Raw genomic sequence first — 144,179 nt, forward strand, 5'->3', positions numbered from 1 at the left:
CTCTGCTGTCCCGGGGGCTTTTAAAATGCTGGCGGGCGGCAGCGCTGCCGCCCGCCAGCATTTTAAAATTGCTCCGGGACAGCGGAGGAATTCTCCGCTGTCCCGGGGCGATTTAAAAGCCCCCGGAAAGGCAGGCAGAGGGACAAAGACTTTTGCCCCCCGCCCGCCTTCGGAAGAAGTCCTGGACCTCTTCTGAAGGCTGGCGGGGGGCAAAAGTCTTTGCTCCCCCCCGCCTGCCTTCAAAAGCCGTCCGGGATAGCGGGAAGCGCTTCCCTGCTATCCCGGACCGCTTTTAAAATGCTGGCGGTGGGGAGCAAAGCCTTTCGCCCCCGCCGACCTTCCTGGACGTCTTCTGAAGTCCGGAGGGGTTGAAAAGGCTTTTCTCCCCACCGCCAGCATTTAAAAGAGGTCCCCAAGATTTCCCTATGGGCTTTCGTCTTGCGATGCAAGCCCATAGGGAAAATCGTCTAGCGAAGCGTCGCAAAAACCGAAAAACCCTTTCGTCTTGCGGGTTTTTCGTCTTGCGAGGCATTCGTCTTGCGGGGCACCACTGTACATAACACTAACACATTAAACTAACAAAACAAAACAAAACAAAGACAGTTTAAAACACATCAAACAATTTCAATATCTTATCTTTCATTCACTTATTTCAACGACCTCCTCACACCTCCCTTTTTGTATTCCACTTCTGTTAATTGTTTCAGCAATTCCTTTCCATCTTCCTCTGTTTTCTATCCTATAATTATCTTAACATATTCTAACCTTGTTTTTTCCTTTAATACTCTAATAATCTATTTATACTTAATTCCTTATAACATTTCTACTAAAGCCATATAACTTCATTCCAACATTTTTCTAACATTCATTGATTTTACAGTATTTCTGTAAATAGTCTTTAAACTTTTTCCAGTCGTCTTCCACCGACTCTTCTCCCTGGTCTCGGATTTTGCCAGTCATTTCCGCCAGTTCTATATACAGTGGTGCCCCGCAAGACGAACGCCTCGCAAGACAAAAAAACCCGCTAGACGAAAGGGTTTTCTGTTTTGGAGGCGCTTCGCAAAACGAATTTCCCTATGGGCTTGCTTCGCAAGAAGAAAGCCCATAGGGAAATCTCCGGGGACCTCTTTTAAATGCTGGCGGTGGAGAGCAAAGCCTCCCCCCCCTCCGGCCTTCAGAAGAGGTCCAGGAAGGCCGGTGGGGGCCGAAAGGCTTTGCTCCCCACCGCCAGCATTTTAAAAGCAGTCCGGGATAGCAGGGAAGCGCTTCCCGCTATTCCGGATGGCTTTTGAAGGCAGGCGGGGGGGAGCAAAGACTTTTGCCCCCCGCCCACCTTCAGAAGAGGTCCAGGACCTCTTCTGAAGGCTGGCGGGGGGCAAAAGTCTTTGTCCCCCCTGCCTGCCTTCCTGGGGGCTTTTAAATCGCCCCGGGACAGCGGAGAATTCCTCCGCTGTCCCGGGGCGATTTTAAAATGCTGGCAGGCGGCAGCGCTGCCGCCCACCAGCATTTTAAGATCGCCCCGGACAGCGGAGAAGTCCTCCGCTGTCCCGGGGTTTTTAAAATGCTGGGGGACGGCAGCGAAGCCTTCAATGATTTTCAATGCATTCCTATGGGAAACCGTGCTTCGCAAGACGAAAAGACTTGCGGAACGAATTAATTTCGTCTTGCGAGGCACCACTGTAGTCCATCAAACAACTTTTGACTTTCTCTCCTCCCTCTAGCTAAAGCTCAGCTTCAGCAAGCCCGCCCCACAGCTCCACGGCTTCCCTATTCCATCACCAAAAAATGGGGGGGAGCCTTATTTGAAACAAGACTGATAGTCCCCGCCCCAAATTTAGTGTATACATAAACCTCTTTCCACCTAACTGTGCTTTTTGGACAGGGAGTCCCCTCTCTCCCTCCCTCCCCACACTTTAAAAATCCAGAGAGAGCACAAGGCAGGCGAAACAGGCGCCGGGGCGGGGGAATGGGAAATAAATAAATAAACTGACTCCTCTCTCTCTGGGTAAGTTGTTCAGTGGATTGCAAGGGAGTGTCTCGCGTCCCAGGGGTTGGTGCTGATGGGGGCAAGAGACAGAAGGGTGGGGTGGTGGCGGGTTAGAGTGAGAGAAGGAGAGGGGAAATATAGAAAAAGCAAGAGGAGAAAGATCAGGGTGAGGGTGAATTGAATGGTGAGGAGCGAGCAGGGTGGGGTGGAGAGAGGTGGAGAGGGGCCTTGCTTTGTAATGTTGCAAAATCCAACCAGACAGATCCTTCAACAAAGGATCCTGCAACAAAGAAAACTCGGGCGTAACTAATAGCAGGAGAGTGTGTTATCTCTCTCCCACCCTGCCCCATATCTTCCCATCCCAGCACCTTAGTAGTTTTAGTAGCCTAGCCAAACCAGGTTAACCTTTTGGTGGATGGGATGCCAGCTAAGGGGTATGACAAAATAGCAGGCGGCACAGGCTCCGCGCTGCCTCCCCTGCCAGCTTGTTTTGGCCTGTGCACACTGTGCCCTGAGCACTGCATGACCGTTGTGGTTTTGGCGTGGCGAGCAGCAGGTTTCTTTGCAGACTTAGCCTCTGGCAGCTCGCACTTTGAGCATTGGGTTTTGTTGCTGTTGTCAGTGTTGCCCCTTCATCTTGCAACCGTCCTCTTCTTAAAGGTAAACAACTCTGGCAACTTTTTCCAAAAAAAAGGTCAACAACTTTGGGGGCTAAACTAAATTTGGCGCTGTTCGGATCTTTGCACCCTGGTGGCACATATGCTAAAGACGGCCTTGAACATGAGTTTGACCAAACTGCGGGAGGCAGTGGAAGACAGGAGTGCCTGGCGTGCTTTGGTCCAGGGGGTCACAAAGAGTCGGACACGACTAAACGACAACAACAACAAAGCAGGTAACAAAAAAATGTACAACTTACTTAAAATGCCTGCTAAATTTAAAAAGGTCTTCATTAAACATCTAAAGTTAAACAAGATGGGGACCTGCTGATTTTGAGACAGAGTTGTGATCACAGAATTGAAAGCACAACTCAAGGTGGTATGTATCTGAGCCATGGGGGACCAGAGACCCTCCCCAAGTTCTCACTTTGCACTAAGGAGAAATGCATTAAATTTCCAAATGCATGAAGACAAATGTATGGAGTGAGCAGATCAGTGGATGAGGAATGGCGTGCTCTTCTGTGAGATTTGCAGTCCAGTGAGTTTTGAAGTGCAGTTCTCCAGCAAAGCCATGTGTACAAAAATGCATATTATAGGTAAGTGTGCATAAGACTGAAAAAATAACAAAACTGCATGTTATATTAAGGCAAATATGTGATTCGGGTAGAAAAGGCAAAAATAAGAGCACTAGGAGAAATTCACACTGGAACACTGGCAAGTTTTCATGAGGATTTTTTTTTTTAAAGCCCCTGATGCAGAAATGTGGAAAACTGAACTTTTAAGATTAGAAAAACAAGAAACAGAGAGATACCAAAACTGCCAGGTTGGTCCATCTGTAGTGACTGTCTACTCACTGCAAATAAGTCCCCTTGAATTCATGGAGGGTGGCAAGGCTGAGGTGGGAGGTTGCAAAGCTAGCATGCTGATGCCCACTCCCCACCCGCTGTGTGTTTGTTTAACTAAGGCTCTAAATGCCTGAATAGAGCCACTGTGAAGATATGTTTTTTAAAAAGAATTCATAACATAGTCTCAAACCAGCAATTTTCGTTGAACTGCTCATTTCATTACAACACCTGGCTCCATTCACCAAAATGTTTTTTTCCCCAGTTTTGATGAATCCACCCCCACTTTAGACTGGAACTAAATGAGAATGACAGACTTCACTCGGTAAACAATTCTTTTAAAAAAGAGAAATGAAATAAATGGGGCTCAGAAATACCAGCTAAAATATGAAATATGCTACATTTGCCTCCTGCTGGTTTCTGATGTAGCTGAATTGCACTCTGTAATTATCTGGCTGTGGCTGAAATCCAACCCAATTTACCTGCAAGTAAACCTTAGTGAATGCAAGAGGACTTGGCTTCTGAGCAGGCATGATGAGGATTGCCCTGCAAACTGAGTATAATGTAAAGCAGAGATCAAATGGCAGCCCTGAGAAATAACATTGCTCTTAGCCAACCCCAGTTGGCAAAGCAGAGGAAAGACAGGTGTGTGAAAGGCACATTTGCTGTGCATGTGGAAACCTAGGAAGCTGCCTTATAAGTCAGCTGGTCCATCCAGCTCAGTAATGTCTACATTGCTTGGCAGCAGCTCTCCAGGGTTTCAGGCAGGGAACATTATCAGCCCTACCTGGAGATGTCTGGGGTTGAACCTGGGACCTCCTGCGTGCAATGCAAGTGCTCTCTCACTGAGCTTTCCTCCTTCCAATGCTTCTATGAGTAGTAATGGGAGCCTAACCCTGAATCCTCTCTTTAAACTACCCATGCATTAGTAATGCCAATTCAGATCAATGTTGACTATACACAGAACTGTCAGATTGGATTGTACATGTGGTACTGCTTTATGGCATTGTACTGATTTATTGTCTTTTTTTCTACTTTATAATTTGATGTTGCATAATAGATTATTTTTTTTAACTGATGGCTGCACATTTAGTGATAGAGTATTTTTGGAAATCCCAGGCTAAGCTACTCCTTGAGGTATGGTTCAACAATATCTGGGGCATGACTATTTTCGAGCGACTAACTGGGCTTAGAAGCATAGCAAAAGGTGTTAAAAAGAAATACACCTTTGATGAAACCTGGTCTCCTTTATTTTCCTACATAAAGGAAGTCGATAGCAAATTTCTCACACCAATTTCACAAACACGTCTGCGGGGAGTCTACACTGACCATTAGTGCCCTAAGATTATGTAAAATGACATTAACAGTGTTAATGCTAGGTTTATTATTATTGTGTGTGCATTGAAAAAAGAAAAACATGTAAAAAGGGTATATAAATATTTTTGAATAAATATAATGGTAGCAAATTAAGGACTAAGTCAAATGATACACAGGAGTTAACTTAGGAATCTGCTGTATACCAAATCAAGACAACTGACCCATTAAGCTGGGCTACAGACATCCGTAGACACGGGTGGCACTGTGGGTTAAACCACAGAGCCTAGGACTTGCTGATCAGAAGGTCGGCGGTTTGAATCCCCGTGACGGGGTGAGCTCCCGTTGCTCGGTCCCTGCTCCTGTCAACCTAGCAATTCAAAAGCACGTCAAAGTGCAAGTAGATAAATAGATACCACTCCAGCGGGAAGGTAAACGGTGTTTCCGTGCGCTGCTCTGGTTCGCCAGAAGTGGCTTAGCCATGCTGGCCATATGACCTCAGCCAATAAAGTGAGATGAGCACTGCAACCCCAGTGTCGGTCACAACTGGACCTAATGGTCAGGGGTCCCTTTACCTTTACCCCCATCTGAGCCCTGGCTCTACCAGGAAAACTCAAGAGCCACCGAAGCGCTCTCTCCCTGCAGCATGCGGCAGTAACAAGATGACCAAACAAACCAAGAAGGCTGGGATTGTGGGTAAATATGGTACCCGATAGGGAGCTTCCCTGAGAAAAATAGTGAAGAAGATTGAAATTAGCCAGCATGCTAAATATACTTGCTCCTTCTGTGGCAAGACCAAAATGAAGAGGAAAGCTGTGGGTTTCTGACACTGTGGCTCTTGTATGAAAACAGTAGCTGGTGGCGCCTGGACATACAACACTACTTCAGTGGTGACTGTGAAATCTGCCATCAGAAGACTGAAGGAGTTAAAAGACCAGTAGAAACATATTTTTCTTCCACTGTTACTCTTCCTCCACAGTTCATGTCCTTATTGTCAATTAAAGGTGGTTGTGAACATTAAAAAAAAAAAGCCACCAAAGCTACCTCTTCCTCCTGGCTCTTGAGTTTGGATTGTGCTGCAAGAGTCTAAGGTTGCCTGATTGCAGCACTGCTGACCCATATCTGCTCTCCCTCTGCCCCCATAAGTGTCAAAGCTATGTAGGTGGCTGCTTTTGAGCAGACAACAGTAAGACGGAAATGGTTTGGAAACCCCTTTCCACAGCTGTTCCTGTGCAGAAACTGGCAGCCTTCCCTGGCTGCTTTTCAGTTTTTTAAAAAATATTAAAAATCAGGGAAGCATTCAAGCGCTTCCCCTGTATCTTAGCTAGGAGTGTCAGGGCCAAACTAGAGTTAAATGTGTGGTTGTATGCAATGTGTATTTAAATTAAAACAGCAGCTGCAATGTGGATTGGACCATAGGATGTTAAAAGCAAGCTTAACCTTTTCTTCCACCTCCACTTGATCCTGATAAAAGTTTTCTAGAGCAAAAGTTATCTAGAATAATATCTGGGGCATTTCAGTTTAGAGAAAAGATGAGTGAGAACAGACAGAGGCACACACAATTCAGAATGGTCTGAAGAAACTGAAAGGAGAAAAGAATTCCTCCCTGGAATCATAGAATTGTAGCATTGGAAGGAACCCTGAGGGTCTTCTAGTCCAGCCTCCTGCAATGTAGGAATATGAAGGTGACCCATATAGGGATCAATTCTTCATCCTTGGCATTATCTACACTCAAACCAACTGAGCTAACTGTCCCTCTCTCATAATACAAGAACTCAAGGCCATCTAACAAAGCTAAATTTCGGCAGATTCAAGAAAGGCAAAAGAAAGTACTTCTTCACACAACACATAAAATATGGAATTTGGTCCCCTAAGAAGTAGTGATGGCTGCCAACTTGGAATCCTTCATGGAGGATGAGGCTATAAGTGGCTGCTATCCATGATAGCTATGTTCTGCCAGGCAAAGGCAGAATGCCTCTGAATACCAGTTGCTAGGAACATAAATAGGGAGAGTAATGCTGCTCCCAGATTGTGTCTGCAGGTTTCCCATGGGGATCTGGTTAATCACTGTGGGGGGAAAGTGCTGGACAAGATGGGCCAGTGGCATGACCCAGGGGGCTCTTATTATGTTCTTAAAAATCCCTAAGCTAAGTTCATAAATGGACATTGGGACTGTGGCACTGATAGGGAAGAGTTACGGTAAGCCTCACTGCCCATGTGTCGTTGTGGTCCCATTCCCGATTGCCTCCCCTTGTAGTTGCACAAGAGTGACAAATCCACTTTAATTACGCAGTTGAATCCCCTTGGTAAAATAGTCACAGACTAGAAGAGGCATTAAAATCTGGCCTTCTATCTAGCAAAAATGGAAATGTATAAGGAAATGGAAGGATGGAATAGGTCAATAGCATCCAGAAACAGCAACAGCCAATGGAGAAGTGTTTTGTTCTAAAATGAGAAACAAGAGCACATAGCAAATAATGTTTACTATTGAACTAAAGTTTCTGTATCAAACCTTCAAGAATATCCTTATAAAGCAGCATATGTAAAACATGTCTCACATTCTATTGTTCCTCAAGCCCAGCTATTAAAAGGCAACCTGAAGGGTTTCAAGTTGAGGATACCTTTAAGGACTAATTTGTTTCTATATCTATATCTGTATCTATATCTGTTCCACATTTTCTCTCTGTGGACAGGGGACATATTTTGCTGGTGCTGTGTTACCAAGGCAACAGCCAGTCAAGCCACTGTACTAAAAACTTGGCTATCTCCTCGAAAAAGGACACAAGTGAAGGAAAAAATTTAAATCAGCCAAGAAAGTCTTAGCAATGGTCAGTCGTATGGTTAAGGGTGCTTCCACAATTCTCCACATCAGAATTTTGACCTGGATTTTGGCATTCCACATTCTGAAGTGGAATTGATATTTTAGTAATTCTTTATTCTATTTTTTTATTTCCAAACTTTGTGCATACACAGTTCTTATGAATTGGGGTGCATGGATGGATCTGCCTGTTTCTAGACTGTGTCACTTTCACATGTTTTTATCCATAATCCCATTCCATGTTATATATATATATATATATATATATATATATATATATATATATATATATATGCAGGTTTTGGTGTCCTCGGGTGTCTTCCCGTGTAAAAGTTGGGGTGTCTAGGCGACGTTTCGACGAGGTCTCACTCGTCATCTTCAGGCTGGTGCTTTCGGCTTCTTGTTACTGGAACAGAGCAGGATCTCAGTGTTTGAGTTCCTATAAATACTGTTGAGGGGGTGTGGTGTATAGCCTCCAATGTTCTGGGCAGAGAGGAAGTTCCCAGGCTAGTGTGCCTTTTCTTCTTTTGTTCCTTAATTACTTGAGGGATATCTTGAGTGATTTCTTGAGTGATATCCTGAGTACCACTTAGGTGGGTCATTAGGTGTGGATTAGTTGCTAAAGTCTTTGTGTCTTGACCTCTTGAACTTTGTGAAGAGTTTTTCTGAGAAGATGGCTGTACTGCACTTAGTTGTGCTCTGGCTTGGCTTCGTGTATAGGGGCGAGCTGTGGTTTTGTGGCCTGTGTCAGCCAGATCTGTGTAGGGATTGCTGGGGGGTGCAGCATCCGGAGGTGCCACCATGGTTTGGCTACTGGATGGTGTCTGTAATTTATCTGTGGAGAGGGTCTGGGTTTGGGTCTGGTGTGGTTGATTGGTGATAGCGTTTCGTGTGCCTCTGGATCTGGTGTCAGTTTTTGTGGGGAGGGCTAATTTCCAGATGTCTGGCAAGCGGGATGTGTCGTCACGCTTGTTCATGTTGTGAGGGTGTTTCTCTATCTCGATGGCTTCCATGATTATTCTCTTGTGGTGATGTTCCATGTTAAAGAGCAATTTGGAATCTGCAAAATTAATTTCGTGTCCTGTTTCTTTCATGTGTTGGAACATCACCACAAGAGAATAATCATGGAAGCCATCGAGATAGAGAAACACCCTCACAACATGAACAAGCGTGACGACACATCCCGCTTGCCAGACATCTGGAAATTAGGCCTCCCCACAAAAACTGACACCAGATCCAGAGGCACACGAAACGCTATCACCAATCAACCACACCAGACCCAAACCCAGACCCTCTCCACAGATAAATTACAGACACCATCCAGTAGCCAAACCATGGTGGCACCTCCGGATGCTGCACCCCCCAGCAATCCCTACACAGATCTGGCTGACACAGGCCACAAAACCACAGCTCGCCCCTATACACGAAGCCAAGCCAGAGCACAACTAAGTGCAGTACAGCCATCTTCTCAGAAAAACTCTTCACAAAGTTCAAGAGGTCAAGACACAAAGACTTTAGCAACTAATCCACACCTAATGACCCACCTAAGTGGTACTCAGGATATCACTCAAGAAATCACTCAAGATATCCCTCAAGTAATTAAGGAACAAAAGAAGAAAAGGCACACTAGCCTGGGAACTTCCTCTCTGCCCAGAACATTGGAGGCTATACACCACACCCCCTCAACAGTATTTATAGGAACTCAAACACTGAGATCCTGCTCTGTTCCAGTAACAAGAAGCCGAAAGCACCAGCCTGAAGATGACGAGTGAGACCTCGTCGAAACGTCGCCTAGACACCCCAACTTTTACACGGGAAGACACCCGAGGACACCAAAACCTGCATTCCTGTACCCGTGAAAATCTACGAAAGCATATATATATATATATATATATATTCTCTTGAGGATGTATTTCAATATGCATATTCTCTTAGAGCGTATATTTAAATGCATATTTTTTGCTGTGATAATACCCAATTTGTCCATAATCACTCAGGTCACAAGAAACCAAGCTTAAGTTAATTACAGTGGTACCTCGGGTTAAGTACTTAATTCGTTCTGGAGGTCCGTTCTTAACCTGAAACTGTTCTTAACCTGAAGCACCACTTTAACTAATGGGGCCTCCTGCTGCTGCCTCGCTGCCAGAGCCTGATTTCTGTTCTCAGCCTGAAACAAAGTTCTTAACCTGAAACACTATTTCTGGGTTAGTGGAGTCTGTAACCTGAAGCGGATGTAACCTGAAGCAGATGTTACCCGAGGTACCACTGTATACACAATGTGATATCAATATTTTCTTTCTTTCTTTCTTTCTTTCTTTCTTTCTTTCTTTCTTTCTTTCTTTCTTTCTTTCTTTCTTTCTGGTACTGATGAGCCAGTGCAGATTTGCAAATCAATAAAACACTACACAAAAATAATTTCATGTTGCACATTCCCCAAAGTCTTATTGAGATTATGCAGAATGGCTGAAGAATGTATACAATGCTCTGGAGATATCTACATTAACCAAGGCCTGTTGGAGATTATGTATATTGACAGACATATGCACAGTTCCCTCCTCATTGACAGAATATATACATATTCTCCATGAGGCTTGGTGGATGTGCACAATGCCTGGCTGTTAAGCACATTGAATACTCAATTTATAACTCCCCATATATGTATGTGAATACTCAGACATGTGTTCCTTCTCTTCCCCACCCCATCCTGTCCAACATCGTTTAAAATTCTTCAGCCCTAGAAATCCACTGTTTGTATGAACTTGGTCTCAAACTACTATTGCATGAAAAGTAGCTTCTAACATCTGCATTAGATCAACTACATTGCGTGATCTTGAGTATGCCCATAGGAGTCTCAGCACATAGGGTGGCCACAGTTAAAAATAAAATGAAAGAAAGAGAGAGACATCAAAAGCCTAGAATCATCTTCCAATGAATGGTTATCAAATATTCAAGGCATTCTGCGTGGCATAATTGTTAACTCAAACATCAATTACTCATAGATCCATTCATTACTAGTTCAGCAAACCATGATATATGTAAAGTCTGACTCACAAATTTAAGTGCATCGCCCCCTTAACTTTTAAAAATTAAAAGGAACTATGAGCTGATTGAGCAATGGGTGTCCTAAACGTGGCCATAGCAGAACCTTGTATTTTGCCTAGAGAAGGTTTTGTGCAAGGCTAGTTCACACATTAACTAATATGAACCCCTAAGGTCATGGATCTTAGCAGGCCCACCGTAGCCACTGGAGGCCACCACCTCAAGTGTGAAAGCCATTGAGGTAACACTTCTGTGGACACCTCCTTCCCCAGCCTCCCTGCCCCCCGCCTGCCCCACCACCTCCACCAGTGGTGGAAAAGCAGCACCAATTTCAGGCAAGATCTCAGTGTCTTCTGCCATGATTTAATCCCAAATAATGGGAGATCTTGCGGATATTGCCACTGCAGGGCAGGCAGTGCAGGTGGTGGCAGTCGCAGAACTAGTGGTGCAGGTGGCAGGAACAGGTGTGGTGGTGGTGGCAACAGAAGGGCAGGGTGGCACTTCCTATTTTGCCTCAAGTGGCGAAATAGGATGCACTGCTATTGGACCTTGAGAGGGATGGATAAGAGCCCCTTTGACTCACTTGGCAATGCCTATAGCATCTTTCCACATGCAGAACTGCCAACTGCCATCTCAATGCCTGCTTACCTGCCTACTTGCTGCTGCTGCTGCAATAGTTGCTCTGGTTATCATTGTCCAACCAGCCACCACATACAATTAGGGCTTTTTAAAAGGGAGAACTCACAGGAACTCAGGTCGAGAACCTCTCAGGTGTACACCATTAATGAAGAAGGTGTTCATGGTGAGTTTCAGCACCTCTTTTTCTAGAAAAATAGCACTGCAGCAATATACAGCCCTACATACAATATACAATACCAAGTCCCCAAATAGTGACAGGCAATGAGAGCACATGACCATTGATCTGATGAGACCATTGAGACCATTCATCTGATAAGCTCCTATTAAAATAAAATAAATATCATTGAGAAGGAAAGAGAAGGGAATAACCAAAAAAACCTATGAACACAAAACCAGTTCTTTTTATGCTTGTTCTAAAATCTGAATTGCAGAAACCCACACTGAAATTTCATTTTCTGAGAGTTTTCCCCTAGAGTCCTTCAGCAAGAACTTAGTGTAAACAAAATTAAATGCTTTGGGACTCTTCACTATGGGAATCCATATATACATAATTATTCAACCTATCAACATGCCCCTATATCCTTAAGTATTTACAAAAAGAAAAAAGAAAGAAATAGATTTTCCCTTGAGGACAGTCCCTAGAGAATGAGACTTCATTTGACACAGAAAACAATTTAAGCAAGATTCAAAACATTGGAAGTTCTTCAGCTTTCTTGTCTTCATTTTGGGAACAAAGAGGCAGATAGTATAGTTCAGGTTAATGCCCTTTATCCAGTTTGTCCTACTTACATGCATAAGGACATAAGAAGAGCTCTGCTGGACCAGGCTGAAGGCCCATCTAGTCCAGCATCCTGTCATCACAGAGACCAATCAGATGCCTCTTTTGGGAAGCACCTAAAGGCATACTAACCATGGATGTAGAATAGAGCCATTGATAGCCTTATCTTCCATGAATTTATTTAATCCTCTTTCTAAACCACACATGTTGGTGGCCATTGCTCTTCTGGGAGCAAACTGCATCGTAAGTACAGTATTTTCTTTTCTCTGTGGTGAATCTTCCATTGTTTCCCGGAAGCGACTTTCCCCCATGATGTGAAAACTCAAATACAATGCAGAAAATGAATGGTTATGGAAATATTGGGGGAATTGAATAAACAGCTGTGTGACTGCAGCCTTAGAAAAGTAAAAGAATGGGTTTCTCTAACAATAACAATGAATATAAAAAAGACAGATATAAAATATGTTAAAATATAAATGGATTACAGTCAGAGACCAGTCTTTACAGTAGAAGGAAGGGCTATGGCTCAGTGGTAGAGCATCTGCTTTGCATGCAGAAGGTCAATTCCCGGCATCTCCAGGTAGGGCTGGGAATGTCCCCAGTCTGAAACTCTGAGGTCATCTAGATGGATCAACAGTTTGCCTTAGTGAAACAGCTTCCTATGCTCAACTCTGGATGCAACAAAGCTTCAAACTGGCACCAGCACTTGTGAATTCAGAATCAAAGAGTGCAAATTAATCTGATTATGGGGGTCCTGAAAATAAATTCAGTTCCCCAAGGGCATTTTCTCCTTTTCTCCCCCAGCTGAAGTCCTGGCCTGGAGTAGACAGTTGGCATGAAGAAAAGGTCCCACTCGATTTAATGGGAGCTTTCTGTTCCAAGCAAATTGCAGGGATGGACAAGGGCAAATTCAATTTAGATCACAGTGGCCAGCAAAGGGCTAAAGCCCCTCAAACACCACACCAGATCCCTAATCCAGCTCGGATTCCTGTGCTGGCTTCTTTCTACAGGAAAATTCTTCACTCAGTTGTTAGTGATGTGATTCACATCAAGTGTAGTTTGGACCTGTGGCAACAAAGAATGGTAACCTGATTGGAGTTCTCCATATGCCCTTAAATTTCTCAGAAACTCATCATTCCCTTAGCTTCATTCAGGCAGACAATACATCATCAACACCTTCCCTCCATGATATTCAACATCAGGTCACAATTTTGTATTTGCAGGGAGCTTTCGTGAGCAAGGGAGTCTTCCCACTTCAGAAGTTACATCTCAGACCCACAGAAGGGGATAGAAGGGAGCAGAGCTTAGTGCACTCTTTCTCACTTTTATGCCACTTTTACTTATGAGTAGAATGCCTGAAGGTAAAATGAGGACTCCAACATAGGAATCTGCTTTATATGGAACCAGACCACGGCTGCATCAAGTTTGGTAATTTCATTTCTGGCTGGAGGCTCTCCAGGATTTCAGATGGGGTCTTTCCAAGCCCTAACTACAGATGCCTAAAATATGACATGGTGCCTTCTGCATATGACACAGATGCTCTGCTACTGAGCTATAGCCTTTCTAGTTCCACAGGAGTATTCACAGGTCTTGGTGCCCCCTTTGAAGAAAGTGAAACTTTCTAAAGACTGAATGTAAAAGTCAGTAACTTCCCTTGAAACATGAGGTTCCACACAGTGTGTTTTCAGAGCGAAATCTGGACTTTCCTTGAATATTAAGCATCATCAAGTCCAGTAAATAGGCACCTAAGCAAGCATCATTTTGCACTGTTTCAGATTTATGAATTCTGCCACATGGCCCGTTGATGCAGAAGTGAGCATTTCCTTGCTGTTGATTACATTAGCATACATCAAGGCCTGCTGTCCACATGGCGGTACACAAGTACAAATCAGCATGTACAGTGCCATTTTAAATCCATTTTTCCCCTGTGTTGCCTTCATGTCTCATTTTTGCTAGTTTTCTTTTCTTTTCTGCAAAAGTTTTGGTTCCTTCGCCCCCCCCCCAATCATCCTGTAATTTTTTCCTGCAAATTAAAATTACAGACAAATGAAAACAACCAAGTCAGAGGTGGCAAAGAAGAAACCAAGCATCTTTATACAGTCTTCCTTAGCTTTCCAGATGTTTTAGACTTCAACTCCATCATCCCCAGACAGCACAGCCAATGGACAAGCTTGATGGAAGTTATGGAGTGGAGAGGACATCTAAAGGGAATGTGTTATTTATACTATCATCAAAAAGATGGCTCTGAGCAAATGGTTTTTAAAAAGCCTTCATTTTAAAAGTTTAAAGGTAATTTTGCTCATGCTGCCTGAACCACTGGAACAATGGGTGGTCACTTTAACATTACTTGTGTGAGCAATAAGAGGTCCTTATGTCAGATGACAATTTTCTAAGAAAGTGGAAGAAATTTAGTTCAGTTTTAGTTCCATATAAAAATTCAAAGTGTGCATAATATGCATATATTAGTGAAAATAACGTACAGAAATGTGTTGTATTGTGGAAAGTGCTTTGCAAGAAATGTGATGGCATACAAAGTATATATTAGGAGAAAGCCAGTGATGAATTTTCATGAGGCTCTTTTTAAAAAGAACAACCAACTAATGTGGAAATGTGGAAAGCTGAATTTAAGACTGGGAGCGGTATGTGAAAAACTGAAATTGACAGTCACCCATTCCTAGTTATGCCTGAACCTTTCTAGGGTCCATTAGGTGCACATTGCGATGAGAAGCAGGGCTTTTTTTCAGCCAGAACTTGCCAGAACTCAGTTCCTGCACCTCTCAGATGGGTGCCATTGCCATTATAAGAGAACAAGGGAGGTGTTCATTGTGAGTTCCAGCACCATTTCTTCCTAGAAAAATAGCACTGATGAGAAGTGAAAAGTAGATAGCCTGGCTCAGGGAATGAAGGGTGCAGGGTGTGGGAAGAGAGGGAATGATGGGGATGGGGATAGTGCTTTTATGGTGCTGTGGATAACTGTGCTTTGGCCTTGAGCTCATAATAGCAACACAGCACGTAGCAGAGAATTGGACAGATCAGAGAGAGAGAGAAATTTCCCAGAGTACCTGAACACCAACTCTAGCCAACTCCTTTCTTAATCACAGTAATTGCTAAAATGAACCATACACAGAAACCCCACAACCTTGCAAAACTACAGTTCAGGTAGAAAGTGATACTGTAAGCAGCATCCAGAAACAGGAGGTTGCATAGGTAGCTGCTTTACATCAAACCAGACCATTGGGTCATCTAGCTTAGAATTATCCACAATGAGCGGCAATGACTCTCCAGGGTTTCCAACAGGGGACAAGCTGTAGCTCAGTGATAGAGCATTTGCTTTGCAGGCAGAAGATCCCAAGTTCAATTCCCTTTTATATCCTGTTTGAAACTCTAAAGAGCTGCTACTAATCAATATAGACAATACTGAGCTAGATCCATCAATTACCTTACTCCATGCTTCCTGTGCATATGTCTCTTCTTATGTCTCTCCCAGCCATCCCTGGAGCTGCCAGAGGTTAAGCCTAGTACCCCCTGCATAGAAAGTAGATGATCTGCCAGACTTATGGCACTTTGGATAGTGCAATAAAGTTAGAGCAGCCTAAATAATAAGTAGGGAACTCATGAGGGATGGAAAGTTGGACAGAGATGATGGAGAGCTCTTGGGAGGTTGACACAGTCTGCCCATTTAATTCAGCAGCCCCTTAGGTCTGGCAGAGGGGAAGGCAAACCAGATCCACTTTCTGAGCCAAGTCAAATTTTCCCCACACATCAGTGGAGGTTGGTTCATTGCAGCAAATGAGGCACTGTCCAACCAAGCCTCAATCTGGTCGCAGCCAAACCCTTCATGACTTCTCTCATATAACAAGTTGAGGGTGTGGCACTGCGTTTGGCAGCTTCTGCTTCTGTAGTCTCAGCTGCTGTAGCACTCAGCAAGCAGAAAGAGGATGGGGACAAAATGGGAAGTCGTTGGCTCACCTGTCATTGGCTTTAGCTGAACCTGTCATTGGCTCTGGCTCTCCCTGCTGTTTGGACATCCTGTGTACATCCTGTCCATTCCCAATGGACATCAGTCATCGCTGCAGGTCCACCACACACAGACACCAAGCTTTCGAGTGTGCGCAATTCAGACAAGATACATCTTTTCAGGTTTCGGGGTAGGGGCTGGAAAAGGAAAATATTTGCAGCAACATTTCAAGGCCTCGCCTTGCATATATTCAACATCCATAACAAAACATTGGGTGACATCCCATGTTAATCATAATCAGGGCAGACCCACTGAAGGCAGGAGATGCAGTCAACCTAATCATATTTATTTCAATTGGTCTAAGTATGACTTAGCAGGATATCGCCCAACATATTTTAAGAGGCCTGCTACAGACGCAAAAATTGGCCAGAGATACAGGGTTGAATCCAGTGTTTGTTCAACTCATAGCAGACCCACTGAAATTAAAGGGCATCACTACATGCCCATCTGTACCATACATTTATGGTCAAATCACTTTAAAAAGTCATGGCTTCCTCACAATAATCCTGGGAAATGTAGCTTGTTAAGGGTGCTGAGGGTTGTTATGAGACCCTTTGCCCCCCCACCTAGAGCTACAGTTGTCAGAGTTCCCTGGAAAGAGGGATTGGTGGTTAAACCACTGTGGGAATTGTAGCTCTGTGAGCAGAATAGGGATCTCCAAAATGCTCTTAACATACTGGAGTTCCCAGGATTCTTTAGAGGAAAGCATAATTATTATTTTTAAGTGCTATTAAAACTGCTTTAAATGCATGGTAGAGATGAGACCCAACTATGGTCCACTAATTTCAATGGGTCTACTCTGAGTAGAACATAGTTTGCTATAACCTATTGTAACACCTGAGGCGTAATCATAGGCGGTTCAAAATGCAGAGCTTCCCTTAAGTGGCAAATCAAGAATCTGTTAACGTGGCTGGAGTAAATTTTATTTATTAGCATCTGTTCATTTCTTACGCAGATAAGCATGCTGTTAACACTGGATGTTTTGTTACAACCTTAAACTGTATTGGAAGAGCACCTAGGGCCTGGTATGTCTGCCTGTTGTTAAATTTATAAACGAAAGGCACACATGTTAATATGGAAAATGTGTCATTACCAGTGGCATTATCTGAAACAATTTAGTTCACAACTAGTTTAAATATATTGACATTCAGAATCAAAGTTCTCCCCAGAGAAGAATATACCCCCTGCTGTGGTCTCCCTGGGAACTTTCTGCTGTGATTTTATAATTCATCTGCCTCCAGAGTTTTCACAGCTCAAAAGGGCGAGATAGGCACTTTTGAAGAATCCCCCATAAGTCAGCCCCTCCCTTCTTCATCCCATTAGATTTTCCTGGTGCATATATATTTTCCCCTCCAGAAATTTATTATTTTGTATTTGGTTATGTCATGCTAGTAATAAACTGCTACTGCCTGTTGGAGTAATGCTGCCTCTAATTAAATAATATAACTAAATAACAACATCATTTTATTTATATATTTATCCCCTTGTAGAAATGATGAGTGAATTAGCAGGCAATGGCATATGTAATATATACTAGATAAGGATCCATTACAGAATTTAAGTGACTGGAAAATTTCAATTGCTCTGTTTTTCCTTTCTTTCCTAGGTTTCTTTCCTGTTTGTTTTTTTCCTAAATAAAACCTGCAAAAGAACTTTGTAGTATAGTCCCCTATTCTGCTGCCCAGGTGTGCTATATTTCTCTGCACCTTTTTATTTTTACAGGATTTGGCCTTTACTGCTGGAAGCACATTATGTAAAGTAAGTGTGTGTGTGTGTGTGTGTGTGTGTGTGTGTGTGTGTTCTCTCTCTCACTCACTCACACACACACACACACACAAAATATGATGAGCTAACATTTAAAAGAAGCATGCCAAAGGAAATAATAGATTCACTGAGGCAACTAATCAGTTTCATTTCCAGTCTATTAAGAAAGAGAAAGAATTTGAAAAGGGAAACACTAAAACTGGAAAATAAAATAACAATGTATGTTCCAGCATATGGAACCAAGTAATAGCAACCGAAATTACAACATTAGACTTAAATATTTTATGTCGTTGTAATAGACTCATTCAGTAGCTCTACAGTGCTGAAGTTTGCAATATATTCAATGCAATCTTCCTGCAATGCAAGCTCCTTTCAGACCACTCCTCCAAACCCCACCTCTTGCATGAAGATTAGCCTCAGTTTTGAACTCAACTAATTATTAATTCATTTGTACACTTTTATCCAGGGGTTTTTTTCTGGGGGGACGCAGGGGTATGCATACCCCTAAATATTTTGTGAATCTAAGTTTGGCCTCATTGAGGGGCAGAATTTCAATACGAGTAGGAAAATGAGGGTACCCCTAAACATTTTTTTTTAAGAAAAAAGCACTGCTTTTATTCTTTAAAGACACACAACCACAAAGCAGCAACTCACAAGGACTAATATAAAATGCACCCCCCAGTGGGGATCATTTTCAGTACAGGGACCAAAATATCTCATGGACAGCCCACTAGGGGCAAAATGCTATTAAAGGTAAAGGTAAAGGTACCCCTGCCCGTACGGGCCAGTCTTGCCAGACTCTGGGGTTGTGCGCCCATCTCACTCAAGAGGCCATGGGCCAGCGCTGTCCGAAGACACTTCCGGGTCACGTGGCCAGCGTGACATCGCTGCTCTGGCGAGCCAGAGCTGCACACGGAAACGCCGTTTACCTTCCCGCTAGAAAGCGGTCCCTATTTATCTACTTGCACCCGAGGGTGCTTTCGAACTGCTAGGTTGGCAGGCGCTGGGACCGAGCAACGGGAGCGCACCCCGCCACGGGGATTCGAACCGCCGACCTTTCGATCGGCAAGCCCTAGGCGCTGAGGCTTTAACCCACAGCGCCACCCGCGTCCCCTAAAATGCTATTAGTGGGTATTAAAAAGGGGGAAATGGGGAGGGCCAGAGATTTGGCTCTAATCTATTTACAGTAAGCTACAGTTCAGTCACAGAAGTCAGAGGTTTCTACATACCGACCCATATATTTGTCTTCTATTTAGGCAAGTAAGAGGCTAAGGAGTTGTTGTTGGAGTAAAAGGAATTTAGGAAAGGGTAACCAGAATAATCAAGAGGCTGGAGAAAATCATCTACTAGGGGCTTTCTTCTTCTTTAGTTTAGGAAAAGCTATGAATTAAGGGGGACATGATAGATGTGTGTAAAATTATGTGTGGTCAGCACCAGCCAATGAAGCTGAATTTTGGAAGACTCAAGGAAGACAAAAAATTATTTACGCAGCACATAATCCAAGGAAATTCCTTCTGCAATATGTAGCGGATGGTCACCAAGCTGGATGGATTTAAAAGGAGATTAGGCAAATTCATGGAGGATGAGGCTACTAGCCACAGTGGCTATGTACAACCTCCAGTATCAGAGCCAGTATGCTGTGGAATACTAGTTACTGGGAATCAAGTGGGAGCAGTTCTGTTTTACTCAGGTTCTGCTTGTTGACTTCCAGAGGCATCTACTTGGCCACTGAGAGAACAAGATACATACTTGACAAGATGGGCCTTTGGTATGATCCAGCAGGGTTATTTTCATGTTCTTATAAATTCAGTGAGACATATTTCTGATAGGCATCTATAGTATTTTATTGCTAGCCTTGTAACTTCCTACTTACAAGTGTTTCCCAGATATATCAAAAGAATGATATAAAGCAATTAAAATCAAGCCAAGCATCGATCATTTGTACAATTGTACAATTTGCACAATTGTAAGGGGGTCTGGCTTTTCAGTAGATTCTGCTCTTAAATATATGGTTGAACTGCATTTAAATAACTGCAATAGAAATAAATGATTGCTGAAATCTTATTATCAAAACAACCAAACTTTCTGTTACCATTCCTCTATAGGCGGAACTTTGCCTGTCTTCCAGTATTTAGTTATTAACATGGCACTTGCTATAAGCATTTTTAAACAGAAATTTACATTTTCTTATTTCACTGACTTTCTTTTGTTACTCAGTAAGATTATTCTAGTTTTTATTTTATTAGTAGTAATTATTGAGGTCACCATCCCCATTCTTCTTCTTCTTCTTCTTCTTCTTCTTCTTCTTCTTCTTCTTCTTCTTCTTCTTCTTCTTCTTCTTCTTCTTCTTCTTCTTCTTCTTGTTATATTTTTAAAGACTTGTGTTCGCCACCTTGGGAGGGCAATGGTGGTCTTATCTGAGGGTAAATGGTCCTTTCCAGCCACTGCAGAAACCTTTGGAGAATTCTGGGAACAAACTGGCTGTGTGTTGTGGTGGAATAGAGAAGGCACTAATCCAAAGGCTACATAGCCTTCCCAGTTCCCCAAAACTGGGGAGGTTACTGTGCCAGTCCTGGTTCTGGCATAGTTTATTTCTCTACCATTGTTTCAAATGAGAGAGAAATCAGTAATTATTGTTTTTAAAAGAAGAACAGAGGAATGCCTGGTGTTGCTCCACGGTAACTTCTGTCCTTCAGCATGAACCCAGCAGGGTATGAGATTAGGCCATTGGACCACACCTGGAACTTCCTACCACCACTAAGGTTTAGGATTGACAGCAAAAAACAATGAATTAAATAGTCATCCTCTCTAGGGGGGAAGCCAGACAAAAGAAAGACTGACCACAGTCTTATGATACCTCACACCCACCAGTCCACCAAATATGAAAAAAAGGTCTCCAAATGCCCAAAGATCACAAAAATCTTTATGGGTCACCAAACCCCACACTTTAAAAAAAGAAAAAGAAAAGACCAACGACAATTTTGGGTTGCATACGCCAGCACAGCTATAAAGCAAAGCCACACAGAATCTAAAGATGTGAGCTGGGTGAGAGGAGACATTGCAAATAAAATAAGGACTGAAGAAATAAACCACCAAAAAAGAGTTGCTTTGCAAAGCATGCAGCACAGTGATGATCCAAATCATGTGTTCTCATAGAAATGAGCCATTTATAAAACGATAGAAATGGGAAGTAATTTAAAACTAAATTGGTCCCCAAAAGGGAGTGATGCAGGGAAATTAAAAGATAATCAGATCTCTGGTAAGAAAACAAACACATATACTGTATATACAGTTTTCCTGCTGAGGAGCACGCAAAGGCAAGATTGACAACGTGAAGGCAAGGTAAGGAAACAAATTGACCCACTAAGTCTCTTGGGAGACTGGAAACAATATTTAATGAATGCCATCAGTATCAATATTGGCAGCTCTTTTTAATGCAGTCTACCCCACCCCATAAAAAAGCCAGTGGAAAAATAGTGATTTTCACACATCTGAATCTATTGTGTTGCAGCAAAACAACCTGAGACCCTCCAGTGCTTAACTAGGACTGTTTTATTGTTATAAAGTGCCTGGAAAATCTACAGTGAGGTTTACAATACATGTCTGCTCAGAAACAAATCCCATTGAGTTCAAAACAGTGGAAGTGGGAATAATAATAATAATAATAATAATAATAATAATAATAATAATAATAGGCCCGCATTCCCTTAAGGGTAATATGTAAGGGGCTGGTGGCCACTGCTACTAAGCATTGCCAGAGACAGAAGTGAGTTTATAGTGTTTCAGGATTTCATAGCACGCACTTTCTTTCTTTCTTTCTTTCTTTCTTTCTTTCTTTCTTTCTTTCTTTCTTTCTTTCTTTCTCATGAGCCATGTGCCTTCCATCTCTTTTTCTCTGCTCTCTCTTTTGGTGCTGCTTCCTCCGCACAGCCACCACCCCTCCATTAACATAGGTTTGAACTCAACACTTGCAGAAAGTTTCCTCCCCAGCCCTGCATCACTTTTTTTTCTTTGGCTCTGCCCATTTCTCCTCTTTGCACATGTACAAGAGCGTGCGCGCGCGCGCACACACACACACACTCATAACTTGTTTTCTGGATGTACCATTTAGCATTTAAGCATCTTTCTCTCTCTGTCAGGGTCCTGTTCCAAAACATCACAGTGACTTTTACTTGAAAGTAATGAAGAGATATTTATTCTGGCTTACAGCAGGATTGGCTCAGAAGCAACTACAAGATCCAGAAGTCAAGATTCCAAGGGAGATGACCATGGCAAGAGGTTCCTAACCAAACAGAAGCTACAAAGATGGCCTGACAGTTTACATATCCCTCTCACCAAACTTGGTTGTGAGTTCTGGCACACTTGTTCCCTGCCTTTCCCACCTAGCATGGGATGGCCGGGCCCTGACTCTCCAGATACAAAAGCTGAGGCTGCTGAACAGAATCTTGCATGGGGTGTGGTGTTTTTTTTGGGGGGGGGAGAGTTGTTATTGATAGTATTTTTTTTGTATATTTATTGTTAGATCTTATGATTTATGTGGAATTTCGTTTTGTACTTTCTGAAGTGGTTTATTGTTTATGACTACTTTTCTTATGTTTGTAAGTATTGGGGAGGGATGCTGTGAGCCGCCTTGAGCATGGTTTTAGCTATGGAGAGGAAACATATAAATAAAATGATGAATAAATGAATGAAGATGTGATGGGGTGAGCCTAATAAGGCTACAGCTGTGCATGCCCAAGCAGGCTCCATCTTAGTGGGTACATCTGATCCCACTTACAAAGGCAGTATTTGGTTCTCAGTGACAAAACTGTGTCCTGCTCCTCTGCTTCCAGCTCCGTCACCTTCTCCTCCTGTATAGCAACTCCCTCTGGCTGGTTGAAGTCCTTCTCACCTCCCTGTTGGGACTCTGCAGGAAGAGAGCTGGTAAGTCTACTTCCTCCTCTCTGGCATCTAGAGACATCAGTAAACAACCTTTCTCCTCCACCTTTCAGTACTCATATTCAAGCCTCACTTCTGTTCCTGTTCCTGCTCATTCCTCTTCCGTTCCTTGGGTCAGGGTATGCCAAGTCATGCAAGATCTTGATGGAGGGGTCCACGACACTATCTTTCAACCTTTTCTCTTTATCATGGTGGGTATTTACTATGATAATAGCTAGTGCCTGGGCCACACTGATTCAGATTAAGCCCATGATGGTGGTGACAATTATCCCTCCATTTGGACTCAAAGACTACCAGCTATTTATTTATTTAGTAAAGGCCAGAATAATGTCACCTCTAGTTTGGCCCTTAGACAGGTTCAATATAGCCACAAAACACTTATACTGTATAAGCTTGTCTTTTGCATCCGACTTGTTTCTGGATACAGATACAAGAGAGAGAGAAACCACGTGAGCACATATTTCATTTTTCCAAGGGTTCTGGATAAAAGTCAGATTTAGTAGAATTAATCTCAGCCTTCAAAAGAACAAAGAGTTGAAAGAGGAAGTCAGTTTTCCTTGTTCTTCTTTCATCTCTTAAGTTCTTTCAAAGGAAGAAAAAGGTAACTTCCCACACCACCTCATTATCAAGGAGGCAGAAAGGGGCACTCAAGGACTGATGACCCCTGGGCTAAGACTTTTGCTGTAATCCAGCAGGCCTTTTTAATGATTTTATTACTGTATTCCTGTTGCTTGCATGCACAGTATGTTGCTCCTGGATCAGTTCTCATGGATGTACAAATCACTTGAGAGTTGTGTAAGATACAACTACTGCTCCATAGTAATATTTGGCCGCTGGGATAGATGACAGTAGGCACCTGGAATCCATCAATCCGCCCCCTTTTTTTTTACCTTCGTGAACTATCTCTTCCCTCCTCCTCCTCTCCCTTCCTTGCTTCTGTCCCCTCATCTTATTTGGAGCTCATCCTCCACTTTGTCCCAGAAACGAGTTTACAAAAGACTCATTCTGAATGATGCTGGTTTGCCAGGCATGGAAACACCTTTAAGCGCTGCTGGTATGAAAGAGAGAGGCACAGAATAATGATGGATCCATTTAGCACTTTGTTCATAACAGTATATTGTTCCTGAATTTATATACCCTAAAATGTTAGCTTTAGAAAGCTGTCTCTGTTATTAAAAAGAAATAAAAGAGCCCCTTGTTTCAAACCAGGCTTTGTCTTTCTCTCTTTCATCTCACCCATTTAAATTGGCTAGGTTGCTTGACCTGAGGATGGGAGGGGTCTAGCAATTTGGAATGGTAGTTCTAATGCTAGAATTCTCTCACATGTTCTTTGTTGGATAGCAAGCGGAAATTACTCATCTTTATATCCCTCAAGGCTTCTCTGTTAAGCAAAAACGTACATCACAAAATATGAAGGAGTACGTAATTTTTTAAAATAAACAAATAAATTTGAATGTTAACTCATCCACCCTGGGAAGAGAGCTGTTGGGGAATGACAACCCTAGCAACTCAGGCAAGTGAGTCAGTGACCCTCACCTCACAACTAAGTCACTGCTGTTTACCAGGAAGGAGAGGGACTGGTGGTGAGGGGGTTGCAAACACCCAAATTGAGTTCTCCTCCCCGTGCTTTTACAAAACACACCACCTCCCCCTCTACTTCCCAGTGAGTTGCAGTGACTCAGCTAACAGGAGGTCAAAACATCATGGCCCCACCATGCCATCCACTACTCTTCAGAATGAGTAACATATTGTTATGAGTTTGGGGTGGGGTGGGGTGTGGACTATATGCAGAGACCCTCCTAACCCCTGTATCCGGCAAGTGTTAAAATATAAGCCAAGCTAGCTTCCTTTTGTGGTGATTGCCTGGGTGATGGGCCATTAAGGGGAACAAAGGAAAGGGGCTCTATGTAAGACAGCTTGCAGTTATTTAGAAGGACAAAGGCAGAGTTGAGGTCAGAGAGTTTGGAGTGATGTGAGCTAGAAGCAAAGAAGCAAACTGGGAACTGAAAGAGCGAGAAAGAGAGAAGGAGAGCAATGTTTGATTTCTTTTTGCAGCTAAGGGAGAAACAAGACCCTTTTGGGGGGTAACTGTGAACCCCTCCATCATAGGCTCAGGTTATATATATGTGTGTGTAAATAAACCATATATTGTAAAAACACCACAATCTTTGTGTTGCCTTATTACAAAAGGAAATACAAACCCTGGGTAAGCACTTGGTATGCCTTGAATCTTGGGCTGGCATGCAACAATATTAATAAGGCAAAACCAGGGTCATTGATTTACTAGGGACAGGGACCAGGGAAGGGGGGGTGTTCCTTGTAAGTAAAGGCAGTCTGAGTGTATATTTCTGTGGTTGCTATGGGAAGCACGCTAGCTTTACATGGTCTGGATTTATAGTGAAAACAGTATAATATAAAACAGTACCAAATAACATTTTTTTAGAACTCTGAAGATGAGCTTCTCTGTAAAATGAGTGACATAAACAAAATATGTCATGGTGTGGGAAGAGATAAAGCTTTTATTAGCACTTACTTGGGATGAACTGCAAAACATGACAGGCTAGGGACCCAACTCTCAATTTCCGCACAGCTGGTGTCATCCTTTATGTTGCTGCGAAAGGAAGGAAGATGATTTTTTTTTTTTTAAGATGCCACTGCCAGGCCAAGGCAGTCATGAGTCCCTTTCCTGCTACATAATTCCACCAGAGGACCACACCAGTGCTTGTATGAAATGAAGCATATGTCTGGAATGAACATACACAGGGCATAGTAATTGGGGTTAACTAAAGGCCACAATGAGATTTATTTACAAGAAGGAACCTGTGGCCCTTCAGGAATTGCTGGACAACATTGGAGCACAGGAAGCTGAAGACCATTGGTCCATCTACCTCAGTACTGTCCACACAGTACTATCAGTGGCTGTTCAATGTTTTAGATAGGGAACATTCCCAGTCCTAGCTGGAGATGCCAGGAAATTAACTTGGGATATTCTGCATATAAGGCAGATGCTCTACCTGCACATTACCCCTGACCCCTGACCATTTACTGCTCTGGATGCAGCTTATGTGAGTCAAAGTCCAACAATATCTGGCAGGCCACAAGTTCCCAGTCCTGGTTTTCAAGAATGTGTGTTGGGGAGGGATCTATTAGGCAACCTAATAACCCACTCCGGTTGCCAAGTGAAACTGCAAACCACTATAGAGCTGGAAAATGAGGCATTAGGAGAGGCATGACTGCCTTAAACAGTGCCAGTGTACCATACCTCCATTGGCTGCAGTGCATGAGACTGCACTGTCAGCATGCACTCATGCCTTCACTGGAGGCAAAAGAAGCCACTGTATACTGAGTCAAATCTTTGGTCTGTCTAGCTCAGCATCGTTAACACTGACTGGTGGCAGTTAACCAGAGTTTTGGGCAAGGGATATCTGCAACCCTGCCTGAAGACACTGGGGATTGAACCTGTAATCTTCTAAGTGGAAAGAATGTACTCTCCTATTGATGTATTGTCCTTCTCAGAATCATCTGTACATGAGTGTATGAGCACTCACACGTAAGAATATACAAGCCTGCTGGATTAGGTGAATGGCTCATCTTGCCCAGAATCCTGTTCCCATGGAGGTCAACAAGATGCCTCTTCTGGGAAACCCACAAACAGGACCTGATCATAGCACTTTCTCCCTTCTGTGGTTTCTAGCAACTAGTATTCAGACACATTACTGCCTCTGGCTATGGAGGAAGAGCATAACCATCACGGCTAGCAGCCTTTGATAGCCTTATCTTCTATGCATTTGGTTAATCTTCTTCTAAAGCCATGCAGGTTGATCACTGTGGGAGCAAGTGCACAGAAAACCTGACTGAGAAGCAGAGTAATTTATGCAGTTGTAAGTAATTTGGAGAGAGGGGTTGTTGAGCCCACTTATACTGGTAGGGGCCAGAATTTGCTATTACTCATTGCAGTTTTTAGCTGAAGAAGGATTTCTTGTCAACTGATGTCAATAGCACAGATTCCTTCTGTGACAAGTGCATCCTATTGACCTATATTGACACGCAGGCTTTCTTCAAAATGACCCATTCAGCTCTAGTCTCTTGTCTCAGTGTTTGGAAATATCTGTCCTCATCCCACATATTGTAGGTAATATTAGCGATGGGGGAGATATTTGGCATGGATTTTCATGAAGACATTTGAAAAAGAAAATAACAAATTGATGCAGAAATGGGGAGAACTGAACTTCAGAACATAAAAATAAGAAACTGAGAGAAACCAAAACTGACAGATTTATGCATCTCTAGCTGAGATTAGAACAGTTTGTAATGAAGAGAGGGGTGTCTGAATGATGACTTTTCATTCTGCTCTGATGTATGATTTTTTATTCATTTATTGGGGAACTCAATGCTTAAATTATGGGACTTTAAAAATATAAACTATGAGACTGATCTCAGCAATCCTGCTATGGAGGTGATGGTGAGGATGGGCAAATCTGTCAAATTTTTCCACCCGTAAATGAGAAAACAAACTGTCTCAGAAAATTATCAAAGGAATTATTAAAATTATCATTACTTTTGATGTGAATGCAGTATATTTGTAAATGCCCTTTCCAGGGCTTGCCCAAGACATTTTGGCGCCTAAGGCAAACCACAAAATGGTGCCCCCTACTGCCAGGGAAGAAGGGTTGAGTGAAGATACACATCAGGAACAGGGGGAGGGGCGAATCAACCTTACCCAATGGTTGAACTGGAAAGGGGCCCACTCTGAATCATGTCAGGTGGGATCAAAGCCCAGGAGACCCAGAGGACAGCCAGTGGGTGTTAGGAGACCAGCAGGGACTTCTATTTGCTGAAAGGCCGTTGTAGAGGCAGCATTGGAGGAGGCTGCCAAGGAGGCAGCAGATCTGGCCTCCAAGGAGTGTGCTGCAGTTGTTGTTGCCCCTGTGGCAACAGCAGTGGCAGACAGTGCATTCTTTGGAGACCAGATCTACTGTCCCTGTGGATTCTGCCACCCATGGCAGTTGCCTCAACTTTCCCTCATGGGTAGACTGGCCCTAGCCCTTTCTTTCTTTCATTCTGCAATTTATCTCACCAGCGGTCTGTGCTCTGCAGTCTTCCCAGGTGCCTGCACTTCAGTCAAAGCCTGGGGAAGATGTAATGAGGTAACTCCTGATGCATTTTGTTTGTATTTGTAATCAAGAAGTGTGGGCAGCTTGTTGGAGAAATGTTCATTGGGCAGAAAGAAAAAATGCAGTTCCCTTGGCCACCTTGCAATGGTGAAAATGTAAGCCAGATGTGGGTCACCTCTTTTAGATTGAGGGCTTCTTTCCCATCTGGGTGACCTTTGGGGGTGGGGGCACATGTCAGTGGTAGGTGGGGCCAGAGGTAAAAGTGGACAGAGCAACTGATGCAGTTTTACCTTTGTGCAATAGGCTAGTTTCCACACACATTCACATACAGTACCCTTACCAGAGTTCAAGGACACATTCCAACCAGGCAAAAACATTCAGGGGCCAGTGAAGGGTGTGGCCTGGGGAGAGTTCAAGGGCCACATTTGGCCCCTGGGCCTCAGGTTTACCACCCTTGATCTAAACTCAAAACCTCACACCCAACTAAAATTCTGAAGAAATTGTAGTGTCCTGAGAATGAGGCAGCAAAATCAACGCCTCTTTCACAGGGGAAGAAAATGTACAAGAAACCAGAGGACAGATTTCAGCACAGCACTAATTAAAAACAAAGCAAGTCCAGCCCAGTGACAATTTGAGCTGGAATTAATCGGTAACCCTGAAGATTCCAAGACAACAAGTGGTGATATTAAATTAGTAAAGCCAGTTTGTGGATACTAAAGCAAAGAGAGTACAAAGCAGCTGACAAAACTGTAATAAAATTTCCAAATGCTGTTAATGTATTTTCTCTTTCTTTTTTTAAATGTTGATGCCTGGTTGGGGGATTACATCACAAGCTTGCCATGTTTTTCATATTTACCTTTTAATTGTTTCATTCCTGTTGTAAATCTCCCTGGATATATGATTGAAGGGAGATAGATTTAAAGTGTTTACAATAAATAAATAAAAGTAAAGACAAATTCAGGAGAAGATGGAAGTAAAAGGCAAGGAGGAGGATCAATCTGGGGAAAGTAGTTTAGAAGTTGTTTTTTCTTCCTCCAAAACAAGAAGACATATAAGGGCTGTGCACTTTTACTTGGGTGCAAGAAACACTGAATACAATGAGACTGACTACTAAGTGAATAGGCATAAGACTGTGCTGTGAATGCATTGCTTGGATGTAAAAACAAGCAGCGAGGGTCAGAAAAAACCTGGAAGCGTATCTCACACAGTGCTAAACCTCGACAAAGCTGTCAACCTTCCATTTTTTTTGCAGGAAATTCCCTTATTCCAGCGCTGTTTCCCGCTGCTTCCTGCTGCTATCCTGGATTGTTAGATCTCCCGTAGACTGTCCCCGGGACAGGTGAGGCTGCTGATTGCTTATTTTTAAAACTGAAAGTTGACAGCTATGAACCTGGGTATAAGTGGCAGGGGGGGATTTTCTGACAACAATGGGTTGAGTAAAGAACCCCACAACTTGCTACTTGCCTCTTAAACATGGATGGGAAATCTCAACCCCCAAAGGCCTCTCTCTATGGCCCTCAGAACAACCTACAGGCCACACACCTCAAGGGCCCTGTTCTGCACCCCAGAAATTCTTTTGCCTGGCTGGAATGTGTCCTTGAACATTTATGATGCCTCTAGCTTGTCTGGATGGAGGGCTGTGTGAGTGTGTGCAGAAACTAGCCTACTTTACAAAGGTAAAAGCTATCTTAGTTGCACTGCCCACTTTTACCTTTGGCCACACCCAGTGGCCCTCAGAAGATTATCCAGAAGGGATTGTGGCCCTTGGACTGGAAAAGTTTCCCTAGCCCTACAATAAGACCTAGGGTTTTTTGTCTTTTTACACCAGGCCTGACGAGTAGGAGGGCAGCAGAAAATGGGTTGAACCCACTCACAAAAATGGGTACATATATATCTGCTGGAAGATGACTGACTCCAACATCTTTGCATTGTGGGAAATGGGAATATACAGTAGTAAAGTTGCTTGCACCTCAGATTTTGAAAATATGACTTAAGAGTCTAGGCATCAACTTCCACGCAAAAACCCATTCTTCTATTTTATTTTTTTGCTGCAACGTTACAAATCACTGGAGAAGACCATTGAGCTGCCCATTCTAAAGCAAGCAATAAATTTGATGGCACAAATAGCAGCCAGTGTCAGAAGTACCTAAGTTAACTGCATATATTGTAATGAAGTAACAGGGCAGAACCTTATGGGATTTGAGTGTGTTACATCCTATTTTGATTTTTTTGAAAAACTGATATAATGAAAATGCAGAGATGACATGGGCTATATAGATTTTCATAAATTTTTGGTTCCACACCATGGGTTCTGGCTCAGATAATGAATAAACGATTCTCAGGGTAGGATATGGTGATACTTTTTTTAAAAAAAACCTACTAGTTTGAAAAGAGATGGAGGAATAAAATCTTAATTAAAGTGCATGAGAGAAGAAGCAGTGTCTTATCCAAAGTTTCCATCTAAATGTCTTTAATTTATATCTGACTTCCTAAAAGGAAACCACATCTTTCCCCCCTCTTTTTTTTTTTTTTTTTAGGGAGAAAAGTTTGAGGCTGAGAGAAGCCTTTCACACCAGAGCATGAGAGAGTGAGAATGCAGGAACAGAGAGAGTTATGGGAAAGTCAGAGGTTGGGTGTAGGATGTGTAGGATTCTTTCTGGCCATTAGGTACCCTTTCAAACGCAAGCTCTTCTTCTTTTTAAGTGCATGAACACCAACAGGAAGACTTTTTAATTTATCCTGAAGGTCAGTAATGAAGGAGACAAGCACTCCTCACCAGACAGGGCACTCCACAAATGCAGAACCATCCCCGAGAAGCTCTTGCCACATGTCAGTGCAAACCTAGCTGCAGTCAGGGTGGCACCACTAATATTTACATGTAATATGCATTAAATGCAAAGTTAAGCCAGCTTTCAGAGGGGAAAAACAAACTCTGGTTCTCCTTATCTGGGCTTACCGTGAGAAATGTGTTGTGAACTATATATGAATTGAACCCTTTGCCGCAGCAGCAATCTATTGACAAGAACTGATGTTTATTTATGTACTAAAACAGGCCTTGTCTAACATCTAACATGATCTTGCTATCGTTATCTCTCTCTCTCTTGGACCGTCTTGAGGGGCTGGGAGCTGGGGGCACTGTCCTACAGTGGTTCCGCTCCTTCCTCCTGGGCCATGTTCAGAAAGTGGTGGGGGGGCATGAGTGTTCAGACCCCTGAGCTCTCACTTGTGGGGTGCCTCAGGGTTCTGTCCTCTCCCCCATGCTTTTCAACATCTACATGCAGCCGCTGGGAGAGATCATCAGGAGGTTTGGGCTGGGTGTTCATCAGTATGCAGATGATACCCAGCTCTACCTCTCTTTTAAATCAGAACCAGTGAGGGCAGTGAAGGTCCTGTGTGAATGTCTGGAGCCGGTTGGAGGATGGATGGTGGCTAACAGATTGAGGTTGAATCCTGACAAGACAGAAGTACTGTTTCTGGGGGACAGGAGGCGGGCAGGTGTGGAGGATTCCCTGGTCCTGAATGGGGTAACTGTGCCCCTGAAGGACCAGGTGCGCAGCCTGGGAGTCATTTTGGACTCACAGCTGTCCATGGAGGCACAGGTCAATTCAGTGTCCAGGGCAGCTGTTTACCAGCTCCATCTGGTACGTAGGCTGAGACCCTATCTGCCTGCGGACTGTCTCGCCAGAGTGGTGCATGCTCTGGTTATCTCCCGTTTGGACTACTGCAATGCACTCTACGTGGGGCTACCTTTGAAGGTGACTCGGAAACTACAACTAATCCAGAATGCGGCAGCTAGACTGGTGACTGGGAGCGGCCGCCGAGACCATATAACACCGGTCTTGAAAGACCTACATTGGATCCCAGTATGTTTCCGAGCACAATTCAAAGTGTTGGTGCTGACCTTTAAAGCCCTAAATGGCCTCGGTCCAGTATACCTGAAGGAGCGTCTCCACCCCCATCATTCTGCCCGGATGCTGAGGTCCAGCGCTGAGGGCCTTCTGGCGGTTCCCTCATTGCGAGAAGCAAAGCTACAGGGAACCAGGCAGAGGGCCTTCTCGGTAGTGGCGCCCACCCTGTGGAACGCCCTTCCAGCAGATGTCAAAGCAATAAACAACTACCTGACATTCAGAAGACATCTTAAGGCAGCCCTGTTCAGGGAAGTTTTTAACGTGTGATTTTACTGTATTTTTGGTTTTTATGGAAGCCGCCCAGAGTGGCTGGGGAGGCCCAGCCAGATGGGCGGGGTATAAATAAATTATTATTATTATTATTATTATTATTATTATTATTATTATTATTTCTCTCTCTCTCTCTCTCTCTCTCTCTCTCTGTGTGTGTGTGTGTGTGTGTGTGTGTGTGTGTGTGACCCTTTCCCCCCACCTCATCAAACCATTGCTTATGCTTCTGAGCAAACTGAAATGATGGATGCCAGGATCTCACCAACCCTAGGCCAGCCCCTAAAAACAGATTTGTCTCCAACATTGCACAAAAGGAAGGAGAGCCATGCTTGCCAGATCCCTGTTTTCACAACCAAGATCATTACCTGATAACAACAATCATCTCCCCCTGAATACTTGGTCTTCTATAGGCTGCATTCATTATTTAGATGTTTCTCCAATAGACTTCCCTTCTCTGATTTACAAGCCAGGATATCATGGTCAAATATACCGAGGAAATATAATTGTACTACAATATCATATAGAGGAAAAGCTATAGTTGACGAAGCATCATAGGTCAGGGTCATAGAGCATCTGATTTACATGCAAAAGGTCCCAGTTTCAATTCTTGGCATTTCCATGTGAGGTTTGGAAAGATACCCTGTTTGAAATTCTAGAGAAGTACTACCATTCCATACTGAGGCAGGTGGACTAATAGCTTAACTTGGCCCTATGTTCCTTGCTACCAACAGTTCAACATTAAAGGGACATGGAATTTCGTCTTTAGTTAAGAAGGGTAGCAGAAAAAGAGAGGGCATTCCACCACTCTAAATCTCAAGGATAGCGTATGTCAGAGCCACCCGTCTGGTCCCAGCTCACAAGAGACCCAATTCCAATCCGGTTTATTTACAGAAAGTCTTTATTGAAGATCATGGTTGCGTTTACATTCCATCTTTGTGACTCTACGTCTGTACCGTTAGATCGCTGAAGTACCCTCTGAATCTGTCCCGCCTCGGCACCAATTTAAGAGGCTTGTGCTGGACCACCTCTTCCTCTCCTTCCTTTTCCGCAGGGTCTTTCTGCCCCCCTGGGTTCCCCCTCGCCGGGACTCGCCCGAGGCTGAATCCTCTGACGCCTCCGCCCCCCTCCTTCTCGCTTTGGGGCCGGGCTCCTCCCCAGGGCTCTCCTCACTTCCGCGCGCCTCTACATTTGAACTTGGCGCGCGTACGTTGCTTCTGACCTTTCTCTCGACCGCTACACTGCTCCCGGTGCTACTCTCCACCCCTTCCGGCTGAGCGTCCTGCTCCGATTTTCTCCCCCTGTCTCCTTCACGCTCTGCTCCCTCTGACACCCTGGTAACTCCACCCCCTTCACTCCGTTCCGGCTGAGAAGCTGGCTCCTGTGTCCTACTCCTACTGAGGCTTCTCCCTTCGCTCCCCTGTTCCTCCCTGCTTCCCCCTTGGTCCCCCTTTGGTCTGACCAGGGGGGCTCCCTTCTGGGAGTCTTCTGACTCACTGGACAAACTCATGGACGATCTTTGGTCATCGTCATCCTCCTCCTCATCTCTCTGGGATTCTTCCCCCTCGCTCTCTGTCTCCTCCCCCATCTGCTCTTCTCTCCCTGAAACCCTGACATCCATCCCCCCCTCGAAGCCCCCCCTTCCCCCCTCCCGCTCGTCGGGTGCAGGTCGTGGAAGCTGCGGCTCTTCTGGTGTGGATTCGGGATACAGGTCGTCTACTTCAATGTCCTCTGCTGGCAGTTCTGTGTATGTGTATTCGAACCCGGGTTCTTCACCCAACGCGGTCTCAGTCTCTTCACCCTTTGCTACTTCGTCTGGTGCTGCCCGCCAAGGACCCATCATCCACCTCTTACGCCATTCCTCCTCTGGTTGCTCCTCCCACCAATAAGGGGTTTCCGTGTCCACCCCCGAGCACGATCCCCTGGGCGGGCTTGAATCTGGTGTTCCCTCCTCGGCGGAAGAAAAGCCCCTGAACGTGGCATCTGACAATGTGGGCGTGAAAAGCCAGTCATCAAAGTACTCAGCTGGCATGGGTCTATGTGGGAAAAGTGCATGGAACTCATCTTTCAAAAGGGGTTCGTCTAACGCGTAGCCTGGCACCCAACTATTGGCAGTGGCTGGGGTGCCCTCTCTGGCGAGAAAGTATTCAACTCCCTCTTCCCCCCATCTCGAGTCCAGTATCTCTGTGACCTCGTTGAGTGGTTCGGCCCTAGGCGACCCCCCCCTCTCGGGCGACTCTTTGCGCGGGTCTGGTACTGTTCCTGACTCTTGAAACCTGTGTGGGGCTTTGTAGGGAGTGAGCACCGACCTATGAAAGACCGGGTGCACTCTGGAGCCTCCTGGAAGGGCCAGGCGAAATGCTACAGGATTGATCCTAGCCTCAACCTGGTAGGGTCCTAGCTGCCTGTGTTCTAGCTTCTTCTTGGCTAACGATCTGGCTGGCATCGCTTGGGCCGCTAACCATACCCAATCCCCCACCTGGATGTCCTCTCCCTCCCTTCTGTGCTTGTCCGCCTGCACCTTATAGACCTGTTTGGCCAGCTCCAAATGTCTCCGCAGCTCCTCGTGCACCTCTTGCAACTCTGCTGCGAACTGGTCGGCCTCTTGAGGCACCTCCCCTCCCGGTGCCATAAGTCTCGGAAAGGTTCTGGGATGACGGCCATTGTTCGCGAAGAACGGTGTCACCCCGGTCGATGCGTGCTTCGTGTTGTTGTAGGCAAACTCAGCCATCGGCAGGTAGTCCACCCACGCTGCGGGTCGCTGATTGGCGTAACACCTCAGGTACTGCTGCATGATCGCGTTGACCCTCTCTGCTTGGCCGTTGGTCTGTGGATGTCTCGCCGACGCTAGGTTGATCTTGACATGCAGGATACCCAGAAGCTTCTGCCAGAAGTTGGAAACAAATTGGCGCCCCCTATCGGACAGGACGGACTGCGGTAGTCCATGCACTCTGAACACGTGGTCGATGAAGAGTTTGGCGGTCTGTTCTGCCGTCGCCACCTTGGCACAAGGAATGAAGTGCGCCATCTTGGTGAACAAGTCCACAACCACCAGTACCGCCGTCTTGCCCCTGGAGCTGGGTAGGTCAGTAACAAAGTCCAGTGCTACCCTCTCCCACGGCTGCTGTGGCGTTTCCAGCGGTTCCAACAATCCCGCCGGCTTCTGGTGTACTGGTTTGGACCTCTGACAGGTGTCACACCTGGCGACGTAATCCGCCACCTCTCCCCGCATCTGGGGCCACCAAAAGTCCCTGGCCACTAATTCTAGTGTCTTCTCCTTGCCGAAGTGGCCCGCACTGGGAGCGTCGTGCAATTGCTGCAGAACCTTTGCGCGCAGTTCGTCGTTAGGCACATAAAGGGCACCCTTGCGAGTTAAGAGTCCGTCCCTCAACTGGAACTCATCGCCGCTTTGCGACCCGTTGCGTAGCTCCTCCATCTTGGACTGTGCAAATTGATCCGCTTGCAACGCGCGTCGCACTGCGTCCAGGTCGACTGTGATGGCAGCGCACGCCCACGCCTGCGGTGCGAAAATGTGCTTCGCTGCAATTGGTGTCGTCTCCTCCAGGTATTGCGGTTTCCTGGATAGTGCGTCTGCTATAACATTTGAGTCCCCCGGGATGTATTCTATTTTAAAGTCGAAATCCGCAAAGAATTCTGCCCAGCGCATGTGTCTTTGGGTCTGCAGCTTTGCCGTTCGCCAATACTCTAAGTTCTTGTGATCCGTGCGGACCTGCACTGTGTGCTTGGCTCCTATGAGGAAGTGCCGCCACGCTTTGAAAGCTGCATGAATGGCCAACAGCTCCCTGTCCCATATGGTGTAGTTCCGCTCCGTCTTGCTGAGCTTCCGGGAGTAGAAGGCGCCCGGCCTCCAATTGCCTTGCGGATCCTCCTGCAGAAGGACGGCTCCCACCGCTCTGTCTGACGCGTCGGTTTCCACCCTCATGGGCCTGCCGGGATTCACGTGTAGTAGCTGCTCCTCTGAGGCGAAGAGGCTTTTAAGCTTCCGAAAGGAGCGCTCTGCCTGTTCCGTCCAAGCGAACTTCTTCTTCTTGGAACTGAGGGTGTCCGTGATTGCTGCCGTCTCCTTTGCAAAACCTCTGATGAATTTGCGATAAAAATTGGCAAATCCGATGAATCTCTGGACCTCCTTCCGATTGCGTGGGCTTTTCCAGTCCAACACCGCTTGGACCTTGACTCTGTCCATAGCCAGCCCTTCGTCGGACAGCTTGTAGCCAAGGAAGTCCACCTCCGTCACATCAAACTGGCATTTTTCCAACTTGGCGTACAGCCTGTGCTCCTTCAACCTCTGTAGGACTTCCTTTACATCCTTCTCGTGAGCTTCCGGCGATTCCGAGAAGATCAGGATGTCGTCGAGAAAACATACACACTTCTTGTAGAGGAGTCCCGCCAACACGTGATGCATAAATGCTTGGAAAACGTGGCTGCCATTTTGGAGACCGAACGGCATAACTCTGTATTCATACGTGCCTAGAGGTGTGAACATGGCAGTCTTCCACTCATCGCCCTTCCGGATGCGGATGAGATTGTACGCTCCACGCAAATCCAACTTGGTGAAGATCTTACCCTTCCTAACGGTCGCTAGGAGGTCATCAATCCTGGGCATGGGGAAGGCCTTGGGCTTAGTCAGCCTGTTGATGAACCGGTAGTCCACAACCAGTCTTTTTTGGGGCGTGTCCTTCTTCTTCACAAAGAAAACAGGACTGCCTCCCACTGCTTTGGATTCCCGGATGAACCCACGCTGCAGATTATGCTCTATGAAGTCCCTGAGCTCCTGCATCTCGTCCTCAGACATGGAATACAGCTTTGCAGTTGGCAGCTGCGCCCCCGGCACCAGGTCGATCGCACAGTCGTAAGGCCTGTGAGGCGGCAACTGGTCAGCTTCTTTCTCGCAGAAAACCTCCAAGAATCCTTTGTACTTGTGAGGCACTGCCTGCACCATGCCCAGTTGCAGCTGCTGCTCGGCCCCCTCCTCCTGATTGGTTTGGATGCAATGCTGAGCACAATACGATGAGCAGAAGGTGATTTGCCGCTGGTACCACGCTACAGCGGGACTATGCCTCTCCAGCCAACTCATGCCCAACACAATGGGCGTGTCTGACAGGTGGGTGACATTGAAGCTAATGACTTCTCGATGATTTCCAATTTGCATCACCATGGGAGGCGTCTGCTGCACAACTTGCCCTCCCAGCAATTTTCTGCCGTCCACTGTGACCACATTCAGAGGCGTCGTTGCAGGCAGGAGTGCCATGCTATGCTGCTTGACAAATTGTATTCCCACAAAATCCGCGTTGCTTCCCGAATCGATCGTGATGGGAACCTCCAGGGATTGTCCATTTGGCAGCTGAAGGGTTGCAGTGAGTTGCACTGCTGGCTTGGGTGGTAAAGGGTCTGTGCGTTGCAAGGATGCTGGGGACTGTTCTACAGATCCGCCTGGCTGAGCCCCAGTAGCTCCGCTTCCAGCCAGGCACTGTCGTTTCCCTGAGGCTGCTCTCTGTGCACCACTTCCGCTGCCACTGTTGCTAGAGCTGCAGTGTGCTTTTGGAGCCTCTGGGGGCACTCCTTGGCCATATGCTGTGCACTGTCACAGATGTAACATTTCCTGGTTCCTCTAGGAGGCTTCGCCTTCACTGCACCGGAAACAGGGGCTCTGGATGGTGTCTGAGCCCTAGCACCACCAATTTCCATCGGCTCTTCTCCTTGCCTCCCCAAGGGCGAAGGGTGCGTCCGGCTGAAGTCCCTGGGGACAAAAGGGGGGGTTCTCGCTGGTGCACGCGCCTGGGGTCCCTCCCCCTCGTGCCACGGACGCCCCTCATGTCGTATTCCAATAGCCAAAGCCCGTTGCACTAGGTCTTCTAGGGTCTGGGGTCTATCTCCCCTGGCGATCTCATCCTTGACGGGGGGGCTAAGACCTTCCCAGAAAAGATCTCTGGCGGGTTTACTATCCTTCTCCCAGCCCAATGCAGTCAGTAATGCAAAGAATTTAGAATGATATTGACGTACAGTGGCTTTGCCTTGCCGCAGTCCGTGCATCTGCTTGCGAGCAATATCCACATCCACAGAGGACTGGAAACAAGCATCCATCGCTTTAATAAACTCATCAGAATCGCGGCGGGCAGGGCCATCTTCGCGCCACAAATTGCGCAGCCAAGTCCTGGCCTCCCCATGCAGATGTGAAATTATGAACCCCACTCTCTCCTCCTCATCTTTAAAATCATGACGGAGCAAATGCAGTGCATACACGACATCTGCCCTGAAGTTAGGGTAGTCTTCTAGGTTGCCATTAAAGTGCGTAACTAGGGCGCCCCCCCGCCGTCCAAGTGCAACGCCCTCCGATCTGGACCCCGGAACCCCTGCCCTGCTTGCCTGCTCCCACCTTGTTCGCAGGTCCTGGCAAGTCTTGTCCAGTTCGTCATTCTTCTTCTGCGATGCAATGACTGCAGCTGTGAGTTCAGTAACCTGATTCCTCAGCGTAAGCAGCTGTTCCTCTGCGCTCATGGCTGCTCCCGTTGGTGAGCTTTGCAAAAAAAATTTTTTTGCGTTCTGTGGAGGGTACTTACTGTCAGAGCCACCCGTCTGGTCCCAGCTCACAAGAGACCCAATTCCAATCCGGTTTATTTACAGAAAGTCTTTATTGAAGATCATGGTTGCGTTTACATTCCATCTTTGTGACTCTACGTCTGTACCGTTAGATCGCTGAAGTACCCTCTTTGGTCATCGTCATCCTCCTCCTCATCTCTCTGGGATTCTTCCCCCTCGCTCTCTGTCTCCTCCCCCATCTGCTCTTCTCTCCCTGAAACCCTGACAGCGTATAAAAAATGTCACCTGTTGAGCTAATAACCTGGAATTTTGTATACATATTCTACCTGATGATATTTATGGACATGCCAAATTTAACCCAATCTGATAAAAAAAGAAGAAGTCATCAGAACATTTTAATGAAAACTATTGCTCAACTGTTTTCAGGCTTGTCAAAGAAAGCACACATTTATTTATTTCAAAATGTCATAAGCATCTGGATAGGCTTGTCTATACAAGAATGTCTCTAGCTGACAAGAGCAGAGTGAAGCCAGCTGCTTGATCTCAATAGGCAGGGAGTTCCAATGTGCAGGTGCCGCCACACTAAATGATCAAATGTGGAATGGGTATTATGCACCATCACCTGTAGTAGCACCAATTCCATCAATCAAAGCATTCTCAACATTGGTTAAGGCTATCTTATGTTGGCTCAAGCTCCACAAATCTGGCAAATTAGAATCTAAGGCTGCTGCCTCAACAGACATGCTTGCAGCCAGCAATGATGTTATGCTTGCTTACAACTTACTCTCAAACACACTGACACATTCCCTGGGGCTTTCAGATCCAAATCCAGATGGGGAGGATGAAGTACCTGAGACTAGCAAAGATGCCCCACATTGTTTTGGTCCTGTCTTGCCTTATGGACCCACTGAGCCTTATTGTATTGCTAGAGTGTATTGCACTTGTGACTTGATTCCTGCCTGTATGCTGATGTATGTTCTCACTCCCTCCCTCCCTCCATCTTTCACCCACTCTCTCACCCACTTCTGCCCACCCCAACCCCTCCACGCTGGACAAATTTCATCTCCACCAAACTCCAATGCACAGCTTGTTTGAAAAGGCAGAGCTCCTCAACTGTCAGAAAACCATATCTGATAAGGAACATCAAGGGCAAACAGGTAGGATGCACTCAAGATGCATTCCCAATTCCCAATAACCATCCCTGTAAATATAGTTAACAGCCATTAGTAACATATCATAGCTTTTGCATCTCATGCTCACTTTAGCCTATTTCCACAATCAGGGCAAGCCCACCAAAGTCCATTTCAAAGATCCTATTGCACAACAAAACCCAAATTCTCATATAGAGTGGCTACAAAAGTGTTCCAGTAAACAAATGGGAAAACATCTTGAAGGTTATGGTTCCTTTTGCAAGGAAAAATGGCAAGCCCGGGTACTCAATGCCCATATATCATTTCTGCTATATATTATATATATTTTCCCCTTCATGAACATAATCCATAAATGGTTTCCATATCAACAGAAATAAATCTCATTCTGTATTCTGCAGATTACTCTTTAATAAGTCTCCTTCTACGACAGATTGAAAATCCATTCTCTGTTGTCCTTCCAGTGCCTCAAGCTAATTCTCTCCTCCACCAATATAAAGCTCTGCTGTTTTCACTCTTCAAATGTCCTTTGGATCAGAGATATCATTCAACATTTATGAAAGATGTTAACCTTCCTGTCCTCAACCTTTCCCAGAACTCAGATGCAATCCCATCAGCTTCGTCTAACACTCCCTGACACTATTTGTCTGTGATTATATCCTAGATGTGTGTTTTTTAAAAAAATAATTCAAAGAATAAGCATCATTTGTAAACCAAGGTAGGAAAAAGAGGTACACAACCTCAGATGAAATTCATTCAGCACAACCTCTTGGATGTTCCTGATTCTTTGGTTCTCCAGTGTAAAATATTATTCTGTTAGACCAGAGATGAGGAACCTATGACCTTCCACATGTTGATGCAACTCCCATCATGACCATTGGCCTGCTGACTGGGGCTGACAGCAGCTACAGCCCAACAACATCTGAAGGACCACAGGTTCCCCATCCCTATAATAGGCCCTATGTGAGCATCTTTCCTCCAGGTTTCAATTTCATCTCTCTTTCGTTCGTCAGTGCCTGCTCCACCCATCTGTCCCTCAGATCCTGACTTTTCTAGCCTTCAGATCTCTTTCTAGTCCCTCAGATCTCTTCCCACTAGCCTTCATCTTCCCTGTTCAGCACAACTGTTACTGTCCTCTCTTCATTTCCACTGCACAGCCTTTCCTATCTCCACAGATTTGATTTTGCCAGCCAAAATGGCTTTTCATTTCCCTTACCCAAACCACACTGTTAGTCAATATTCTATAGCTGACAGCTTCACCAGAGCAGTTAGAATGTACATAAATGAATCTGTGGCTGGATTAACACTATTCTTCAGCAACAGGAAGGAACATCTGCACAACAGCACAACCTTGTGCTTGATATATATTAGGATACATTAACTGCCATATTCTGTTTCTTTCCTTGCAGTCATTGCAGTTTACAATTACAGGTTTTCCAGCAAATGCACACTACTACAGATATTATTATTTATTTGTTTAGCCAAAACTATTAAATATACATCTGAAGGGCAGGGGAAGATCACTGGCCTATGACTGCATTCATAGTATCAAAGGGTTACTAGTCTGTGTAAAGCTCAACAAGTTTGAGGTGCCCCTCTAAAAAAAGCTCAACAACTTTGACCTGCCCCCCCAAAATAAACAGTCCTTTTGAATATTCACCAGTATTTTAGTAAACATTCCTCCTAATATACACATCTTTGTATGCAAGTTTGGCTAGTGTGCATATTTTTTAAAGCAATCTTACCTAATAATGCATTCTTGCATGCCATTTATTTGACTGGAGAAGAGCATCTCAGAATTCAGAAAAGTGCAGCTTTTCAAGCACATCTGCATTTTCATTCGCCTATTGTTTCAGGAAGGGGAAACAGAATTTCTTCCCCCATCCCTAACTATGGACATTGACGTCAGAATGTTAGATAGCCTCATTGCCACACAGCTCTTCAAGTAAGCTTCTGGGCTGACAACTCTCGAACCCTAATTACTATATATCTGATTGATTGATTGATTGATTGATTGATATGCTTCCCTTCATATGAAGATCTCAGGGGAGTTCACAGCATTAAATACAGAATAAAACCACAAAGAACATAATAAGAATACAAACAAAACAATAATTCCCCCCTCGCAGAAAAATACCCACATTTAAAAGGACATAGACGGTTAATCAGCCCAAGGCCTAATTGAAGAGGATGTATAATGAAAGCAACAAACCGCCCTGGGGAGAGCCACTTTTAACAACATGCCTTTAAGCATGTGTTTTGCACATTCTACTTCTCTCTTGTTTCATGTTCCTCCCCTACAAAGGGAGAAAGATAGTGTTATGAGTTTGTGGGTGTCAGACCACTGTGAATTCCTGGACCAATAAGTGTTCTTATTGGGATGTTAAATGGGGTGCCAGACACCTACAATCCCTGGGCCTAGCAAATGTTAGATCTAATTAGCACAAATCCTGGGTAACCACCTGGAACCCCTGGAATCTTGCACAGCTTGGAGAATTTGGGTGGCGTGCAACAATATTATCTCTTCCCCAAACACCAAAATAAAGGTTCATGCAAAAAGAAGGGCAGAGCAATCATAAACTACTCTAGTTATGCAGGAGTAGACACACAGCCACATCATGCCCTATCCAATGTGTGCTCGGCTCCAAAAGGGAGGGAGAAAGCACAGAAGCAGATAAAAAAAGATGTTAAAATGACAGACACGCCTCCTCCCTCAATTAGGGGCTGGGTCAGCAGTGATGCCCACATGCCACCGATACACAGAGGGAGCCAGTGAAGTCATGATGGAGACACACCCTTGCATCACAATGTTCACAACAATGCCACAGTACAGGGGTGGGTGGTGCTCACTGGGACTGTTAGTGAGGAAAGCAGGGAACTCAACAGTAGGTGGAACCAGATCCAATGATAGGAAGAAACAACTATTTTGTCCATGCCTTCTACCCTGCAGAGGCAGCACTGAGAATAAGGAGTAGGGAGCTGGCATACAGTTCCGCCCACTGGAGCTCTAAAAAGGAAGTAAGACAGGGGGCACACAAGCTGAGAGCAGTGGGGCAGGGCACTCTTCCCCCTAAGAGACCAACCCTTGAAACAAGTTTGAATTCTCTCGTGCTGCTCTCAAAAACTGTTTTAGGAGACCAGTACACACACGGAGGAGGAAGGGGAGCCCAAAAAAAACATTGCACCCACAAAGCTCCCTAGGAACAACACCTGCAGAGAGCATACATAGTCCGTCTGAGCAAAGGACTCAAGATCCAGCTAGGAAGGGAAATACTCTTTTTATAAGCCACCAAAAAACAGGCAAGGAGGGCAGCTACAGACCCACACAGACAGCATTCCATCCATGACTCCATCCTACTTCTGCCATTATGTTGCTGTAGCCTCACTGGTGGAATTTCTCCCCTGGTAGGGCACTGTGCCAGTGGATCTAGAGTGTTCTGGTGGTGTATCTGTTATGGCAGTGGCATATCTTCATTTCCACCAGCACTGAAGGACCTTCTTATAAATGAGTCTTATGAATCTTATAACCTCTCACCTGAGAGATCTTCAGTACAGACTTTAGGCTCACACTGCAGAGCAGCTGAGCTTATCTACGCTATGACAATTCTGCCCAACTTCCTCACCAAATATATTGGGCCATAGAATTTCCACCTGTACAGATCCCCTATTGACACTCTCTATAATTATTGTAACCCTCACATTACACCATAGATTAATAGATCCAATTTCTAAGAAAGAGGCCATTTAAACAAGGCAAAATGATGAAACTCAAAAGAGGAAAAAGTCTTTAGTCTTTAGAAGAAGTCTTTAGAAATAGCAGAGACCTGACATGCTAAATGAATGTTACTTGTGTCAAGTTGTTTATTTAAATGCATCTATTTAAAACATTTAACTAGGAATTTACCACTGAGATTAAAGGAGTTACATATATTTAGCCTAGAGGAACAACATGATAACATTTAAACATCTAGCAGGCCATGTTTTAAATGAAGGAAGAAAAAGAACTGAGAGTGTTAGTAAGACTGGGCTGATGGGGGGGGGGAGTGCAAGTCCACATTGTGCTTTGTTGTCCTCTTCTGGCAGAGCTAACAGCTTGTGCTGAGGGCCTTAGCAGGTCTAAGGTTCCATCCACACTTAACATTTACTCTATGCTTTTTACTTTATGCTTTTAAAGCTCTGTGTCTGAACACACACACACACACACACACACACACACCGTGCTTTCCGCACCAAACTCTCTCTTTAATGCTAAATCAGAACAAACAGCAATTTGGGTTTTCTGCTGCACAAAAGGTAGTTTGGAGTGATGAGCTGCTTGCTGATACAGGGAACAAGAAGGATGTTGTAATGTGTCTTGTAATGTGCTTTATTTTGGTGTTTGGGGAAGAGATAATATTGTTGCACGCCACCCAAATTCTCCAGAACACTTATTGGTCCAGGAATTCACAGTGGTCTGACACCCACAAACTCATAACACTATCTTTCTCCCTTTGTAGGGAAGGAACATGAAACGAGAGAGAAGTAGAATGTGCAAAACACATGCTTAAAGGCTTGCCTGAATTGAGATTATGCAGATATATAGGTGCCTCTGGCTTTTGTGTGGCTGGAATGTAGTCTACTGTACAAAGGTAAGAGTCACATCTGTTGCTTGACTTACTTTTGCCTCTGGCTCCACGCAGTGCTGGCATGAGACATCCAGAAGTTTGCCTGTGAAGTTATGGGGCTGTTGGATTGAAAAAGGTTTCCCACTCCATCTTGCAGGATAGAACAGCCTTTGCCAACCAGATGCTTTGGACTACACTTCCCATAAAAAGTGGTGTTGGGGGATGAGTGTTCAGACCCCTGGGCTCTCACTTGCGGGGTGCCTCAGGGTTCCATCCTCTCCCCGATGCCTTTTAATATCTATATGAAGCCACGGGGAGAGATCATCAGGGGGTTTGGGCTGGGTGTCCATCAATATGCAGATGATACCCAGCTCTACCTCTCTTAAATCAGAACTAGTGAAAGTGATGAAGGTCCTGTGTGAGTGTCTGGAGGCAATTGGAGGATGGATGGTGGCTAACAGATTGAGGTAGAATCCTGACAAGACAGAAGTACTGTTTTGGGGAGGACAGGGGGCGGGCGGGTGTGGGGGACTCCCTGATCCTGAATGGGGTAACTGTGCCCCTGAAGGACCAGGTGCGCAGCCTGGGAGTCATTTTGGACTCACAGCTGTCCATGGAGGCACAGGTCAATTCAGTGTCCAGGGCAGCTGTCTACCAGCTCTACCTGGTATGCAGACTGAGACCCTACCTGCCCACGGACTGTCTCGCCAGTGTGGTGTATGCTCTGGTTATCTCCCGCCTGGACTACTGCAATGTGCTCAATGTGAGGCTACCTTTGAAGGTGACCCGGAAACTGCAACTAATCCAGAATGCGGCAGCTGGACTGGTGACTGGGAGCGGCTGCCGAGACCATATAACACCGGTCCTGAAAGACCTACATTGGGACCCAGTACATTTCCAGGCACAGTTCAAAGTGTTGGTGCTGACCTTTAAAGCCCTAAATGGCCTCAGCCCTGAAGGAGCATCCCTACCCCCATCGTTTGCCTGGACACTGAGGTCCTCCTCTGAGGGTCTTCTGCTGCTTCCCTCATTGTGAGAAGCGAAGTTACAGGGAACCAGGTAGAAGGCCTTCTCAACAGAAGTGCCCTCCCTGTGGAACACCCTCCTTTCAGATGTCAAGGAGACAAAGAACTATACAATTTTTAGAAGACTTCTGAAGACAGCCCTGTATCAGAAAGTTTTAATGTTTGATGTTTTATGAAGTTTTATATATTCTCTAAGCCACCTAGAGTAGCTGGGGAAACCCAACCAGATGGGCAGGGTATTATTATTATTATTATTATTATTATTATTATTATTCCCTAGCCAACATGGCTGTATGATGATGGGATTGTCATGAGACATTCTTGTTGGCTAAGGACGGAGAATGTAATCCTGCAGGTGTCGCTACAGCTTCCATTATTCCTGACTATTGACCATGTTAGCTGTGGTTGATGGAAATGGGGGTCCACCAACATCTGGAGGGCCAAAGATTCCCCATCTCTCATGTAGATGTTGCTAAAGTTTTGTTTTTGTTTTTTACTTGATCCAGATTAGACACCGTTCCAATCTGTCACTTTTACTGCAGTTCCTCTTGCCTTTGTTTCCATGACATGCACGCACAACCCCCCCCCCACAAAAAAACCTACACAACTCATTTGCTTAAATTCCCTTTCATGATATTTAAGAAATTATGCCCCACTTTTTGAGAAAACTTCTCTACAAAGCAGCTTACAACCATATTCAAAATCACAACAATATTACTGTATATAACAATCATAACATTTATAGCAAGAAGTACTGGTCATGATGGCTATATGAAAGGTTTGTGCATGGACCTCAAGATTTGCTTATAATTTGTATCTATTACTGAGTCATTCTGTGCTCTCTCCACTTCAATCTGGGTTCCCACTTCCAAGTCGCTCTGTATAGAACAACGCTTTCTATTCACTACAGTGCAGAATCTAAAAATAGCTTTAACCACTTTCCCCCTTTGGGTTCAAGTGGATGAGATTTGCAGGAGGAGGAGCCCTTCCACAGTGGACTAAGCCAGCAAAATTGCATGCAGATAACATCCAAAGGTTTCCATGCAGATCACTTTTACAATTGTTTTAAAACAGAGGGAAAGTCTATATTTTTTTCATTTTCTGCCAGAATTAGGTGCAGTTTGTAGGCATGGTCATCCTTATGAATCTGCTCGGCCATTGTGTACAAAGGATGTTTGATTAGTTGGCCTTTGGCTGTTAGATCCAGCAGTGCTTTTCTTAGGAATTCTCTTGACGAGATGGGGATGCTATTTAAAGCCAATGCTACAAGATGAGGCTTCACAGCCAATCTTGCCAGAGAGGGAGAGAGATATAACTCCCTCTTTTTTTCAGAAGCGGATTGAATCCCCACCCCATATTCAGCCTAAATTAAACACTTTTCTCTTTTCAGGGCTGCTCCAAACTTTATTGAAGAGGGATTAGGTGCAGAAATCCTTAAGTATATTATTTCAAAATTAATTTAAAATATTGAAACAGAGTGCTCCAACTTTTTTGTTCCATAATTTTAATTTATGTGGTTAAATTATTATTTTTCAATAATTATCAATGGATTATGCTCTGACCAAAAGAAAACACTACCCTGCACATTCAACAGAAACAACAAGTTTCACCCTTAGATTGTTATTTTTTGACCCTGGTCCCTCTTGGCAGATTTGCTTAGGAATTAATAAATAAATGGATTAGCAGTGTATGTTTACTCAGAATCTAGTTCCATTGTTGTTATATGGGGCTTATTCCCAGGTTAGTGTATATTCACACACACACACAAGTATCTCTTATAACTCAACCATTGGCCCTTTTCTTGGTATGTATCGGGGTGGGGAAAGAGAATTTACATTCTGCTGTGGTTACTTGTATTGCACGCAGCATTCTTTAATTTAGAGAGAAAACTGGATTTCCACGGCTGCACTCACACCGGTGCCGTTATGAAATGCTATAACTTAGCAAACACTATGCATAACTTACTACAGATCAAGGCCTTTCATCTTGTAGATTGCAATCCAAATCATGCTGTAAGTGTGTTTGTCATTCCCCACAGAAGCAGTTCATTTTATTCTGGGGGAAACAGAAGGGGAGGGGGAAGGAAAACCCTGCCATTTTCTGAGCCACATACTGAGTTTTGCATGGCTTTCTTTGCAGAAGTGCTCACACGGTTCATTAAGGAGAGACTATAGTACTGGGGAGGGCCCGGAGCTCAGCAACTGAGAACCTGCTTTGCATGCATAAGGTTTGTCTAATCTATGGAATCATTGGTTAAAAGGATTCCTTGTAGACAGGGCCGAAAAAGTCCTGGCAGTGTAGGATTTTTCTATCATAGATTTTTATTGATTTTCATACAATTTAACAAATTCAGTTCAGTTTCCATACTATAGTCCCTTAGCATTTTGACTTCCCATCCTCACTTCCATGATGTTTCTGTTCAAATCATTTTATCTACTGCCTTAAATAGAATACTTATTTCTGTAACATATATTCTCCATTACATTTTTTTTTTTATCATTCTCATTTCCAGTCCTGCCTGCAATTTGGTTTAGTTATACTGTAATATTTTCTTAGGTAATCCGAAAAGGGTCTCCACTCTTCCACAAACCTTTCAATTTTTTGGTCTCTTATTTTTGCCATCAATTTCATCATCTCCATATAGTCCAGTGTTTCCCAAAGTGGGTGACCTTGCAACTAGTCGAGATAAGACTAACTGCGAGAGTTTCCTCTTCCTGAGAACTTCCGGAGAACTCAATAGGCAGGAGGATAGTGAGGGCAAAACAAGACATAATTGCTTCTGCTTGGCACTGTCCCTATCTCCACCTACTGTTTGGGGTTCCTGCCTTCCACCCTACCAGTCCCAATGGATACCAGACACCAATGGAATCTGGTGACCTGCCAAAATCATGAAGTAAACAGACCAATAGTACTTGGTAGTGCCATGCAGACATCCAGTGAATGTTTCTGTGGAGGGTGAGGACAGAATTGTGGCTAGTGTCCCTGATTTCCACATGGTCAATATGCACATTATATACACATAGGTTCTCTCTGTAAAATCTGCAAAGGACAGGGTCCCCAATGGTACATTATTCAGTTCAGCATGATGGCAATCAAAGTGGTGACGGAGGAACCAGTCCCAATTCCTGCCCACAAATTCACCGGATCTCTGCACAAGGCTACTAAAAGGCAATACTGTGTCACACTGGGGGACAGGGGGTGGGCAGGTGTGGAGCATTCCCTGGTCCTGAATGGGGTAACTGTGCCCCTGAAGGACCAGGTTCACAGCCTGGGTGTCATTTTGGACTCACAGCTGTCCATGGAGGTGCAGGTCAATTCAGTGTCCAGGGCAGCTGTCTCCCAGCTCCACCTGGTGTGCAGGCTGGGACCCTACCTGCCTGTGGACTGTCTCACCAGAGTGGTGCCTGCTCTGGTTATCTTCCGCTTGGACTACAGCAATGTGCTCTATGAGGGGCTACCTTTGAAGGTGACCTGGAAACTGCAACTAATCCAGAATGCGGCAGCTAGACTGGTGACTGGGAGCGGCCGCCGAGACCATTTAACACCGGTCCTGAAAGACCTACATTGGCTTCCAGTACATTTCCAGGCACAGTTCAAAGTGTTGGTGTTGATTTTTAAAGCCCTAAACGGCCTTGGCCCAGTATAGCTGAAGGAGCGTCTCCACCCCAATCTTTCTGCCCGGACACTGAGGTCCAGCGCCGACGGCCTTCTGGTGATTCCCTCTCTGCAAGAAGCAAAGCTACAGGGAACCAGGCACTGGGCCTTCTCGGTAGTGGCGCCCGCCCTGTGGAACGCCCTCCTATCAGATGTCAAAGAGATAAACAACTACCTGACATTTAGAAGACATCTGAAGGCAGCCCTGTATAGGCAAGTTTTTAAAGTGTGACATTTTAATGTATTTTAAATCTTTGTTGGAAGCCGCTCAGAGTGGCTGGGGAAACCCAGCCAGATTGGCGGGGTGCAAATAATAAATTATTATTATTATTATTATTATTATTATTATTATTATAAAAAATAACATCATCAGAAGAGGAGACTCAGTCGTACAGAGCCCCTCTTGCATTACAGTATGTACCCCGCAGCCATGGAGGAGAATCCCATCACAGATCCCAGGAGCTTGTTGGGGAGTCTCTTAAGGTACTGGCCCTAGGATATAGCCCGTTTTAATGCTCTGCCCTCCATAGTCCTGAACAGACGCCCTCTTGCTCCAGACTCTGCACAGTCAAACCTGGTTTTCTAAAGCAGCAGTGGTAACAGAAAGCCTGAAGTGAAGCCCAAACCAAAAGATGCAGCACTTGACTCATAGCCTGAATTCTGTCCTGGAGGAGAAATCATGAATCTCTAGATCTAAGCTAGGATGGAATAGCAGTGCCTTTCACACTGAATGGATATCACCGGTGACGCATCTTTCTGGATGCTTGGCTGGACAGTTCCTGTGCCGTCTCAGCAATCTACTGGCCTCAGCTGTAGATAGGGAATCTGAGTCTTTCAGCCCCAACACTGACGGTGATTAGACAGACACCATGATAAGTTCAGTCTCAGTGGTGTGGCTCTCTAGTAAATGAAGTACTCCCATCAATTTTGCTACCATCTTCCTTTGTCAGAGGAGAATAAGCACAGTAAACAAGTTTCTGCAGGGTAAGAAAGGACCCACTTTAACAGCAGCAGCGAAGAACAAAAATTAATGCAAGAAACTCATACAGCATATGTCATTGTCCAGTCTTGGCACCAAATTTCCTTGAACAAATTTCAGCTAAGCATGCCGACTGATAAATCCATGAGCATAAAGTGTAAATCTCTCACTCCAAGAGCCTATCTCGCCTAACACCACCCTGTTTATTGCCTATGTACTGCAGTTGCTGCACAACACTGTACCCACTTAGCATAACAATTCCATATTTCAAATCCAACTGCAGGTAACACTAATTACAAGAGAATGTTGTTTGGCATCTGCATTGAATGTATTTGTAAGCCTAACACAGAATTATCCATGAATGTTAAAAGATCTGTTGCTTATTAATGAGTGCAACACCCGTTCTATTCAATATTTTTGGACATGTTTTGGTCCAGCTTTCAAAAACTGAATATATCAGTCTTACAAATGCTGGCTCTGCTGCTACAGATGTTGTCAGCCAACAGAACTGGGAGGGCATTGGGGTGGGGGATAGAGGGACGGTGCTGGCAAAAGCGGAAGATTTTTTTATTGTAAAACTGCGTAGAAAAATGATGAATTGTCTTTGTGATATGTACACAGGAAGGAGGAGGGCAAATGCTTTTGGCAGCCAAGTTAGATCTCGTTTTCTCCTCTTTTCTCTGCTAATAGATGCGAAATGGCTCGTGCCATTGTCCAGTCTTTTGAGGATAAGATGACTGCACTGTCAGATTTTTATCCCCCACTGATGACTCCTTTTTCTAAAGTGGGAATACGGAGAACAAATTTCCCTTTAGATCTCTGTCGGTGGAGTAAGGCTCATGTATTCCCCAAGGATGGACTCAGGTAGCATTAAAACCATAAGCCCCTTGCTTTCTAGATATGGGATGGACCTTGAGGGGATTGAAGGATACACACAGGTGTAGGAAGTAGGTCAAATGGATGAAATATTTGATCATAGAACTGGAAGGGATCATGGAGGTCATGTAGTCCAGCCCCCTGCTAAATGCAGGATCTGCAAATGGGATGAAACTACAGCCGGTTTTGGAAACCTTTGGCGCTCTAGATGCTGCTGAACTACAACTCCCATCCTTACCAACCATCTCCCACACCTGGACTACAGCATGCCTGACAGACACCCACCCATTATCCCTGACCATTGGCTATGCTTGCTGGGACTTATAGTACTTGCAGTCTCACAACATCTGGAGGGCCACAGGTGCCCGATCCCAGATTTAGATAACACCATGTATATATCTGCATTGGAAATGTTCTGAGGACCATGTATAGCACCCTATAGATCAAAGAATGTGCCATTCTTCTCTGTGCAGCTGCCTCTTTGTCCACACCAGGCACTCTGGCAGGAGACACCCTGCTGCGTGTGCAGCTGCCTGCTCCCATACGGGGGCCTTGGCAGGTGAATCAGGAGCAACCCCAGGGCAGAAGCAGCCAAGGGGCCAACCAGTGCAGCAGTGGGCCAATGTGTATGGTGGCAGGGCCAGCCATGGTGCAAGAAGCATGTGGCTCGCCATCCTGAGACACCAAAGGGGGCAGGCAGAGAGAGGGGGATGTATAGGCAGGGAAGGGCCCCCAAGAGATGCATGTGCTGCATGTTGCTGCCAGAAAAGGGAGCCACCTCCCTCCCAACCTCACAGCACCTTTGGGACCACTGCGGTCCAGTTGTGCCCTTCAGAATTTCTGCCTGGGGTGATGTCCCCTACTGCCTCTCCATGCTACGCCTCTGCAGTCAACCAAAGTACTAGGAAAACCAATCAAAGAACTGGACAACTTGGATGATAGCTCTCTGAATGACTGTTAGCAACAACAGGTAAAAAGGAACTCTAGTTGGAGGGGGGGAATTGGAGAGGGCTGGTGCCCTTATGTTTGTGAACTTCACTGGATGCTAAATGGATTATCTCTCTACAGCAAGTCAGCATTCCACGGCATGTAGGACACTCTGTCTTCATTGGGCTGTTCTTGATATTCCCCCATTAAGTCCCCCGCCCCACCCCGCTAAAGATTTTTGTACTTTTGAAAATCTTGAGGTTGCCCTAAGATGGCTGATACCTCCCTCTTGTTTATGGGTGATGCCATTCTGGCTACATAAGGAATGGCACTCACAGCCTAGACATCAGAAACAGATAGAAAGGTGATAAACAGAGCTCATATTTAAAGCCTCATGAGATCCATCAGTGAGAATCCAGGATATATGACATCACACCAGCCAAGGATATATGGCTACAATATCTTTTGACACAGTCTTCCGAACTACTTATGAGTGGAGACTGCATAGAGTAACACCTGGTTGCTAACACACAATTGTTGCTCAATAAAGCAGTAGTGAGTCTAGTATGAGCAGTAATGACACAGAAGAAATAGAAGAAATGGCAAGTTTACCTGAATGCTTCTATCTGGCTGTCAAAAGAAAAAAAAATCTGAAAAGGAGCTGTGATGTTTATAGCATTCACTGTCTGTGATGTTAGCTGTAGAAACAGCAATGAGAGGAAGAAAGTGGTGTGAAAATACAGATACAAGGGAATGTTTACAGCAGATTTTTTCTCCAACACAAAATAAGGGCCAAAATAATATCTGAAATAAGAGCACTGCCTGTTGTATGAAGGCAGCTCGTCTTCCTTATGCTCCCTGATCGCACTCTTAACCCCTTAGAAGGCCCAGGAGTGGATTGGTTTGTATTGGAGGTCGGATGTGGGTGGGGAAAGCCATTTCTTTGCAAAAGAAGGAAAGAAATTACACAGAGATGCCAGGCATTAAAAAAATTATTGAGCCAATTACAGCACTACTTAGTACAAAAAGAAAGAGGGAAGGAGCAAAATGGACAAAATTAATCATGGATGCATTTGACCCACAATGCTTGTAATGAGTATTTAAACACTCCTTTTGAGAAGAACAGGGGAGGGAGAGAAACAAGCAAAAAAATAAAAACCCCAACTCCACAAAAAACTGGTTATACTAAAAAGCCAATTCTGGAACTTGAATTATTATTTCCTTTTCTGTAATTAATTTTAGCCTAGAAGAGACATTAAATACTGCTTCACAACCTAAATACATTGTTTGGGAGAGCTCAGAATGGAGACATTATTTCCCAGTTATTCTTTTTCATTCTGACTCAACACAGATATTTATTTATTTAATCCTAAAGCAATAGGTATATAGAGAAAAAAGATAAAGTATAGGGGTGGTGAATCTTCCCACTTCTGGTGGGAGGCTCCCACTAGCACAGGGAATGGGAAAATTGTCCCTGCCTTACAGGGCTCCTGATCTGAGTTCTCTGGCTCCTTATATCAGAACCCGCACATCACACATTCAGGCACATGGTGCTAATTGGATAGACTTCATCCTGGATATACAGTGGTACCTCGGGTTACATACGCTTCAGGTTACAGACTCTGCTAACCCAGAAATATTACCTCGGGTTAAGAACTTTGCTTCAGGATGAGAACAGAAATTGTGCAGCAGCGGCGCAGCGGTAGCAGGAGGCCTCATTAGCTAAAGTGGTGCTTCAGGTTAAGAACAGTTTCAGGTTAAGAACAGACCTCCAGAACAAATTAAGTTCTTAACCCGAGGTACCACTGTAATTTCATTCTGATCTCTGCACTAAAGGGGATTTTAGAAATGCATATCTGTTTATCAACAAAATATTTCCAACTGAGGAGTTTAGAAAACTCTATGTGTCCTCAGTGCTAAAATAGATGTTACTTTCATAGTGTGATTAGGTAAAGGTGAAGGACCCCTGGACAGTTAAATCCAGTTAAAGGCGACTCTGGGGTGTGGCACTCATCTCATTTTTCAGGCTGAGAGAGATGGTGTTTGTCCACAGACAGCTTTCCAGGTCATGTGGCCAGCATGACTAGACCACTTTTGGCAGAAAAGGACAACATGACAGAAGCAAGAGTGCACCAAAACATTGTTTACCTTCCTGCCACAGCAGTATCTATTTATCTACTTGCACTGGTGTGCTTTTAAACTGCTGGGTTCGCAGAAGTAGGGACAGAGGAACAGGAGCTGACCCCGTCATACATATTCTAACTGCTAACCTTCCAATCGGCAAGCCCAAAAGGCTCCGTGGTTTAGACCACATCGCCACAGCAACTATATCAAGAGATGCTTTTAGTAGGCACAAGAGGTGGGTGCAACTTTCAATGGAACTATATCACGGGGGGGGGGTGTTAACCCTTCCTTTCTCCAGCTGGGGCATTTTGGTGCTGGGAGATTGGGAAGTGCCTGGACCATTTAAAAAATAGAACCTTTGACTGAGTCCCCCTAGAACTAGGGCTGAGCCAAGGAATTTTGGAGCTTGAGGCAAAAGGCAAGATGGCGTTTTCTCTTCCCCTTTCCATAATGCTGAAGCTTATTGGACTGGCAGTTGAATCTTACTTTAACTCTGGTTATCAGGCAATGCCTAAGCAGCTGCCTAGCTTAGGTGGTGTTTGGCAAGCTGAACAGCCTACATAGCTCTGCCTTCCAACACAGGTGAATGACTTAGGAAGGATGGCTGGGGAAGGAAGTGAACCTCTGCTACTTCATGCCTCCACAAACCTGCTTCCTGAGGCAGCAACTTCCCTCTAGTCTTGACTGTAGTACCTCAAGGACTGCCTCTGCCCCATATGAACCAACCTGGACCCTGTGATCATCTGAGGCCCTTCTTCATGTACCTTCAGTCAATGCAGTCAAACCAACAATGCAAGGATATTTTATAAGTTGTGTGTCCTTGTTTCTCGATTTGATCCTTTTACATGGTTTTGTATGTTTTGTGGAATTTTATGTATTGCGATTTGCTGTTATTTTTCTTGATTTTAGATTAGTCATTCTTTATTGTAATTGATAAGTGTAAACTGTTTAATTATTATTTGCTGGTGTTTAACTTTACTGTTTACCAATAGATTTTAATAGATTATTGAATATTGCTTTATTTGATATAAGTTTATTTTAAAGTTATTGTGACCTTTTTATATTGGATCAGATTGTTACTATTAATGTTTGGTGTTTTATTGTGTTTTTATGTGTGTTGGAAGCTGCCCGGAGTGGCTGGGGCAACCAAACCAGATGGGCGGTCGATAAATAAATATTATTAATTATTATTATTATTATTATTACTACTACTACTACTATTCTTTTTTCTAGGTAGGCACATGATAGGAGCTAAATCTCATATAGCTTCCCTGTAATATTGCTAGAGAGAACTCTGAGAGACACTCCCATTGTGCCCTGATGGGGGAGAGTGTAGCCATATAAAAGCTCACATGTCTGGGCACTTCCTCTTTGCTCTTTCACCTCATGTAGAACATACGCTAAGTCTAAGCCACAGCTCTGACTCCATTTTAAACTAGACCAAAGTATGTCTTTGTAACTGGATTACCATTTTAAGCCTGCCTGAACAACGCTGCTGTTACCTGTTACTCTTCAACAAGTATTCTGAGTGAGCAAATGTTATTTTTTCCCTTTCAAGGGTTGCCATATTTCAAAGAGCAAAAAAGAGGACACATTTGCCGACTTCTGCTTTTAGCTATGGATTGCTATGACGACTCTCATTTTACAAACCAATGAAAAAGAGGATGCGTCCTGGAAAAAGAGGATAGATGGCAACCCATAGAGGACATAAACTTTACAGAAGGCACTGAGTTAAAAAATATATATGAGGGGGGTATTTAGTGCAATAAGGGGGGGACCTCTGGGAATGGTTGCTGCATATGTTCTGCTGAAAAGTGAGAAATTAACCCCCTAAAATGTGGGTACATGCACACCTCTCTGTATTGCAGCTATGAGTCTTTGCCGAGGGTATTATTAACTTGGACCGTGTCCTGTGTACAGGAGAAAAGTGACAAACTGGATACTTGCGATCAGCATTAAAATTCTGGGTGGCTGTTAAAGTGTTTTGGAGACAGAGAGCGAGACAGAGAAAATATACTTTACAGGATATGAAACAGCTGCCCTTCAGCTGGTGTCCCTCACAGATTGCATCTATCGCTTACAGATTTCACAGATTACATTTGTGATGCATGTTACCCTGGGAAGTCAATCTGACCAGACAACACGAGAGGCTTAAATTCAGCCCAACTTTATTCTGTCTGGTTTTATAGAACCTAAGTGAAATATTGCCACTAACTGGCCAAAAAAAAAAAAAAAGGTTTTCCCATGACCCAGTGATAGAAAAATGATTGAGAACTCTCAGCTTCTTGATACGATGTTGTCAGCCTCCCCTGAACAGTTAATCAAACTTTTAATTGGGGAGGGGGGCAGACAATCCGCTCACTGAAAGTACACATGAGATTGCCACATTCAGCTGTTTTATAAAGGAGCTCTAGGAAGAATGCTGATGGGGTGGTGACAAAATTCAGTTCACATTTAAAGGCGACCCTGGCTAATTAACATTTTCCAAAACAGTAAATGAGCCAAAGCATAGTCAGCCAATGAAATTTACATAGCTACAAATTTTGCAATGCAGTTCTCCAGCCAAGTAAATGATATACTAGGGTAAAGTGTGCATATAAATGTATGTATTAATGAAAAGAACATACAAAAATGCACTATATTAGGTGACACAGGGCTCTGCCCCTGCTCTCTCTGCTCGGCAACCCCCTCTGCTAACTCTCCACACTTTACATCTCAAACAAAAAACTGGCAGCACCATTCACGACCAGCAACCTCCCACAGCACCAGTCACCCCCATCTGTCCCTCACCTGACATCACAGTAACATCAGGCGATGCTTCCCTTTGAAGCCCCAATTCCTGGGACTTCAAAGTGAGACATGGGGCTTTTACACAGTGCTTTGTAAACACCCTCCTAAGGAGATGCTTACAAAGAGCTTTCAAGCTTCACTGCAGGTTGGATTGGGGGAGCAGGATGCACATCAGCAAACTAACCATGTCTGAATGGAGCTGGGGGAGGCACTCCTCTCCCTGCTGCAGGCTGGGTGAAAGATCCGCTGGACAAAGGTTCTCCCCACCCCTCACTAGGTGAGTTTCATGGCTAGGGAGGGGCAAGCACTTTGGCCAGCAGGTTGCTAAACTGCTGGGTCAAGGTCTCCTCAGCCATCCATTAAGGAGGTGAAGGTTATCACATAGCAGGGAGACTTATGTGGAAATGCAGAAAAGTGAACATGATGGGGGGGGGGGAGAGAAACAAAGACCGCCCCCCTGCACCGTATATTTAAAGTGCTATTACAGTGGTACCTCGGGTTACATACGCTTCAGGTTATATATGCTTCAGGTTCTGCTAACCCAGAAATATTATCTCAGGTTAAGAACTTTGCTTCAGGATGAGAACAGAAATCGTGCAGGCGGCAGCGGGAGGCCCCATTAGCTAAAGTGGTGCTTCAGGTTAAGAACAGTTTCAGGTTAAGAACAGACCTCTGGAACGAATTAAGTACTTAACCCGAGGTACCACTGTAATACCACTTTAAACTGTCATAGATTCCCACAAAGAATCCTGAGAGCTATAGTTTGTTAAGTATTCTCTAAGGATTCTTAAAGGCAAAGGGACTCCTGACCGTTAAGTCCAGTTACGGACAACTGGTGTTTGTCCGCAGACAGTTTCCATGTCATGTGGCCAGCATGACTAAACCGCTTCTGGCGAACCGGAGCAGCACATGGAAATGCTGTTTACCTTCCCACCGGAGCAGTACCTATTTATCTACTTGCACTTTGACGATTTTTCAAACTGCTGGGTCGGCAGGAGCTGGGACCAAACAATGGGAGCTCACCCCAACATAGGGATTCAAATCGTTGACCTTCTGATCGGCAAGCTCTAGGTTCTGTGGTTTAGACCACAGCGCCACCTAAGGACTCTTAGGAGGCCCCTATTCTTCACATAGCAGGACAATTCCCAGAGTTCCCTGTGAAGAGAGATTGATTGCGCTGTGAGGGGAATCGGGGTCTCCTGACAGTTCCCATAACCCTTAACAAACCACAACCCCCTGGAATCTTTGGGGAAAGCCCTGGCTAATACGATGCTATTTTAAGTGTATAGTGCAGATGAGGCCTTAATCTTTGTTCAACACCTGTGTAATGTTAAGTCCTTTTTGTGGGATGTAATCCACTGGGAGCAGTCAAATACAACATTTCTTTTTTGCTAGAGTGGGCATGTAAGGGAATGTTTAGTCCAGCCAGTTGAAACTTCCTGTTCCTCCTGGCCTGGAGCATCCTCCCTTGCTTATGAACAAGACTGTGGTGTCTTTATTCTTTTAAAAGGGGATCTTACCAGGAACATACAATTCAATCTGAGGGAGACTGAACTGCATAATAGTAAGAGGTTCTAACGAGCCTGCAACAAGTTTTCTGCTGCATGAAGGGGAATGCACTCTGCTAAGTAAAGGAACTTGCTAGTGCAAGTTAGGAAGGATATTAATAAACAATATATCCTCTCCTGTCATCCTGAACAGTCCCACACTTTTATAAATAAATAAGAACATTCCTCAGAACCACAAAATAGCAACTGCTCAGTTAAGCATTCTAATCCCCACTCAGTCATGAATCTCACCCCCCACAAAAATTTATAATTTGGAAAACAATTGGATTACATGATATGTATTGATATAATTTGGAATAATTGGTTTGATGTGTTTAATTTGGCAATATGAAACTTAATAAAAATTATTTTTTTAAAAAAGTCATGAATCTCACTGGGTAACCTTGAGCCAGTCAAGTCACTCTCAGCATAACCTGCCTCCCGGGGTTTCTAAGGGCATAAAAGGAGGAGGAGAGAATGGTTTGTAACGGTGAGCAACTTGGAGGAAAAAGGTAGTGTATAAAAGTAGTAAATGAAATAAAAAATATATAAAAATATGACTTGTTATGACATTTGTCATCTACATATTGACAGTCAGTGCACTAGCATTTGTATAACAGGAAAGGGGTCGGAGAGCAGCATATGTAGCATTTGCAAAGTTCAAAAGAAAGAAATACCTTTCTGTATGCATTTGCAAAGTTAGCTTTGTGAGTTAACTGTGATCCAGATCAGTGACATGAAGGCTTTGAAAGATTTAAAAGAGAAAGATGTATCATACCAATATAACCACTTTCTCTCTGCACAACAGAACACAATTAGGAAACAGCAATGAGCAAGTGATGGAAAGATAAGTAGCAATTAGGTTTCCCTTGCTTGTGACTCTGAAACCTTATGTTCCTCACTTCCTGGAACCAATAGGTATAGCAGGACTTCTTTCTCTAATTGGATTCTCCCCTCTCCCCCAATGAGCCTTTAAACTCTTGCTGACAATAAACCTCTACTGTCTGCCTATATGGTGTGATCATCAGACTTTTGAGTGGCAGAGGTGGGGTAGGATAGGGAGAAAATAAAAAATAAATAAAAATAAAATAAAATAAATAAAAAATAAAAATAAAAATAAAAATAAAAAATCCTATTTTAAAATTACTCTCTCAGATGCAATAAAGGAACAGTGCAGTCCATCAACGCATAACGGAGACACTTTGCAATTTCTCTGTCGTAATCAAACCAATAGGAGGAAAATATATTGAAGTGCACTGTGTAGTATTGGGGGGGAATGGAAAGCAAACAACAAATTAGAAAGACATAGCTTTGGAGTGGAAATTACTTTCGGTCAAAGGGAATAAGGATGTAAAAATGAAGGTTTTAAAATATGCTTGCTGCTTTCATAGATCAAACTGAATACTAAAGGACAAACAGTGCCAAACAAAAGGGAAAGCAAATTTATACAAAGGATAGGAAGGAACGGTAAGAAATTAGATTCAGCTATGGTGTTGGTTCCATATAGTATCAGGGTGAGTTTACCCATTCAGCATATAGCTACATTTCTGCAGCCAATTTACCTGGCTTTCTGGGGGACACCTGTGGCTTTTGTTTATACATATAGGAGTATTCACATTCAATGAGTGTTCTATGTACACAGTAGCTGACTTGTATAAGTCAACAAGTATACACTCACAAACACACAAACAATTGTTTCACACAAGCTCTTGTACATGTGTAGGGATGGCAAGTCCCTATGTTCAATTTAATGTGTGCACAAACTAGGAACAGGGAATAAATATGGTTCCCTTTGCATTTAAAGGCGAATCTACTTAATTTGCACTTTACAAAGATATGCATGAACTGAGAAAGTCATCCTTCAGAATCTGCACTTCTTCAAATCCTCCAGCCAAGCAATGGATACAAAAATGCATTTACTGGGGGCGGGGATGTGCAAAATATACATTTATTTGTGAAAGCAGCATACAAAAATATTCTGCAAAAATGTGTATATTGGGGGAAATTGCATATACAATTGGGAAAGGTTATGGACCACCGGTTTGAAATTCACGGCATGTAATGCCTTGAAAGAAAATATTATGAAAATGATATATAGGTGGTACATGACCCCAGTCAAGCTTGCAAAAAATATACCATTTGTCTGATAATAAATGTTGGAAATGTAAAGAAACTGAAGGAACGTTCTTTCACCTCTAGTGGACCTGCCCTAGAGTTAAGGCTTTCTGGGAAATGATATATAACGAGTTGAAAAAGGTATTTAAGTATACCTTCCCTAAGAAACCAGAGGCCTTTCTTTTGGGCATCGTCGGCCAGAGGGTGTTAAGGAAGGACTGAACATTTTTTATGTATGCAACAACAGCAGCAAGGATACTTGTCGCCAAGCACTGGAAAACCCAAGATTTGCCCACACTGGAAGAATGGCAGATGCAACTGATAGACTATATGGAGCTAGCAGAAATGACTGGCAGAATCCGAGACCTGGGAGAAGAGGCTGTGGAGGAGGACTGGAAGAAATTTAAGGACTATTTACAAAAATATTGTAAATTGTATGAATGTTAAGAAAGATGTAAGATTATTGACAATATGGCACCAACAAGCTAGTTAAAAGGAATATGAAGATAAATGAAAAGATAAGAAAAGATAAATTTTGGATAAATATTATGTTAAAACTAAGCTTTTAAGGTTTGGGTTAAATTATCTAAAATTAGGGATACAATATTGGAAAATTATAATATAAGAATTGAAACAAGGTGATAAATTGCTGGGTAAAGCTTGAAAATCTGGAATGCAGGAACGAGAGATGCGAGGAAGTCCAAAGAAGCGAAAAAAGTATGGTTATTGTAAAAGTATATGTTATTTTGTTTGTTTGTTTTTTTATTGTATTAAGAAAATCTTTAATAAATATTTTTTAAAAAAAGATAATATTAAATGGTATATATGAACTGCTAGCAGGAGAAAGGGGTTAAGCTTTGTTTCAAAACTTTCTCATCTCCTTGTTTTAAAAAACACATATTTCTCTCTTATTTTATAGCTCAGGTGTTTCCCTCCCCCCCCCCCTAATGCGCATTCTTGGGATGATGGAAGAAATGTATTGGGCTTTTGTTTTTGATAGTGATTTCTTATTGTTTGGGATTATATGGCTCCCCTTAATTTTACACCTGGGTAGAGAGCAGTTCAAGGAGGTCAACTAAATGATTGGTTCAACACTCAGATATATAGGCCATAACTCTGCTTGCTCCTAGACACAATTTTTGTAAACTTAGGTCATCTAAAAAAGCGACAACAACCCAAAGATGATAATAACCCCAACACAAAGAGCAATGCCATCAGACATCTTGCAACCAGAATGTTATGCTAGGCTAAGCAGATAATTCAGGTGCTAGCTCTTGGAATCTATTTCAATAACACAACTTTTAAGTTTCATTTAGAGTTGATTTTGCTTGTGCTGGAGTCTGTTCCAAATTGTTTTTAGAGATAGCCAATATAAATTGCCCTAGACTTACAACAGATATAATAATCTCTTCCTTAACTTTGGTTAATTGATTTCAGTTTCCCCTTCCCCACCCATCACTGTTGCTCCTACGACAAATGAGTAAAGAAATCATGCAACTTTTTAATGTGATCTTTTTGTTTCCTCAGTTTCCTGTCGCATGATTTCTCTTCTTCCTGTGACCAGTCCTTTGTGTATCTAGCATTCATGCATACGTATTTTTTGAAAGCTTATGTTTGGTTATCTCCCCCTCCCCCAATAATTCATTCCATGTTCAAGCAAACGGTGTCACTTTCACTGGCTAGTATCAAACTCTCTCAAGTGTTCTGGTCTGCAGAAATATTTGTTCTAGAGATGGGCAAATGTCAGTTTTGGATCCCATTGGGTTCACTTTTTGCAGTCTTAAATACAGTTCTCCACATTTTCACATCAGCTTGTGATTTACTTGTTTTTTAAAAGGTCCTCATGAAAATTCAAAAATAGAAGCATTTCATAACGGTGATACAAAGGAGAGTTACTTTCCATATAATAGATATGGGATAACTTTTGTGGGGAGGGTGTCTCCCACTTCTTTTTAATATATATTCCAGATTCTTTATAACCATTAAAATCTGATTGGTAATCCTTCTACCCAGTTATAACACATGTAGCATTAGATCTGTGGATTAGGTTTAGTTATTATGAACAGGATTCATATGTATCGCCTTTCATTTTTGAGAATACCAAGGCAGTTAACAAACACATAAAAGCCAAAAGCAAAATAAAGTGAGTTTACCACTGCATGTATCACAGTGACTAAGTTATTTATGTCCAGGATAAGATGTAGTTGCTGCACCAGCTGAAGCTGGTGTTAGCTGCAGTTCGCTACAGAAACCACCTAGGCCTCCATGGACAAAGATGGTTCCAAGAGCACCCATAAATGGAGTACCTGTTCCTTCATAGGGAGTGCAACCCTGTCTAGAACGGGCAAATTTTCCAAAGGTCAAACCAGGAAACTACTCTTCTACAGTGTCTCTGTCTTAGCAGGATCCAGCTCCTATTGACCTTCATCCACACCACCACTACATCCAGGCACTGGTTCAGCTTATGCATGGCCTCTTCCTGACTAGTAGTTAAAGAGAGTTAGGCAACATCAGAATACAGTCATACCTTGGGTTGAATGTGCTTCAGGTTGAGCACATTTGGGTTGCACTCTGCGGCAACCCGGAAGTAATGGAGCGCGTTATGATGTCACATGCATGCGCAGAAGCGACAAAACGTGACCCGCGCACACGCAGATGCACCATCGCATCTTACGTTCCATTCAGGATGCGAACGGGGCTCTGGAACAGATCCCGTTCGCATCCTGAGATACCACAGTACTGCTAATTCAGTGGCCCAAAGCTCCTGAAGATTGCTCCCAGTGGCGTCATATAGATGTTATAAGGTAAAGGTAAAGGACCCCTGAATGGTTACGTTCAGTCAGAGGCAACTATGGGGTGCAGCGCTCATCTCGCTTCAGGCTGAGAGAGCCGGCGTTTATCCACAGACAGTTTTCCGGGTCATATGGCCAACATGACTAAACTGTTTCTGGCACAATGGAACACCGTGACAAAAGCCAGAGCACAAGGAAATGCTGTTTACCTTCCTGTTACAGCAGTACCTATTTATCTACTTGCCCTGCTGTGCTTTCAAACTGCTAGGTTGTCCCAGGAGCTGGGACAGAGCAATGGAAGCTCCCTCCATCACAGGAATTTGAACCAATCTTCCAATCGGCAAGCCCAAGAGGCTTGGTGGTTTAGACCTGAGTGCCACCAGCATCCCAGATGTTATATAGCATTGGAGACAAAATAGTGGCATGCTGCAGCTAATATGCCAGGTTTTAGACACATAATCCCCTGATGCTATTCTCTGAGATCAGTTGTTGTAGATGTGACCATTTCTTTAATGCAAAGAATCTCTAGCCAGAGAATATGGGTAACATGGCTAGTCTCTGGTAGGTGAGTTTCACTGTAGCCTTGGCAAGAGCTGTTAATACTGGCTAGCCAGTTGTTTTAATCAATAAATAATTGTTCGCCATATCTCATCTGTATGCACTGAATACTGGCCATACAGGCAGGAACTGAAAAGCAGCACCTCCTACTCCCAACCTTTGGCTGTCTGTGTCCTGAGTTTCAAGTTTCCTTAGAAGTTTTTTTCCCATTTCCTTAATGAGAAGCATCAATACTGAATGGCGAGCTTTCCCAGAAGTAATTTCCCCCCAAACAACCTTCTTCACCAACATTACATAAAATGGTGTTTGGTACATTACAACTTGGGGCAGGGGCAAGGACATGGAGGGATACTGTAGCTCAATGGTTGAGAAACATTTTGCATGGTGAAAGTCCCAGCTTCAGTCCCTGTTATCCTGAGATTAAAGTGCAGGCAGCACAAGATGGACTCATTATGAGACCCTGGAAAACTGCTGCTAATCAGTACAGGGCTGGATGGACAAATATGACCAGGCACATTGCAGGTTCCTATGTACACAGGATTGGGGTGCCCTCCTGTGATGTTTCAGGTCCTCTGTAAAACATATGTTCAGCTTTTAATTTACAAAGTACGTCTCTCCCATTTTCTTTTTCTTTTTTTTAAGGATGTCATTCTCATGGAGATAGAAGGGGGGAAAGCAGGCAGGCGGTATTCTACACCATTGCTCACCAAAGGAAGTAATGCAATTAATGTTTAATGTGTTAGAACACTTGTATTTATGTTTTAGGAACATTAGGAAGTTAGCTTGTACTGAGACAGACGATTGGTCTATCTACTTCAGTTTTGCTTCCACTGACTAGCAGAGGTTTTCCAGGGTTTCAGGCAGGGGACATTCCTAGCCATAGCTGGAGATTGAACCTGGAATCTTTTGCCTGCAAGGCAAATACTCTACCACTGAACTACCACCATTTCCCAAATGCTATTCTCATTCCCTGTCCCCTGGCTGCACTCATCATAAAATGTTGGCTTTTGACCTAGTTCAAGGATACATATATTGCATTTGGGTGGTTTTTGGCTAGCGTTGTGGAATCTAGTGAGTGCCACACATGAATTAAATTGGCATTCTAGAACACATCCCGGAATCATTTGAAAGAAACAGGAGTTACATGAGAGAGGCACAAAGAATCCTGAGCAGACAAGTTAATATGGAAGCGGGGCCCCTAAAAAGCTGAAAATATGAAAGCCACTGAAGCTAATGATTGACCTTGTGGATACTGATTTCATTGCAAGCAAGCTCAGGTCCTAAGTAGTAATATTTTCTTTGCCAATACAGCTAAGGAAACAAGTACAGCATATGACTACAAAAAAATAAAATAAAAGATGGGAACAAGAGCTGAAACTAGATGGTTTTTAATGTAACATATTCATCTCATCCATAAAAAAGAGATTTGCTGATAGATGTCATCATCCTGACAGCATTTCTGCAAAATCCACCACAACTCATTCAACAATTGATTAATTGATTATAATATATATTTTCTCCTCCCCAGGAGTAAATATATTGGACAATGTATTCATTGCATTTGATGTGACAAAGCTCAAAGATGTATATACGTATTATCAATAACCTGTATATTTATTTATGAAAATAATGTGGAAAACAGCCGCATCTATTTTGATATACGGTTCTTGCTGATAGGAGGGAAATGACAAATGTACTTTTCAGTGCTTTACCCAATGATATCCCATTTCAATAAATGTTTCATGTGGATACAGAATGCAGCTGGAATTCTAAAACGTTGGCTGAATAAGCCCCCCCACTTTTTGCAGTTATAAGTGCTATGAATGTTACTTTGCAAAGAACTTTATCTACCAAACCTGCACAAGAACTTCCAGTTCTGGCAAATGGGATGGCCAAGTTCCTTAGAGTGGTGTGGTGTATACATCCCCCAAAATCAGCACAGAGAATAAATTGGCAAGGTATCCTATTTTTCAGATAGTGGTCCTTTGTTTGAAGCATTGTCCAGTTAAAGTCCAGTTTAAAGATCAAGACCATAAGATGGGAGAACAACAGGGGCCTTGTAGTTGTCTGTAACAGTCAGCACTGAGGGGCAGTTGTAGCAGGACCACAAGTCACCAGGTCACAGTCTTCCTCACCATTGTGAGATGTGTTGTATTTCTTTTTCTTCTTTTTTTAAAAAAAGTAGATATTTCTAAATTTGCATCTGTATATATAAGTTAGGATACGCATATTGTATGCAAATCCAAATTGCTGTATGTCTTCTTTTCAGGTGATGCACTTTCTTGGTTTTAGCAATGCCTAAGTAGCCACCCTAATAGGGTTTGCCCTGACATTTCTCCTTGTATATTTGGACACTGCTGAGGGAGTTGAATTTAGCAGATGGAGTCCAGAGAGAAAAGAAACTGATGAAACTTTACTGAGGTGAACTAAACCAAAACAGTGTATGATACGAGGAGAAATAAACAGAGGGATTTTGAGTTATTTACAGGCCTCCATAGTGGGGAAACTCCTTCAAAACCACTTATCTCTACAGCTGGCAAATCTCACCAGTCTTTCTCAGTCCCAACTGACTAGAAGCTCCATCCAATCAGTATCTTCTGTAACCCACAATAATTGCAGAATTAATCCCTTAGGTTACTGATTGAATATTCCCTGAAGTTCTATTTCCAATAACTGTGATTGGCTCAGCCTCCTAACCCAATGAGATCTTCTTCAGAGACAAAGAGTAGGGCCTTATCCTGGCTGCAACCTCAGACTGTGACCAGTGGGAATTAACACCCACTAAGTGACATCATGAAACCATCATATGGTTAACTTTTCACAGGATCCTTTGTTACTGCATGACCCAGAGCCTAACGAGCAAGAAGATGGTGGGCCAATGTCAAAACCCAGCACCAGACATATATTAATATATTAAAATGCAGGTGGTAAAAATGGCTATTTAAAAGCCATTTCCTTAAAAAGAGTCAAGTTCCAAAAGCCTAAATAAAAGATTCTTCACCTGCCAGTGGAAGGACCAGGTGGGAGCCAGTCTAGTCTCTTTAGGAAGATAGAAGCCACCAGGAAGAGTGTAGGATGGTTTGCAGTGCTGTTTTTCTGGGGGAAAGAGGTGCTGGAACTCGCTGCAAATGCCTCCCTTGTTCTCTTATAATGGCAATGGCTGGCAATGGTGCCCACCTGAGAAGTGCCGGAACTGAATTCTGGAGAGTTCTGGCTGAAAAGAAAAGCCCTGTATGTATGTAGTTATACACAGTAAGAGAACTCACTATATTCATCCCAGGGCCTGGGTAGATGGTATGACAGTCTCACTGAAGGTAAGCAGGCCTCGATCTGATTAATGCCTGGAAAGGGAGATCTTATGTACACCACTTTCAGCTTTATCATGGAAGAAAGGTGGGCTATACTTGTAATCAATCAACATTTTCCACCAAGTGGAGAGGAGAATTTTGCTGTACTTCCGGACCTTACTAGAAAGTCTAGGGAAGCGGTTCGATGATAATCTTTCTCCCACCCATTAGCACAATGGGAATTTACTCTTCTTCACTTATATAAATGATAAAAGTGATTTAATGACATTACACTGTTTATTATTTATTAAATTTGCATACCACCCTCAATCCGAAGATCACAGGACAGTTCACAACACAAACATACAAAACGCATAATAAAACATTGTCAGGAATAAGACTAACAGCACCTTGCCACAAAAAAGGCCAGTGATACATAACCCTGCAAAGATGGAAAGGAAGATGAGATGAGACTAGAAGGAAATGATGGAAGCTATCAGCAAGAGGTTGTTGGGAAAGATACAGAGGGAGATGCAAGCTTTGAGAGTAGATCTGAGATGCCATTCTCCTTCTTCACAACACCACATAGTGAAAAGGACCACCAATCCTAGGATCAATTTGATGAGCATGGCATACGTGTCTGTTTAAAATGTGGTAGAAGGATACTTGTCGCAAGAAGGTGAATAGTAGAGAAGTATAACTTTGGCATGAATGTTCATGTGATGGGGAAGTTCAAATGAGAAGAATGAAGAGTGCATGGCATGCTTGCCCATCTGTGCTCATTCAATATGTTACATGCATAACATTTTGGTGATAATAGTATAGGAATGCTATGGCTTAGTGTCCAACATGAAACCAAGAAGCAGATTTGCATTTGTTCACTGCCAACATAAGCCTAAGCAGAACATATTTACTTTTTAAATTCAATGTCTTCCAAACAGGACTGGAGAGGCAACTTGTAAAGGACAAGATAATGCTTGATTTACTCAGGCAAGAAGTTCCACTATAATCAATGAGAATAGTACCTTGATTAAAGTGAAAAGGATTGAGCAGTCAGTGTGGAAGAGTATCATAGTTTTATTGAGTTTGAAACCAATACTGAAGAGAAGGAATGAAGAAACACAGTCTGATGAATGTGGTAACCACTGAGCTATATGCTCAATGACAGCTGTGGGAAGAAAATATATAGAAAACTCTGTATCTGGAACAAGAATACAACACATTAAGCAAATATTGACTTTTGTGAGAGCCAGCATCACCATGCATTGAACTGCGAGGTTGATATTGATTGAGGCCAAGACCAATCCTTACCTGAAGGGACAATGCATCTTAAGTTGACCAAAACCAAAAGTCGATCAATGCATTTATATAAACATTTTATTACAAAAATTAATTGTGACATGGGTTTCTAGAGACTCTTGTTTTCTACTGAACATTTCATTGGTTTTAAATTCTATTAAGAGAAAGTTGAGAGAGAATTTGATTTGGATTGTGGAAGTTTCTGCACAGCAGAGTAATAGCAAACTCAAAAAGAGTGAGCATCCTAAAACACAGTAATAGCCAACATGGTACCCAAGGAAGTTGCTAGACTCCAGATCTCATCCTCCCAGATGACTGGCCATGCTGGCAAGAGATGATGGGAGTTGGAGCAACAGTTGGACAGCTAGGGGTTCCCCACCCGATTCCCATCAGCCTTAGCCAGTGTTGACAATAGTAATAGATTATGGGAGTTGGTGTCCAGCAAAATCTGGAAGTTGCCCATACCTGGGATAAACGTTTAGCATTAGAAACATTGGGGCTGGTGCAAGTCTTGCTGTAGCTCAGTACTAGAGCACACATTCTGCATGCAGAAGGCCATGGGTTCCATAGTTATACAACAGGGTTCAGCAACATTTTTCAGCCATGGGCCAGGTCCTATGGTCCTTCAGATGTTGCTGGTTGATGCTCCCATATTCCTGACCACTGGCCATACAAAATGTCTGGAGGGTACCATATTGGCTACTCCTGGATTAGAGTGTGCATACCTATTTCTACATGCACACTGTAAATTTGAATGCTTAAAGGTTGGCATGCAATCACTCCATCACCTTCCTACATTGTTTGATCCAACCAAGGGTGGATATGCATGCCTAGAATATGGAGTTTTCATAACTCGAACCATCTTTATTTACTTTTAAGGACCTGAACATGCTCCAGAGTAAGACATTACAGGAACAATTTTGAGTTTTCTCTTGTGTGTTGTACTCTTGGATATTATTTCTAAGACAAAGAAGCTATCAGCCATGGATGCCCTGATAGCACATAGAATAATATAATTGGTATATTGTAATAGAAAGCCATCTCTAGAAATATGTCATCTAAATGTTTATACTTCCATGTTATAATTAAACCCTGGGAATAAGAAAATCAGAATATGCAGAAATAAGCACATGTGTCAAACCCATAGGTTTATTGTGCAAAGTAGCACCTCTGCCACCCCCTCTTGAATAGCTGGCTTATAGATTACAAAATTAACCCTTAACTTACAACCCAAATTATTCCTCCTATTACATTTCTGGGGGAAATGTGTTGACTCCAAGTTTTGGAGGGCTCTTGGGCAGGGCACTTTCCATGGACCATGCCTCCACTACATCTTCACTCCCCATAAGTTGCTCCTCCTCAATATTGCTAACAGAGGCAGAGAGTCATTGAGGCAGAGAGTCATTGAGCAAGGAGGTGTATGGGATGTTAGGGAAGGGGTAGTACCTTTGGTGGGGGACATGTCATGCTCCTTCTGGTACAGTCTGTCCACTTTTGGTCCCCATCCTGTACCCAGCTCTCATCTGTGGCTCCTAAAAGCAGTCTACATGCAACAGCAGCCCCACAGGAAGTGGCTTTGATTGTCCGGCTAATCCAGGTGAGGGTAGCCAATGAGGTGATTTAAGGACTTCCCCTCCATGCAAAGATAGACTTCGGCAGATTCAGCGAATGAGACCAATAGTGGGTCTAATGGTCAAAAAGGCAGTTTCTGCACTTCTCATAGAGGGAAGTGAGGGGCAGATGGGGCTTATCAACCTGGGAATGTAGCACATCTAGGAGAAGGAAAACTTTGATCCTAAACATCTGCTGTCCTCATCAGGAGAAGAAAAGGCTGAGGAGTGAACCCTACACAAATCCAGAGTGGAGTCCCTAAAATGGTTGGATAGTCCCTTGTACACCTCCTTCCAGCCTCTCCTGCAGCTAATTTGGTGCCAAGTGTTTTCCTTTGGACACATCAGTGAGGCTGAGAGGAATGTCTTGTCTGGGCAACCCAGGATCTCCACACACACTGCCAAGGTTTGCACCCCGGAAAGGTCACTTCGGTGTTGCTAAAGAAGCAGTTTGACTTCACCCCCGGAGGCACATTCCATTATCTCTCAAGACAGATGGATGCCAACAACACTGAGCAAGCAGGCAGTGGCATCTGCTGTTCCTCCTTCTCACAACTACTATTGTCTGGGTCAGAGGAAGAGGCTGCGAACAAGCAAGTTGCAACAATGAAGAGGAGGAGCGGTTCCTGGGTACTCTTGCCAGTGAGTCCCGTGAAGAGGTGTGGAACCTCAGCAGATGCCCTGCCCTGCCCTGCCCAGCTTTGATGCTGCTACAAAACATCTAGAGGGTACCTAGTTGGGAAATCTTGTTTGTCTGTGTGTAGAACTTATCCATTTTAAATCAATATTTCATTTATGCTGGTTGTGTGCTGACCTGACTGGTTTGCTCAAGGCTAGCCTAAAAATCTTAAAATAGATTTGTCTAATCCCTTTTGCCCTGGAGCCATAAGTTAATGGCTGTTAGCACATCTTCTGGTCTTTAGTTATGTTATGGATGATGATCACCAGCTTTGTTTGGGAGGCGAACATGTGCTTAGAGAGTAACAACTATGTTTTTGATGGTAGGAGAAGAGGTGTGCACATAGAAAGGCAAAACAACAACAACAACAACTCCCTCTTTAATAGCCTGCAAACACACCCATTCTAGATGCAGGCAGTCATCCAAAGAAACCCAGAAGCATCCATAACCGTCAGTATGAATCTTATTCACCTATATTAAAAAGCATTTTAATGTGGATTTGCTGCTTATAGAAAGTTGACAGATTGACAGATCTGGACTGCAGCATTTCCTGTTTATCCCCAGAATAGATAAATCAGCAGGGCTCAGCATTTCCCTACCAATATGCTTACGTCTGTTGTGGAAGAGGTCATGCCTAGAGAAGGGGTATCTGGGGCTAAAGGATGTCATTTCACATATATCTCCAAAACAGTTCTAGGTGAACTTGGCAACTATTCTTCAAATAGTCATTTTAATGTATTTGCTTAGTTAACAGTTTCAAAGCATAGCCCAGCCCACACAAAGATATAGATATGGATATATTCAGGTGTCAAAGACTAGGGTAAAGAGGGGCATCTTTAGGATAGGATGAAAACAAGATAATGAGGGTGCTAAATGACCTAGATGGGGAGGGAATTTCACTGTTTAGGAGCCACAGCCACTTGATAACTTCTGAGAGTGATGAAATTACCAAGAGGGTCCCCTCTGGTGATCTTCACACTAGAGGGGGTCTGCAAATGAAGCTTCCTTATCAGGCTGGGGTTATATCTGGGTTTCACAGAAACTTTTAGTTGGTCACTGTTAGCTGCAGAGTTCAAGAATGCATCCTGAAACGCTTGTTCCCCCTTTGTCAATCTGGCCCTGACTAGACTGCTTGGCAAGAAGACACAACCCTTTCACTACAATGCGGCTCGAGGAGTTTTAAAGGTCCTTCGCCACCCAATTTTGCCTTCTGCTCTTTTTCTTAATTAGCTGGATTCGCCTGCTATGCAAATAATACATCAAGTTTTGGGTAATGATATACTTGTAAGAGAATAACAGCTCTTCTGGGATCAAAAGGCAAAGGTGCGCTATAGGAAAGAAAGCCCTTCCATTGTCTCAAGGCAGTGCCTGTCAATCTGATTTAATGATTGTAAAGATCTTTCGTCTGACTCAGAGGTCCAGAGGTCCATTCTGAAATGAGAGACTACTGATGGGGGAACAGAGCATATTTGATCCCAGGGGCCTTTTTACTACACAAATCTAATGCCTCTTATTTAGAAAATTTAATGCTGCTTCCAGGCCCTTAGGTTCCCTCAGAGAAACAGAACTTTGACTCACAGTGAACTAAGTTAAAGTGATGTTAAAACCCCCACAGACATTTCACAGAGATGCAATGTACAGACTGGAACTCATAAAGAACAAAGTGAAGATTGGTATGAGGTAGGGGGGGTGGACTGGAAGTTTATCTGAATATTTTTATCATTGCCTTCCAGTGCCCAGCTCTGCACTAGCCAAGATGGAGCTCTCATGTTCCACAGATTATTATAATATTGTTATAGGGGGTTTTTTTTTGGGGGGGGACCACTCTCCCAAACCCTAGAACTTAATAAATGGATTTTGATTATTTGGAATATGAAGGGAAAATACAAGCTGTGGAGAAATTCCTGGGATAGCTATGCAGATCGACCTGGCAGAGCTTGGGCCATTAAAAACCTGACAGGGCCACTGAGGGTCATTGGCAATGCAAGAGAACTGCCCTTCCCACTTGCCCTAAGTGTGGACAGACAGGGATTTGGAAGGTTACCAGGGTAACTGGGTGTGATGTCACAGGGATAGTTGGGGGCCTTTAGCACAGGGTTACAATAGCTGGGAAAAGGCCAGAATGATCTTAGAAGTTGCTGAACTACAGTTTCAGTCATTCATAACCCTGGACCATGCTGACTGATGAGAGTTGGTTTCCAACAACATCTGGAGAGCAGCAGATTGGTGAATACAACCCATTTGGTTCTTTAGGAGCACAGGAACATGCCTTTTGGGGATAAAGAACAAATAACATTGAGGGTCCCTGGAAACCAAACATATACATGATGTATATATTTTACAACATATTTTATGAGGTTTTTCTCTGGGGTGGGTAGTAGGCAGTATGCCCAGACCCTTCTAACCCCTGAATCCAGCAAGTGTTAAAATATAAGCCAGGCTATCTTCTTGGCAAGGTGATAGCCTAGGTAATGGGCCATTAAGGGAACAAAGGAAGTGGATTTGTGCCATCCCTCAACTGACTGGTAGTTAGAAGAACAAAATGTGATCGTTGAAAGGTGTGAGCTAGAAGATACACATTGGGAAGCCAGAGAGAGTCAGAGCAATGTTTGATTTCTGTTTGAATGCAAGGCACCAACTATGGGGAAGCAAGGCCCCCTTGGGGTGTTAATTCTGTGAACCCTTCCAGCTTAGGCTCAGGTTGTATCTATGTGTAAACCATACAGTATATCATAAAGACACCACAGTCTCCACTCTCCCTCATTCCAAAGCAAACCCTGGATAAGCTCCTGGAACCCCAGGAATCTCGCACTGCTCAGAGATTGGGGTGATGTCATGCAGCAGTATATACATTTTGAATATAACATGGTGCCACTTTTGTGGTTTGGATCTTGTTATTGTTCATGCTTCATGTCGAGTCAGACCACTGACCCAGGTACTTCAGCATTGTCTATAAGAATTTGCAGTGGGTCTCTCCCAGTTTTCACACAAGGGACATACCCAGTCCTTACAGGCAATGCCAAGGAATGAGTCAGGGAGCTTTGGCATGCAAAATATGTACTCAGCCACTGAGCTACGGCTGTCTGCAGCTGACACCATTTGGTTCCATAGAAATTTCCCTGTGCAATTTTAATTAATCAGCAAAATTAAGTGATAAAGCTTCCTTCCTCCCCTACCCTCCCCCTCCATCCCAAACTGCATTCAGACTTCTAGTGACACTTTTCACGTCTGAATGCTCCCTAGGGACATCCCTCCCGCTGGCAAAATAAGCCTGTTTAGAGTGGGTGAGCATTCAGATACAAAAACCCCTTCCCTCCACAATTACTCACTACACAAAATATGATGGGGGACCAGAAGTAGTTTGCCCCTCTAACATTTTGTGAAAGCTGCCTGAGCTACTGGTTCATGTGGCTACAGGTAGTGGCCTAAACTGGGGAGACTTGGAAGGTGGGGCTCATGAATTTCATTAAAATCCCCCCCTCCGCAATTCCCCCCACAATTAATTCGAGTCTGGCCATCAACATCAACATGAAATGCTACATCCCTCTTTTGATATCCAGTGAATTGTAGGGGTTGAGAAATTGGGACTGAGCCTTCTGCCATGTACAGTACCAAAGAAAGAAACTCAGCTGCACTAAGGCAACAGTGAATGCTACTCACTACTGCCACCTTTTCCCATCCTTTGGGCTTTTGCAAAGGCTGCAGCAGCTGCAAACTTGCAGACTCTTGCCTCTATAGTGCTTCATTCTGAGGAATGACCATACAGTACATTCATAGCATAGGCACTGAATCCAGCAGGCCGAGGCACTGAGGGCCCCTTCCATATATATATATATATATATATATATATATATATATATATATATAGCCAGGGGCCCGCATTGTGGGAGCCAAGTGTGGAGTGATGTCAGAACGTCACATCAGGCCCCCTCAATGTGCTTCAGAGGAGGACCTTAAGGTCCACAAATGACAACACTTTGGAGGTCTCAAGTCGCAAGATGTTTAGATTGGTCTCAATTAGGGCCAGGGCCTTTTCAGTACTGGCCCCAACTTGGCGGAACATTCTGTCACAGGAGACTAGGGCCCTGCGGGATTTGACATCTTTCCGCACTGCCTGCAAGATGGAGCTGTTCCGCCTAGCCTTTGGCTCGGACTAAGTCTGACCCTTATGTTTCCCTCCCCTTACGGTTTTGATCTATGGGCTACTATTAAAATGAGGCTGCATTTTAAATTGTATTTTAACCTGTATTTTAAATTGGTTTCTCCCCCCCCCCCCATTATGTTTTTATTGTAATTTTACTGGTGTTAGCTGCCCTGAGCCTGGCTCTGGCCAGGGAGTGTGGGGTATAAATAAAAATTTATTATTATTATTATTCAGATGATGGCGCCTCTGATCATAGAGTCTTCCTTAGACTGAGACATTGCAGGGACTAGGACTAAATGGCGGTAGAGAGCCCCACATCAGCAGCAATTTTTTTAGAAGGTTAAAATACATTTGCAGCAATGTAGGTGTGCTCTGGGTCTGCCCTGTCCCACAGTGTCATGTCTTGAGGAATGAACTTTCCGAGGAGTGAAGCCTTGCAGTGGTAATGGAGGTGCAAATGTGTAGCGTGTCTGAGAGGTTGTCTAATGGAAGAGCTACACCCGCTTTTGTCCCCTCTCTTGGGGCTTATCCACACTCTTTTTAAAGAGTGAGGGGGGGTGCAGTGAAGGCTCTGGAGCAAAAAGAAGGGTACTTGGATACAGAGCTTAAAAGCGTGGACCATGCTGCAAAAAAAGCTGTGGAAAGGTAAGTGTGGATAATTCCTTAGTCTTCATTCATTACTCTGAAGGTTTAAAACTATGCATATGTAGTCCTATATGATATTATGGACCCTGCTTTTTTCTTTTTAAAGGTTCCTAGTCCCACAGAGAGTGCCTACATACACACAGCTTATATAGCTTGGATGAATACATGGAGGATGGGAGAGAGAGGAGGAAATTGAGTACCACCCGCTTCACCATAGTACAAGCTCATTTGCTCATTATCCAGGGATTGTGAATGCCTACATGGAGTTTAGAAATAGATTTATTAGAATTGGTTCTAGGGGACTTTATAAACTGGCTTCCCACTTGCACACCACCAGTGAGTTGTGCCCACAGTGAGGAACTAAAAAGCAGTTCCTAACATAGCTGGCCAGGGGAGCACCCTTGACTCCAATAAGAGATTCCTGGTCAGCCTTGCTTTTTAAAAAAGAAGAAGAAATGAATTATTCTTAACTACTGGTGCTTCCCATGCCTTTGTCTTGCTCCCCAAACCTAGCTGCCTCCTGTAATTCACCCATAACATGGCAAGAATCAAATCTAATAGTAGTTTCCAAAATTCATTGTTATGGCAGCTGGAAACAGAGTCATTTGGGTGTGCATTTTATTAAAGGGGCTAAGCCAGCTGTGACCCTCCCAGGAGAATGTCTCTCTTCCTCTCCAGAGAAGGAGTGACACAGCTGCACAGTTCTTCTAATGCTTCCTCCTAGCAGATGATCCAGAAAGCCCCAGTTCCACAGGGAGGCCCCTTCAGATAAGAGTGTTGACGCTGTAACATTCACCTTTCTGCTGCAATAATGTCATCTCCAATTCTGTATGCCATTTAAGTCTTGGATGGCTGTTCTAACAGGACATGCTCCAGAAAACATCTTTGCTGAGCAACCTACTAATTGTTATCATTGTTGTTTTAGTTTCATGTTCCTCACCATGAGCGGTTGAAAAACCTTTGAAAGGACTGCTTTCTTACAAGTGGCAATAATCTAGTTGTTTTTTAAAAGCTATCTCTAGATCGGCTTTTCATTCTTTTTGGGAGGAATTAACTCGTGTGCTGTTCTGTACCCTTCTAATTTCTTAATTTAGTAAAAAGAAAGGTTGGCCTACTTGTGCTCCGAGCCCCAAAACCCATCTCCCATGGAAATAAAAACACAGCAGAGAAAGAATTTAGTTTAATTGTTAATGGGCAAATTTTGGCCACAACTTTATTAAATACACAAATGTGACTGGTATTGACTTAGGCATTGGAATCAAAACTATAACTGGCTCTTGCCCCACCCTGCAGGAAGCCTGGAAGGATAAACAACCAGCAGGGGGAGCTCCATCAGTGTATATTGACCAATGTTCACTCCTGGGGTTCCCGGGGGTCCTGGCATGGCCCTAGCCCCTCTCTGGGCTTCAGACGAGATCCAGACCCCCGAATTCCTTTTACTGAATACCCTATTAAACCAATGCCTAACATGAGCACCGCGCTTGCCGCCAATACCATCACACCTGTAGCCATCCTTTCAAGCCGTCCGCAATCTCTGCCAGCCAAATATCATTCCCTTCATCAGAGAGATGCACGCCATCCGTCCGAAACAAAGTATCCCTGTGATAAGAAATGCCTGGGTGACATATCACCCCACCACCCAGCGCCAACACTTTTTTGGCCACCGCATGACCCACCAACTTCCTTGTCCTATTTGTGGCAACTGGGGAGCAACTATCTCGCCAGTAACGTTGCATGAGTAGCTGCGACCAAATAACAATCAAATGAGGAAAATTAGCAAACAGATAGTCAATGTCTTTGATTATGCAATGCTTCAGGACCACGCCTTTTAAATAAGGTAGGTCATTCTCCCCCAACTGGATCACCAGAGCAGAAGGCGGTCCCCAAGCCACCGCCTTAGCCTTGACCAAAGGAAGTACCATATTTTTCGCTCTATAAGATGCACCAGACCATAAGACGCACCTAGTTTGGATGAAGGCTCCCCCTGCCCAGCGGGATGAAGGTTTCCCCTGCCCACAAGAGGCTTTGCACGGCGAAGCCAGGACAGCAAGAGGGATCCCTGCACAGCGATCCCTCTTGCTGTCCTGGCTTATGGGATAGCCACGCGCAGCCTCTCCCGGGCAGCGGGATGAAGGCTCCCCCAAGAGCCACAATCCCTTTAAAGAGCACACGGAGCGTGTGTGCAGCTCTTTAAAGGGAGCGCTGAGCAGAGCCTCCTGCCTGCATTTGCTCCACACTTCCCCTTACTTTTTAGGCGGGGAAAAGTGAATCTTATAGAGTGAAAAGTACGGTAATGCGTCCCATCGCATCCCGCGTCTAGAGACCTAGGTAAGGCTGACATTCTCTAGCAAACCCAGCTGGCAACCCAGTCCTGATTCAATGGCCTGCAAACTGCCCCAGTGGACGATGCTGTGACCAATACTCCAAACCTTTAAACCCAAGGAACCTAAGAATAAAGTAAACAAAATGGGGGTCAAACACAAAAAACTAACAACGTTTCCTGATGTGTCCTCTATAAGTTTCTAATTTCCACCTCCCCAAATTCTTTATTCTATGCACAGACAGTCCCCAATGAACAGCTGTTGTGGCTGCCCCTATTCTAAATGAATGGGCAGCAAACTCTGTTGCAGGTAACCCACAGGCCACAATGGCCTTCCACAAAACACGTGTAAATTGCTGTCTAGTTAATGCGGAACCATCTTGATGAATGAGGAGCGGACCAACACCAGGGGCTCTCAATTTCAAAAACCTCCTAACATCCCTCACTGGGCAGGGAGCAGCCTGAAGAGTCACTGGCAGCCTTAACAAGGCACCCTGCCCTAACTTTGGTTTTGACCTAGAAATAGTAAGCTGCAGTTCAGTGTCCAACACCGATATGTCACTCAGTAGCAGACCCCTAGTATGCCCTCCCACGGCCACTTCACAAACAACTTTGCCCACCCTCCAAGCACCGAAGAATGCTATGGAGTATGCAGCTGCAAACAAGCGAGCCTCATACTTTGACCAACATATCAACCTCAATTTGGCATGAATCCTGCACAGGATATCATAAGTAGCCTTCTGCTGCACTTCCTAGTAGGTTGCATTCTGTGCCAACCTTCCAAAGCTTTATGCACAAGAAAGTCTGCACAGGGGTCTAAAGCAAATAAGACTTTACTAAAAAATGAAATAGCAGCTGCATGGATTTTAATCATCTTTGGCGTACGTCCCAGCTGATATAGATTTGCTAAATACTGTAAGACGTGGTCAATGAAGGAGGAGCGTTCACAGCCTATAGCCAATGACTTAAAGCGAAAGGTTGTAAAATATGTCCAAGCCTTTCTATAGGATCTAAAAGGGGAAGAGGAAACAGAAGAGAATACTCCCTTAACCACTAAACTTTTCCAAGATTCCAGAGGTGATCCAGAAAAAATTGTGGCAACAGCTGTGCCTCTGGAGCCAACTCCCTGAAACGGTCTACCTGAAAACGGGATAATGCATCAGCAATGTCATTAGTAATACCAGGAATCGACTTTGCTGAAAAGGTAATGTTAAACTTCAAACATTGGAGGACAAAGGATCGAAGGATTCCAGAGACCGGGGAGGAACAAGAAGACTGACGGGCCAGGATGTTCACGAAAGCCTGGTTATCTGTCCAAAAACAAACGCTGCGGTCTCTAAACTCCTCTGTCAAAATATGCACAGCCACTACGATTGGGAAAAACTCAAGAAAGGTGAGGTCCCTCGTGATGGACCTGCCAAGCCACTCCTTCGGCCATGGCTGTGCACACCAATGACCTCTGAAATACAGCCCAAAGCCCAGGGATCCAGCCACATCGGAATGCACCTGAAAGTCTGCATGCAGATTTAGTGTGTTCTGCCAAAGAGAAACACCATTAAATTTGTCCAAAAACAACCACCAAATTTCCAGATCCGACTTCACCCCTTTAGAAAGATGCACACGAGGATGAGGAAATTTTTAACCCAAGGAAAGCCTAGCCAGTCAACCACAGAAAGGATGTCCTGGAGAGACCACCCGGGAAGCAAAGTTTAAATATCCCAGCAAGGACTGAATTTGCCTCAAAGTTACTTTTTTGAAAGGAATTAACTGACTAATTTAAAAGCATACAATTTTTCTTGGGGCAACCTAGATGTTAGAGCCACTGTATCTAGTTCTATACCCAAATATGTTAACTTTGTAGCCGGGCCCTCAAGTTTTTTCGGCCACGAGCGGAACCCCCAACTCCTCTGTAAGGGCCACCAAGGCTTCCAAAAGGTTAAAACAGGAAAGGTCATTTGCAGGTCTGGCCATTAAAAAAATCATCCAAATAATGAGTGCCCCTGTCAGGCCTGTCCTAAAACGCAAGGCCCAATCGATAAAGAAACTAAAAGCCTCAAAAGTGGCACAAGCAACTGAACACCCCATAGGCATAGCCTTATCAACATAAAATTTTCCTCCAAATTGAAAGCCCAACCACCGAAAATCCATAGGATTAATGGGAAATAATCTAAAGGCCGACTCCACATCACATTTTGCTAAAAGGGCACCAGGACCAAATTTACGAACAAGCTTGACTGCTTGGTCAAAAGATGCATATTTGACAGAGCAAAGCTCTCCAGCATCATTGACCAAACTACTCCTGGGATAAGATAGATTATGAATTAAACAAAACTCCCCTGGGGCCTTACTAGGAACTACCCCTATTGGTGACAAATGCAAATTTTTAATAGGCGGGACGTCAAATAGCATCACCATGCCCCCCAAAGCTATTTCCCTCACAGTCTTCTTCCTAGCTACCTCAGATCTTTCCCTAATGGATTTTGAACAGGAAGATTTTGCGAAGAAGGAGAAAATGCAACAGGTATGCAGAAACCAAAGGAAAACCCTTCCCACAAAAATCTAGCCACCTTAATATTAGGATAGAATTGTCGCACTGCCAAATAAATACCCCCAACCTTGCCACACTGCCGATTGGCTAAAGGCCAGTGGAAAGTCCCAAAGGCTTACAATATTATCCTATAACATGTAAGCTAAGAAGCCTTAGGTCAGATGTGGGGGATCTCAGGCCTAGGGTCTTAATGCCTTTAGCCCTCACTTTTTGGCATTTGGCATTCTTCCTAGGCTCATAGCTGTCAACCTTCAGATTTAAAAATAAGGGACCAGCAGCCTCGAAAATAAGGGATCAGCAGCCAAAATAAGGGATTTTCCGAACACAGGTATGTTCAACTTCTGAGCCCCTCTGAGCCAAAGGCAGAAAACCCAGCCAGCAGCCAGACAAAGCCTCAAACGGTGGTTCTCACATAGCAGCAACCCAGCAAAGGGGATGCAGCAAGGAAAAACACTGTCACCTCTCCGCTGGGAAGCACTGAGCAAAGGCGAGTCCCCAGGCAATGTGGCCGATTTGATTGGCACAAGGCATGCAAGCTCCACCCCCCCAGTCGTTCTTAGACTCCTTATTGGGTGAGCAACGCAGCCAAGCAACACAATTGGAGCCTCCCTCCTCCCTGGCCGGCAGGGAGGGAGGGAGAGGAGCTGCTTCCTTTGAAACCCGGGAAATTTAAGGGACATCATCAATAAGGGACAGCAGCGGGACACAGCGCCGGGATAAAGGACTTTCCCACCAAATAAGGGACAGTTGACAGCTATGCCTAGGCTGTTTGTGATTTACACTAGCTTTTGGCAGTGGTGTTCTTTTACGCGTCGGGTTTTTTGTGTGAAAGCGGTCAATCCTGGGTGAAATGGGAAAAGATATAGAATGGCATTTTGTTGAGGCTGTTGTTTTGTGGACCCTGTGCAAAACTACAGGCAGCAACAGCACTGAGTCCATGAAGTGCCACATGGAAGCACATTTATACACATCTACCCAAGAGTAAGGGACGCGGGTGGCGCTGTGGGCTAAACCACAGAGCCTAGGACTTGACGATCAGAAGGTCGGCGGTTCGAATCCCCGCAATGGGTTGAGTTCCCGTTGCTCAGTCCCTGCTCCTGCCAACCTAGCAGTTCAAAAGCACATCAAAGTGCAAGTAGATAAATAGATACCGCTCCGGTGGGAAGGTAAACGGCGCTTCCGTATGCTGCTCTGGTTCGCCAGAAGCGGCTTAGTCATGCTGGCCACATGACCCGGAAGCTGTCTGCGGACAAATGCCAGCTCCCTCAGCCTATAGAGCGAGATGAGCGTGCAACCCCAGAGTTGGTCACGACTGCACCTAATGGTCAGGGGTCCCTTTACCCTTTACCTTTACCCAAGAGTAAATTATATTGAATTCAACTGGGCTAGGCATTCTGTACTTGTCTTTAAAGCAACACCATCACCCCGAGAGCAACAACCTTGCCCTTCTAAAGAGCAACTTTAGACCTTGCCTCCCATTAAAGCTGCTTCTTTGTCAGCTTGGGAAAAAAATTGTTTTGTTTCCAGTGATGGAAGGATCTCATCTTGGCTCAAATTGAATTGTCTTGGTTGAAGCTGAGTGATTTCTTTAAAAATCAGGAAATAGCTTGGCTTATATCATAGTCAAGCTACATTGATTTCCAGGCTTACATCCCACCCATCCAGGCCCAGGCTCTCGCTGTATTTCAGATAAGTATTATAAAACCCTAAGACTAAGTCTCAGATTTTTTAAAAATAAAAGTTTTGGTAACCTTCATTACTCATATCTCCTTTTATGTTGGCACTCAGACTCTCCTGAGGATGAGGCAGAAATTCAATTCAGTTTGCATTTACAAGTGAGCTTCACATTTTCTGGAACAATACATAAACCAAACGAAAGCTATCCTTCAAAATTCATACTTTTCCCAAATTTGAAAAGCAGTTCTCCAGCCATATAGTGTGTGCAAAAATGCATACAGTAAATCAGACCAAGATGTGGATAAAAATGAATATAATAGTGAAAATAACATGCTGTATGTAGAAGATAATTTGTTTGCAAAAACATGTATCTTAGGTAAAATCGCATAGTAAATTTTTGTATGTATAAAGAAATGTGCACTGAAATGCTGATGAGTGTTCTTGAGGATTTTAAAAAAAACTGCAAATTGATTTTGAAATGTGTAGAACTAAACGTAAGACTGGAAAATTGACAAACTGGAAAAAACCTGAAATCAACATCCATCTGTTTCTATTCATCCTACACTCAAGAAGAGCAGCCTGTTCAGTAACAAGTAGCCACTAGCTCTCATTAGTAATTAAACCAGCTAGCAAACTATACAGAGATAAAGTAATTTAGCCTTTCCAAGGTAACTGCTTGTAACCATATATATAAAAAGTAGCCTTGTTTTTGTTGTCTCTGCTTTTAATTTCAGACTTGTTCACTTCCTTGCTATTGTCACATATAAAATAAATCTTCTTCTGTATTTGTACATATAGGCTGAAAAACAAGTTTCTTGGAGGGGTAAAAAGCACTGATCAAGGACTTGCTATTATTGACAAAAGCATTTTTCCAGGGTATTAGCATGCTTAGTCTTTTTTCTAAGATGACTTGTGTTTGGGGCCTGCCTCAGATAAAGAACACTGAATCTAATGGAAGCTTCCCCTTAAGCTGTGGAGATTCATAGGTGACTTCTGAACTTCTCTGCCTGTGATATGTGCCACCAGAAGAGAATCTCAATAAATCAAAAGCAGCACAAAGAGAATGGGCAAACACAGGGAACATAGAGTAGATGAGCACCACGGCTCACAAGAATCACAAGCAGTGTATATTATCTTGAAACTCTTGTTTTAGGGCTTCATTTTGAATTATTTGGGAAGGCAGCACCAAATTCATTGCATGGTTCTTGAAACAGTGTCATTGAGACCATCTGGATAGAGATGTGGAAATGTTTTCAGGTTGTTTCTGTAACTTTTTTAAAAAAACCTTTATTGTGAATAATGTATCTTTGTATTTATGGATTTCATAACTGAGAGAATGAAAATCAAGAAAATGTCCCCCAAAGTCTTGTGTTTCTCAGTTTTAATCACCATCTACTGAGTTTCTTAACTGAGAGATGGGTGTGAGATCTGCCACGGCCTAAAAATGGCCTAGAGTGTTTCCTAGATGCAAAATGTACAGTGGTACCTTGCAAGACGAATGCCTCATAAGACGAAAAACTCGCAAGACGAAAGAGTTTTTCGTTTTTTGAGTTGCTTCGCAAGACGAATTTCTCTATGGGCTTGCTTCACAAGACGAAAACGTCTTGCGAGTTTGTTTCCTTTTTCTTAAAACCGCTAATACCCAGGGAATCCGTGCTTCGCAAGACGAAAAAACTCGCAGAACGAAAAAAACTCGCAGAACAAATTAATTTCGTCTTGCGAGGTACCACTGTATTGTACAGTGGTACCTCAGGTTACAAACGCTTCAACATACGTTTCTTCAGGTTACAAACATTTTTAACCCAGAAGTAAGTTGTGAGAGCTCCCCGAGGCCTCTGCTGGTGCCAGGAGACAAGGCCCAAAATCCGAGGAGGCCAAGGCTTCTCCTGATGCCGGCAGACAAAACCCGACTTCCGAGGATCCCGGCAGCCAAACCCGACATCCACAGGGCCTTCAGAGGCCGGGGGGCTAAGCCCCAACATTTGCAAGCCTGCAAAGGCTCTGTGACTGGGCTCCAGCTGCAGAAGGCCTCTGCAACAACCCCAAGACATCCACAGGATTCCAGCCCCAAAGTTAGGTAAGGATCACTTACCTAGCGAAGACAAAGAGCAATGAAGCTGTTAAGAAACAACAGGAGCCTCTGCCGAAAAGCCCTTTGCCCCACCCCTAGCTGTAGCAAGATGGGTTGCCCCTAGCCAGGTAAGCCCACCTACCCTGTGTTGGGGGGGAGTGGAAAATTTTGGGATTCTGCAAGGGGTTTTGAGATTTGTTTATCCTGTGCCTTTGTCTCTGTTTTGTGCCTTCGTTTGGGGTACTTCTGGGGGACTCTGCCTTCTGCCATTGTTTTGGTGATCTGTGGAACTCAGTTCAGCTTCCTGGGACTGCTGACATGAAGCAAAGTGTTACCCACCGTGGAAGAGTGGCAGACGAAGGTGATTGACTATATGGGTTTGGCCGAGATGACGAGCAGAATCGGAGACCAGGGAAGAGAAATGGTGGAAGAAGATTGGAGAAAATTCAAGGACTATTTAAAGAAATATAGCAAAATTAATGAGTGTTAAAATGATGTTGGATTAGAAATGAAGGAGTTATTAGCGACAATGGTTAAATTAAGGAGAGTAAGTAACATTAAAAGTAAGCTAAAAATAAGGGAAGGATTTGCTGAAAATAAATTGGAAATTGGAATACAGAAAGGGGAGGTATGAGGAAGTCGGGAAAGTAAGCTATAAGAAATTAAGAATTGAACTTATATATGTTTTATGTTTTATTATGTTTTGTGTTGTGTTTTTTATGTTGTGTTTTGTTAAATTTGTTGAAACTTTAATAAAAAATATTTATAAAAAAAAAAGACATGAAGCAAAGCAGCAAAGGCAAGAGAACTGTGATAAGTGTTGAGGTAAAGATGGAAATTATTTCTAAACATGAAAATGGGGTCCATATAAGTGATTTGGTAACACAGTTTGGGATGCCCAAATCTACAATTGGTACCATCTTAAGGACGCTATTAAGGGGGCCAGCATTGCAAAGGGTGTTAAAACACTCAAGCAGCGAACATAGACGATGGAAGAAATGGAAAAAATGCTTTTAATATGGATAACTGGAAAACAGAAGGCTGGTGACAGCATTTCTGAAAGCATAATTTGTGAAAAAGCTTTACAGTTGCATGCTGACCTCATCGCAAATGCCCCTGGACCAAGTGCTGAGATTGAGAGTTTCAAGGCAAGCCATGGGTGGTTAGACAAATTTAAGAAGAGAACTGGCATCCACAGTGTTGTGAGACATGGTGAAGCTGCCAGTGCCAGCAAATTAGAGGCTGACCAATTTGTCTTGGAATTTAAAGATTATGTTGAGTCGCAGGGCTTTGTTCCCCAGCAAGTTTTCAACTGTGATGAGACAGGCCTCTTTTGGGAAAAAATGCCAAAAAGGACCTATATCACAAAAGAGGAGAAAGCATTGCCAGGACACAAGCCCATGAAAGACAGGCTAGCCCTTTTATTTTGTGCAAATGCAAGTGGAGATTTTAAGTTGAAGCCTTTGCTAGTCTACCATTCTGAGAACCCCAGGATATTTAAGAAGAACAATGTCATAAAAAGCAAATTGCATGTGATGTGGAGGGCAAACAGCAAAGCTTGGGTAGCCAGGCAATTTTTCATTGACTGGGTTCATGAAGTGTTTGGGCCAAGTGTGAAAAAAGACCTCCAGGACAAAAATTTTCCAATGCAGTGCCTGATTCTTGTGCATAATGCTCCAGGTCACCCTCCAGGCTTGAAGGATGAGTTGTTGGAAGAGTTTGCGTTCATCAGTGTAAAGATTTTGCCCCCCAACACAACTTCTCTCATCCAGCCCATGGACCAGCAGGTCATATCTAATTTTAAGAAGCTTTACACCAAAGCACTGTTCCAAAGGTGCTTTGAGGTGACCTCAGACACAGAGATAACGCTAAGAGAGTTCTGGAAAAATCATTTTAATATCCTCCATTGCTTGCATATGATAGACAAAGCATGGAGGAATGTGACTCAGAGAACACTGAAGGCAGCATGGAAGAAATTGTGGCCAGAAACTGTCCCAGAACAAGTAACAGAGGCTGTTGAAGAGGATGCTCCTATTGTTGAGGAAATTGTGTCTCTGGGAAATTCCATGGGTTTGGAAGTGAGTTGTGCTGATGTGGAGGAGTTAGTGAACGAACACAGGACTGAGCTCACCACAGAAGAACTTCAAAACATTCTGATGGAGCAGCAAATGGTGGCAACTGAGGAAATATCTCTGGAGGAGGAGGAGAGCAGAGAAACTGCACCTACAGCGCCTGGAATGGGACACTAAGGATGAGTTAACAAAAGAAGTCATGATAAAGTGGGTGGTCGACTTCGGTTACAATATTGAATACGATAAATGGGTAAGGTTATGGAACGAAGGTATGAAGTTTACAGCGTGCTCCACCTTAAGAGAAAATTTACTAAAAATGATGTGCCGGTGGTATATCACCCCGGTTAAATTGGCAAAAATGTATAAATTGAGTAACAAAGCCTGTTGGAAATGTAAACTAAAGGGTGGGGATCGCTACCACATGTGGTGGGCGTGTGATAAGATGAAAAGGTTTTGGGATCTAATATACAATGAACTGAAGAAACTTTTTAAGTATGTTGTTGTTGTTGTTTAGTCGTTTAGTCGTGTCCGACTCTTCGTGACCCCATGGACCAGAGAACGCCAGGCACTCCTGTCTTCCACTGCCTCCCGCAGTTTGGTCAAACTCATGCTGGTAACCTCAAAAACACTATCCAAGTATACATTTAAGTATACATTTCCTTAAAAAACTGAAGGCTTTTCTATTAGGGATAATAGGGGAGGAGGTGAAAAAGGAGGATCGTAAACTATTTCAATATGCTACGGCTGCAGTTAGGATCCTTGTGGCTCAAAAGTGGAAATTACAGGAGACCCCAACGGTGTTGGAGTGGCAGACCAAACTCATTGAATATACAGAATTAGCTAAAATGACATAAAATGACATAAAATTCAAGACCAAAAAGGGACAAAGTTTGAAGAGTGGGGTAAATTTGTTGTATATATAAGAATTAACTGTAGAAGTCTAAAAACTGTAGCAGGGTTAACATAAATCCTGTGATGTGTATAGAAGGCAAGAGAAGGTATAAACTAAGAAAACTGAAGCAGGGAAGGAAGGAAGTCCAGGCGTAAACTTACACAGTGTAAATAAGATGACATAAAATGATGATTGTAAAAGATTAAGTTTTATTTATGTTTGTGAAAAAAACTAATAAAAATATGGGGGGGGGGAGAAACTGCACCTACAGCAACAATCAAAGAATGCTTGCAAAATGCTTGCAAATTGGGCTGAAGTGCAAGCTATTGCTGAAAAATATCACCCTGATAAAGCTGCTCTAAGTTATGCTGCTAACACCTACAATGATAACATAATCTCTCACTTTAGACAAATCTTAAAACAATGACAAAAGCAAGTCTCAATCAAAAAACATTTGGTAAGGAAAAGGCAAGGGAAGGAATGGCAGGAGAGAAATCACCGATTGTTATTGTGGAAGAGGACCCCGAGCCCCCATCCAAACAGTGACTATCATCAGCACAGGTAAGGGGGAAAAAATCACATTTTCATTTTGTACTGTTTTATTGATTTCATTTTATGGATCAATGGCTTTGTTGGATAGTAAAAATTCATGTAAAATTGTTGTTTTGGGGGTCGCTTTTCATCGTCTGGTTCCTGTTGAGTGTTTCGCTGCTAATCAGAGGCCTCCTGTTGAGTCTGCCAGCTGTTGAGTCCTGAGCACCCACGCAACACAGAAGTTATATTTGGAGGTTTTGTTTTTGCTATTTTTTTGCATTTTGGTTTTATGTGGCTTTTTTGGGGGTTTTTGACTGTGACCTGTTCTTCATTTTATGGGACTGACTTGTGACTTTGCTTTTGTGACTATGGCTTGTGACTTCATTTTTGTGACTTGTTTTTGTGACTGTGTGGAACCCAGTTCAGCTACTGGTTGATTGTGTGGCTGCAGAGATGGATAAAAGCCCCCCCCCCCATCCAAACTGACTATCATCAGTGCACGAAAGAAAAAAAAAATGTTAAATTTTTCCATCTAAAATACTGTCTTATTTATTTTATAGTACAGTACATTGATTATTGCCTTCATTTTATGGTTCAATGGTCTCCTTAGACAGTAAAATTCGCATTAAATTGATGTTTTAGGGGGCGTTTTTCATCGTCTGGAACGGATCAATCCACTTTCCATTACTTTCAATGGGAAAGTCCGCTTCAGGTTAAATACGCTTCAGGTTAAGTATGGACTTCCAGAACCAATTAAGTACTTAACCTGAGGTACCACTGTAGTGACTCAGCATCCTGTAGTGACTCAGCAGTCCTTTCTTATTAGTAATCATTGTTGACCAGATGGTTCCAGGCTATCTGAGCCCTCCTTATACAGCTGCATGCAGGTGTGACAGTCAGTCAGTCTGTCTCCCAGTCTTTCTGTCATTTCTCAAGCTATGCAGTCCTACCACTTACTCCTCAGAGCAATACGGCCGAGATGATGCTATGAAATCATCAGGACTTAACAAGAGACCCTTAATGGGAGATCTGCTGCAGTGAAGGCTGAAGGAACTGCTCCCTGCTGCAAGGCCTTCTCCAGCTGGCCTTGGAGCAAGACCCAGACTCACTGGAAAAAAACTCTTTGGTTGGAGCAGAGTGTAGGTGCTCTGTTACTGGGGTACTGGCCCCTCTTGAGTGTGAGGTTGGTGCCATGTGCAGACTGCTGTTGGAATGTGCAGGTGCAACACCTACAGTATGAATTATTTCCCAGATCCTCTATGGAGTAGCAATATGGGGCATGGATCCAAATGCTAACAAAGCCTTAGAACAAATTCCTCAGGAAAGTGTTCTCGCTCCCTACTGGGACCCCAGCTGCTCTTCTCTGCTTGGAAGCGGACGTGAGAACAAGACGGGCTAGAACTGACTATGTTTAAACTATGTGAAAAGACTTCAGTCTCTCTCGGAGGAGAGATTCCCTTCTATATGTCCCACACAGAATGGGAACAGACCAAATGTTGGAAGGATAGCACCCAAGGCCTCTTCACCCAGTATCAATTACAAGATCTTCAGGTGGTCATGAAGATGGATAAGAGGCACTTAAGAGATTGTCTCTTCCAGTCCAATGCATAAAGGGATTTAACCATGATTGTCTCTACCAAAAGTTCACCATGGTTCCCACTTATCAAAATGGAGCACAGCCAAGCTAGTTATCTAACAAAGCTCCCACTTGCCGTACTAAGAATCGCTTTTACAGAATTACAATTATAATCGATGACCTTGGTGGCAGTGGATGGTCGGTACAGCAAAGTACAGTACAAGGAGAGACTCTATCTGTGTGGGCAAACATGTGTAGAGGACCTATACCACTATTTATTGCAATGCCCGCTATATATAGAACCAAGAGACCGATTTATAAAACCCCTGCTTTCGAATGGAACACACGTGAACAGGGCGGAAAGGGTGAAATGGCTGCTGAGTGATACTGATGACTTCGTAACTTAGAAAGTAGCACTATATGCGTTGGCAGCTAAGAAGATCAGGAGAAAAGAACTAGATAAAATAGTGGTCAATTGCAAAGGAGATTCGGACATTTAAGCTGCCACATTCTATCTGAGAACCCCCTGCTATTCTATCGTATGCAACAAATAATTTCTAGGAGACATGACTGTAGTTTATTGTATTTGCAGTGCCTGGTGTTTTTATGGTTACTGTTGTTTTTGTTTCCTTTTTGAATGATGCCATGGCCTTTGGCTAGTGCAATAATGATGATGATGATGATGATGATGATGATGATGAGTTACTGGCTTAGCCTCATGGTCTTGTCTTGTCTTGTTTTGCCCTTGCTCCTGCAAAATGGTGCTGTGGTTTTCTGGGAGTCAATTTTCATACCACCCACTGCCTAGGCCAGAATGACACTTCCCGGAGTGCCTTTGTCACTGTGATTAGACAGGTTTGAACTATACTTTAAAACCATTCTCTATATAGATGTCTTGAGTGGCAAAGGGGGTTTAAAACCCATTGGGCAGTGGGGAGCTACTCGCACATTTTGGACTGGGAGTGAACAACCACCAGATCATTTCTGAATAAGAAGGGCCTGGGTGGGATGTTTGTTTCTCATGGATCTGTGCCTTCTGCACTTTGAGGAGGGACCCGTGTGTGTCTGTATTCCCATCCCCTTGCTTAAAAATAAAATATCAACAATATTCATAAATGTCAGCTGTTTTGGCCTAGTAAACCAGTGGCAACCTCAAATTGGAGACTGTAATAGGGCTGTGGAGAGGAGGTAAACTCTGAAACCTACTTGGCCTAACCACTGTAACAGGAATGTACACTGTGAAGCTCTTCCTCATACGTTATTGGGCTCTAGTTTCCACCTGCCTCAATCAGCATGGCTGATATCCACGATTGATGTTATTTGTAGTCCCACCTGGAGGACCACACGTTCAGCCCTGCTCCAGAATGCTGAAGAGATTCACATCACATCTGTTGTTATCATTGTTAATGGCTGCTAAACCTGGTGGTTGCATAAAGCACAAGAAGGAGGTATCAGTGGGATTTGCACAACTAAGATTTGCCAAAGGGGGGGATCCCAAAGCTTACCTTTGATTAACTCAGAAATTTACAGACTACTTTTTCCTCCTTTTTGAGCCAATCCAGAGGCTCTGAAAAATGTCCCTACCTGTCACCATTACCAGTTCTCTACCCTCAGAGGTCCTCAGACTTCAGAGCACACACACCTATGATAGCTTTGCCTCCAAGTAGGGGTAGTAATAGGAGGTGAAGGAGGAGCAAAGAAAGGAAAGGCAAATGGCCCCCCCCCACACCTTTGCTCTCTCTCTGCCCCTTTCCTCATCACCATGACAGCATGCTGCATCACAGAGGACCATGAAATATGTAGTTCTTCCAAGGGCTGTTGAAATACGTCACTGTTTGCATCTGGGCCTGACTTGAGCAAACTTGCCAAACTCCCAACTTAATACTCTTGTCGTTCATTAGAAGACCTGAGATCTTTGTTAGAGCTGCCACTGAAATCTCACCTAAAAGCAACATTTGGAATGAATTGGTGGGACCTTCCTCAGGCTAAACATCTGAATTTCAAAGCATGTCAAAGGCATTTTGACATTTCTCAAGAGAGTGGAATGAGTCTGCACAAAGCTAGTTTGTCGTTGGATTTTGCCAAAAGAGAAATCCCGCTTTGATTGAAGCCACATAAGTGGAAATGTTGCCTGTTCTGCTGCAAGGTGATGAAACTGGGCCATGTGTTGAGCTACTGACATGCTATAAACTCCCAGACCACCAAACATCTGGCAGGCAAAACAAAGCCTTTGATGATCTCTGTAGCAAGTCATTGCCTGACTCTTTCTCAAAATATTATTGAATTCTCTGTCACAAATTTCCTAGGTTGGATCTGGAATTAGGGTAAGGTGAAATCAGTTAACTGCCTGTAATACTGGTCTCAGGGGGCATGTGACAAGGGGTGTAATGGAAATACCTATCAATTTTTGTTCCCTCAATTTCTCATTTTCCCAGCCTTAAATTCAGTTCTATGGCAATTTCTTTTTTTAAACCTCATGATAATTCATCAAAAGTAAAGTATCTTATTAAGGACGCAGGTGGCGCTGTGGTCTAAACCACTGAGCCTAGGGTTTGCCAATCGGAAGGTCGGCAGTTCAAATCCCTGCAACGGGGTGAGCTTCCGTTGCTCAGTCCCTGCTCCTGCCAACCTAGCAGTTCGAAAGCACATCAAAGTGCAAGTAGATAAAGAGGTACCGCTCCGGCTGGAAGGTAAACGGCATTTCCATGCGCTGCTCTGGTTCGCCAGAAGCGGCTTAGTCATGCTGGCAACATGACCCGGAAGCTGTCTACGGACAAATGCAGGCTCCCTCGGCCTATGGAGCGAGATAAGCACACAACCCCAGAGTCGTCCATGACTGGACCTAACGGTCAGGGTTACCTTTACTTTTACCTTCTTTAAGTCTTTATTAGTTAGCTAAGGGCCATTAATTATCACCCAGAGCCAGGTAAGAATGAAACAGCACACCTGACCTTCAACACTACAGCACTACTAATAAACATTATCACAGTACAAACAAGTAATACAAAAAGTATATATGCTGTGTGTATGTGTGTGTGTATGTGTGTAACACAACTTGATACTTTAAGACAAGGTAAACAACCACCTGTTATCCAGCTATTTTCTCTCCTTCCTCCCCACTTTCATGCTGGCACTCAACCAAATGAAATTCAGCCTGTTCCTTTTTTTATAGGCAGAACTACAGCTAGGAGACATGCTAGATCAAATGGTCCTATGGTTCTGACTTGTGAGCAGAAAGACCAGTGTGTTCTTTCTCCCCAATTCCTTTTGTCCCTCAGTCACTTTGCTATGCTTTTGGAGAATGGCATAATAATTCATCAGCATTTCAATGCAAATTTACCATAACAAACACATTTTTGTATGCACTTTTGGCTATCAAATGAATTTTTGTATGCAATTTTCCCCAAGGCAATGCATTCAATGTATGTTATTTTCATTAATATGTCGATTTTATTTTCCCCTAATAGATGCATTATCACACACTTGTTTTACCGGAGAACTGCATCACAACATTCCAGTAAGTAGACATTCTGAAGGACAGCTGTGTTTCTATTTGCATATTGTTTTCCAAAGTGTGAATTTGGTAGGTTCACCTTTAAATGCTAACTGAATCAAATTTAACTCTCATTCGTAGATGGGCTACCTATTCAACTATCCCCTCAATAGCTGGAACAAATAATACAAACATCTTATCTTTATTTGTAATACTGGCAATACTGCTCTGCATATGACCAGCATTGCATGATTTCTTTTCTTTTTGCTGTAAGGTTTACAACATCCATACCCATTCAACAAAAGATGTGCCCATGAGTGTCTTTAAATGTGCCCTATCATATATGGCAGGAAAAAATACATGAAGACTGTGCTTTGGAGTTGTGAAATAGGTTAAGATTCTGATATTCCATATCTGAGCAAATAGCAGTAGGTCACTAAACTATAGTTACCATATTTTTTTTCAATGAATAATAATAATAATAATAATAATAAATTTTATTTATATCCCGCCCTCCCCAGCCGAAGCCGGGCTCAGGGCGGCTAACAACACCAAAATAGTGCGACATTATAAAAACATTATAAAAATTAATTAAAATCAAGATTGATGGCAGCCATAAAGTTTTGTAAAGGTTGCCAGAGGAGGGAGTCAGGCTGCGCCCTAACCAAAGGCCTGGCGGAACAGCTCTGTCTTGCAGGCCCTACGGAAAGATGTCAAGTCCTGCAGGGCCCTTGTCTCTTGTGACAGAGCATTCCACCAGGTTGGAGCCGCAGCCGAAAAGGCCCTGGCTCTAGTTGAGGCCAGCCTAACCTCTCTGTGGCCTGGGACCTTCAAGGTGTTTTTGTTTGAAGACCGTAGGTTCCTCTGTGGGGCATACCAGGAGAGGCGGTCCCGTAGGTACAAGGGTCCTAGGCCGTATGAATCCATAGACACTTTTTTTTTTTTTTGAAGCTGAGTAGCAACAGGGAGTCAGTAGCGGGGATGGTGAGGCAAAAGACCCTGGGCCCAAGCACACATGCATATTGTATAAAGGTGCAAAGCCCTTCTTTTGCACCATGTGAAACATATATGCGCAGAGTTTTTAAAAAACTGGGCAATGGCTGCCCACCCGCGACTCCCAAGCCTCCCCCGATCAGTCAAAACAAAGGGGGCAGGAGATCTGTACTGCCAGACACCCCCGGTTCCCCTTCGGCTGTGGTGGCAGCAGTCAGCAGCCTGGAGTCTGCCTAGTAGCACAGTTGGCTCTGGCTGGCTTCAGGAGCTGATCGCTGCCATGGCACCTGCCATTTTTCCTCTCCAGAAGTCCCCATATGATGTGTTGTGCACAAGACTTCTGTGTATGGGGACTTCTGGAGAGGAAAAATGGCAGGTGCCATGGCAGCGTGCAGCTCTTGAAGCCAGCCAGAGCCACCTCTGCTACCAGGCTGGCTCCAGGCTGCTGCCACTGCTACTGTCACGTTTCCTGGGGACAATTTGCAAATCTGGGGACATTCTGGGGACGGAATTTGTCCGGGGACAGATTTGCAAATCCGGTGACTGTGCCCGGGAACTGAGGACGTCTGGTAACCCTACACTAAACTTGTTCCTCACAGGGATTTGCCATTTGGCCTTGGGCCAGCCTTAGAAATATCTCAGGAGTTTCAAGTAGAGACTTTGGAGTTTTTGGTAAGGCCGGCATAACTTCCCAGGGAATTTCTGTACAGCCATCCCTTTAACATCCCAAGGTGACTATACTCTTTCTCTGAGGATTGCTGTCAGTGTAAGATTGCAACTTTAGAGATTGTATCACAATCTAGATTACAATTTAGAACTGTCTGAGAGCTATTACAAACAGTGCTTATACCAGAAGGAACTTCCCTTAAGGCATCATTTCTTTCCTCCACCCACTTTGATTCTCTTTGCTATGAGATGAAGGTGAGACCCAACATATGCTCTGCATATCATGTGCTTGCTCGCGTACCCAAGCATACTGTCACTCCTCGTTACGCTAGAAGTCTCCTGAGCACAAAGGGAAGTGGAGTTTCAGCGGATTGGAAATGCATGCTTCACTGAGTGCACTGGCAAGTTAGTGACCATCTGCAACAGACGCCAAGGGTGATGGGTTGTTGCTGGGTTGCTGTTGTTGTTTTGTTTGTTTGTTGTTTCTTCTTCTTGCTTAACATTAAATTTTGAAGACATGTAAAAAAAAGGTATTTCTACGCAGCTGAATACAAAGCACATCAAACACATCTGGCAACAAAACTCTTCTGGAATTGATGGGAGTCTGGATTAATTTAGACAGGATTTTATTTGTGATAAGTTATTAAGCATCTTTTAAATAGCATCCATGGCTAAGAAAGCTGTATGTGAAGCAGAGAAGTCAGGAGTCCAGATCTCTCCTCTGCCATAAGAAAACATGATAGCCTTAGGCAAGTCACATTAGGCCCAGCCTTGCAAGCTTGGGGAGGGAGGTGAGAGAATGCTATGAGCTGAGGCCCAGATTAGGATCATGGAAAAACCGCTCCTGGAAGTTGTGGTGAGATCCACAGAAGAAGACCTTTGTCAGAAACGCCCAGCATCTGAAGAACAACCTGTTTATAAAAGACTACGGATGGATTCGCCAGTTTATCCAGTCGAGTCAGAGGCCTCTGTACCACCAGAGAAGACCTGCCCCACAGTGCCCCCTCCAGCCTGCTCCACAGCTCCACCTTTGTCCACATACCAGTGCAAGAAACCTTCACGCAGGGCTGCTTATCATCCCTTTGATTTCACCTCAGACGAGCTGGACCCTGCCTATGAGTGGCCAAGGGAACCTTCTTCTGCAAGGAAAAGTGGTGTGGATGTGATCCCTCTCCTCCAAAGCACTCTGGGCCAGTTTCCTTTAGGTTTGCGTCTGGATAAGCTGGAGGCCCTGGTGTGGAAGGAGCACAAGATCAAGCTGTGGAAACTCTGCTTGGAGCGAGGTTACAGTGACAGCCTGAGGTTCTTGGAGGTGTTACCTGGGATCAGGCTCAAACCCTCAGGCCAAGGGACTTTCCGTGCCTGGAGCTGTTGGACCCAGTGGAGAAATGGTGTGGTGAAGCGGACAGAGGATCGGAGAGAGAGACACCTGGCTTCAAATCCCCAATCAGCTATGAGGCCCCTCTCACATGGCTACAGTACTCTGTTTTTAATGTTTGATGCTTTATTATGTTTTATATATTCTGTAAGCCGCCCAGAGTGGTTGGGGAAACCTAGCCAGATGGGTGGGGTGTAAATAATAAAATTGTTGTTGTTGCATCAGCAATCATTCCTTGTAAGAGCAAACTCAAGTGATTCAGTGTGATGGCCTGGAATTCGGACTCGGATGCTGAACCTGAGGGATCCCAGCCTGCACAGGATTCCCTGCCTCCAGAACCAGCTGAGCCGGGGCTGGGGCATGAGCCTAAAGGGTCCTCACCTGTGCTGGATCCTCAGGTGCAGGCATCAGCTGAGTTTGCTCTGGCTCCTGAGGGGATGGAGGACCCATTGCCTGCAAACCTAAAAACAGTATACAGGTAAAAAGGCAAGGCTTACAAATTCCACCCCCACGAAAAGAGACCCCAATGCCACCTTTCAAATTAAGGGCTAAAAGCCTGGGTAAAGATGAAATATTTGTATTGCACCTAAAAATAAAGACAGCAACTTCAATACCACCCTGGAAAGAGCATTCCACCGATGGGGGACCACCTCTGAAAAGTGCCACCCTCCTGGAGGAGGCACATGGAGGAGGCATATGAAGAAAGGCCTCAGAGGATTATTACAGGAACCATGTGACATCTTGTTAAAAGAAACGGTCCTTGAGGTACTGGGGTTCTAAGCCTTATAAAGCTTCCATTTCTTTTTTTACTTTTGCCACTTGGTTCATCCACTATCAGCATGTAGCCCCAGAATGTTGCCACAGGGGAATGCAGCTGTCAGACTGAACAGAATTCCCCCATCCTTATTTTAACAGCTTCCAGTGAGTATCCTGGATGGAAGATATATGCCATGAGGTTAACCACTTCTCAGCACTATATGGAAATATTTTAAGAGTAAAGGAAGGGTCAGCTTTCTACTTTCCTGTGCCTTAGAACAGGGGTAAGAAGAAGTTACATCTGGATCTATTGGATAGTTTGCAGTTGATTGGCAAGGATGTTTAACAATAGCAGCAGCTGTGGGTGGAGGAGAAATTCAATTCAGTATGCATTGAAAGCCAGATCTATCAATTTCACACTTTCCTAAATGGTATGCTAACAGAAAGACAGCTATTCTTTGAAATTCACACTTATCTGAAAACTGCAATGCATTTCTCCAACCAAACAATGTTTACAAAAATGCATGTATTAAGGGAAGGCATGCATAACCATGGCTATATTAATGAAAATAACATACAAAGATGCACTATACTAGGGGAAATGGCTTGCAAAACCGTTTTATGTATTAGTCAAAACAGCATATAAAATTATATTAGGAAAAAATCACAGTAAAATGCTGCTGAATTTTCATAAAGTTTTTTTTTAATCATAAATGTTTGCAAAATATGGAGTACTGAACTTAAAACTGATAAAATGAGAATGTAAGAGAACTGAAATTGGCAGATCCTTCCAACCCTAGCAGCAACAAAATTATTCCACTTCTTCTGTTTCCCTATACTATTGCAAAAATGAAGAATGCTTGGGTTGACCTGGAATTATTTTTTCGTGTGTGTGTGTGTGTGTGTGTCTCCTGCCTTTTCCCCTGAAGGAACTCAAAGCCAAAAAAAAAAACCCCAACAACTGATGAAAGCATAGAAAGAGCAATCATTTAAAAACAATTAAACATTCATAGAATTAAACTATATACATATGTTAAACCTATTTAAACCATGCCAATCATTACAATAAAAACGGCATGCCCCCCTGCCCCCCCCCAAATGTTTCTTTCTTTCTTTGAAACTATCTGGTAGTTCAGGCTGAGAGAGAACATCTGACCTTGTTGAGTCAATGAGCTTCATTGTTTCTTCCCATTCTCAGGTCAACATTCAGTTCTGGTACACAAAAGAAATTCCTGGGCTCTCTCTCTCTATGCCTTTTGCACCTAGCTATGTTTGGTAGATCTCTAGATTCTAGTAAGAAAGCAAAGTCAATCCCACAAGCAGAGGTCTGTCACTCCATCTTAGAATCCTCTGCCATCCCTCACTATACAGCTATAAAAATCTAGTGTTTGAAGCTAGAAACCCTTTAGCAGTCTATAGCATAGCAGGAGAAGGCCACAGGTGAATTGGAAAAGGTGCCCTTTCCTTCTTGTTTCTGAAACTTACTGTATCTGCACAAGGCCTGAACAGGACAACAAGAATGAAATTGCTTGCAATGGAAATAGCTATCTTTAGAGACCTAATAATGGTGTATAAAATTATGCATGGTCTGCAGAAATATAGCTGGGGGTGGAGGGAATCTCCCTCTATGAACGTTAGATCTTGTAGACATCCAGTGCAGTTGACTAATGGGAGATTTACAAAAGAAAGTACTTCTTCACACAGTGTATAATTAAACTGTGCAGTTTGCTCCACCAAGTAGTTGTGATAGCCACTAACGTGGATGGCTTTAGCAGAAGATAAGACAAATTAATGGAGAAAGGCTATCAACAAGTGCTAGCTGCAAATACCATCTGCTGGAAACCACAGGAGGAAAAGATGTTGTTGCATCCAGGTCCTTTGTGTAGGCTACTTATAGGCATCTGGTTTGCCACTGTGAGAAAAAGATGCTGGATTACATGATCCAGCATGGCTCTTCCTATGTTCTAGATATGCAGCCTCTTATAACAAAGAACCTCAGAATTTAAGCAGTGGTTAGATGGGGCCTTGCATCAAATAGAGAGCTAGAGCAGTGTTTCCCAACCTTGGGCCTCCAGATGTTTTTGGCCTACAACTCCCATCATCCCTAGCTAGCAAGACCAGTGGTCAGGGATGATGGGAACTGTAGTTCAAAAACAGCTGGAGGCCCAAGGTTGGGAAACACTGAGCTAGAGGACCTCTGAAGTATATTTCAGGTTTAGAATTCAGTGATTCTAGGTCAAATGCCAAGGCTTTTTTTATTAGCTTGGCTGTGATCAACTGCCCTTCCAGCTTTTCCCCCTCACAGAACTTCATCAGTGGTCAGTTCACTTGGCTGCATCAGAGGCAAAGATGAGGCCTTTCCATTTGGCTTTTCCCTTCCCAAAGTGTCTCTCAGATTCTAAGCCATTGCTGACTCAAGTGCTTTGGCCAAAAGGTAAAATATAAATGTTGCAAGGAATTAAGAACCATTCCTACCAGTGTTTGACACCATGTCCTGGCCAGTTTGGCTCTACTGATCTTCCAGTTCTCACCCTATTTCTTTTCCAGATACCCACTCAACTGGCCTTAGAACCAGCCCTGGACTCATTCAGGAGGCGTGACATCTTGGGGAAAGTTGGCAGAACCAGCTGGTGAGGATACACTTATATGGGCTGTGAATATAAGAGAGCTATAACTCTCAGTCTGGACGACAGCTCCTGCATATTAACAGGTTGTCTCAGAATGAGAGTATAAGAAGAAACAGGGCTTCATTGTTCTAAGAGCCTGCATATCAAAGATAACCATTTCCTGGCAAATTCTCTCTCCCCCCCCCCCTCCCTGCAGATCCTTCCATTCCTTATCTAAGCATTAAAATTGGGATATTTCAAAGAGGAACTGGGCCTTCATCATAGCCAGATACTGCTTTTTCCATGGCCAGGAATCTGGAGAACTTAGTCAGATTTCTCCCTTCCTCAGCCCCGAGCACCAACCCTTAAATTTTTAACTGAATGTCAAACCATTACAAGTAAAATGAATGAAGTGTATGCAGAAGTAATTTGAGAAAAAATATGATTGTCTGCTAATTAATCCAGTTTATTTTTTAATGAAAGAATTTTCCTGTAATTATTTATCATAAATATTCTTGGGATGCATGCATCTTTAGGACACTTGTACAATATCTGTCATTTTGTAATTATGGTCTTGCAGAATGGCTTCCCCCCTCAAGTCATATTAATCACAATTCTGACTGCATTATGGCATTTAGACCCTGATTCAGACAACAAAAACTTCATCTCCCTTTGAAGCAGAGTGAAAGTACACTATCTAGCCTTCTTTACCAAAATGGCACAGTTGGGAGAGAGAACATGTGTCAAGCAGATCTGACTCACATAAATAGGAGCTAAGGTCCTTTCAGGCCCCCCAATAAAATATTTGCTCTACTCCCAAGTTGATGGGCATTGCCATTCAAATGGTGTGCATGTTCCATATATTGAGATTATGCAGGATGGAACTTGCCTGCCCCCAATATTGGCACCCCAGCTCACATACAAAGTAATTTTGTAAATTTTATTGAAATTGGCACCCCTTAAAATCTGTACAGCTGCTTTACTACAACTCTCCTCTGCCCTGGCCAATCAACAGTGTTTCTATTCCTGTTAGGCTTCTGACAAAGACCGTTATTCATCTCACTGTCTGCTGTTTAATGCAATTAGTGCAATTATTTTGGCAATTTACACAAGTTACAAATTTAACATAAATTATTATGCAGGGTCCAGGCCACTTCATACAGGGAGCAGCAGTCCTTGAGGTATTTCAGTCCTGAGCCTTTTACCAATTTATAGGTCAAAACCAACACTTTGAATTGGGCACAGAAACTAATTTGCCGCCAGTGCAGCCAGGCCAGGACTGGCATTATATGCAATTATGGCACTATGATGATACTCAGATCTCTGGATGACATCTCTCAGTGGTTTCATATAGAAATTAAATAGCACAGGAGACAGAACGGACTCTCGGGGAGCCCAAGCCACAGAGCTGATCAGTGGTCTCCTAGTGCTACTTTCTGGTAGTGACACTGCAGGTAGAAGTCAAGTATTGCCAACTCCCAACTCCTTGAGTTGCTCCAGAAGAGCACCATGATCAATGATGTCAAAAGTCTTTGACAGATCAAGGAGAACAGTCAACACTGCATTCTCTAGCCACTTTCTCCATTCCATGCACAATTTAAATTTCTATCCCATGGTCTATTACTTTTTTTCTAAACTAAAAAGTCATAAACGCTGTAACCTTTCCTTGTAGGAGGGTTGTTTCATCCTGTTGATCATTTTGATTGCCCTTTCCTGAACCTTTCCCAGCTCCACAATATCCTTTTTGAGGCGAGACAACTAGAACCGTACACAGTATTCCTAATAGATTTGTGTAGTGTACATACTATACACAGCACACCATAGATTTGCATAACAACAATATGATACCAGCAGTTTTTATATGCATGTTTTAAATGAAAATCACAGCTGTTGGTAAGTCTGCTCAGTCTTGATACCATGAGTTGCAAGTAGGGAATCCTAACAAAATCCTTACAAAAATCCCTTCTCCAAAGCTGTAATTTGAAAGGCCGCATTGGCTGTTTTTATTGCAAATAGTAGCTCAGGAGAGATCTTTCTCAAGAATGTGATAGGGAGAGAAATAGTCCTCCTCTCCATTCTTCATGGCTCTTAGTCTGAACAGGGTTTCCCCTTATTTGCTACTTGCATACCATTAAAAATACAAATCTTAGGGCATTCTAGGAAATTGCCATCACATCTAGTTTGGTTCTTCCATTATGATGATAAAAAGAGGAAGAAAACAGTAATTGTGGAATTTCATCTCTTCTGTGCATCCACAATGCAAGGAATGGGGGGGGGGAAAGACATGGAGGAACTGAAGGATACATGCAGTACAAAATTAGGTAAATAAAAATGGAGAATTCTGCATTATGTCCACACCCAGAATGCATCCAGAATGCATTTTGCCCACATCCTCGTACTGACCAGATCCATGCCTGCTTATTTTCAGCAAGCTGTGTCCTGTGCCTTAGACCAGACCCTAGGTTACTAATGCTTTCACCTTGGTGATAGCTGGCTATGTGGGAGAGCTTCTTCTGAGTAGAAGCATTGACACCCCAGCTTTGGAATACCTCCTCAGAAAGGCTTGCCTGGTGTCATCATTGTGGTCTGTTTAGTGCCAGTTGATGACTTAAAAATATATATATCCCCCAGTCTCTCAAAAAACCTTGCAATTTTAACAAGTACGTATTTGATTTTACTGCTTTTTATTCACTAATAATGATCTGTATATGTTTGAATTATCAATACTTCTCCTACTTCTGTGTTGCAAATAAAGATTTTGTGATATTATGGGTATTTTAACTGCCATTATTTTATTGGGTAACATATAAATATAGCAAGTAAAGAAAAAGATAAATATTTGGGTTTTGTGTAATAGATTGCCATGGCTGCCTGCAGTTTTTGACACTAAATTAAAGGGAATGGATTTCATAACTGAGCCAAATTTCGAGTACGTCACTCTTGCCTTGGCCTTTATTGATAGGACTCTCTGTGGTTGGGACCTTGCCCCAGTTTACAAAGCAGTTTCGAGCAGAAAGAAGATATTGATCTGGTATCACATGGATAGTGAAGGGACAGCAGGAAGAAAGAAACCTGAGCAATGGAGCTTTCTCTTTCCAATTGCACCATGGGCTAAGATGCATGTGGTGTGAGTGACAGCAGAATAAAGCCTAGGGAAAAAGCACCGTTTCTCCATAAATTATGTCTGCGGCAACAAAACTCCCAAGGAAATCCAAGATAAATCTTGACTCTCTGGCATTTATTACGCATCTAAACGAGATATGCCAGATGCTGAGGCGAGGAGGTGGGGGGAGATGGGGGTATCAACAATTACGTTCTCCTAACCATTTTTTTATATAAAAACACATTCATTTTATGACACAACGTGTATGGAATGATTCATGTGTCAGGTCATATGGATCCCAAATTGTGTAAGGAGTATAGTTTAGTGGTAGAGCACTTGCTTTACATACAGAAGGTAGCACGTTCAAACACTGGCATCTCAACACAGGGTTAGGAGCAGTTCCCTGTCTGAAACCCATTGACACTTTAGACCAAGTATGGGGAACCTTTGGCCCTCCAGATGTTGCTGCTCCTATAAGTCCCAGCAAAGATGGCCAGGGATGGTGGACATTGTATGACAAGAGTGACAAGATGTGCTTGAAAGCCCTGCTCCTAATGTTCTCACCCTTCACATGTTGAGTGGCAATGTCTAGAGCAGGTTTGTAAACATGTTCAACTAAGGCCACACCAACATAATGTGTTCACGCCATACCATTATAACACGTCAAGGGAAAACCCTGGACAGTTCCTAGGATTCCCCATGGCTGTTAAAATGGTATAATGGTGCTTTAAATGTATGGTGTAGATATGACCTCAATGCACTTACAATCATTCCAGGGATCAGGGAAGGATTTTTAGTACATTCTGCAGAACGTGCTTACAATTCCCCTTCAGACCTTCTCATTATATGTAGAAAGGTCAGCAGTGGAAAATAGGGGCAATGCAAATAGGGTGTTGGGGCAGGGTGGTGAGCATTCCCCGCTTTGCCACCTACGCATAATCAGAATTCCATGTTCAAGCATAAGACTATAGATTATTTTGCTAGTTAGCCAATTAAGGGGTGACATATAGGGTTCATGTGCCAAAATAAACACCTGTGCATCACTGCATATAGACATGTACAGTGGTACCTCGGGTTAAGAACTTAATTCATTCTGGAGGTCCGTTCTTAACCTGAGGTAGCATTTTAGCTAATGGGGCCTCCCGCTGCCGCTGCTGCCGTACCGCCGCCACACAATTTCTGTTCTCATCGTGAAGCAAAGTTCTTAACCTGAAGTACTATTTCTGGGTTAGCGGAGTCTGTAACCTGAAGCGTCTGTAACCCGAGGTACCACTGTAGGTCCTTTTTCTTCTGAAGGGAGATTGGTGTCACAAAGGGGGAAGACCCTTCTGATGTAGGCCTTTGTTCGGCAGCAATGAATCAGTTCTCAGGGAACACTCATGGCTGCATTGCACTATGCATTAATGACTCAAGATTCTTGGAGTGCTCTCTACACTCCACAAATGCTATTTTAAAAGCCATTTAATAAGAACAAAGGGTCAAGATTTCAGTATTTTCAGGAGAGCACTGACCTGGGTGCAACACTTCAAAATCCCCAGCCACTTTTCATGGACAAGCAAAATGTGATCCAGATACTAATGTCAAAGCTTCCAAGCTGTAATTTTTTTAAATTTTTTTTTGTTCATTGCCTATTTTTATCCTAAAAGAATAATGCATACAGTGGTACCTCAGTTTATGAACTTAATCCGTTCTGGAAGTCCGCTCTTAAACCGAAGCCGGTCTTAAACTGAGGCATGTTTTCCCTAATGAGGCCTTCCACCACCGGTGCCCTTCCACCGTTCGGGTTCCATTCTTAGACCGAAGTAAAGTTCGCAAACCGGGACACTACTTCCAGTTTTGCAGAGTTCGTAAACCAAACTATTCGTAAACAGGGCTGTTCTTAAACCGAGGTACCACTATACATTCAAACACACACACACACATTCAGAATTGTTCTCTGGGTTCTCTGGGGGTGGGGATCTACCACATGCTCTTTCTTAGTCTCTCTTCCAATCCTTGCTCAAAACCCAGATTATCAGTGAAGTCTTTGGGCTCAATGCAGTCTCGTGCCTTCAAAAAAATCTCCCTAATTCTAAAGGCAATCAGAAGTAAATGTGCACAGGATTACATCATCTGGCTTTGTTTCAATTCAAAATGAAAACCAGGGATGGAGGCCCTGTCCCTGTGGCACTCCAGATGATGTTGGAATCCTATTCCCTTCAGCCCTGACCATTGGCCATGTTGAATGGGGCTGACTGGAGCTGGAGTGCACCAATGGCCACTCACCCTTTCCCAGATACGTGATGGTTGCAACCCCCCTTGCTTCTAGCCATCCTCCCTGGGCGGTCAGAGCTTATGTTGCTAGCTGGCTAGCTGGTAATTTACTTGGCTGACGGGTCTGGGTATGACTGCCTGCCAAGACCTGAAGTTTAAATGGGCCATTCAGAGGCCCTTATGGCTGGTTTGTGCCTTGCTGGTTGGCTGGCCACTGTTCACTTTCATGCCTGGCTGGACAGTGATGCATTTAAGCCAGCTGCACTGGATGCCCTCAGCACCATTGGCAGAAGAAGCAAGCCCAGTAGCAATCTTAGGATGGTCACCTCTGTAGACCAGCATCTTGAGGGGGACATAATTCTTGGCACAACCTTGACCTGGTTTCAGTCCTCCGGTAGGACATTTGAACTTTGAGCAATTGGAACAAAGCCAAATCTAATCCTTTCTTGGGACTAAGTTCTTTCAGATTCAATGGGGCTTGCTTCTGCAGAAATATGCATGAGAACTGGCTAAACAAAAATGTCAATCTTCTCTTCTTTTGTGTGTGTGTGTGTGTGTGTGTGTGTGTGTGTGTGTTAAAACTCTAGGTACTACACGACACTTGTAGTGTTCTGGAAATCACTGTTAACTGTGAATGCAAGTTGTATAACTAATTGTCCAAATAATTTTGAGAATTTTTTTAAAAAACCAAATACTTTTCAATTATCTTTTTGCAAGTTAAGGGCAGGTTGAAATATTTGATCTCAAATGCACCTTCTAGAACTCATTTTTATTCTGATCAGATGCAATTGCTTCCTTTCTGAACCTATGGGAGACCTCAAGTGGAATTGGAGGGCCTCCAAAAAAAGTGCCCATTTATTATTTTTAATAAAGATTGTCCAAATCCACAAAGCTCAAGAGCTTAATTAAAGTCAGAGAGAAGGGTGGTGGGGAGGAGGAGGGAGAGAGAATCAAAAGGAATCCTACGAAAAATGAATACCAAATCAGCCTGAAGCTATCCAAGAAAAACCAAAGGGATCTGACACCAATATATATGATTGATGTAAGGGATACGATATGTCAAGGAGAGAGAGGGGGCAGAGAGAAAAGAGAAAGAGAGGCAGAATGTCATATGAACACTACCCAGTATTGCAGAGCGCATGGCCAAAGAGCAAATGTCATAATAGTTTCCTTATTTCTCCAGCGGTCTAGTAGACTTAAGGCCACCAAAAGGAAGAACAAAAGAGGAGCCTTGCACTATCAGTCAACAGCCCCTCTAATCCAGCATCCTCTTCTCACAGTGGCTAACCAGATGCCTGTGGGAAGCCCTCAAAAATGTTCTGAGTGCAACAGCACTCTTCCCTCTTGTGATTCACAACAACTGGCATTAAGAGGCATATTGCCTCTGACAGTGGAGACAGGACATAGACATCATGGCTAGCAGCTATTGCTTGCCTTATGCTCCACGAACTTTTCTAACACTTTTTTTATAGCCATTCAAGTTAGCGACCATCACTACCTTGTGAAAGTGAACTCCACAGCTTGACCATGTGCTGTTTGAAGAAAGACTTTCTTTTGTCTGTCCTGAATCTTCCATCATTTAGCTTCAGTGGATGGCCCACGTTTATGAGAGTGGGAGAAGAATTAAGGGACATCTTGCCTTATGAGTTTTCTCTGGTGTTTCAGTGTTTGGTGAAAGCTATCTGATTCCATCATGCCCATGAAAGCTGATGTGGTTGTAGTGGTTACAGTGTTGGGTGAGGACCTGGTAAAACAGGGTTCAAAGCTTCACTCAACCATGAACTTCACTTTGTGACTTTAGGCCAGTCACTATCTTTTAGCTTAATCTCTTCCAAAGGGTTCTTGTGAAGAGACAGTTAGGAGTGGGAGAAACATTCATGCTTCCTTGAGTTCATTAGAGGAAAAGAAGTGGAGAAGGAGGAGAATCGTAGAGTTGGAAGTGACTATGAGGGTCATCTAGTCCAACTCTTTGCAATGGAGGAATATTTTGCCCAAAGTGGGGCTCAAACATACAACGCTGAGATTGTGGGTCTACTGACTAAGCTATCTTAAGTACTAGAAGAAGAAAAAGAAGCCCAAATGAATTCTCTCTACAATAATTTGTGCTACTTTCTCTGATTTCTGTTCTTTCTTTTTCTTCTTTTTAGCTATGATTTTTGTTAGTTGCCGTGTGTGTGTGACTTTTAGAACCGAAAGGCACATGATATGGGCATGCTCATGGTATCTTCTTTCTGTTTTGGAAAAATCCTTGATAACTGTGATATTCACACATTTTAAAGTTATATTTCAGTGGTGTGGGGACTAACAGATGGACAACAAAAGTGGATCCTGTGAGTCCATTATTTGGAAAGAGACTTGCACTGAAAGGGAAAAAGATAGAGCCAGCATCTACTACTCGGTGGTCTGAAGAACTCACTGCCTTTTCTATGTTTAAATGTATATCTTATAATCATCAATCTCATTTGCATATCTATTTGGGCACATGGAATGCCTAATTCATTTATAGGTTAAAGTTGGGATTGATTGAATATTTTTATTATCAGCTCTCTTTCTTTTTTCTGTTATATTTGCAAAAATAATAATACCTTTAAGAAATGAAAGGCAGCAACTAAACATTCTAGCTAGATAGTGAGCATCCACACTTGGCAGCCTAATCTAGTGCATGTTTACCAAAGTCCTATTGATTTCAGTGGTGTTACTTCTAAGAAAGTGTGCACAGGATTGCAGCCAGAATACACATGCTGTTGCACATTTGATGCATATCAGATTTATGCTTCCGATTCCTTATCCAAAAAGTAATACACATTCATAATCCTGGTAACTTTTACAGATCTCCTTAGTGTGATCAAGGCACCTGTCTACAAGTTAATTCAGCTTTATTCCTTGTTTCCACCACCCCATCCAATTCAGCCCCTCAGATAAATATTAAACCCTTCTTCCAAAGCCATAAATCCTCAAGTAACTCTTCTAGCAATATAGCAGAGAGGAATTATTGAATGAATAGATTAATCTGGCAGCATTATAATCTTAAAAAGTTTTTGTCACATAGATTTTCCATTGGGCTGGGGGGAAATGTGTCATTATTGAATTATACAGAAATCTGTGACTTTTAAATGGAAGTAGGTCTTAATCCAGATAAATACCATGGTTAGAGATATGTGAACAGCTACCAGCTGACGTCAGATGTGGCAAATGAATATGTTCATCCCATAATACAGCAACAGTAGGGTTCTGACCCACTGGAAACAGGAAAGACATATTTATCCCCTGCAGAAGATGAAGTGAGCATTATCAATGCAAATTTGAAAGGCATCTGTTGAATATAGGATGTATGCAGTTTATATAAGTAACTGAAGAGAATATGTTCTATTAATACAAAATTTAACTCATTATGATGGGTGGAATACCTATGGAAGGAAGATTAGCAAATTGAAAGGGCATCTGGAGGGTGTACAGTACTGTATGTCTCAATGCTCTGTGTCTTAGAATGAGTATTCAGGGGTTGACGCTGTGCTTCGAACCACCAGGAGGACTGCAGCTTACAGCAACTTCCTAAGCATTAAAAATTTCTAGCTTCTCCCACTCAGACAAACTGGCCCTTACTAAGCAGGAGGTACAGAAAGGCTTCTTCACTGATTGGGCTGGCTTGATCTTCTGGCTTCACCCCAAACTTGACTTTTGCCTTCTATTTCCAACTTGACAGATGCTTACAGCCCAGCTCTGATACACCTCTTTCCACAGGAATGAGCTGTGGCTCTACAGATGTGGCCTCCATCAGCTCAAGCCAGCATGGGTAATGGTCAGGGATGAAAGTAGATGAATTCCACAGCTAGTAGATGACCATAGTTTTCTACCCCTGCCTTGTCAGCAGAAGCCCATCCAGGCCCATGCAGAGCTTCTTTGAGAAGTGCTATCAGTAAAAGAAGACCAACATGAAAGGAGATTGGGGCACCTATAAATATATTATAGAATTCAAAGAAGGAAAACCAAACTTAAAGAGAAAGAAGACATACAAAACTCGATCAAAACCTGGTTCCAGTATTTCCAATTAAATTAGACATTTAGGAAAGACAAAGAAAGAGGATTCTCTGAGGAAAGCTCAGAACTCGAAAAAGTCTTATTGAGCAACAAAGAAAAACTGGTTTCAAAAAATTATAAAATCTTATTAGAGTGGGAGACTAAGGAAGAAATGACAAAAGCCTCTATGATTCAATGGGCAATTGACCTAGAACACAACATAGATATGGCCTCTTGGGGAAAATTGTGGAAAACAATGATAAACTTCTCTGCATTCTGTACCCTAAATGTGAACCTACAAAAGATGATATATAGATGGTACCTCACCCCTAGTAAACTTGTAAAAAAAATGAAAAAAAAGAAACGAAAAAGGAAACAATTTTGTTTAAAAATGAAGAGATTGAAGTGACATTTATATACATGGTGGGGCTGTAAAGAAGCCAAAGAGTATTGGGAGATGATATACTCAGAACTAAAAAAAGATGTTAAGGGTCTCATTTACCAAGAAACCAGCGATGTTCTTATTGAGTATAGTTGAGGGGGAATTACCCAAGAAAGTACTTAGTCTTTCCCTCTACGCAATAACAGCTTCCGGAATAATTTATCCCCAAAGGTGGAAGGACAAAAATAGTCCCGCAAAAATAGACTGGCAAAATAAGCTAATGGAATACGCGGAGTTAGCAATGTTGACTGCAAAGATAAGAAATCAGGATGAGTCGGATAGAAAAGAAGAGTGGGAATACTTTGGCAAATATTTAAAGAAATATAACAATCAGATAAATTTCCAAGTGGGGTTATATATATGAGCAGCAGTGAAAATAAGCTATGAGGTGCGGTAATTAAGGAGATGCAGCTTAACAAGACCCCGCAGAGGGATGTGTGTTGAAGTCAAAGACTGCAAGATAAATGGTGACAATTGTATAACTGATTTACTATGATATGTAAAATGCATGAATAATAATAATAAAAAATATCAACATGGTAAGTGAAGTGGGCAGGGAGGACTGTGCCTCAGTGGTAGAGCATCTGTCTTGCACAGAAGGTCCCAGGTTCAATCCCTAGCATCACCACATAGATTTCCTGCCTGAAATGTTGGAGAGCTTCTGCCAGTCAGAATAGACAATACTAACCTAAATGGATTAATGATCTGATTCAGTGTAAGGCAGCTTTGCTCAGTTGCTTTGAAGTGTGCTTTGCACACTTGCTTTGAAGTCAGCAGCAACAGAATGTGGGTAAGAAACAGATTCACTAACAATATGAAGATGGTATAATTAGCAGAGATTACACTTGTACTGCTGCAACAATTACACCCCCCCCCCAAAAAAGCTAAACTATATTAAAATCCCCTTTCAGGTTTCACTTTCTCCCACCCCCTGACACAGACACACAGAGAGTAGGCATCTTGGATTCTGCTGTAGCTTCCTCGTTTGTAAAACACTGCAGCAAGGGGGGGGAGGGAACTGTCTAAACACAGAATATTAAAAAGGTCAAAAGTGATATTAAAGCTGGCAATTTGCAGATTTAGAAGGCAAAGACTGGAAGAGGTTGTATGATCTCAATTCACACTGAAAACAAAGGGAACTTGAAGGCACAGAACATTTCTGAGTGTCTGGGAAAACTCTCATGTCCATGGATGGGGGACAAATTTGATCCGATTAGCATTTCAGTGTGAACTTGTGTCATTTGCAATTTTCAAAACAACATGCAAACTGAAACAGAGCCCATTCCTCCCCACCCCAAAAAACTCACACTTCTCCAAATTTTGGAATGCACTTCTCCAGCCAAAGAACATGTACAAAAATGCTTACACTAAGGCCACACACACACACACCCTGTGATTAAAGCACTATGATACCACTTTAAAAAGATACAGCTTCCCCTAAAGAATTCTGGGGTTGTAGTTTGTTAAGGGTGCTGTGAGTTGTAAGGAGATCAGTATTCCCCTGAGAGCCACAATTTCTAGAGTTCACTCAGTAGAGGGATGAAATTGTAGCTCTTTGTGCTGTTGGCATCAATGTACAGTAGTCTCTGATTTCTAGGGGCAAATATCCCTGGAATTGCACATTGTGTGGGAACAGTGTCACTGGGCCTTCTGATTTTGCAGGAGGGATTCAAGTGCAGATTGGGATTTCAGGTTTGTGCAGTTGAAGTGGATTAAAGGGTTCCAACCAATCCACCTCAAAAAGAAAAGAAGAATCAGATCCACGTCAGATGAACAAATGACTAACAAGAAGATGTATAAATGCCTTACGAACAAATCAAGATGAACTCAAGATGACAGTTCATTGTTGCATAGCTTTCTCCACAGAACAAGTCAGAAGAAATGTTCAAGAAAGACCGGATATAACCTAACTTTTCTGTGTGCTTTGTGCAAGCAGATCAGATTGGCCCTCAATGGTAAACAAGTTGTCCGTCAGGGAGTCTTGTCTGCCAGTACTAACCTTTATGGGGAACCCCTGATAAGCTCATAATGAACTCCAGGCAGTTCCATGATCATTTGAAGAGGGAAGGGGGTGTCTTACCCAGAGCATGTTATGCTTCTTTTTGTTGTCATCATTCTTACTCTAGTGTTTCACTCATCCAATATGGAGGGAGGGAAGGGGGGGAGGAGAGCAAGAAATGAAATCATTCCATGTCAGTGTGCTTAAAATGCCCACAGGTAACAAAGCGTCAACCATTCTCCTAACAGACCCAGAAGTGAAATCTAATTTTCTTAAGTACCAATCAACACTGCAGATACACCAGGAGGTTTGAGACTAATTCATGAGCAATTCACAAACAGAATGGGAAGGTCTAAATCTGCCCAATAATTTATTTGAAATGAATAATTCAGCTCGCTCTATAAAACATCTATTTTAAATGCATTATACCACAGCCGACAATGTTCCTCCTTGGGGTTCTGTATATCATGATAACATTCAAATCGTTCAGGGTTCTTCAGAAGCAGACAATATCAGAATGTCACCTGCTGGATATAATACTGCCTTTACATTTGCTATGACACAGTCTGGTTGCTGAGATAAATGGAAGCTATATCATCACCAGTAAAGAGAGAGATTGGGCAAAGCAAGAAAGGGACTCCCTGTCTGTAGGTAACAATAACTCATTTGGGAGGTGGGGTTATTTCGGTAGGAAAGCTACCGAAACCTGGAGATCAAGAGAGGCCCTCTCTTAGAATCCAATATACATATATCCATTTTGAATCCTATCCGTACTTATAATCACTAGCAGTGTTAACACATTATATCCATCTGTGTTCCTGTGTATACAAAGAGCTGATTTGGACACTCACCTGGTTATTCACAGGTATCTTTAACAAGTGTACACACAAGATGATGAGCTGTACAAATCAAGATCTGGCAACAAACTGGGTGAGCAGGACTAGGCAGGCCTCAGTTTAACCCCTGGAAGTGGACCCAAGTGATACCCACAGGAGGGCATCTGGGGGATGGCCTGCACCCAAGCCTGCATTCAATTGGTCAAGGCAGGCTATGATCCAGAGTCCTGGAAACAGGCCTACAGGCCACACACATTGGCCAGGTTATCTCAACCCAGCACCATCACCAGATCGCAAACTCAAGGGAGAGGAAATGGGGAAATGCAAGGTCCCAGGCCAGCATCTCCCTAGGAGGTCAGGAGCAAACACCCCATTCAGATAATAGGATGCCAGGACCACAGGTGGGTTGGGAGGAGGGCCACTGCAAGTGCAGTGAGGGCCAGGGAGTCCCCCTCAACACATCTCTGTGCTCTTCCCTCACCCCAGTTCCAAATGTGGCACAATCTGCTCTTTATAAGGCCCTTAACTCTTGAGGAGGGAACCTTATAAATGCTTCTCCCCCCTCTCATGAGGCCCCATGGGAACCAAGTTATGATTGGAAATCTGCTCCATTTTGCTGCTTTGTGGGTCATACGCCACCAGGCAAATTCACCCCCAAAGGCTGCCCCACACTCATTAAGGTTGTCTAATATACAATCCTGATCAGCTCTATTACCACTGTTAGCACCACATTTTATAAAGTACTGAAATCTTACATGCTTGCAACTTAGCTGAGCAAACACAGAATAACGTGCTTCTGAGTATACCTGCACAGGGCTGAACTTCACCTTACTTTCATCAGCTTCATCAGCTACTTAGCAGCAAACTAAACTTAGCCGTTAACTTCCATTATTTCCAAGGGGTTGGTTTACATTCAATGGGCTTACCTCTTATAAAATCAGACCTTGGGGGAAACAAGCAATCTGCTTTATCACCAAGGGCACAGTTCACTAAGCACTGCAGCTGTACAACCTCTTATTATTTGAAATGAGTCTTGTGTGAGACTCCTGCACAAAACCCAGAGAAATGAAGGAGGGGGGGCATGTTTCACCACTTAATGGATTGTGCCTTTCGCCATTTGCCCAATGTACATAACCATTCAGGCTGATGGATACAAACCGACAGGTCAATAAGAAAGGTCTCAGTCTACTAGGTAACCCAGTTCACCTTATAATTCCCCAGCAGACATTTTGAATTACAGTACAGACAAGATATACGAACCTTAGTCAAAGCAGAAAGATGCCATGAAAAGTCACAGAACAAATGGGATTCCCTCTCCCCTATTAAACATCGGAATCATTACCAAATTCTGATCTCATGCCACACAATCATACCATAACTCTTGATTCTTTGTGAGCAGAAAGATAGAAAGAACGAACGAACGAACGAACGAACAAGCCAGTGTGGTGTAGTGGTTAAGAGTGGTAAACTCAACAGGGTTTGCTTCCCCGCTCCTCCACATGCAGCTGCTGGGTGACCTTGGGCCAGTCACACTTCTTTGAAGTCTCTCAGCCCCACTCTGAAGTGTCACAGATGGTTTGTTGTGGGGAAGGAAGGGAAAGGAGAATGTTAGCCACTTTGAGACTCCTTCAGGTAGGGATAAAGAGGGATATCAAATCCAAACTCCTCCTCCTCCTTTAATCATGATCAAATAGATGGTCTATTGTGGCAGCACCTATACTTTGGAACTCCCTGCTTATTGACGACACCAGGCAGGCACCTTCATTGTACACTTTTCAGCAACTGCTCTAAACATTCTTGTTCAGGCAAGCCTCCCTAATATGCATAGAATGCTGGTGCATTTTTTATCTGTCTTTAATTAACTATTTATTTCATGTTTTGAATATTTTACAGAGTTGTTGGGGGGGGGGTTGGATTATTTTACTGATAATTTTATTGTTTTAATCTCTTTGTAAACCTCTTTGAGGGTTGTTGTTTTTTTTAAATAATCAAGCGGACTATAAGTTTTTTTTAATGAATAAAATAAATAGATGCCAGTGCTGGGCAGAGCAATGAATGTGGATTTTACTTTTGTATAGTAGCCTAGTTTTTACATATGCACTCACACACTCTTCCACCTGCCTCCCCGCCCCCCAATCAAGACCAGCAAGAGATGTTGTCAAGAGTCCAATGATATATTCCAGGCAGGCAAAAATACTCGGATATATGGAGCATATACGAGGGACACAGGAGTGTTCTGGGGGAGAGACAGGCCTGAAGGACTGTATTTTTGCCCCCATACCTCAGATTCCTAAATGATACAACCAGGGTGTGGGAAACACAACATGGGAATGCCAATCCCTCTGGTGAGCGTTATTTGCAGATCAACTCTTGTTGGTGACTACGCCAGAGTGCCTCAACCTGGAATCTCTTCTCATCAGCTTCTCTGCCTTTAGAGTACAATCTGTATAGATTCAGTGAGCATCCTTTTCCGGCTGCACTCGTATTGAATTAAATATCCGAGTTCATTCAAATGTCAGCAAATGATAGATTATTAATATGCCTTATGAGCATCTTGCCTTGCTTAGTCTCAGAGCTGTACATCAAAAAGGAAATAAATAAGGGCCATGCTCTCTTTCAGTTTCTACCTAGGGGACAGTATTTTATGCAGTGAACCTGCCGGCTAGATAGGTGACACATGAACGTTGCATTTCCTTCCATCAGTAACACAGTTACCTCTGCATTCAGCTTGTCAAATTTTCTGAGATTAAAAAGAGATTTGCTTGTCATATGTTTGCCAGTTTTTCCATTTCAAGTCCCCCTACAGAGGCTAAAGTATGAGAGCCTCTTCTTGTGAATGTGAAATTTTGTTGGGAAGAAATCACGCACAATGGATCCCTGCCCCACTCCCCCAGTAATAAAACCATTGATATATAAACCCACTGAGGACAGATAAAACTCGGACCTGAGAGCCATGGCACATGGAAAATGTTTAAATTGATATTTTAGAATATAATGTATGCCTGTGTATTCCACATCCTGGAACACTCCTTCCATTGTAAGAAAGCAACATTTGTATACAATTTCCTTTCTCCAAAAATAAACACATTGTTACATGTTGAGGGGGATGTCTCTTCTCCACACAGGTCCAAACAGATCTAGACTTTTGCACAATCTACAGTTTTAAGTGAAGCAAACTCAACTGCACTTACTGGACTGATACACATATTGTAACAAATAAATCCTTCAGTTTTCACACTTCTCTAAAATTTCTCGTACTAATCTTGGCTCAAAATTGATAACAAAGTATATATAAATGTGTATTTTATGTTAAGAAACATAAAATGTATTTTAAGATAAAATATGTACGGTACATTTCTGTTTTAACATAATTTTAAAAAGGAAGCAGGAAAATAAATTCATATTGCTATTGTGTGTTCTGACTGCAAGGTATTTTTGGACCCAGATTTGGCCCTTTGGAAAACAGCCCAACTGGGTCTGAAGCATTTTGGAGGGTGACCAAATAATTTTGGAACTTAATCCGGATTTATAAAGATGAAACTTTATGCTTCCCCCACTTCTTGTGGGCTTTCTATTTTTAAGAAGGCTAAAGCGTTTTTTTCTCTCCTTTTGACATAAGTAGATGAAAGTTTATGACATAGTAGCCCCTCCTCAGAGGATAAAACCTGCAAAAGTACAAACAGGTTTTAAATTTGTTGTTGTTGTCATAATACAAAGCAACAGTCTATATTTTTGTTGTTTTTTTGGCAGAAATGGCTGAAACTCATAGGCATGGTATGAGATTATCGATCCTGCCAAATTTCAGAAGGATGGCTACAAACAGTTTTCGAGTGATTGCAAATGATTCACTTAATCTTCCCTATTCTGTTATTTTAGTATGAAAATGGCATATGTTGTAGAGGTACCTTTAGGAGGGTCAACTGTTAAATTTCAGGATGATAGGTGCAAAAGCTAGGGAGATATGGTGAATCGGAGGGGGTGCATTGTTCAGCTTGCACTCTGCTCAATAGGCACCAAAACTCACAGAAATTAAATGCAAAGCTGAATTCACAGGAGTGGGTACGTGGACTTACGCCAGAGGCAGAACATCTTGAACATCCAGCATTTTACAAACAACCACAGTAGAACTAGAAAGAGACAAGAACAATGTGATACATTACTTGTATGGGTGGATGATGGCTAACGGATTGAGACTGAATCCCAACAAGACAGAAGTACTGTTTCTGGGGGATGGGCAGGCAGGTGTGGGGGATTCCCTGGTTATGAATGGGGTGACTGTGCCCATAAAGGACTTGGTGCACAGTAATTTGGGGGTCATTTTGGACTTACAGTTGTCCATGGAGGTGCAGGTCACTTCTGTGTCCAGGGCAGCAGTTTACCAACTTCCATCTGGTACGCCATACAGCTGAAACCCTACTTGCTTGTGCACTGTCTCGCCAGAGTGGTACATGCACTGGTTATCTCCCACTTGGACTACTGCAATGCACTCCACGTGGGGCTGGAAGGTGGCTCAGAAACGACAACTAATCCAGAATGTGGCAGCTAGACTGGTGACTGGGAGTGGTCGCCGAGACCATATAATACTGGTTTTAAAGAATCTACATTGGCTCCCAGTACATTTCTGAGCACAATTCAAGGTGGTGGTATTGACCCTTAAAGCTTTTTTTCTGTGCGTACTCAAGGGCATGCAGTACCCGCACCTTTTTTTTCTGGAAGGAAAGCACTGGTTTAAAATGTGGCACTTACTGTAACAACTTCGTGCTGTGTACTGGCACCTTTTTTTGCTAGAAGAAAAGCACTGACTGTTTACATTGGGTTTTTTTCCCAATATCTCTCACTTTGGAGGTCCCTGCTTCAGTTTGGGGTGCTTTTGAAAAATCCAACTTTGGTTTTTACGAGCCCTGAACCTATCCGAAGCACCCCACTTCAGTTCAAGATTTGTCTGAATCAAGTGTACATCCCTAACAGAAACAAGACAGAGTTGGCTTATGAATGAGCACGTGCAAAACTGGCATGGATCAAAAACAGACTGATCCACCCATCTATAAATTTTGCACATTCAACTTTTAGATTGGAAGTGTGCTTCCAATGTATTTAATTCTGTCTGCCTTCAAATATTTGCTCTTTAATGCCACATCCAAATAATTGAGCCATTTCCTCAGGGGTGGGGGCAGCGGGGAGAGAAAATGGTTTGAGCAACACTGTCATCTTCAGTGATCCAAATTGTCACCTTTCCAATCACCACCAGCTCATCTGAGCAAGAAACAAATGACTTCTCCTGCCCTGATATGTTTATCATTCTGATGGAGTGGATTCAAATATCTGAATTCATTTGGATGCTTGCAAATGATAGATTATTAATATGGTTTATGAAAATCTTCTCTGCTGTAGTTTCAAAGCTGTGCTTCAAACAGGAGGGGGAAATAAGGTCCATGCTCTCTATCAGTTTTTATCTAGGGGCTGATTTTTTGCTCAATGAACCTGTAGCTTGATTGGTGATGCACGATTGCAGCATTTCCTTCCAAAGGTAACACAGTTCTACCTCAGCATTCAGCTTGTCAAATTTTCTCCTATTAAAAAGAGGTTTGTTTGTCATAGATTCTTAATCTCTCCCCTCCCCCAGCACCATCCACCCTGCAGAGGCCAAAATGGCTGCTTACTCGGTCACCTGGTGGGCGACTGTTGTGACCCTTTACTTCAAATGCCTATCCCCTAGGAGCAACACCTGGGTTAGGCAGTCAGCAGTTAAGGAACTCCTAGACCAGGGGTCCCCAAACTAAGACCCACGGGCCGGATAAGGCCTGAGCGACTCATTTATCCAGTCCCCGCTGCCCGCTGCCGCCAACCACTCTTACCGGTGCTGCACTGTGTGACTGCCCACTTCTGGGTCGGAGGAGCACTGGAAACAGCTTGTGCACCATGCGCAAGTGTTATTTCCACATGCACAAGTGTTATTTCCGGTGCACATCCAGGTCAGAGGCCTGTGCACATTTACACAAGCTATTTCCAATGCTCCTCTGACCTGGAAGTGCACCGGAAATAGCATGTGCGCACGCATATGGGCAAGTACTCCCCCCGTCCTCTGGCCTGCTGCACAATCAGCACTGGAGACACTGGCCCGAGGCGCAGTAAGTTTGCTGACCCCTGTCCTAGACCAGTCACAGGGGAGTGCCAAGTTTCCCACCATCTTTTTACTTGAATCGTGGCCAATGTGAACAGGCCAAGTTGACAGGCTTTTAGACCCGATAAAGGTTGTCTTCATCTGACCCCAGGCTCCACAGTTGGTTGCAGAAAAACCCTCCTTATTCCCCCCCCCCGACCCATTTAATGATGCTGTGTGTTTATGTATGCTAACATTTTCCTTCTAGGGCGCTGCATTCATTGGCTTTGTTGTGGTCCAATAATGCTTGCCATTATCAGAGCTGGGAAGGAATTTTCACCATAGCAATAGCCACAACTTTGCCGATAAGGCACTGAAGGAGCAAACGACCATAAACAGTGTGCAGTAAAGGAGAATGAGTTCCAGATGGGTTGGCATGTGATATAATGAGAGAAGCGCATCCTTAAGTTGCACTGGATAAACTGATTGAAATCCACATTGTAGATGTGATCTTGCAAAGAAAGGTATGGTTCCACATGCCCTGCTCAAAAGCAGCAACAAGTGAAAAAAGACTCTTCATACTCCATCTTCTGTCATTTTGTTTACAAGGGGTCCTTACTGTCATAGTAGCTTCTCTGCTAGAAGAGTAGCAGGTAAGTTTCTTTTCCTGCTGCTGCTTTTCCAACAAATATTTTAAATTGCTAAATTATGGCTTGATACTCTTATTTCTTGTTAACTTCCTTGAGCTTTTCAGAAGGAAAGGAAAGGAGAGCAAAAGTAAAAATATTTTAAATAAATACATAAGGATATGTAAGGAACCAATTGCTGCATACAGTGTTAATGTTACCATGGGTTAAACTAGGGGTTTTTTATTTGTTAAACGACACCCATGGGTGTCGTTTAACCGGCCCACAAGCCGCCCCTGAACTGAGCTGCCCGCTTTGCAAGTCCCCGTGTGCTGAACAAAACCAGTGCAGCGTGGCGTGGGGACTCGCTTCCACAGCACCGAAAATTGCATCTGCGCAGACACTGACACCGGAAATTGTGGCTGCACATGCATGAGCGCGTGCGTGATCTGGCCCATGGAAGGACCTCCACAGGACTGAACCGGCCCAGGCCAGGTAACCTTGCCAACCCCTGGTTTAAGGCGTGCCTGCAAGGAGGTGTGGCCAGCTCTGACACAGAGCACTCTGCACCCAAAGGGCTGGAAATGCAATCCAACTCCTGAATCTGAACTACACACAGGCAAACCCCAGGAAGGAAGGCCCCCACAAGAAGGATCTTTCTTGAACCTTTTACATTAAAACATATTAAAAGTACATTAAAACATGGGCATTAAAACTCTGGGCGGCTTCCAACAAAATCTTAAAATACAATCGTTTGTCAAACATTAAAAGCTTCCCTAAATTTAATGTTATCCCTTGCTTGTATGTTCCACTGAATATGATCCATACCAATGGTCTTGGTGTGAAACATTATCAAATCACATTGGACAACATTCCTTTTCACATATTTCTGTTCCCTCTTTAAAATGGAAGCAAAAAATAAAAGTAAAGGTAAAGGACTCCTGGATGGTTATGTCTTGTAAAATTCGACTATGGGGTGCTCATCTCCGTTTTTAGGCCTTCCACTGAAGGAACTCCATCCCTTCCCACTGTAGCCCTCTCAGGAGAGGATCCTCTAGGTTGTTATTTTGGGCTTTATCCTGCTGCATGGGTCCTCCCAACACCTCAAGAGGGCTCAGCTTTCACAATGGCAGAAGTGGCTCTTTTCAGGTGTAGCCTATCAGAAGGCAGAAGAGGCACATTTCCCAGATACACTCAGTAGAGAACCAGAGGACCAGAACCTACCATTGCTGACAAAGGAATTTGGGGGTGCTGCAGTTGGACAGTTGCCTTCCTTGGTCAGATGGCGCAAATGGTTGGAGCACCATGGTATTTAAGGCAGGAGGTGCAAGGAGGTGTGGCCAGCTCTGAGACAGAGCACTCTGTACCCAAAGGGAAAGAAATGCAATCAAACTCCTGAATCTGAACTACACACAGGCTAACACCAGGAAGGCCCCCACAAGAAGGATCTTTCTTATGTCATTTTGTTTACAAGGGGTCCTTACTGTCATAGTAGCTTCTCTGCTAGAAGAGTAGCAGGTAAGTTTCTTCTCCTGCTGTTGCTTTTCCAACAAATATTTTAAATTGCTGAATTGATTTTTTTTTTGTTAACTTCCTTGACCTTTTCAGAAGGAAAAGCTTCCTTGAGCTTATCAGAAGGAAAAGCGCAGACACTGATACTGAAAATTGTGGGTGCACAAGCATGAGCGCGTGCGTGATCCGGCCTATGGAAGGACCTCCACAGGACTGAACCGGCCCAGGCCAGGTAACCTTGCCAACCCCTGGTTTAAGGCATGCCTGCAAGGAGGTGTGGCAGGAATGCAATCAAACTCCTGAATCTGAACTACACACAGGCTAACACCAGGAAGACCCCCCAGAAGAAGGATATTTCTCGTAGTTTTTTGAGGTAAGTTGCTTTTCTTCCTGCTGCTTTTCCAACAAATATTTTAAATTGCTAAATTATGGCTTGATTTTCTTATTTTTTGTTAAATGCCTTGATCTTTTCAGAGGGAAAGGAAAGGAGAGCAAAAGTAAAAATATTTTAAATAAATACACAAAGATATGCAAGGAACCCATTGCTGTATACAGTGTTAATGTTACCATGGATTAAACTAGGGGTTTTTTTATTTCTTTAAAAACATTGTATGATTTATTATTTGTACCTTGCCCATCTGGCTGGGTTTCCCCAGCCACTCTGGGCGGCTTCCAAGCAGCCCATGGGGGTCCTTTAACCGGCCCACGAGCCAACCCTGAACTGAGCTGCCTGCTTGGCGAGTCCCCATGTGCTGCACAAAACCAGCGCAGCGTGGCGTGGGGACTCGCTTCCACAACACTGAAAATCGCATCTGCACAGACACTGATCCTGAAAATTGTGGCTGCACATGCATGAGCGTGTGCGTGATCTGGCCCATGGAAGGACCTCCACAGGACTGACCCGACCCAGGCCAGGTAACCTTGCCAACCCCTGGTTTAAGGCGTGCCTGCAAGGAGGTGTGGCCAGCTCTGACATAGAGCACTCTGCACCCAAGTAGCAGGAATGCAATCCAACTCCTGAATCTGAACTACAGACAGGCAAACCCCAGGAAGGAAGGCCCCCACAAGAAGGATCTTTCTTGAACCTTTTACATTAAAACATATTAAAAGTACATTAAAACATGGGCATTAAAACTCTGGGCGGCTTCCAAAAAAATCTTAAAATACAATAGTTTGTCAAACATTAAAAGCTTCCCTAAATTTAATGTTATCCCTTGCTTGTATGTTCCACTGAATTTGATCCATACCAATGCTCCTGGTATGAAACATTATCAAATCACATTGGACAACATTCCTTTTCACATATTTCTGTTCCCTCTTTGAAATGGAAGCAAAAAATAAAAGTAAAGGTAAAGGACTCCTGGATGGTTATGTCTTGTAAAATTCGACTATGGGGTGCTCATCTCCGTTTTTAGGCCTTCCACTGAAGGAACTCCATCCCTTCCCACTGTAGCCCTCTCAGGAGAGGATCCTCTAGGTTGTTATTTTGGGCTTTATCCTGCTGCGTGGGTCCTCCCAACACCTCAAGAGGGCTCAGCTTTCACAATGGCAGAAGTGGCTCTTTTCAGGTGTAGCCTATCAGAAGGCAGAAGAGGCACATTTCCCAGATACACTCAGTAGAGAACCAGAGGACCAGAGCCTACCACTGCTGACAAAGGAATTGGGGGTGCTGCAGTTGGACAGTTGCCTTCCTTGGTCAGATGGCGCAAATGGTTGGAGCACCATGGTATTTAAGGCAAGGAGGTGCAAGGAGATGTGGCCAGCTCTGAGACAGAGCACTCTGTACCCAAAGGGAAAGAAATGCAATCAAACTCCTGAATCTGAACTACACACAGGCTAACACCAGGAAGGCCCCCACAAGAAGGATCTTTCTTATGTCATTTTGTTTACAAGGGGTCCTTACTGTCATAGTAGCTTCTCTGCTAGAAGAGTAGCAGGTAAGTTTCTTCTCCTGCTGTTGCTTTTCCAACAAATATTTTAAATTGCTGAATTGATTTTTTTTTTGTTAACTTCCTTGAGCTTTTCAGAAGGAAAAGCTTCCTTGAGCTTATCAGAAGGAAAAGCGCAGACACTGATACTGAAAATTGTGGGTGCACAAGCATGAGCGCGTGCGTGATCCGGCCTATGGAAGGACCTCCACAGGACTGAACCGGCCCAGGCCAGGTAACCTTGCCAACCCCTGGTTTAAGGCATGCCTGCAAGGAGGTGTGGCAGGAATGCAATCAAACTCCTGAATCTGAACTACACACAGGCTAACACCAGGAAGACCCCAGAAGAAGGATCTTTCTCGTAGTTTTTTGAGGTAAGTTGCTTTTCTTCCTGCTGCTTTTCCAACAAATATTTTAAATTGCTAAATGGCGGCTTGATTTTCTTATTTTTAAAACTGCCTTGATCTTTTCGAAAGGAGAGCAAAAGTAAAAATATTTTAAATAAATACACAAAGATATGCAAGGAACCCATTGCTGTATACAGTGTTAATGTTACCATGGATTAAATTAGGTTTTTTTTTTATTTGTTTAAAAATATTGTAAGATTTATTATTTGTACCTCGCCCATCTGGCTGGGTTTCCCCAGCCACTCTGGGCGGCTTCCAAGTAGCCTATGGGGGTTGTTTAACCTGCCCACGAGTCAACCCTGAACTGAGCTGCCTGCTTGGCGAGTCCCCGCGTGCTGCACAAAACCAGCGCAGCGCGGCGTGGGGACTCGCTTCCACAGCACCGAAAATTGCATCTGCACAGACACTGACACCGGAAATTGTGGCTGCACATGCATGAGCGCGTGCGTGATCTGGCCCATGGAAGGACCTCCACAGGACTGAACCGGCCCAGGCCAGGTAACCTTGTCAACCCCTGGTTTAAGGCATGCCTGCAAGGAGGTGTGTCCAGCTCTGACACAGAGCACTCTGCTCCCAAAGGGCAGGAATGCAATCCAACTCCTGAATCTGAACTACAGACAGGCAAACCCCAGGAAGGAAGGCCCCCACAAGAACGATCTTTCTTGAACCTTTTACATTAAAACATATTAAAAGTACATTAAAATATGGGCATTAAAACTCTGGGCGGCTTCCAACAAAATCTTAAAATACAATCGTTTGTCAAACATTAAAAGCTTCCCTAAATTTAATGCTATCCCTTGCTTGTATGTTCCACTGAATTTGATCCATACCAATGGGCCTGGTGTGAAACATTATCAAATCACATTGGACAACATTTCTTTCCACATATTTCACAAATTGCATCTGCGCAGACACTGATCCTGAAAATTGTGGGTGCACATGCACGAGTGATCTAGCCCATGGAAGGACCTCCACAGGACTGAACCGGCCCAGGCAAGGTAACCTTGCCAACCCCTGGTTTAAGGCGTGCCTGCAAGGAGGTGTGTCCAGCTCTGACACAGAGCACTCTGCACCCAAAGGGCAGGAAATGCAATCCAACTTCTGAATCTGAACTACAGACAGGCAAACCCCAGGAAGGCCCTCACATATTAAAACATATTAAAAGTACATTAAAACATGGGCATTAAAACTCTGGGCATCTTCCAAAAAAATCGTCAAACATTAAAAGCTTCCCTAAATTTAATGTTTTCCCTTGCTTGTATGTTGCATTGAATTTGATCCATACCAATGGTCCTGGTATGAAACATGATCAAATATCATTGGACAACATTGCTTTTCACATGTTTCTGTTCCCTCATTAAAATGGAAGCAAAAAATAAAAGTAAAGGTAAAGGACTCCTGGATGGTTATGTCTTGTAAAATTCGACTATGGGGTGCTCATCTCCGTTTTTAGGTCTAGGGAGCTGGCATTTGTCCACAGATAGCTTTTGTGGGCCATGTACAGGGAAGATATGTGTAACACATGTTGTGACTGACTATAACATAACAACAACAACAACAACAACAACAACAACAACAACAACAACAATAATTTATTTATACCCCGCCCATCTGGCTGAGTTTCCCTAGCAACTCTGGGCGGCTCCCAATCAAGTGTTAAAAACAGTACAGTGTTACATATTTTTAAAAAGTGTTAAAAACAGTACATTGTTACATATCAAAAACTTCCCTGAACATGTGCCTTAGCTCTTGGAGACAAAACTATAAGAAGGGGTCAGGAAACAAGTGGTCTTGAAGATAGCCTTCCTGGTTAGCTCAGTTGGTTAGAGCATGGTTTTATTATTATTCTTCCTTCAGTAATATAGTACCATTAAGAAAACTGTTTCGAGAACCAGTCTATTTGCCATTTTATGGTCCATTCACTCCATTTGGACTTGAGGTGAGTCCAAGACGCCAATGTGTAAAATGCAGAATTTGAATCCTGGTATATCTTTATCTTCTTTCCCTTGTTCTTCTCTTCCCATTTGGAAGTTCTGCCTTTTTTCCATGTCACTCATGTTTTTTGTCCTGAAGACTGAGATAATTCAGAGATGCCAACATTTAAAATGTGTAATTTGCACAAGGTTGATATATTTGCATCTTTAAAATACACACGCAATCAAGAAGAAGAAAAAAGTTACTGGTGACAGAACAATGTATTCCACTGCACCTGAGGGCAACAGGCTAGGTTAAGGGAATGTATGGTAGGGAATGTGGCACATACAGATCTGATTTCCAGGATGTTGCTGCTGCCTCAACTCTGCCTAGCGGTAGGGTTGGCCCTGAGCGGGACCAACAGAGTGTTCCTCACTCCTCCCTGTCACATGAGGTTTCAACACCTGACAAGGGCTTTTGACAATGGATAAAGTGGATTCTGGGTATATAAAAAGTTTCAGGAAAAGTTTCTGTACACCTTTTTTATCCTAGGAACATCTATTTCCCAGCATAGATTTGTGAGCCTCCCCCACTTTTAGTGGTTTTAAGAGGACCTTGCTTTATCATGCAAGAATCTCATTACAATTAATCTCCTGCGACAGAAATCCTTGTATTGTTAGGCAACTGCTCTGGGTTTTGATACTCTGAATCTATTTCAGTTTTATTGCCACATGGAATGAAATGGAGCAAGATGGGTCCTTGGTAGCCACAAATCAATGGAGAAGTCTCTGATCAACTGCCATGAGGTTCATTCAGATAACTAAAATATTTCTGTGCTCTTGGCAGCCTCCCTGGCAGGAAATGATCCATTAGGGCCTGAAGAGGGGAGAACAGATAAAAGTTAGGCAGGATGTCAAATTATCCCATCTCCTGCATTCCTACTGATAAAACTGCTCCATCTGGATGAAGCGTTTGCTTGCAGATCTCCCAAGGCCGACTAAAAAATTATTCCCAGTTAGGCCCACTTCAGTGAGATTAAATAGAGAATTATGTGTTTATCAGCACTGCTTTGGTGGGACTTACTGGAATGAAGAGTGTTGGAGGTCATCACCTTTAATATTTCACATGTGGATATTCTTTTATTTGCTTACAAAATTCCTATTCTTACAACAAAAGTCACTTCACTCCCTGATTGTTATGGCAGAACATGCATTTCATTGTGGCCTTATTAGGGCACATGTGCCCTATTTTACAAAGGGCGGTCCTCTACTGTTTGGAGGGCTACATAATCCATGTTGGTTTGAAAAATGAAGAACAATAAAAAGGGATGGCAGTAGCCTTGAAGGATATTGCTGACCAGCAAAGAGTTTTCCTCTCCAAAAGAATAATGCTGTATACATAAACACATTAAAAACACCCCCTTGTTAATCCTTACCCTAGTCAGTGATGGCCCATTGGAACTAGTAGGACAGAAGGCAGGCAGACAAACAGAAGGTGGAGTCAAAGCTAATGACAGCCAGAGACAACTAATGGCCAAAACCAAACCTTCAACTTTTAAGTAAGAAACAGGCATTTGGAAATAGAGGCTGAGGGCAGAATGAGGTTGGTGGGACAGTGCCCCATTTGCTTGGATAGACCAGTCTCCACGGCACCAGGTGATTTACCAGGGAGTGGAGATGGAAAACAAGAGAGTTGGAATAAATGTGAGGTTCAAGCCCTCATTAAGTGAGACTGAAACATGTAGATGTTTGTGGGGCAGGTCTAGCTCGTGGCTTGGGCAAGACTATGAAAGCAGGCAGAGGCCTGCCTCTCATTGAGTCTGGATAGTGCCATTCTACACCTTAACATAAGATGGTTGTGTGTCTTAGCACTACAAATAGATGGCAGTCTTTGGTAAACTGTCTGTTTGTGGGGCTTCTGTCTGAAGGAGCCTTCAGTATGAAGATCTGCCCAGTTCAAGACTGGTTTTAAAGTACAGTGTGAAGATCTGCCCAGTTCAAGACTGGTTTTAAGAAGGGAGAACAGAGACCTTGACATTGTTCATCAACTGTTAATACCTTAGTGTACGCACACACCTATAGTATGCAACCGTGTGTCCTCTTTTGTCCTCTTTTTTTGCAGCAGGCAGTGCTTGAGTGCCTACCATAGTTAAGTGTGGTAGCTATAGTGGCTGCAATAGGTGGCACTAGCCTTAGTTCTATGTGGGTTGGAGTCTGACATTTCCTGTGATTATTCTGTTTCCTTGGATTCCTGTTTTTCCCCCGACTTAGTATGTAGCCCCTGAATGTAGGGAATGTATCTCTCAGGATGGAAAAGTTCCCCACCTCTTCACTATATTAACATCACTGTTTCCAGAGTCTCAATAGCAAGGGATTTCCACTCTATCAACCCAACAGTGCAAGGTATGGGGCAGGAAGTCACACAACCAAAGGCTGATGAAGGATGCAGGCAACAAATTTCTACTTAGTTCTAAAACAGGGGCTGGAAACCTCTAGCTCATGGGTCAATCTGGCCCATCAGGCCATTTCTCCCCACACCTGAAATCACAAATGACTTCAGGCAGGTAAGGACAAGGCTACTTAGGAATAACTGGGAGCTCAAATTGAGCTCCTGGTTGTTCTGATGCAACTGGGGCTCCTTGCGGATCAGTTGCACCTGGCCCTCTAAACAAGACAATTTTTGCCTCCTCATTGGCTACACTGCATGAGGCCTGCATGACTTATTGGACTGCTCAAGGCCATTGATACTTGTCTGCACCTTTCCCCCTGCTGGGTGCACAGCTGCCCTACCCCTGTTGTGCAGAGGGTGGGGAGGAGTAATACAGGTGAGGAGAGGTAATATATTGTAGAAACATATATGTTTCTATGCCTCTCCAGGAGGAAACCTATCATTCTTCCAAACAGATCTCAAAAGAGCAAAATAGTGACTGCTTTAATTCCCAGCTCAAACCACCCTTAACCTTTAAACCACCTTAACTGCTAAACACCAGATAATTTAAATTATCTCGTCTCCAAATCCAGAGATTATTCATTACCTATGCATTTTTATTATGAAAAGAAGAGAGGAGGGAGAAATGCAATAAAAAGGCATGCCTCTTCCTGCTTGGGGAAATAATAGACATATTTGCATAAATATATTATTGGGTACAAATTGCCAGGCTTCAACTAGGTCGACTATTGCCTTGATAAACTCTCTGTGGAAAAGATACTGGAAAGCTTTCATTTTTATTTTAATTACAATGAATTTCTTCTTATGTGAAGGTGGAAGGGAGTCTTGTGCAAAGCCAAGTCTCTTTCTCCACTACCCCCACCGTCTTTCCTTCAGGAAGCTGTTTCGTTTATGGCCAATCCAATTTTATGCAGTCCAGATACATTTTATTAGCATATTATCTGTGCAGGTTATTCAGTCAGTCAGCTGTGCACTTTTCAGAGATAAAGTGACATAATTTCTCCTGTTGTGGGTGCTACAATGCTTCCAATCCCCCCGCCCTCTCCATACAGATAAAAGCAGTAGGGGAAATAAAATGATCATGAAGCTATATTTTCATCTTTGACTATATTAATGTCATGAGCTCAGGCTCTTAAGATCTTATAGGGGGGATTTTCTGAGAAAGACAGCCCAGAATATGTTATAGCTATAAGGGTATGAAAGGGAGTTGCCAAAAGAAGAAGAAGAAGAAGCACAAGCATTTGAAAAAGGCTCAGATGCATGAATAAACCAACTGAACCCAGAACTGCCAAGCACTTTTCATTACTGCTTACAGGGAAAGGTTATACAAGCTCTAATGACTGTCTTTAATGTAGGATGGTGGAACATTTTTCTGACAAGAGTTTTTAATTTCATGGAAGTGAACCCCAAATAATTTGGTGCCATTTCTGATTAACCCACAGGACACTGGAGACAATCAGGTTTCCACAGGTGCATAGAGGCATTCTGATGTGGGAGGGAAGCGAGCGAGCAAGCAAGGGGGATAAAAGAGAAAGAAAACCCTCTATTCCTTGCCCACATAGGAAGGAGAGTCTTTCTTTGTATGTCTTCTTTCCTGTATAAAGCACCTCAAAATTGTACAAGACCGATTACAAGGTGCTTTTGGTTAAATATATCCTGCAGGGGTGGAAAACCTTAGGCCATGCGTCAAATGTAGCCCTCCAGGTATCTCTGTCTCCCCTCCCCTCCCCAGGCTGCACACCTGATCAGCTGTTCTTTGCAACTTCCTTGAGTGTTTTTGGCTGACTGGAATGCATCCTTCAGCTCTGATAATGCTTCTTGTTTCCCTGGATGGAGGATGGGGTGGTGGCATGAGAGTCAAAGGTAATTCCCCTGCCCATCTGTGACATACGGCCTACAGAAGGTTGCCTGGTATGCTGTAACTCTTCCTGTAGGGCCAGAACTGGAATTTCCATATTGTTTATTTATTTGTTTGTTTGTTTGTTTAATCTCCATCCCACCCTTCCTCCCAAACGGCCTAGCTGGCTGGCTATATGTTATAGTTTAATTGCTATTTATTAGTCTTTTCCCTCCAGACAAGCCCTCTCAGAGGTATGTACAGAGAGAAGTAAAAACAACAGAACAGTAGACAGAAACAGCAAGAGAGAAACTGAATTAGATCACCATAAGTGAAATCTTATGAAGGACTTCAAACTTAAACACTCTTAAGGAAAAGCAAAACTTTTTCTTCTTTTTTAAAGGTGAAGTCTAAAAGCCTACTTGAATACGAGAACCAAAAGGATCTAGCAAATATTAACTGGAATATTAAAGTTCCACAATGTTGGAGTCACCCCTACAAAATCTGTCTTGTGCGCTCGCTAGACTCACACAAGCAAGAATTCAGTTCTTAGGCATGTTTCTCAAGGAAGTATAATGGTTAGGGTTCTCGGCCTTTGATGGGATGAGTGTTGCTTTTTTAATCAAGTAAGGCCTAATCTAGCAAAGGCTACAAACCCCATGGGGGCAGGGCGAGCCAAAGAAGGGTGCACTGCGTTGAGCCTCTCTGCAGCCTCCCCCTCAGCTGTAGGGCGGCTGAGGCAGTGGGCAGATGCAAGCCCTGCGCTGCTCGAAAAAGCAGTGTGGAACTTGCAGGCAGTCCGAGACGCATGGCTCAGGCATGCTGCAGGTCCCACAGTGTGACACCCAGTGCCCCCCGCCTCACCTAGCTATGCCTCTGGATTAGACAGATTCAAGGAGAAGAGTGCTGTTGAAGGCTATTAGCCATAAAGGCTGTGCTCTGCCTGCAAAGTTGGAGGCAGCAATGCTTCTGGTTTCTGAAAATCACTCAAAGGGAGAGTGCTCCTGCAGTGGTGTAGGAAGGGGCGTGCGGTGGGTGTGGAAGTTATATTTTCACCATTTTGTCACTGCCCTCCCTACGCCACTTGGTTTGGGAGTGTTCTTTACTTAGAAGAACTCTCCCCACCTAGCTGTAATGAGACCCAGGTAGCCTGTATTCCCACAGCTTCTACCTCTCCCAGCTCAGACTCAGCCCTCTAGTTAATTCCTGTCTGTACTCAACCCAGTCTTCCTACATAAGGTGCAATGCCCTTTCCTCTTGCTGTAAATAGTCTCCTCAGAGTGGATGTTCAACTCAAATCAGAACTAGTTCTCCCTCCGTCAAATCCTATCCTAATTCCTATCTCCCATCTCAAAATAAACTATCTCTGTCCCTATCTAACTCTCTCACAGAAACCGCTCCTTTTATTCTCCCTCACAGACTACTGCTCCTCCCCACTTGTGGTTAGCTGGCTTTGTAGCCAGTCAGCAAGAGGCTCCAACACTCTGATAGAGTTTCTGAGGGACTGCATCATCAGACTCTGGTCTGGCTCTGCTGTCCATCACACCTGCCTATAAACAGCAGCCATTTTGAGACAGGCTGGCAGTATTAATCCTGAGCCTGTCATGAACGCCTACAAACCACTTTCAATAACATTGATCTGGCTGTCAAAATGGGAAAAATGTCAACATCTCAAGCTATCCAATTATAGTCTAGGAACCACACTATTCTTTGCAGGGGAAAACAAAGGGTCTGTTTCTTAGCATCCCTAACATAAGTCACTGTTGTGTGCAGAAGAGAATACATTATGATAGAGATGCTTCTTAAATCCAATTGTACCTTGTTTAGTGAGATTTGTGCTTCAGGGGTGGAGAATGTCAACACTATTAAGGCAATGGAAATGAAACAGACGTGTTCTGAAACAGGTGGGTCAAAAATTGCAATGAAATTTTTAAAAATGGCAACATTTTTTTAAAAAATGGGGTGAACATTTAAACATTTTTTCAATCCCCCCCAATACAGATTCATTAATTAATGGTTGGTTATCTTTAATTCAGTTTCAGACCATGACGTGCCCCTCTATTTTTCTGCAATTTCTTATGAGATTGATGATGAACTGAGTTAGACACAAAATGTCAGAAAAGTAGGTTTATCACCCAATTAAAACTTAGGCTACAATGCAGACTTTATTGGGAGCAAGTCTCCTTGTATTGTAATGAGAGTTACTGGTATTTCTGAGCAAATCTGCCAAGTTATACTATCCAGGTTACAGCACAAACCTATGGAAATTCACTGAGAAGTAGGGATGGAAGGATCTGACAATTTCATTTCTCTGTTTCTCACTTTTCCAATCTTAAATTCAGTTCTTCACATTTCTGCAGCAATGTGGGAATGCTTTTAAAAATATCCTCCTGAAGATTCATCAGTATTTTGGTATGAATTTCTCTTAATGAACACATTTTTATGTGCAGTTTTTACTAATGTGCACATTTTTGCAAAGCACTTTCTCATAATATCATGCATTTTTGCTTGATATTATATATATCAAATAATATATTCATTTTTATTCTCACTTTCCCCTGATGATAGGTAGATGATAGATATAGATAGATAGATAGATAGATAGATAGATAGATAGATGATAGATAGATAGATAGATAGATAGATAGATAGATAGATGATAGATAGATAGATGATAGATAGATAGATAGATAGATGATAGATAGATAGATAGATAGATAGATAGATAGATAGATAGATAGATAGATAGATGATAGATAGATGATAGATGATAGATTAGATAGATAGATATAGATAGATAGATGATAGATAGATATAGATAGATGATAGATAGATAGATGACAGATGATAGATAGATAGATAGATAGATAGATAGATAGATAGATAGATGATAGATAGATAGATAGATGATAGATAGATAGATAGATGATAGATAGATGATAGATAGATGATAGATAGATAGATAGATAGATAGATAGATAGATAGATAGATAGATGATAGATAGATAGATAAACATTAGCTAACTGGAAAACAGCATTTCAAAATTTGGATAAATGCTGATTTCAGAGAATGGCTGTGTGGCGTTTGCCCTTCTATGTGTGTGACATCATACTGGGTTCATAGGGAAAGGGTTAACTAATTGTAAAATGACTAACCATTGGGAACCCAGGGGGCAGAGTTAACTGTGTATAAGGTTTAAGCACAGACTTTTTTAGAGAGTTAGAGTTGTTGAGAAGACAGTCTGGAGTTAGAAGAGACAGAGAAGATAAGTCTGTGGGTTGGGCTAGTCTGGTGTGAGAGAGGGAGAAAATTTGTTAAGAGAAGTCAGTCAAGCAGTTGAGATAATCAGTCAGAAGGTATTAGGAAGGTATAGGCCGGTAAAGAAACTAAAGTTAAGATACTGACAAAAATATTATCTGAGAAACCATAAACTTGTTAATGTTTGTAAAATAAACTTTTTTTTTTGTTCACTTTTAACAACTGACTGGACTCAGTGTTTTACCAGAGAGTAACTGCTTGGTGGCAGTGGGGAAGTGAGCACAGTTGTGGCACAGGGATCAATAGATCGTTAAACGTCTGGGGACCCTGTGTGATCACCACAGGCTGTGTCTCTTGTTGCAGAATGTGTGACCTTTATAGATTCACCTTTAAATGCAAACTGAATTTAATTTCTCCCCCATCCCTACTCAGTCATAAGTCTTGCTATAGTGACATGGAGCCTGTGGTCCTCCATGTGTTGCCAGACTACAGCATCTGTCATCCCTGGCTACTGTCTATGTGGTATTATGGGAGCTGGGGTCCAAAAATATCTGGTTCCTCAGCTCTGTCCTACTACATAATATATGGCCTTCTGTCATGTCAGTAGTTCTCCTATAGTACATGTGTGTCATGTGACAAAGACACATGACAGCAGAAGCAGCAAAGCAGGCTGAGAAGTGCTGGGACTGCACAATCTTTTGGGCCTACAGTGGTACCTCACAAGACGAATGCCTCGCAAGACGAAAAACGCGCAAGACGAAAGAGTTTTCCGTTTTTTGAGTCGTTCCGCAAGACGAATTTCCCTAAGGGCTTGCTTTGCAAGACAAAACGTCTTGCGAGTTCTTGCAAGTTTGTTTCCTTTTTCTTAAAGCCGCTAAGCCGCTAATAGCCGTGCTTCGCAAGACGAAAAAACCACAAGACAAAGAGACTCGTGGAACGGAATAATTTCGTCCTGCGAGGCACCACTGTACTTAAGTTATTCAGGCCTAACTGCTAACTGTTGAGTCATTCTGACATGTGACTTAGCAGCCATTTTCTCTGTGTGTTCTCTGTAAGATTTCAGTCAGTCAGTCTGCCTCAGTTGTGAGCAGTATGTAATCTCAGTCAAACTATTTGGAACCATGTTGTTTATGAAGAAGCTCATTTTAACTCAGTAAAGCTCTTATTCTTTAAAACTCTGCATTATTTGTCCCTGATGATGACATCTCAAAAGAGAGATGGGAATGGGGTTTTTACTTTTAAAATGGTACCTGCCATTTGCAGTTTTTATAGTATTTATATTGAAAAAAAATCTTTTTTTATAAAAAAAGTGTGTAGGTCCATTAATTAAGGACGCCTTTGTAGTCAAATAAACATATTTTTAACTGATTAATATAAACAAACATTCTACTCTAACAAATAACACAAGAGGCATCCATAGCTGCTGAGGAATACGAAAGATAAAAATCATATACAGTGGTGCCTCAGGTTACATACGTTTCAGGTTACAGACTCCACTAACCCAGAAATAGTGCTTCAGGTTAAGAACTTTGCTTCAGGATGAGAACAGAAACCGTGCTCCGGCAGCACGGCAAAAGTGGTGCTTCAGGTTAAGAACAGTTTCAGGTTCAGTATGGACCTCTGGAACGAATTAAGTACTTATCCCAAGGTACCACTGTACAACATAAATGTTGTAGTGTAGACATAATCTTGAAATGTTTGGTTTTGAGACAGTTTATTCCACTTCTAAAATGTGCTCTTTTTAAAACTAATAAATCCACAAAACGTGTTTGCATTTGCAGTGCCAAATGCAATTAAGGTACTGCTTGCCTCTTCTGTATAATTTCCTTATTGTAAGATGTTAAATAAAAGTGGGCATCAATAGATTCCCAGTGGACAGAGAGGCGGGCACATTCCCATTCCATTCTCACTCCTCTGCCATTTGTGATTACCCTTTGCTGATACTTGATAGTCACTTCTCTCTTCCTGTACAGCTGTGTTCAGAAGTACTGTCCTTATTCTTCTGGTCACTAACAAGTGGTTTTTGTTTCTTTGTTAGATTCTGCAGCTCCACCACCAAGGAAAATCTTGTCAGTTCCCCCCACGGATTGAATTTTCTGTGGCATAGCTTTGCCATCTGTTATGTACTGAGTGAATAGGATCCAAACTGCAACAGTCTGATTGGTCCTAGAACAATAGGATCCAAAAGGCAGCAGTCTGATTGGTCCTAGAACAATAGGATTCAGAATGCAGCAGTCTGATTGGTCCTAGAACAATGCAGCAATATGATTGGTTGGCAGGAACCACCCAATCATGCTCCAGATAGAAGTGAATCCACAACCTGATTGGCTTACAGTAGAATTCCAGAATTAGCCAATCATGTGCAGCCCATTGTGTAAATAATGTATATAAAGCAGATACTTTGAGGGGACTTCCATTCATTCCTCCTCACCACTATGAGCTGAATAAAGAGCATGAAATCACTTTGCGACTCTGAGTATATTTCACTGGCGACGAAGGTGGGATCCCGCTGAGCTGACTGCCACACACAGCACTGCAGCACCGCCACCTGCCGCACCGCTGCCTCGCACCGTGTATCCAGGCTTCAGCTCCAGGACCCAAGGAACTCAGAATGGCAACCGACAGCAGCTTCTCGCCGTTCAACCCAGCATCTGGAGACTGGGAAGCATACGCCTCCCGTTTCACCTTCCTCCTAGAAGCCAAAGGGATCACCGATGAAGAAGACGCCAAGAAGAGGGCAATATTCTTCAGCGTCTGCGGAGAGGAGACGTTTGAAATCGCCGGGCTCTCCTTGCACCTGAAGACGTCGCTACTGTTCCATACAAAACAATAAAGGAACAGCTGAAGGGGCACTTTTCGCCACAGCCCTCAGTGGTGGCTCGTCGAAATGCCTTCTACGCAAAGCGGCAAGCCCCTGGGGAAACCATAACTGGGTTTGTGACCTCTCTCCGCCAAGCTGCCCGGTTCTGCAACTTCTCAGAGCTGGAGAACATGCTTCGTGACCGCCTCGTCGGTGGCCTGAAGGATGAGAAGCTGCAACGACGCCTCTACGCTAAGAAGAACCTAACGTTCCAGGTCGCTCTGGAGGAGGCCCTGGCAACGGAAGCTGCTGAGAGGTCGACGCAAGAGGCACGGCCGAGCCAGCCGTCCCAACCGAGGGTCCACCACGAAGACCTCACCAACGACTCAGGATCCGACAGGGAGGAGGTGCACCGAGTACAGCAGCGCACTCAAGCAGCCCACATACCACAGCTGCCTCGACGAGAAGGAGGGAACTGCGCAAGCTGTGGAGAAAGTCACGAGACGAGGACCTGCCGTTTCCGCAACGCAGAGTGCAGGCAGTGCAGAAAATTGGGACACATCGCCCGGGTGTGTCGGGCTCGGCCCACCCGACACCAGGCACCAGATGACCAACCCAAGAGCCCCAGGTCCAGGGGCCCAACGCACCAAGGCAACTCAACGGAGCTCACGGACCTCCAGGTATACCAGTTGCCCCACCCCAACGTAGAGAAAATTTATGTAGAGGTATGGATAGAGGGGGCCCCATGCCGCATGGAGCTTGACACGGGTTCAACTCTATCCATAATCTCGGCAAGGACCTTAAGGAAACTGTGCCCTACTGGGGGTCCCAAACTCAGGCCGGCCCCATTCACCCTCCGGGACTTCCAGAAACGTAAGGTCCCCACAATGGGGGTGGGGACCTTCAGGGTGCAATACAGAGGGCAGACGCGGCAACTGGACTTGCTTGTGGTCAAGGGCCCCTACATTAGCTTACTGGGATTGGCATGGTTTGGACCACTGGGGCTAGCCATCACCGGGTTGAACCACATGAGCTTACAAGTGGACGTGGACGCCATATGCAAGGAATTTCCGGGGGTTTTCGATGGGAAGTTGGGACAGTATACGGCCCCCCCCCCATTGCTCTACAGCTTGACCCTGCAGTACGACCGGTCAGGCTCAAGGCCCACCGGGTCCCGTTCGCCCTGAAACCCTGTATAGATGAGGAATTGGACCGACTCGTGGAGCAAGGAGTGCTGGAGCCGGTGCCTAATGCCCCCTGGGAAACCCCAATCGTCACACCCGTCAAGCCTAATGGTTCGGTCCGCACCTGCGCAGATTACAAATGTACCATAAACAAGGCCCTCACGTCCCATGCATACCCAGTGCCAGTGGTCAGCCATGTCCTTGCCACCCTGGCTGGGTCGAAAATTTTTGGCAAGCTGGACTTGGCCCAAGCATATCAACAGCTGCCAGTAGATGAGGCTACAGCAGAGGCGCAGACGATTGTGACGCACAGAGGAGCGTTCAGGGTAAAGCGGCTGCAATTCGGGGTCAGCGTGGCACCAGGCATATTCCAGAATCTAATGGACTCTCTCCTTAAAGGGATTCCTGGTGTCACCCCCTTCTTCGATGATGTGTTGATTGCCGGGCCCACACCCGAGGAGTTTGAGGACCGCCTCCGCACCGTTCTGCACCGTTTCCAGACGGCGGGTCTCAAGGTGAAGCGGGAAAAATGTCTACTAGGAGTGCCTCAGGTGGACTTTCTGGGATTTATGGTGGATGCAGAAGGGGTCCACCCAACTGGGGACAAGGTACGGGCCATTTGTGATGCCCCAGCACCCAAGAACAAGACTGAACTTCAGGCCTTCTTGGGACTATTGAACTTTTACCATTCCTTCCTTCCCCACAAGGCGGCGGTAGCGGAGCCCCTACACAGACTCCTGGACAAGCGGGCTCCTTGGGTGTGGGGCCAGCGCCAGGAGGCCGCATTCCAGGCAGTCAAGGACTTGCTTGTCTCAAACTCGGTCTTGGCACACTTCGACGAGAGGCTGCCAGTTGTGCTAGCATGCGACGCCTCACCCTATGGCATTGGCGCTGTCCTGGGACACCAACTCCCGGATGGAAGAGAGGTACCGGTGGCATACTTTTCCCAGACACTCAACGAAACCGAGCGGAACTACTCGCAAATCGACAAGGAGGGTCTGGCAATCGTGAAGGGAGTAAAAAAATTCCATGATTTCTTGTACGGGCGGCCCTTCACTGTGGTGACTGACCACAAGCCGTTGCTGGGCTTGTTTGCCCCCGAAAAGCAGACCCCCCAAGTGCTGTCTCCTCGCGTCCTCAGGTGGTCAATTTTCCTTGCCAGCTACCAGTATGCACTGATTCACCGCCCTGGGAAGGCGATGGGCCATGCGGACGCCCTCAGCAGGCTACCACTACCGGAAACAGGCCCCGACCCAGCACCTGCACAAGAGGTTATGAGCCTGGAGCTGCTTCCCGACCGCCCCATTCAGGCACAAGAAGTTGCACACCATTCCAAGAAAGATAGGGTCATCTCCCGGGTCCTGGACTGAGTGTGGAGGGGATGGCCCAGCAGCAGCCCCGGGCCAGAATTCGCCGGCTACACAACCCGCAAACATGAACTGTCAGCCCACAAGGGGTGCCTGTTATGGGGAAGCAGGGTCGTTGTTCCCCAGCCCCTCCGCAAAAGGGTCCTCACAGCCCTACACGAGACACACCCAGGGGTAGTAAGAATGAAAGCCCTTGCCAGGAGTTATGTGTGGTGGCCGGGGATCGACGGAGAGATAGAGGCCTGGGTCAAACACTGCCAGGCCTGCCAAGAATCCCGCCCAGATCCCCCAGGGGCCCCAGTCCAGTCCTGGGAGTCCGCCCGAGCACCATGGTCACGCCTGCATGTGGACTTCGCTGGCCCCTTTCAGGGGAAAACATTCTTCATAGTGGTGGACTCCTACACCAAATGGCTGGAAGTCGCACTGGTACCGTCCACTTCTACGTCCGCAGCCATCCGGGTACTACGCAGGCTGTTTGCAACCCACGGGCTCCCTGACACTCTCGTCTCAGACAACGGGACTGCATTTACGTCAGGAGAATTCCAAACCTTCACAGCGCAGAACGCCATCCGCCACATCCGTTCGGCGCCATTCCACCCAGCCACCAATGGCCAAGCAGAACGCATGGTGCGGACCACCAAGGACACCCTTCGCCGCATGACGCAAGGGGATTGGGAGTACCGCCTAGCCACATTCCTTCTAGCACAGCACAGCACCCCCAGCTCAACGACTGGCCGGAGCCCCGCTGAACTACTAATGGGTCGGCGCCTTGCAATCAGATTGGACCGCCTTCACCCCGATAGAGCTCAGGATGAGGGAGGGGTGGGGGAAGGCAGGAACCCCCGGACCTTCGAGGCCCAGGACCCAGTGTACGCAAAGAATTTTGGGGCAGGCCCTGCATGGGTACCCGCCACAGTCACCAGGGTCACTGGCCCCGTGTCGTATGAGGTGCTAACAGATGGGGGGCAATGCTGGCGCCGCCACTGCGACCAGATACGGCGTCGATTCCCGGGAGAAAACCAGGAGGAGGAGGACAGGTCAAGGGAGTCCCAAGGGAACAGTGGGGCAGTGAGGCCCATAGAGCAGCAGGGGCAAGCAGGAGAGGCAGAATCAGTAAATACAGAGAGGACCCATGAGGCCGAAGGGACACCAGAACCAGAACTACGACTGAGCGAGCAGGTTGCACCAGACCAAACAGCCCCATCACAGCCAGCATCCTTGGAACACGAGCCAGAACCTGAACCCCGGACCAGGGAACACCCCAGGCCGCAACGCACACGTAGGCCGCCGGCGTACCTTCAGGACTATGAATGCGACCTCCCGGGCAGGACTGGAACTTAGAGGGGAGGGGTGTTATGTACTGAGTGAATAGGATCCAAACTGCAACAGTCTGATTGGTCCTAGAACAATAGGATCCAAAAGGCAGCAGTCTGATTGGTCCTAGAGCAATAGGATTCAGAATGCAGCAGTCTGATTGGTCCTAGAACAATGCAGCAATATGATTGGTTGGCAGGAACCACCCAATCATGCTCCAGATAGAAGTGAATCCACAACCTGATTGGCTTACAGTAGAATTCCAGAATTAGCCAATCATGTGCAGCCCATTGTGTAAATAATGTATATAAAGCAGATACTTTGAGGGGACTTCCATTCATTCCTCCTCACCACTATGAGCTGAATAAAGAGCATGAAATCACTTTGCGACTCTGAGTATATTTCACCATCCAAGCACATCTTGTTCTCAAGACCTTCACATTCTTCTATTCCCTGCATCTCAGCTTCCATCTTTTCATCCATAGAATTAAATTAGTAGATTTTGAGATAAGGAGGGACCGGATAAATTAACTACTGTGTGGAGAAAATGAATAATACTCTCTCGCATAATAGTAGAACGATACTTAGAAGTTTGTTTGTAGAAAAAGAAAAGAAAAAGAAAATAATCACAAGGTATATAATTTTTTTAAAATAAACAAATACAAGAACATGCAATGAAGTAAAATGTTGAAAGAGTCCACTCAAAGTTAATCTCTGAAATTTGCACTTACAATATTACCTTAGCATACCAGTCACTAAAGATACGGGGCTAGACTGGAATTGGTGAAATTGCTCAAAGTTATTACATTTTACATATTTCTGTAGCATTTTGGGAAGTATTACTGATATTCACATCTGTACATCCAAATTGATAAAATAAATGCACTTCTGCAACCATGCTTGAATGCCCTGCTGGACCAAACAAAATTTCCAGAGTGGTAGGATGAGAGTTGCTGCTCCTAGCAGTCTTCTCACTTATTAGCTGTGTAACAACAACAACAGCAAGATGCCTGTCCACAAGCATCTTTCCTCTGGGACAGAAGGTGGGGCCCTAATGAACCACAGCTAGGAAAGACTAGCTGTCTGCTCAGGACTTCCAGGGAGAAAGATGACAAACTAGACATCTCTGGTCGACAGAAATAATTATGTGCTGATATATTTGGCAAAGCCAAAAACATTGAGTATCTTGTCCAAAATGTATAACTTACTGTTGGAGTGGCACACAAAGGATGAACAAGTTAAATCTGTGATGATAGATTGAGCAAGAGATGTGGGACATAATATAATGTTTGAAGATTAGGAAAGGTTGTGGAGGAAAGGAGTCAAGTTCACTTCATGTACGATGCTAAAGGAAAATGTTATGAAAATGATGTATAGATGGTGCTTAACCCCTGTAAAACTAGCAAAGATTTATCATAAGAGTGATAATTTATGTTGGGAATGTAAAGAAAGAGAAAGTAGTTTTTATCATATATGGTGGGCCTATCCCAATGTGAAAGACTTCTGGGAGAAGATTTACAATGAGTTGAAAAAGATGCCATCCAACACTGCAGAAGGAAAGACGTTTAGTCTAGCTTTGGTGAAAAGCCTTCAATTTGGTTTGGTACTGTCAGATTTTTAATGTAAGATGTTAACTTAAAGACATGCCTATATTGTACTCCTACTGCCAGCGGACTACAGACTGCGTGTGTTTGAGATCGCAAGTCACTGTGTGCATTATCCCATAATCTTTGCTTTAACGACTTTAGGGCGATTTCATAACCCAGGTAATACAGTTGGGGGGGGGGTGACAGACCAATAGAGGTGGCTTTTTTAGCCATGGTTTTCTGCTATTTGCTGACAAATTCCTCATTGGTCAGGTGTTGGTACAAACCCTTCCCTAAATCAAACACTGAAATCCTGAGCCAATGTTTTTGGGCAGCCCACCATGCTTTAGTTGAAATTGGGTATTCACCAGCTTCTAACAGAAGTATGGAGTTGGGGACACAGTTGGGTACCTGCAGCAGAGATTTTGCCTGAAAGCCATCTAGCTTTGGCAGGTCCCCATTATGCAAGACATTTGCAGCGTACAGGAGTTGGGAAATGGGTTTTGCATGGTGCTTCCAATATCCTGTATCATGGAATGTGAGCCCTACATAACTGAAGTATTTGATCTGTTCAAGGTTATGGGCCATCCAGGACCCATTTAGACCAGGAGAAGCTTCTTTTGAAAACTAGAATCTTAGATTTTTCATAAGCTGCCCTTCTGCCAGGCTTACCAACTTGCTGGCAGTTGCCCATCATCTCTACATTCATATGCACGTTCTTTGTGATGTAGAGTGCCTGCCTGTTATCCTAGAATGCGGATTCAGCCGAGAACCTTCAAACTATCCTAAGCCTTCATTTGTTCTTGTTTGTGAGTATGTTTAGCTAGTGATGTTAAACAATATTTTTATTTTCTTGTTTGAACCCTGTAAGAGATGTGCCAACTTTTAAGTTTGGATAATCTTGTTTTTAAAATAAATTTTGGGGAAAGGATTTTTCCTGTTCTGTCTTTTGTGCCTTCTGCTCAGGAAGTCTAAATCTAACGCCAGGAGAGGCGAGTCACCTGTGGGCCGGGACCACCCTAGTCCCCAGAGAAGATAAAGGCCAGTCAGCTCAGTCCCAGGTTGCGGGAGCAACGACGTTGGAAACCTGTTTCTGCCAGCACCCAGACCTGTTTTTCCAGAGTTCACGACCACAACAGTAGTAAATGATGAAGATGAAGATGAAGATGAAGGACTTTTCGGAGCTAGCCAACCTGACCGGAAGAGTCCACGACCAGAATGAGGAGGAGTATCAGGAGGAATGGATGAAATTTAAAGACTATGAATCTAAATATGCTAAAATAACTTAAATAGAAATACTTGCAAGTACCAGATTGGAAACCTGTTTCTGCCAGCATCCACACCTGTTATTCCGGAGTTCCTGACCACACCCAGCTTCTTGCTTTGGACCCTGCTTTGCCCTTGGTGGACAGTCTCTAAATTTATATTGAAGGCACGTCTTGCAGGCATGTCTTAAGCTTTAAGACCATGGGCCTCCAACCATTTGGGCCATATGACCAAGTAAGGTAACTATCCAACTGCAGCAGCCTCATTTCCTTTGTGAAAGACGGGGAGGAACCAATAGAAATAAGAAAGCACTGATTTTTGAAAACTTCAGTGGTGCATCCTGGGGTATCAGCCAATGTGTAGTTCAGATTCTGCAGTTTGATTGCACCCAAAGGGCAGAAAATGCAGAGTGCTCTGTGTCAGAGCTGGAAAATCAATGAAAAAATTTGAAAACCCCCCAAAAAATTGAATATCACATTTTCTTTAGGAAAAAAAAGAGAACAGGGGATTAACCTCATGCTCTGAAATGGCTGCAAAACAAAAATCATGTATAAATTGGTTCTAAACAGCTGAGGGGGTGTATGTTGGTCCTGTTGCTAGTACACTTCTGGCTTTTAATAGCTGCAAAACTGCCACAACAATTGCAACAAACGAGGGTTGTTTAAAAGATAGGGAATATAGAATGCAAAATGGTTGACAATTCAGACGGCCTGCTTTGGTCCAGTCCTGTACTGACAGTACTTTCCCAGAGTATGATATTGTGATGTTTCCTACATCTCAGCCAATCAAACAGTAGCTTGAGTTGGGCGGTATCCATCGCAGATAAAGTGCCTTTGCCAGTGCGAGTGGAGGAGAGTTGGCGCTTTCAGCTTTTTGCTTTGCACCTTTTGGACTTCGGAGCTTTCAGTATGTTAAAAAGTCATTGTCCACCTAGTCATAGGAGGAGGGATGGAGGGACTATTGAGGTTCTGCTTGGACTTTTCGGAGCTAGCCGACCTGACCGGAAGAGTCCGTGACCAGAATGAGGAGGAGTATCAGGAGGAATGGAGTGCCTGCCTGCTATACTAGAATGCGGATACAGCCGAGAACCTTCGAACTATCCTAAGCCTTCATTTGTTCTCATTTGTGAGTATGTTTAGCTAGGGATGTTTAACAATGTTTTTATTTTCTTGTTTGAACCCTGTAAGAGATGTGCCAACTTTTAAGTATGAATAATCTTGTTTTTAAAATAAATTTTGGGGAAAGGATTTTTCCTGTTCTGTCTTTTGTGCCTTCTGCTCGGGAAGTCTAAATCTAACGCCTGACCAATTGGTCCACCTACCAGACCTGTTGAATTTCTGCCTGTATTTGTGGTAAAGCAATACAGGGCGGGGCAGCCCGGTAATGCTGAAGAGATGAAGATGAAGACGAAGATGAAGATGAAAACTCCTGTTTTTTCTGGAGTTCCTGACCAGAAAATGTAGGGTGCTCTATGTCAGAGCTGGAAAATCAATAATTTTTTTTGAAACAACCCCAAAACATTGAATATTACATTTTCTTTAGACAAAGAGACCAGGGGAATAACCTCATGCTCTGTGTCACAGCTGGCCCAGACCTCCTTGCAGGCATGTCTTAAGCTTTAAGACCATGGGCCTCCAACCATTTGGGCCATATGACCAAGTGAGGCAACTGTCCAACTGCAGCAGCCCCATTTCCTTTGTAAAAGACGATGAGGAACCCAACGGAGGATGAAGTACTAAAGAACTGATTTTTGAAGAAAAATTCGGTGGTGCATCCCGAGGTATCTGCCCATGTGTAGTTCAGAATCTGCAGTTTGATTCCACCAAAATGGCAGAAAATGCAGGGTGCTCTGTGTCAGAGCTGGAAAATCAAGAATTTTTTTTGAAAACCCCCCAAAACATTGAATATCACATTTTCTTTAGGAAAACAAAGAGACCAGGGGATTAACCTCATGCTCTGAAAAGCCTGCAAAACAAAAATCATGTATAAATTGTTCCTAAGGAAGGTTTTAAACAGCTGAGGGGTGTAGGTTGGTCCTGCTGCTAGTACTCTTCTGGCTTTTAATAGCCACAAAACTGACGCAACAACCACAACAAACGAGGGTTGTTTAAAAGATAGGGAATAGAGAATGCAAGATGGTTGACAATTCAGACTGCCTGCTTTGGTCCAGTCATGTACTGACAGTACCTTCTCAGCGTATGATATTGTGATGTTTCCTACATTTCAGCCATTCAAACAGTAGCTTGAGTTGGGCGGTAGCCATCGCAGATAAAGTGCCTTTGCCAGTGCGAGTGGAGGAGAGTTGGCGCTTTCAGTTTTTTGCTTTGCACCTTTTGGGCTTAGGAGCTTTCAGTATGTTAAAAAGTCATTGTCCACCTAGTCATAGGAGGAGGGATGGAGGGAGTATTGAGGTTCTGCTTGCCCTCTGATGGTCAGATGACTTTCTGTTGAGATTTATACTTTCAACCCACTTTTTCCCTTTCTAGAGGCAAGGGACCTATTAGGATCATCTGCCCCTGGAGGCTGATGTATCTAATGGGTTTCCAGGTAACGCTGAGGGTTTTTTCTGTTTGATATGAATGGCACTCCTATCAAAGCCTTGGCCCAGCCTCTAGTACATCTGAATGGCTCAGGCTTTTAACATGATCACTTCTGAGCATCCTTTCCCACTTACTCCTTGGTATACTGCAGAACTTAGGGAAAGGAAACAAGTTGAAAGATGGCTCTGTGCAAGTGGAGGAAAGATCTGGCTGCATACAACTGAACAGTAGTGTGGACACATCATTAAGCATACATAGTGGTATTGAAGTTAGCAGTACTACTCAGCTACAAGTGATCGCCGAAGAAGAAAGACAGTCTGACTCAAGGAGGTGGTGGAACCAATGGTAGCTATGTCTAACCACTGTGACTTGTTTGCAAAGCATTTTGAGGATAAAACCACTTGCATCCACTGAGA

At 43.7% G+C, this 144,179-nt stretch overlaps 4 long non-coding RNA genes and 1 pseudogene across 5 annotated transcripts; 3 read left to right on the top strand and 2 right to left on the bottom strand.

Moving 5' to 3' along the window:
- The first annotated feature begins 5,456 nt into the window (after positions 1 to 5,456).
- On the top strand, positions 5,457 to 5,829 carry LOC309361670 (large ribosomal subunit protein eL43 pseudogene; annotated as a pseudogene). Its single transcript has one exon. The product of its transcript is annotated as a large ribosomal subunit protein eL43 pseudogene (transcript).
- A 16,567-nt stretch (positions 5,830 to 22,396) lies between these two features.
- LOC309362186 lies at positions 22,397 to 84,167 on the bottom strand. Its single transcript, XR_014164852.1, has 3 exons — positions 84,081 to 84,167; positions 25,327 to 25,404; positions 22,397 to 23,844 (listed from the first exon to the last, which is right to left on the bottom strand). It is a non-coding gene; the product is annotated as an uncharacterized lncRNA (long non-coding RNA).
- LOC309362192 lies at positions 42,666 to 55,696 on the top strand. The gene is made up of 4 exons (XR_014164860.1): positions 42,666 to 42,806; positions 47,557 to 47,644; positions 50,741 to 50,914; positions 55,536 to 55,696. It is a non-coding gene; the product is annotated as an uncharacterized lncRNA (long non-coding RNA).
- Positions 83,929 to 101,296, top strand: LOC309362188. The gene is made up of 4 exons (XR_014164856.1): positions 83,929 to 84,065; positions 84,096 to 84,187; positions 92,601 to 92,650; positions 98,967 to 101,296. It is a non-coding gene; the product is annotated as an uncharacterized lncRNA (long non-coding RNA).
- On the bottom strand, positions 94,749 to 95,817 carry LOC309362213. Its single transcript, XR_014164882.1, has 2 exons — positions 95,419 to 95,817; positions 94,749 to 95,253 (listed from the first exon to the last, which is right to left on the bottom strand). It is a non-coding gene; the product is annotated as an uncharacterized lncRNA (long non-coding RNA).
- Positions 101,297 to 144,179: the final 42,883 nt, after the last annotated feature.

This window comes from Podarcis melisellensis (assembly GCF_964234715.1).
Source record: "Podarcis melisellensis genome assembly, chromosome: Z".
In the NCBI taxonomy this organism is placed as follows: Eukaryota; Metazoa; Chordata; class Lepidosauria; order Squamata; family Lacertidae; genus Podarcis; species Podarcis melisellensis.